The sequence below is a fragment of the Xenopus tropicalis genome, chromosome 8, assembly GCF_000004195.4.
Source record: "Xenopus tropicalis strain Nigerian chromosome 8, UCB_Xtro_10.0, whole genome shotgun sequence".
In the NCBI taxonomy this organism is placed as follows: domain Eukaryota; kingdom Metazoa; phylum Chordata; class Amphibia; order Anura; family Pipidae; genus Xenopus; species Xenopus tropicalis.
The window spans coordinates 56,011,249-56,155,427 of record NC_030684.2 but is presented as its reverse complement, the minus strand read 5'-3'; the positions used below and the strand labels follow the sequence as shown (position 1 = coordinate 56,155,427).

The 144,179-nt window shown below is 36.4% G+C and overlaps 1 long non-coding RNA gene across 2 annotated transcripts; it reads right to left on the bottom strand.

Moving 5' to 3' along the window:
* Positions 1-23,387: 23,387 nt before the first annotated feature.
* On the bottom strand, positions 23,388-139,856 carry LOC101732163. 2 transcript variants are annotated; one of them, XR_001171698.3, is made up of 6 exons: positions 139,827-139,856; positions 132,180-132,235; positions 130,313-130,363; positions 127,750-127,814; positions 34,592-34,768; positions 23,388-23,629 (listed from the first exon to the last, which is right to left on the bottom strand). It is a non-coding gene; the product is annotated as an uncharacterized LOC101732163 (long non-coding RNA). The 2 variants fall into 2 exon arrangements; XR_208915.4 differs by lacking the exon at positions 127,750-127,814.
* Positions 139,857-144,179: the final 4,323 nt, after the last annotated feature.

Sequence of the window (144,179 nt, the reverse complement as noted above, 5' to 3'; positions counted from 1 at the left end):
CAACAACCCTTTGCACACACAACAATGCTGGAATTCCGGGAAAAAAATGCTGTATTTTAGGAAAAAAAATTGATGATTTCGAATTGATCGATTGATAAATCTGCCCTTTAGTAAAAGAAGTTATAAAAAATACTTGTTGCTCATGACTATTTTTGTAAGGGAAAAAAATGACTAAGATTACTACGACTAAGTTACTGAGAGTGGAGACATTTATATACAGTATACTAACCTTTCCTTGCTATACTGCCCATTAGATGAACTGCTTTGTTGAAGACTATGAAAAAAAACACTTTGGTCAAGATAAAATTTAATGAGAATCTAGTACAGGTATGGGACCCGTTTTCCAGAATGCTCTGGACCTGGGGTATTCCGGATAAGGGGTCTTTCCGTAATTCAGATCTTCCTCCTTAAGTCTACTAAAAAATATATTTTAACAGTAATTAAATCCAATAGGATTGATTTGGCTCCAATAAGGATTAATTATATCTTAGTTGGGATCGAGTACAAGGTACTGTTCTATTATTCCAGAGAAAAAGGAAATCATTTTTAAAAAAGTGAATTATTTGATTAAAATGGAGTCTATGAGAGATGGCCTTTCTGTAATTCTGAACTTTCTGGATAATGGGTTTCCGGATAAGGGGTCCGATACCTGTACTTCAATTTGAGATTTACCAATATATTTCAATGGTGTTTTCAGATTATATTTTCTCATTGAACTGAATTTGACCCTTTCTCATGATGCAATTATGCTATTTGCATCTACTATTAATATTTATAAATACAATAGATTTGATCAAATGGTCCACTAGGAAAACAGTGCTCCAAGCACTACTGCAAAAAAATGTTATCAGTCAATTATACTGAATTTCTTCATGTGTAATACCACATCTTTTGAGAGACTCCGTAAACTGCTTAATTATTTCTGCTTTATTTTAGACTGGGGCCAGAAGAGTCTTTCTCTTGTAGGTTCCATGCAGTTTTCCCCTATGGCTTCTGTTATGCTGTTGCCAAATGAATGTCACTAGAGAACACAGAAAGATGGCAAGACTTGGCTTAATGAAAGGTTGGTAGTTCAGTTTTGTAATAAATTATGCCTTCATGCCATCAGTAATGTGAACACCCCTACCCCCAATTGTATTTAAAATATTCAGCTAAAATGAGCAACACAACTACAATTACATGAATGCAGTAGTTTCGGAGGGTAAAACAGCAAGATTAAAACCAGGAAAGATGTTAAACCAACCACTAAGCATACTGCAAGCAGCAGCAGATACTGTAAGATCAAATAGCCACTATAAATAAATAATGTTACTAGAGTTTTAATTGCTTGACATCAAGTTAATGACTTATAGAAAAGTTCAGTTTCTAAAACTAAAAAAAACTGCAAACGTGTAATGCTAGAACATAGTCTTATCTAGTGCTGTTTTTAAATTAATTGATTGTTTATACAGTTTACTACACATTAAAACAAGGCTAATCTAGAAAATATCAAAACAAAATCAATATTATCAATACCAAATCTAACATCTGTACCCCGGCAGTTTCAGAACTCTTCACACATCCATTCATGCAACTCTAACAAGTAACACCTGTTTGAAGAGTTGCATGATGTCAGGCTCCGCTGGGGTTTGATCCCAGGACCTACTGGTTCTTGGCTGCTCTCTCTGACTGTTGAGCCAGGAGAGCAGCCGATGAGAGGGGATTGCTTTGTAATCCCTTTCACCAGTGTCCTGGGTTTCATAATATTACCCCAGCAGCCTTATTGGCTAGGTGGGGTCAGCCAATCAGGGCTGACTCTGCCCTATATAAGCCCAGCCCTCCTAACACTCAGTGCCTGAACATTGATTACATTCAGCACTGTGGCCTGACCCTAGCTGGTGTTTCCCGTTCTGGCTCCTTTGTCTTGTTTCTTCTTTTCTCTGCTCCTTAGCCTTGCCTCCTTGTCCCTACTCCCTTTATCTTGTTCCTGTTTTCGCTCCTTGCTCTTCTCTCCTCAGTCCTTACTTTTGATCTTGCCTTGTCTAGCCTTGCCTGTTCTGTTCTCTCTGGTCCTGCCTGATCTTGCCTTCGTCCCGTTCTGTCTCGTCTAGTCTACGCCCGCTCCGTCCCTTGCTGTTCCCATCTGATCTACGCCCGCTCCGTCCCTTGCTGTCCCCATCTGATCTACGCCCGCTCCGTCCCTTCCTATCCCATCTGATCTACGCCCGCTCCGTCCCTTGCTGTTCCCATCTGATCTACGCCCGCTCCGTCCCGTCCTGTCTCGTCTAGTCTACGCCCGCTCCGTCCCGTCCTGTCTCGTCTCGTCTACGCCCGCTCCGTCCCGTCTCGTCTACGCCCGCTCCGTCCCGTCTCGTCTAGTCTACGCCCGCTCCGTCCCGTCCTGTCTCGTCTTGTCTACGCCCGCTCCGTCTAGTCTACGCCCGCTCTGTCTCGTCCTGTCCCATCTTCTCTACGTCTGCTCCTGTCCTGTCCACGCCTCCTCTGTCCCGTAACAGCCCCTGCCTGAAGGACTCACCTTCCCTTCTCCCACTCACAACAGTATTGACTCTTGACACATGATACTTTGGTAATCCTTTCAAAGTAACTCCACAGCATTCACACCTCCGTGAGTTTCAGATGTCACCTTTCTGAAGAGTTACAAAGTGCCATTGTGATTGGATTAGTGGAAGAGTATATATGCTGAGGACTTCCCATACCAGTCAGTTGAACTGAAGAAGCTGCTCGGATGAGTAGTGAAACGTCTTCAATGATTACCAAACAAGTCCAGTTGCTTTAAATTTATTTATACTAGATATACCAAATTAACAGTCGTAAATAACTTTGCTATTTGGACACATTTGCAGGGTTATTTAATATCCCTGTTTTTCATGTTTATTCTTGTGGGACTGAGCATTGCCATCCACACACCTGACGGGTTTTTAGAAATGTCAAAATGTTACGCTGGTTAATGTATGGTGACATTCTCAGTACCTTGGCACCAAAATGTTTTTTTAAAAAGCCTGTGATTTCTAATGACAATTAGCACCATCATACAGCTCTTTGATGGTTGCTTATATGTTTTTCTATTGTAACTTCTATACAGATTAGCTTTCCCTTCCCCTACCCACTTAGGGTACCCTGGAATTACCTCTAGCTTAGAGCTGGTGGAAATTCAAGCATACCATGGTATCTATGTTCACAATTGCAGGAAATTAATCAGTAAAGGTTGAATGAGTGAATAGATATATCACACAAGTTTATAGATGCAAATACCTTTTTGAATAGTATTATTATGCACTCAAGTTTGTATCCATTCTAGCAACTTCCTAGAATATCCCATTCTACTAGAATAACCCTTTCTTAAAGTCACAAGTTTCTTAGTCTGGTAACTGTAGGGTCTGACAGAGGTGACTTAATATGTAAAAAATATAGTCCATTAGGACCTTAAGATCAGTATAGTAATTAACAAAAGTATGAAGGTTTGGTCCATCAGATATCATGACAATATCATTAACATACTGTAATAAAATGCCTGTGAAGAGTTATGAATAATAAATGGTTGATTTTTCCCAACAATTAATTTGTTTGTATATGAATTTCCTGGTTCACTTTCACAATAATACACCTACTACTAGTGAATCATTAAATATCAGGGCCAAAAATCAGGTACCATACAGTAATTGGGTTATACTGAGCCATACATTTTACCTTGGATAACTGTTATTGTATATATGTTGGCTGAGATATTCTCTATTAGAGATGATCTGACTAGTTACAATGAAATGAATTTCAAGATAAAGGACACTTTATATCACAAATATTAACTGAACTGTAACTTATGACAATGCAAGGAATGACATCAGCTTTATGCTTTCTAGCATTTCTGTATTTTTGCTTCTTGTTCCTTTCCCTGGAGCATGCTAATTTAGCATAAAGCACCTTGACATTTTACTTTATCATAATATATTTCTCTCTTTTTTTTACTTTATATCTCCTTTCCATCTTTTAGTCAATTCCTTATAATGTTTTGAACTATCTATTTCATATGTGTCTTCCTTTTTAATTCCCTTGAGCTATACGTCAGGGTCCTCTAATCTTTCCTTACATTTATTTTATATCTTAACAACAGTATCTCTGTCATTGAGGTGTTGTCCTTGGTTACCTCTTATTGCTCTAAAGGCAGGTAGATTGTCTGAAGCCCAAGTATAGCATAAGGAAATGAATTCTGCTTCTTCTTGCCCAATGGGGCTGCTTTCATTTTGCTTTGTGTGGTCACTCATCTCTAGCACTGAAGGTTTTATTCCTGAATTTTAAAGGATTTTTTTTTAAATTGTACATAATACAGCATCATTTATCTACTTCTGAGATCAGGAAATAGATCTTGTTAATGATTTTCTCATGTTTAGCATTCGGAATATTTGTTACCAGTGATAAAAATTAATAAGGAATTCACCGATAGGAAAAGAGGGGGAAAGAGGACTGATACTACAGTTTATTAAATATTTTTGTGAAAGCCCTAGTATTTTTTTTTATTCTTTTTGTATGTACAAATTTTACAACTAATTATTAGGAATGTCATAAAAAGAGTTCCAAGAAGATCCATGCTGGTGCTAAAGTTGCATCATTAGGTAAATTAGGAACAAGTTGTTTCAGTCTAATTGTGTGGTGTCCCATACATGTGGTAACAGGTAGGCTGTTCGCATATCATTCACTTTGGCCCGCCTTGGTAGTGGAACATGCAAAAGAAGCACTGGAATTATGAACTGCCTTAAGCAGGGCTCCTTTGTGCTAGAATACCCTAAACCTTGCTCTGAGTGCCATCTGAATCACAGTGGCAGATGTCAAATTCATGATCTAATTTATCCCAGTGCTGCACCTGTCAGAAATAGACAGATAGGGGTACATTATTTAGGATTGCCCAAATAGAATGTTTCTAAATCTGTACATGTTGGGGCACATTCATTAAAGTACAACAGGTCTGATCACCAAAAAAGAATTGTACTTTTTCTAACGTTACAACTTTTGTGTATTTTCCGCAATATTTTCATTAATTTGCGCTGGTTTTTCATACATTTCAACAATTTGCACAACAAAATCGTATTTGTCACAACGAGTACGAAAGTTTCAGATTCATTAAAGCTTCGATATCGTGACTTTCCTTGTGCAAGGTTGGATCTGCAGAGTGCCATTGCAGTGTCAAAGTCAGAAAAGTTTTCCCGCCATTTGGATACGAAAATTTCGTCATTCGTAAATTCAATATGAAAATTTCAGAACTTTCGGATCGTAAGTACAAAATCTTCGTATTCAAATAAACTGAGTTTTTGTGAATTTTACAATCATCAGAAATTATCGGATTTCATGATTCGAATGCATACTTTAATGAATGTGCCCCTAAGTATTTATCATGAAATTGGTAAGCCTTTACATAAGTAGATGTACATAAAAATATGTTGTCTTTATTCTGTATTTGTGTTTTTACACAATCATACAGTTGTTCCTTTATATAGTGCTAACCACAATGATAACATTTGAAAATATTAAAGTTCAAATATTGCTTTTGGTGTTTTGTTTTTTTTTAATAATTATTTAATAAATACAGTATTTCAAAATTCAGATTTCTGCTGAATTACCTTTCCAATAAGCAAGCAGATGCCTGCTCCTGTAATGCCAGTGAAGGGATACTGTCTAGGAAGAAAGGGGTTTTCTATCATGTAATATGAAGCTTTTTTCCCAAGGTTCCAATTTTATTTTCAAAGTCTATCTCATTTCTACTTAATAATATTGTATAAATGTATAGTAAAATAATAGAATTGTTTCAGTGTATGCTGTGTGTTAAAGTTTTAAAATGTGTCTCTATAACCTGGTTTTCATTGGTACTAAAAAGTGATAATAAAGTAACTCTTTTTAGATTTTTATGAAATATACAGAATATCGTTTTTTTGTCTGCATGTGAACAGGCATACTGTATCCTAATTTCACACCTGCTTTCAAATTACTCTCCCAAGTCTATACTAAATTGTTTGTGGAGAAGTGGATCGTTGATATGAAGTGAAAGTGGTGCTTTCAAACGCAGTTGGTTAGCATTAGTCTCAAATACTTCAGGTTTTAAAGTGTGATTTCAAAGTTGTTAAATGTGGATACATAATTCATAATATAAAACAGAAAAGTGTAGATTTTGGAGGTGCAGAAATCAATATTTTTTTCTTTTTTTTTTTTTTAGAAAATGAAGAAGGATGAAGATAACAATGCAGTTGGCTAATTATTATGCTTTCATCTGTACTTACTGACCTTCACTCTTTTGCTTTTATGGTCAGTCATACTGAATGATCAGATTCCAACCCTTCAAATCACAATCACTCAATTGGGTTAACCATGACCATGTTCCTCAAGATTAGATTAGAGGAACAGAACTTTAATTTAAATAATCATAGGTAGTTCTTCAAAATGAGGACAGTGAGGTCGTGGAATGCCCGGTCAGGTGTTGTTGAGGTAGCAGATTCTATTATTGCTTTTGATGACTTCTTGAACAAGCATAATATCAAAGGCTATTGTGTTATTACATCTACAGTCACTGTAGGTTAGATATTGGTATATATAGTTTATATCTGTGAGTGTATATATGTCCACTGAGATTTCATTGGAAGGGTTGAACTTGATGGACTTTTGTTTTTTTTTCAACCCAACTTAACTTTTTAACTCTGTAATATGATTGGTACGTGGATACATACTAAATTTGTTAATGCAAGCACTGCACTTCTGTTTGTGCATTGAGTGTAAACAGTTTTGTTTAAGATCCACTAGTGGGTAGGATTTTGAAGAGGAAACAGTAATGTGCTTAAATGAACATTTGATTGGAATCAGAAAATCATGGTTATACCATGAAATGGATTTAGATAACACTTCACACCACATTCTTTATTATGGTACAACCCATTCCTGGTACAGCTAAGACTAAAGTAAACAGAAGTCTTCAAAATGATGACCTGATGTCACAATCCATGGTGCAAAGCAATAGCTAGGCCAACGGCACACCCCACTGTCATCAGTCTCTACCCTGCCATGTTTCAAAGAGAACAGGAGATTTAAATATTTAAAAATACACTAACTATGGATTTGAAGATCAAAAGCTCATTAGCTTTACATTGTGAGTGACTTTTTTGGGAGGTTTTTAGGTTTTCATAATAAAAAATGTAATCCCAAGCATCATACATGCATTACATTATTGGGGTGATAATGGTATTAGTAAATAAAACTGCAGCTGGTACCTTTTTGTCTAAAATGGCTGAATAATGGCAATGGTCCATATGATATGTACATGAAACATCTGGGATTAAACTTGGTGGCAAGATTATTTTGGTGGGTTATACTGTACCTTTTTATCTTCCATGAAATAATTTAGTAGGTCATGTTGTTTGTTAGAAGATTCTACATTGAAATGCTTTTCTAAAGCCTAACATACGGTTCTATAATCAATCATCAGCTGGGTTGCTTAAAAGCAACACTGTTCATGCAGGCATTTAGATAATTATAATCTCTAAACTCTTATTATCATTACCCTCAGCTAAACACATTTCACAAGTTGATTTAGAATTTTCAAGGATTGTTAACATAAAAGGAATATGATGCCCTAAAATTAACTGCTTGGGCATTGGCCACAGTAAGGAATTTTTCATTCTAATTATGTGTACTGTATATTTTGATTGACCCATCATACTGCAACATACAAATTTGTCTATACTTAGATCTTAAAATAGTGTGCAGGGTCCCCCCCGGATACTTGGCACTAACGATTTTAGCAGTTGGTGATTTTGTTCAGTAAACTGTATGATTTCACCTATTCTATGTGCTATGTCATATGATATACCTATTTAGAGATCTACAATAGCTCTCAGTTAGGGTGTATAGCAATCATTTCACATGGTATTTATTTGCTACCCATTTATTTACCCATCTGTTTATTTATATTTTACAAATAAACCCCAAGAGATTCATTCCCTTGAGCCAATGGGTCAAACTGCCTGGGTGCAAATGAAGGAAATAAAATTTAAAAACAATAGCATTGCACTCTAAAGGTCAAAATAAAGAAAAATGTATTAGCAAAAAATGAATGGGAAAATAAGAATGCAAGGCCTTTTTTATTTTTATTTTATATACTTTATATATTTACTGTATTTGTGCACAACATTTGGTCTAGATAAATTGATTTATCAAAGACGACTAAATAAGAGTTGAAGTTGTAAAAGCGACTTTTAATATGCAAAGTAATTTAGCCTTTAAATGAATGATTAAGCTATAGAGTAATCTTGATCACCTGGTTCATCTCATTGACCTTATGTAAATGTAATAATTTGCAAATGACCGGCAGAACATAACTAAATTTTATTATCATGCAAGTGTTATATTATGTCACAATCTTCAATAAATATATATTGCAAAGTTATATATAGTAAGCTTGGTGTCCGACACTTTGTGGGTTTAACTGGCATAATATAAAACTAAAACAGGTTGTGTGTCTTAATTAATATAACAATCTAATTTGTATGATATATTAGCTGTCTCACAACTAAATTAATAGTCTCTAGGATTGTGTTAATAAAAAGCCATGATTAAAGAAGAAATGACATACAGTATGGAGTTTAATTTTCCAAGACACTGATTACAAAGAGTTACTGTACAAGAAAAATGCAAGTCTACTGCAATGAACATCAAAGATAATTAGCTTTCAAAATACACATGCAAAGCTGAATGTAAGAGTGCAGATGTTACTTACATGCCAATTACTCCCTCATGTGGAGAGGGTACTCCAGAGTAGAAAAAATGTTTAACCTCACCAAACATGAAGATAACATGAATAATTAGTATCAAAATGTTAGAAAAACCATACAAATAAGACAAAGTAATTTACCCAGAAGGCTACAAACTCAAAATGAAAATATCAAAACAATATACCAGTTATAGCAGTGGATGTCATCTACTTGAACTTTGCTAAAGCATTTGATACAGTACCGCACAGAAAGTGAATATTAATAATATTTGTAGTTGGATAGAAAACTGGCTGAAGGATAGATTACAAAGAGTGGTGGTAAATGGAACATTTTCTAATTGGGTCAGTGTTGTTAGTTGAGTACCGCAGGGGTCAGTCCTTGGTCCTTTGCATTTTAACTTATTTATTAATGACTTGGAGGTGGGCAGAGACAGTACTGTTTCTATTTTTGCTCACAATACTAATTTGTGCAAAAGTTGCACAAGTTGCATGCAGGATGCTGCCACTTTGCAGAGTGATTTGATGAAATTGGAAAACTCGGCAGCAAACTGGAAAATGAGGTTCAATGTTGAAAAGTGCAAAGTTATTAACTTTGTTACAAATAATATAAATGCAAGTTATACACGAAATTGTACGAATCTACACAAATCTGTAGATTTTTGTAGATAACAAATTGTCTAATTCCAGACAATGTCATTCTGTGGCTACTAAAGTACTGTCTTGTATAAAAAAGAGCATTGACTCAAGGGATGAAAACATAAATTTGCCTATTTATAGGTCCCTGGTAAGGCCTCACCTTAAGTATGCAGTGCAGTTTTGGGCTCCAGTCCTTAAGAAGGATATTAATGAGCTGGAGAGAGTGCAGAGATGTGCAACTAAACTGGTAAAGGGGGTGAAAGTTGTTAGACTGTCAAGGTTGGGGTTGTTTTCTCTGGAAAAAAGGTGCTTGTGAGGGGACATGATTACTCTTTGCAAGTACATTAGAGGGGTTATAGACAGATAGGGGGTATTCTTTTACCTATAAAAAGGATCAGCGCACCAGAGACCTCCCCTTTAGATTAGAAGAATGTAACTTTCAGTTGAAGCAGTTTAGGTGGTTCTTCACAGTGATGGCAGTGAGGTTGGGGAATGCCCTTCCTAGTGATGTTGTAATGACAGATTCTGTTAATGCCTATAAGAGGGACCTGGATGAGTTCTTGAACAAGCGTAGTATCAAAGGCTATTGCTACAGTTAGTATTGATGTTGGTGTATATGGTTTATGTATGTGAGTGTATAGATAGGTCAGTATAGGTTGTGTGTGTTGGGTTTACTTGGAAGGGTTGAACTTGATGGACTCTGGTCTTTTTTCAACCCTATATAACTATATGTTGGTGAAAGAAATCTTGAGATTCTTGCTGCAGTGTTTTTCTGATTTTATTTCCTTTAAGGTATACTGTCAAACATTTTTTGTTCAAATAGACTTTAATTTTGTTGTGTAGCTTCTGCTGCTGTAAAGCACTTATCTCTAGGTCCAACCTCAGTATCCAGACTTTGCCTTGGGTGCAACCTTTGCTTCCCCCACGGTCCTAGAATATTCTCCTGACTTATGCCACTGTGGTTCTAAGTATTGTTGTCATTATGGAAGTCAAATGGAAGTAATAACCAGCAGATTATAATAAATAGGTTCCATATGCCATCACCCATAGGGAACTTATTTACCTGTATCTTATTCTAAATATAGAATCAAAATATTTTTATTTTTTTTTGTAATGAATTATTATATTATTTTAAGTTTTCATTTTTGGGCTATGAAAATGTAAAGTTTCTTAAACCTATACCTGCTTACTGTAGTCAATGCTGTTTACAATTAAAAAGCAAGCTTGCTATTACATTAACATTAAGGGGCACATTTATCAAAGTGCGATGGATTCCAAACTGTGCATATTTTTTGCGACTTTTTCATACTTTGCGAAAATTTGTGCGACAAAATCATATTTGTCGCAACCACTACAAAAGTTTCAGATTCATTAAAGCTTCGGTATCGTGACTTTCCTTGGGCCAGGTTGGAGCTGCAGAGTGCCATTGAGCCCTATGGGAGACTTTCCTTGGGCCAGGTTGGAGCTGCAGAGTGCCATTGAGTCCTATGGGAGACTTTCCTTGGGCCAGGTTGGAGCTGCAGAGTGCCATTGAGCCCTATGGGAGACTTTCCTTGGGCCAGGTTGGAGCTGCAGAGTGCCATTGAGCCCTATGGGAGACTTTCCTTGGGCCAGGTTGGAGCTGCAGAGTGCCATTGAGCCCTATGGGAGACTTTCCTTGGGCCAGGTTGGAGCTGCAGAGTGCCATTGAGCCCTATGGGAGACTTTCCTTGGGCCAGGTTGGAGCTGCAGAGTGCCATTGAGCCCTATGGGAGACTTTCCTTGGGCCGGGTTGGAGCTGCAGAGTGCCATTGAGCCCTATGGGAGACTTTCCTTGGGCCGGGTTGGAGCTGCAGAGTGCCATTGAGCCCTATGGGAGACTTTCCTTGGGCCAGGTTGGAGCTGCAGAGTGCCATTGAGCCCTATGGGAGACTTTCCTTGGGCCAGGTTGGAGCTGCAGAGTGCCATTGAGCCCTATGGGAGACTTTCCTTGGGCCAGGTTGGAGCTGCAGAGTGCCACTGAGTCCTATAGGAGGCTTCCAAAAACATGTACAGAAGGATCAAAGTCAAAAAGGTTTTCCCGCCTTTTACGATCGTTTGGATACTAAAATTTTGTGACTTTCGGGTCGCCATTACGATATTATACATTTTTCGTAAGCATTTTTGTGACATTTCCGATCATCAGAAATTATTGTATTTAATCCAAATTTTACCCATTTCGGGATTCAAACTCATACTTATAAATGATAAATGTGCCCCTTTAAATGCCATAGATGGAACTATTATTAACAACTTTTTATTTGTTTTTAATTATTTATTTTGTATGGCTAAAGACCAGTTTTGTAAGTTAGTGTTGAAACATAAAAAGTTTAAAACACTTTTAGGGTACATACACAGTTCACCTGTGAAAAGCCTCACAGTGACACAAGTTTTTCTGACCATGAGCTTTGGAGCTTGCTTGGGCAGTGACAACAAATCATTTTTAAATTTCATCCGTACTTCAATATTACCATGCCCTTATTGATATAAACATCTCAATAGGGATGTGTCAAGTACTAATGGAACAGGGATTCATGCACAGCGTGTTTATTATATATTGACTGCAGAACATAGTTCCACTAACTTTTCTAAAGCAAAACAGTATGCCTGTACAAAGGTTTCCCTGCTCTCCTCTTGGCTGATGGGCTGTTCATAAAATAAACGAATCCCTTGAACTTTTGGAAGTTATTGTTGTATCCAATGGTGCTTTATGGGATTCATTATCTGAGATTCCATTATCCAGAAATATACAAACTATGGGAAGGCCATCTCCCATAATGTCTTAAGTTCATAACTTACTTTTTCTCTTTTTGGTGGCAAAACAATCCTATTGGGTCTATTTAAAGTTTAAATGATTTTAGCAAACTTAAGGTACTATTGATCTAAATTTTTTTTTATATATATATATTTTTTTTTTTTTTATATTTGATATTTGGTATTGATCTAAATTATAAAAAGGCTTATACAAAAAACCCAGGTCTGAAACATTCTGCATAATAGATGCCACCCCTGTATGGAAAAGTAGAGAATTATATCAAACCTTTTATAGTTTCATAAATAATCGGCATTGTTGCTCAGGATTGTTTATTGCTCCATAAGGCTTTACCTAAAACGAATGTCTTCATCCATGTTACTGTATGTGCTCTCTTTCAACCAAACAAAACTGGGGATCATAACTGAAGTTACCCTGTGAGCAGATGTATGTATTTCTTTATTTATAAAGCACTACTTATGTACACAGCACTGTACAGTAGAATACATTAATATAAACAGGGGGTTATTAAGATAATAATAGATAAATACAAAGTATAACAATAAATACAAATAAATACAAGGTACAGTTGCAATAAGTTAAGAGTCAAAGAGACAAGAGGATGGAGGTCCCTGCCCCGTAGAGCTTACAATCTAGATAAGCAGATGAATGTAGTCCAACAGATTCTAACCAATGCATAATTTAATTAATTTAATAATTTGAATAAATAAAACATGTTACTTGCTTATAAAGTAATAACAGGTTTCATAGTGACTGTTAAGGTCGAAACTAAATGTTATGGCTACTAAAGCTCTTTGGTTTACACTTATAACAACTGCCTTTTGTGCAAGCTGTTCTTCGTAAGCCTATATATATAGTAACTTTCATTTGCAAGAGGATCACTTCCAACTGATATGAGTTTGAGCATAGTCCTGACTTAGGTACAGTGTGTGGACAGGACCAAACCTAAATGCAAATATGACTGAAGGTGAATATAATTTGGGCATTCAAATAAGCAGAACAAAGTAAGTTGTCAACATTTTTAATTTTTTCTTTAATTTACATTCAGGAAAGTATATTCCATATGCATATTTTAAAATGCTAGAATGTTGTTTTTACAGGGTCTAATAATTTTTTTTTTTTTTTTATAGATTTTGTGTAAATATCTGCAGCTTGAAAGTCTTAAAATTGCCTTAGCATAATGTCACACACTAGGCACTAGCAACCCAAATTAACTGTTAATAACTTAATGTTTCTGGTATTTAAAAAGTAAGGCAATTCTATGTCAATCAACCTCAGAGAGAACTTCTTAGTTAAATAAACATTATGTTTCTTCTCTGTTTGAGCACAGTTCACTCAACTTATTGTTATCATTGACAACTGACATCCTTTCAAAATAGGATAGATCAGCTGTCTCCCAGCTGCCAATGGGGGGAGAAAATGACCTTTAAACATTGATTGGTATTTTAGCAACTCATTATCAGTTCCTCCAGATGCAGAATGTGTTCACTGGATATGTATTATTTGCCTTCATTTCTCAGGAGTCAATGATGTAAGTAAAAGAACAAGAAGATATTGTGGAGATGGCAGTGACTTTGCATTGCCTTAGCAAATTATTATTTTGTCACTCTAAATTTAACATTATTTATACAGCGAGTTAGTGATATATTTAACATTAGATCAGGTATGGGTTCTATTACCTTAAAATCAGTCATTTTTCAGAAAGGCCCAAGAACTGGGTAGTGCATTATCTAAAGAAGCAATTGTAAATGTTTCTGGAGTGATTACATATCTCTATTGTAACAGTTATAATGCAATGCCTTAATTCTCTGTAAATTGCAAACCAATTATTTGGTCTTTTTGGGCCAGATAATTTACTAATCATTTTCCGCATTAGTACAGGTTCGTAGTAGAGTGAAGAATGATTTTCACTGAATCGTTAATACTCCATTATCTTGTATTACATAATTATAGGACACTGCTTGTTAATTTTATGGAAATTAGTGATTTGGTGAGGTGATACAGCTCAATGATACCAATAAGGTCCATCATCCATAAAACATAACAGCGGTTGACTATTCAAAGCAGTCAAACACATTCTGACTAATTGACATACTATGCTGCTTTGATATATGTGTCCATTCAATAAATAAATATCATACTGGCGGGAACCCCCCCCCCCCCCTTTCCTTTAGCAGTTAAATTAGTTGATTTGAGACAGACCCAGTACCTTTATTTATTAGATTATTATTAGGCCTATATTGACAGTCCCATGGGTCCAGGGACATAGAGCAGTGATGTAGCAGGCTAGGATGGGGCACAGCCCAGGATCAAGGATGCAATTTATCTGCCCCAGACTCTAACTACTTTGCACTCTGAAAGGGTGGCACTTGCATACCACTTACTGTCAGGTGAAAATCTTTGAGCCTCTTAAAGGAACAGTTCAGTGTAAAAATGAAACGGTAAAATGGATAAACTGGATAAAAAATGTTTTCAATATAGTTAGTTAGGTAAAAATGTAATCTATAAAGGCTGGAGTGAGTGGATGTCTAACATAATAGCCAGAACTCTACTTCCTGCTTTCAGCTCTTTAGCCTCTTAGTTAGTCAGTGACTTTAAGGGGGCCACGTGGGACACAACTGTTTTGTCAGTTTGTAAGCATGCAGGTCAGATTCAAATGCCCCACCTCAAATCACCGATTGGCTACTGACTACTAACGGCTTAAAGAGCTGTAAAGGATGAAGAAGTGTTCTGGCTATTATGTTAGATATCTGCCCGCTCCAGCCTTTATAGATTACATTTTTGCCTAACTATATTGAAAATATTTTGTATGCTGTGCAGTCTGTCTATTTTGCCCATTTTTGTTTTTACACGGTGGTATTTGCCCCTGACAACACTGGGAATAAATATGAGAGTGAGGTGTTTAGCTCCTGTGTTTTGCAGTTTGTATATTGACTCATTTAGTAAAACTAGCCCTCAAACTCTTCACAGAAGGTGAAACACAAATGTAATTTTGCTCAGAAGTTATTTTTCCAATAATATACATTTTTATTTTTAGATAAAGAAATATGCAGACAAAATGACTACCAATACAAGATATGGATAAAGCAGAGCTTTAATGAAACAAAAAGCAAAATATAAGGTTGAACAACATACTGTATACAGGTATGTAAAATACCACATGAAATATATGATTACAGATAGGAAAGCTGAAAATGTCAGATTATTCATAGAGTCAATTTGACAGCAGCTACACATTTTATTATTCAGAACAGCTCTATGACATCTGATCTTTTGCTTCTCATAAGAGGCTGGTGTATTTCATATCGAGGATGTATGCACTGGCGGGTTAGGGACCTCTGTCACGGATCATTCATGAAGAACTTTAGGGAACACCACTCTCACAAACAGAAAATGATCTTTATTGCCCCAAACTGCTGCTCGTTAACAGTGACCTTTGGCAGCTTCTTGTGTTATGTTAAGTGGAAGTCAATGTCTTCATCAGTGCACACCAGGGTTGAATATTAAGTTTATCCTGGCATTTTATGTCTAGGAACAGAATATATATGCAAGTAAACAGAGATTTACAGGGTTCAAGAATTTTTTTATTATATATATATATATATATATACACACATACATGAATTGAGTACCAGCCCAAATATCTTTTATTGATGTAATGTCAGGAAAGATTTATATTTAAATAGACTTTTATCTCCATATAAGGCTTGGCTAAATCAGATCAATGTTAGCATTTTGCTCAACATGTTCAATAATGGATACAGATAAAAGTTTTGATCCCCTGCCATACTGTTAATTCCTGTAACTACAGATTGCTTTTGGAGTCATTTCATAAAAAAGACAAAAAAATAATAACAGCAATAAAACAAATTGGCATGCCTAGGTTTTAAGGAGCTTTATTATTACATTACTATGTTCAAAGAAATGTTTTTATACATATATTCAATAAATGCTTTAAAACTTTAAAACTGTGGCTTACTTTTATCCGTCAGGTAATTCCAAAATGATTGTATCTTAGTTATGTGCTAAAGGAACAAACAAACAAACTTGGTAAGGAATGAGAGCAAAGCTCAGTGTGGAGAGGACGTCTTGCACCTTTTGGTGGAGTCAGGAGAAGAGAAAATCAGGAACATAGGAGGGAGCGAGAATGAAGACAAATCCAGATAGCAGACCGAGGCTGAATTCAGGTGTGGCCAAGGTCAGGACAGGCAGAGTTTGATACATAGGTGGGGACAGGCAGAGGTCAAAAGGCAGGCAGCGTTCAACAAGAGATAGTCCATGAATCAGGCCGATTCTTAATCCAGAAAGCAGAAATCTCAAACACAGGATCAGAAGCAAGGAACATAAGCATAGCACCATTCACTTCCTTGAGCATGTATTTAAGATAAAAGGCTTGGCGCCAAACGTGCAGTGTTATCGCGTCAGATGCGAAGCATGGGCACACATATAGATGCACATGCATGCATAGACACTCGTGCAGACACAGAAGTACACTCACCTTAATGCATGTGCACAGGTGAAAACATCACTGGAGGATGCAATAGAGCCTCACAAACACTGAGGCATCTGAGCATATCGGATTTTTTGTTTTTTTTGCTGGAGTTTCAGCTAACAGAGGGAGGCAGAGGGAAACAAGCAGCCCAGAAGAGAGTGGAAAACATTGTGGCATTCTTCTTGTGGGTACTGTAATGGTCACAATCTATTTATTTAATTTAATTATCTTTCTGGCATATTTATGGTTAATATACTGACAATTATCCATTGCCTGCAGGGATCTTACTGGCATGACTGAGGTTGATGTGTTCATAATCCATTTCTGCAATTATTTACTGGCTTGTCTGGAGTTAATATGCTCATTACCAATTTTCTACCATGATTTTATTGACACGCTTGAGGTTAATGGAATGCTTACTGGTCATTGTCTGTAATAATCAAACTGACATGTCCAGTTAATTATGGATGAAGGAAATACGAAAGGAGGAGTCTCCTAAGCACCAGGCTGTAAATAGGCTGTATCTTATGGGTCCCCCAGCTACACTTTTACCTCAGGCTCCATATTTTTTTGAGATTACCCTGCCCATCTGTATACAAAATGGGGGGGTGCCAGCATCTGGAAGTTCAAGTGTTTGGTCATTCTTTGGTGGGCCCCAGGTACCCCAGTCCATTAATGCATGAGAGAAAGCTAAATACCTCAACCATCAGTTTGAAGTAAATGTATGAATACGTAATAGAATACGTAATAGAAATGTCTTCAAAACTTCTAAAGCGTCTAAATGGAAACCATAAAAATTTATAATATAATAGCATTTAGACCAATTAAAAAGGTTTATTATTCTTTACAGTGTGAAAAAAAACATTTTGCTCCCATTAAATTCATTATTTTAAATAACATTCATCCTAACACAATGCTTGTCATTTTTCAGGTTTACTATTGTTGGACTATTCAATCTTATCGCAAATTTTTCTGCGAAGCAAAAAGGGACAGATTTGCTCATAACTAATTATTATTGCTCTTCTTTGATAAAGCATTAAACCTAATTAGCCTAAATAGCTAAAGAAGAAGAAGTAAATTATTAGAACCCTGGTTGCCACATACTGTACAGTACCTTCCATCAATCGCTCTCCCAACAATTTTATACAATTAAAGTTATGAAATTCTCCCCTTAAATTATTGGACTGGCAGATACATTAAACAGATTTTAGAAAAGGTTGAGAAAAAAGGTGAGAAAATTAAGGCTATAGATATCAATATGTTTAGTATGATGTTGGTCTAGTAACCATTCTCATTTTAAAGTCAGTAAGGCTTTTTCCCCTCTTGATGCAAATTGGTGACAACTACAGACTGCTTGTTTTATCTTGCATTGGATAAATGAAAGTTTTATAGCATTTGTTTTAGGAAAAAAGGTTGAACATAGTGCATGTACATAGCAGCAATGGCTACTGTGTGACTGTGTAGCTATGTAAGTAAACTTGGTTGAATCAGTAGAGTGCAGAGTTCTGCATAAACAGACCTCTGTATTGGACATCTTGCCTTTACAAATTAACGGGAAACACTTTAGCTGCCTGGTAATATATATATAATTTTTTTAGTTTAAGTGTAGTAATGTAGAACATTTTGTTTAAGCATAACTTTTTCCAGTTTTTCTGCTAACCTGAATATGTCTGAGCTGTTCCTTTTTCAAAAGTCACACATGCACATCTTCCATCAGTTATTGTCTGCACTGAGGTTTGATAATGAACTTTACTCTGGGAATTCTAAGCACTTGTTGATCTTAACTAATTAAAACAGCAACAATCAATAAAGGTTTGTCTTGAAAATAGAAGAGGTCATGCCAAGGGCTCGTTTATTTATTGAACCATTCTATCTTTTCAAAGAGTGCAGTCTTGAGCAAGGTTTAGAAATACATTATCTTTTTTAAAAAAAAAAGTCTTAGCTTTAAGAAAACACTTAGCAGATGATGTGTGAATTATATATGTATTTATCTTTTGTTTAGATAGATGTGCAATCTATGTCTATTGAAAGAGAAAATATCCTCACATTACCATAATATTTTAATAGATTGAAGAAAACATTTATGGCACTTGTAGGTTTCTTTATTTATCAATTCATTTGGTTATTAATAAAGTATGGGAAAAGAGGGCATCAACATAATGGCTGAGCTCTAGGATGTACTTATTCTAAACTCCAGTCCTAACAGATCTTAATACAAAGCTAAAAGAGGTGAATCTTACTGTCCTGACAGACAAAACATCCATGGAACCAGTCCTAAATGGAGAAATCAAGATAAACACCAGACAAGCTAACAGCATTCTACCATTTGAACATTGCAAGAGAGAACTTACTTACAGGGGGTAGCTGTCAAGATCTTCAGCAGCATACCACCCTATACCTAGAGACATTCCTTAAGTTGCTATGCTTTTGTTTGTATGATTTACCATAAATGGATGGTGGCCTGATGATCCCAACTTACACCCATGTACTGTAGATATTTATTGGTCTTGTATAGCCCTTTGTACTATCTGTCATTTGGCTGGTATACTGGTTGTCCAATATCATGAGGGGTCAGACTTTCAATTTCTGCCTTTACTGGATGCATTTAAGGAAATATTCAAGTACAAGATTGTGCGCTGCAGATATCATGCATAGGATAGAGGAATTTGAATTGTTTAAAAATAATTTATTTTTTTTGCCAATAATGACTTGAAGGAGAAAGTAACTGCTTTTGTAGCCAAAGTAGCTGACCTGAAGGCAGGTCATGTAATTGTTGGAATCACATAATACATAAGAGTAGTAGTAAGCCAATTAAACCCGTTAATTCTGCAGAGTTTTTATAAAGACCTACTCCCTAATGCCCTTAACCATAACCTAATAATTGAGAGAATCCAAAAACTTAAGGGTATACTAGCCTCCCTTGCAAGGAACACTATAATGAGGATTCATACAGAACGTACTTATGCATGTGGCTAAAAGAAATAGCTAACTGTCTGCAACTATATAAAATCATTATCGTAAGCATCTCCATCTCCATTTTTTCCTGCTAAAAATGTTCACAACGCATACATTTCTGGGGTGGAATCTAGTGAATACAAACTAAGTCACTACATGCTATATGTATCCCCAGCCAAAAGAATAAAGTATATTGACAATGGTTGGGGTTGAAACCTCTGTAAAGGTTCAAAGAATATTTAATTTTAGCAATAGTTAACATGAAAAAGTATTGCTAAATAGGTCTATACCACGTGAAAATATGGCACTTCAAACCAAGTTTAATTTATACCTTTTATACATTTTTGATTATTTCTAAATAAACTGATGCAAAACAAATTGCACTATATGCAAAAAACTATATATTTGTCTTTAAATAAATATGTGTGGGTCTGCATGACTAATTCTCTGATTCTCTATACAGCTATTGGATCTATTATCCAGAATGCTTGCGACCTATGTTGGGACTTTCCATAAGTAAGTTCAAGGTACTGTTTTATTATTATAAACAAAAACAAATTATTTAAAAAAGAAATTATGAGTCAAGCTGACTAACTTCACCAAAACAATGATGAGCAGTTAAATTGCTTTCAGTTAATGTTAAAGGATGTATTGACCCCTAATAAAGGAGTCATAATGTGGCTATATTAACCTCCCAAACTGAAATAGCATAAGACCAATATACTGTAAGAGGCCTGGCCATTTAATTCAAATGCTAGCACATTTACAATTTCAAAAGAAAACTAGAATAGCATAAAGTGTTATCATAGTTGCAAAAAAAAAAAAAAAAACTTTTGATATTTCCCCATCAGCAACTAATTATCAGAGATTAATTAAAATGAGGCAGCCACAACAAAAACCTAACCTTTAAAAAGGTTTTTAAAGGTTAAAACTAATTTGTTTGTTCTCAAAAAGATAAAGCTAGTGCACTGTTAGCTAAATAATGAAAACAAGATCTACTACTCACAGAATAACTTCCATTTATACCCCAAATAATATTTAATATGTAACCCCCCAAACAATATTTGCAGAATACTATGGCCAACTTTACAACTTGAAGAACATTAGCTTGCCCAACTAAATAAATAAATAAAGATACATTTCTCGCTAAAGGTTGACAGCTTTAACCCCTATCCAACTTTATTCTTTTAATCTCTTGATCTTTTAATGTGAAGTAAAGAAAGCAATTTAACAACTGAAACTACAAAAATTACTGTGACCAGACAGGCTAGGTAATGAATGTTATGAACCACACCAGCCACAAGCAATAACACAGGAATGGAAATCCGAAGATCTTATACAAAATATATTTGTACCTTTGCTTAAACAAGGCAAACACTTGAAAAAAAAAAACAGCTCAACTCTAACATTAAGCTTAATGCCAGAATGAGGAAAAAAATTACTATTTATTTAATCATTGAAAATATTAATTTCTGCCTCATCAAGAGAAATGTGTATTAACCAGATAAAGACATAAACCCCTATATGTAACAAAAGGCACTAAGTTCACCCAAAAACAGTAACCCATAGCAATCAATAGGATGTTTGCTTTTAAACAGGTGACCAGTAAATGCTTCCCATTGATTGGTTGCTATGGGTTACTGCTACTGGGCAAACTTAGTGTCTTTTACTACATAACCCCAATAAGGTAATACACAAGCACTATATATTTTCAGTATACACACATAAAAACTGTAGCTGCCCAGTTTACTATCTTTAAAACAACATAAATTAATCATCTAGTGATTCTAAAAGCCTATTTACATAAAACTCATAAAATGCTAAGTTATGATAGATTATAAATTAATTAGCGCTCAACACTTCATATGTCTTCAGTTCATAAAAAGTCTTCTGGCATTCAATAAATTAATTTCCCATAAGTAAAGCAACACCAGTTAATAAACTGTTGATTTCAGCATGCCCACAACTGTGCACAGATATATGGAGTTCCAAAGGTCAATCTCTAACAGTTTGTTAGTAAGTCTGTTAGTATTTCAAGTGTGCTGGATAGGATATAGAAAGAGTAGATCAGCAAAATTATCCAAATTGGCATACAAATTATGGGAGTGCAACTCCAACTAACCTTCCACTACACATTGATGTGCCCCCCTGGATAAATAATTAGTGCACCCAGCCCTTATTTAAGTAAGATGATGTGTTTTGGTAGTCATTGGGGTCTCTCTCCCTTCTATCCTTTCTCTTGGGTAAGTTATGTGCTTTCTATTTTTTCAATGAACAGAGGTCTCTCCCATCATTTAATATGGTGCCTACATTTCACAGGTGTGTGCATTCACAAGACAACATACTGCACAATAGGATATTTCACAAAAAATCAGTAAAATCCAGCAAACTACAACTCTAGGGGGCACATTTACTAATCCACGAACGTCCGAAAAGCGTCCAAATGCGTTTTTTTCGTAATGATCGGTATTTTGCAATTTTTCGTAAATTGTCGTGACTTTTTCGAGCTCTCAATACGAAAGTTGCGACAAATCGCGAAAGTCGTAATGGCTATGAAAAAGTCGCGACAATTCACGAAAGTTATAATGGCAATGAAAAAGTCGCGACAATTCACGGAATTTGTACTTACTATGAAAACGTCGCGACAATTCGCGCAAGTTGTACCGATTACAAAAAAGTCGCGACAATTTACGGGAAAGTCGTAATGGCTACGAAAAAATCGTAAAAAATACGAAAAAGTCGAAAATGTTCGTTTTCCAATCCGAATTTTTCTCATTCGGATTCGTGGATTAGTAAATCAGCCCCCTAGGGCTTGTAGTTTTCAAAAACATAATTATTATGATAAGTCATATTATCCCTGTATCACTTACCTCTATCACAGAAGGACAGGTAATAAAGGTGGAAAGACGGCTAGTTTAGTTTTGTTCATGTTGTGTTTTAGGAAACATAAAGACAGTATACACTTATAAACAAATTTGCTAAAGTGAACACAATAAACAGGACTTGTTGAAATGACATTCTTTCTATTGTTTTAATTTAAAATAATCAACATGTTGCTATTTCTTGCCATTATAAAGCACTAATTTAAAAGCCGAGCTATTTTTACTAAACTTACCCCTACCTCATTTTTTAAACAGGACAATTTGTTCAGAGCAGTTCATTATCAGGGGCCTGGAAATTAGTTTTATCAGCTCATTTGAAGTTCTATGGGATCAGGAAGTGGCAAGAAGTACTAAAGTGCAAAAGATAACAGAAACCATAGATATTTCCCAAGTAAAACAATAGCCAAAAAAGTATGTTTAGTACATCTAGTATAAATGAATCTAAAGCAACTGGTTAAGTAATCATTGAAGACGTTTCACTACTCATTCGAGCAGCTTCTTCAGTTCACCTGACTGGTATGGGAAGTCCTCAGCATATGTACTCTTCCACTAAACCAATCACAATGCAATGTACTATGTTTAGTACAAAACCTATTCATTATGCTTGGGTTAAAAAGAGGTGTATACTGTTCATTTAAGGAACCCAAGCTAAGAGTGTATGAGGTAAAGTGGTGTTGATTTCTATTTTGTGTTGAAGCACTTCTACATGAATTCTGGAAAGATGGTTTTCATATTATCTAAAATAACATAATTCCCATTAAAATTACTCTTCCTCATAAAAAAGTCCATGCTAATTGTATACTTTCACTTTAAAAACTTGATTCATATCAAACCAAAGTGTACAAATCAAGTTACATCAAGCAGCAATTTAAATAAAATAGCCCCAAACAAAAGAAACACAACACTTTTATTTATTTATTCTATTCAAAAAATCTTTAGTTATTATTGTGTCAAGATTAAAGAGTAATTAAACACTGTTGCTCAGCCGCACTTTCTTCTGTTGTTCTGTTGTTCTAACATATTATCAAGGGTTAAAACATGCTGGCAGCTGTTGTCCCAAAGCATCAAGGTTGTTTTCTTAAAATGATATTTCTCAGTAAACCTTTTCCACTGTTCTCCAGAGCCAGCAGCTAAATTAAAATGAAAAATAATTATCCAATATTCTTATTCTCCATGTATTCCAATACTTTGTTCTTGCAATTGGAGTTGGCACTGAACAAGCATGTCCTTCCTAGTCAAATCTGATAACAGTGTAATAAAATAAAGCCAAAATCACTTTATATATACAGGTATAGAACCCGTTATCCAGAATGCTCAGGGCCAAGGGTATTCCGGATAAGGGGTTTTTCCATATTTTGGATCTCCATACCTTAAAGGAGAAGGAAAGGCTAGTAAAGAGTTAATCTCAAGCTGCAGGCATACCTTCAGTTGTCTCAAAAGTGCCCTTAAGTCTCACCATACTTCACCTCAGAGCAGGGTAGAGAAGATTCTCATAATGCAACTCTCCTGCACTGACAATAGGACCAGATCCATAGCTTGCACATGTGCATGGTTCCCATGGTGACACAGCCGACAGGAGAGCGAGAAGCGAGTAGCGGTGAGCGGGGGGGGGGGTGGAGGAAGATGCTAAACTCTGCGACATGCTGACATGGTCGCGACAGATGTGAGTAGCGATGAGCTGGGGGGAGGGTGCTAAACTCTGTGACATGCAGACCCGGCAGGTGGGGGGAGCGGGGGGGGCAGGTGCGGGGAGCAGCGGAGGGTTTGTGGCAGGAGCGGGGGGGGGTTGTGGCAGGTGGCAGCTCTGCTAAACTTTGTGACATGCAGTCCCGGCAAGTGGGGGGGGTTGTGGCAGAAGGCAAATGCAAGTTTCAGGCAAACATATGAAAGGAGGGGTTTGTGAGCCCATAAAGACATGCTGGACAAGATGGTGGCGCCGTTCACTGAAACAAGTATGTAGGTTCTAGTATGTGTATCTCTGTAAATCTTTCATCAGGCAAGCCAGAAATATAGCATTTTTACACAGCAATAGTAGTACTATTTAATAGTGTGCTTAATAGATTTTGACTTTCCTTGTCCTTTAAGTCTACTAAAAAATCAGTAAAAAATTAATAAACCCAATAGGATTGTTTTGCATCCAATAAGGATTAATGATATTTTAGTTGGGATCAAATACAAGGTACTGTTTTATTATTACAGAGAAAAAGGAAATCGAGTTGAAAAAAAATCGAAATTATTTGATTAAAATGGAGTCTATGGAAGACAGGCTTTCCATAATTCTGAGCTTTCTGGATAATTAACTGTAATAATAGCAAAATGCAGCATTCTCATTGGTTTTAAACCAACATCCAAAACCAGCGCAGCTCATTTATCTCAGATATCTGGAAGGGTCTCTGATTTTTCACATGGTAACCTTAGTCAAATTCAGATGGATTCACTATAAATTATGCACTATATTCATATAAACAAGTGATTTACAGACATGTTAAAGTTATCTTTCATGAAGAGCAAAATTGCATGCTCTCTCTATTTATTTCCACTTGGAACTGAAAGCAGATCTCATTATAAAACATTACTAGACTAGCGTTTTGAATGTACAATTTACATGCTGAATTTCTTGTGGTCAATGAATGCGTGAACACATACTGTATATAACATATAATTAGATATGTGCAGTGAGGCAAAGGGGGAATCTAATTTGAAGTTAGATACATACTTCTGTATTAGAGAGTTTTACTTCCTATACAAATATCGAACCCCTGTGGTGTTTTAATTATAGCAAGTTGCAAAGAATCATGCTAATCAAACTCTCAGTTCTAAATATATGTAACAATCATGCAATGGAAGCACAATAATATGTTATTCTCTTTTTTCTTTTTTTTTGTAACTTATATTTTTATTTTTTCAATAGCACAAGCAAAGACAGAAAAATACAGAATTGTATGATATAAAGGCACATTAGTTATCATGAGACAATGAACTAGTAAAGCTATTGTTTCAGTAATGAGTCTTAATTGTTTCATCTGCTTTTTCTGTAAAAGGATAACCAGCAGTAAGGTGGATTCAAAGGGAAGGGTGGGAGAAGTTATAACTGTGGGTACAAATAACAGGTGGATGCCTGATACAAGCCAGAATTGGCTGTTAGGTTGTCGGTCATTGGGTAATCCATAAGGGCAGTATGTCTGCAACTGGGGAGGATATAGGCGGGTGGGCGGATAGGCGGGTGGGCGTCCCCTGTGAGGCATGGTTGAGCTAAGTGGCCAAGCCGTTTAGTTCCCAAATGTCCCAAATTTTGAGGTGTTGGGAGGTGTTGTTGTGTAGAGTAGCAATTCCATATTCAAATTTCCTGTTGGAATTTACTCGATTATGTTATTCTCTTTTTAAGCCCCTGTTAAGGCATCTGTGTCAAAATACTTTATGCACAAATACAGGGAAAAAAACTAAGACTTACAAATTAGATTAGATTGCTTGATTTGATCTACAAATGTATAATATAAGAGAATTTTTTTAAACATGGGGAAAAAAGAGAAGCATTGAGCTACAGAAGACCTAGCTGTGACAGTACATTCTGTGGCACAGTGTTTGGGAAAACGCTAGAGGGGAGGCACGTTTCTCCCAGAAAGCTCTGCAAGACCCAACATATAAGAATAACAGTGGGTGTGTATATTCAATCAACTATCACAGGGGCTGTGATTGATGGCTCACCACCTGGGGTAGGGGAGCACCCTGCTGAGGGGAAGCAGGAAGCAAGAAGTATGTGAGGTACTTTCTAATGTAGGGAGTTGTGTGGAAAAACTCTTGGGAAAAATCAAGGCTGTTGTAAACAGATATATTAAATCAGTGCTGTCCAACTCCCCTCTGTGTGGCCCCCCACCTGTCTGGCTGCTTTGATGACTTACCTTTGTGTAAGCTTTAAATGGTATCAGTACTGAGATTAACTGGCCCCCTGCATGGTTCTCACCTCAGATTCAGGCTGTAATCCCTCTGTATTGTTTGAAAATGTAATCCCCTGTGTTTTTCACACCTTTTAATACCTGCATTGTTCTACCCCTGCAGTGTTCACACCTCAGGCTCAGGCTGTAATCACTTCTTCACACCTCAGACATAGGTACTGTAGGCAGAGTATGGCACATACAGCCAGCATAGGGCAGGTAGAGTATGGCACACACAGGTAGCATATGTCAGGGAGGGTATGGCACACACAGGAAGGGTAGTGCAGGCAGAGTATGGCACACACAGTCAGGGTAGGGCAGGCAGAGTATGGCACACACAGGCAGGGTAGGGCAGGCAGAGTATGACACAGAGGCAGCATAGGGAAGGCAGAGTATGGCACACACAGGCAGGGTAGGGCAGGCAGAGTATGGCACACACAGACAGCATAGGACAGGCAGAGTGCTGCCTGTGTGTGCCATACTCTGATTGCCCTATGCTGCTTGTGGGAGGTGAACCTGGCAGGGGTTTGTTGTGGGAGTTTGTTAGCAGTTGGATGGTCCCTAAGGTGTGTAATTATGTACTGGGGGTTGCTCTGCTATCCACAGGGGAGGAGGAGGCATATGGAATTATATATGTATATCTTAATATGACATAATTATTTCACATATGAATGATGGTTGATATCCCCACAGTAAGGACCAAGCATTTGGGATTTTGCTGTGCTACCACCATTGTGATAAAATGGGTGTGGTTTAAAGTGGGTGTGGTTTCAAAAAGGGGAGTGGTCAAAACTGGCTTCCATTAGCGGCCCTCCACCATGTACGCTAGAGAAATTCCGGCCCTCGGCACCGTAGAAGTTGGACAGCACTGTATTAAATAATTACCTTCAGCGGGGCTGAGACTTTGCTGTAAAGAGAAAAACAGTGTGGCCACTTCTGGTTAGTGAAGAAAATTGTGGGCCTAATTTATGATTGCTTGAGCATTTGGGTTCAAGCAATCATAAAGGAAACCCTGCATACTGTAAGTTTTCTAACTCAAGCTGGTAATGATGAATTTTCCTCAAAAGGGCTTTCATAATGAAGAAAATTTTCAGCGGCTTTTGGCAATTTTGAATGGTCACTTTTGCTCCATCTTCAAAATCTATAAATAGAACATGTATTTGCTTTCCTCTATACAACAGCCAAAGTAACCAGGATCACCTTCTAACACATGATAGCCCAAGGAAACTATGCCATCATAGTCATCATTACTGGTCTGGTTTGTATTTCTGTGTCAATCACTTTGTGAGGCTGAGAAAATATGCGCGGACAGCACTGGTGTTTGGCCACTATTTCCTTAACTGAGTAACTAGTTCTTGTTTCATAGGGGTTTGCTAAAATGATAAGATATTGGGGGTCATACAGAGACTACAGACACAAGTGCAAGAGCACTTAAGGGAGCACCCCTTAATACTCATTCAAAGACAACTTTTGCCTGGGTCTGGCTGCACTCTGCACTGGATAAAAAAGCTGTCACAAAGTGCAGAGAATAGCATTAGTGGGTGCAATGCAGCCTTGCCTTACTGCCTGCCATTGACGATTGACAGGCAATTTAAGGCATAGTTGGGGATGAGAGTGGAAGCCTACAAGACTCCACTTCCACCCCTCTTCAATACAGGGCTGTAGGAGGGGAGGATGCAAGTCTATGGGCTATTTTTCAGAGAGCAAAGACCTGCAACAATTTTTTTAAGTGCAGGTCAGGATGCAAAGTGCAGAAAGCATAGAGGGTTGTGACATATATTTCACTCTGAACCCTGCCCTGCACCTGAGAATTTAATGGGCACTGTCTGCCCTACTTTTAATTTAATAAAAGGGTTAAGGGTGGGTAATAAAATGCTTTTATTAAAAGAAAAAAGACGCAAATTAAAACATAGTAATTAAGTTCAGCGTAATGTACTTCACATCTTGTTGACATTCTAATAACATTATACCTTGCAATTTGGTTATTTATTCTCTGCATGGCACAGCCGATACAGTCAGAAACTTCCATATTTATATATGATAGCACAGATTAAATTCACTGCATGTCTGTCAGACATTTAAAAGAATGAAATAGGATTAAATGAAAGAGAGGCATTTGTGTGCTATTTCCATTTAATTGCAGATAATTAAAGAAAAAAGACAAAGAAAAATCAAACTGTATTGTAGGACTCAACACTTCCAAAAAGACCATTTGTTAGAGAGGGAGTGTAACTGGATTTGGTAATTACAAAGCCAACAGCACAGACTTTTAAATAAGCAATTGAATTTATCCTAATGTATTACCTCTGTATTATAAGTTTGATAGAATAGTCATGTAATGACTTTGTAATGTATAAATAAATGATTCTAACATTGTATTAAAATCATCTTCCAGTTGCTATGTTAACTCTTTCTGTTTTCTACAGTTCTATGAAGGCTCATTGTTTGTCTTACACTAGATGTTATACATTGTTTTTCATATCTAGAATTGTGTTATGGCTATATTATTACAGTTTTTGTAGCTATTACAGTAGTATAACATATTTTATAGCTCTGAAGATAAGTAAGCATTTGATAAAGGAAGCCACGCTAGTGCAATGTCTACATTAAAGATGCAATACACCTTTTTGTTTTCCTTTTTTAAGACCTTCAGCTTAAATATTCCCATATATTTACATGACTGGCAATCATGTCCATGCAATTAGGAAGCATATTGTCAAGGGAGACAGTGAAACTGTTAGTAACGCATTCAACAGTGACATTCTCAATACCATGAGCAGTGTCTAACAGCCAAGCACTGCCTGCCCACTCTGGCACATAAGCTTAAATACCACATTAATAGCTGGCACAGGATCCAGAAGCTTGGACAGCTGATTGGCTCTTATAAACATATTACTGGATGTGTCATTGCATTGGAGATAAACACATTTATTTTCCCCTGAATGATGAGAGTGATAATTTAAAAAAAATTGTATACAGAGGGAGACTTCTTTTGGAGTTTACAAATTAGAATAAGGGGAACAGAGGATCATTCTGGATACTAGTTCCTTCTAGAGTTCTGTATTATATTAGCTACCCAAAGGCCAAAACATACTCTGTACAAGTACAATATTTCTTACTTACAGATCTCCAGCTGCTGCTTATATATAAATGCTGAGATTCTCAAATATATGCATAGTAGATAAATAATTTTGTCTATTTGTAGCAACACCTCAAAATTTATAGTTAAAAGGCCAATAACAAAAATAAAGAAATTAAAATGTTTCTTGTTACATTTAAAGGAGAAAGAAAGGTAAAAACTAAGTAAGCTTTATCAGAAAGGTCTATGTAAATACAGCCATAAGCACTCACAGAAACGCTGCACTGACTTCTCTGTCAAAAGATTTGTTGTGTCTAATTCCTGTGCCAGAGACATGCAGCTCTCCGCTCTCTCCCCTCTCCTGCTCCCTCCCCCCTCAAGAATGCTAAGAACTCACTCCCCTCCTTTAGGAATGTGGATCTGAGCCAATCAGCAGGAAGCTGACTCATAGTCTAACTGAGCATGTACCCTTGGACTCGGTGCAGGAGTGTGGCATTACGGGAACTTTCTTTACACAGCTCAGCGTTTTTTCTTCCTGTTTGGCTTCTGATCATCTAAACAGGTGAAATGGGGAGACTTAAGGACACTATTGAGACAACTGAAGGTATGCCTGTAGCTTGAGATTAACTCTTTATTAGCTTTTCCTTCTCCTTTAAAGTTCTGTTCATTTAGCCCCTTCAAACAAACTATTTCTATTTATTGGCATCAAATGTCCTATTTTATATGAGAGGTTTTCTGTCTGTAGTCCTCTAGAGAGCCATGAATTACATTTTGACTACTGTTTATCTTCCTATGTAAGAACTAAAACCAAATGCATTATACAGAGCTGATCTATTATGTATTTTCCCCTTTTTCAGCTTGAATGGCTACCCCCATGGATACATAGCGGCTAGTTTATCTAAACCAGTGATCCCCAACCAGTGGCAACATGTTGCTCACCAACCCCTTGGATGTTGCTCTCAGTGCAGAAGCCAGTATAATAGCTGATCAGATTCCTAGAGTTATTCAAAAAGAGCTCATTTATCTGCACTAGGTAAATTTAAACCTGGGAAGTAACAAATGGTAACCAATCAAATGTTGCTTGCTCTGTTACGCATACTGCTGGCTGAATTAGGTTTCTGGTTGCAATAGGTTACTGTCCAGCTGCAAATTTCCATAATAACACAAAGCATTTGTAGTTTACAAACAATAAGCAAGATATATGCTTTTATCTGTGCTTTTGTTAAACAGATATAACTATTGGGAACCCTTTTGAATGTAATATATCAGCATAAATGTGACCTAAAATGTGGTTTTTCATGTAAGCCCTAAAAATGTGGTTTTTCATGTAAAATAGATAAGAACCCAGTTAAACAAACAGTTAAAAACAAAAATATTGCTTGATCATTTATCTATTACAGAAAATGATCCAGTTATTATAATCCAAAGCAAGTGTGTTTGGCAAAACTATGCAAAGTGTTACTTTTAGGGGCACATTTACTAATCCACGAATTCGAATCACGAATGGGAAAAAATCGGATTGGAAACGAACATTTTGTGACTTTTTCATATTTTTTGCAATTTTTTCGTCGCCGTCACAACTTTTTTGTAAATTGTTGCGACTTTTTCGTAGCCGTTACGACTTGCGCGAATTGTCGTGACTTTTTCGTAGTCGTTACGACTTGCTCGTATATTGTCGCGACTTTTTCGTATTGAGCGCTCGTAAACGGCGGGCAAACCTTTTAGACTTTGCATGATTTTGGAAGGCTCCCCATAGGACTCAATGGCACTCTGCAGCTCCAACCTGGCCCAAGGAAAGTCTCCCATAGGGCTCAATGGCACTCTGCAGCTCCAACCTGGCCCAAGGAAATCACGATACTGAAGCTTGAATAAATCCGAAACTTTTGTACTCTGCACGACGGCTACCAAAAAGTTGTGACAATTTGCGCAAGTCGTAATGGTTACGAAAAAGTCACGAAAATTGACGAAAAAGTCTTAACGGCTACGAAAAAATCGCGACAATTTACGAAAAAAATCACAAAATACCGATCATTACGAAAAAAAGGCATTCGGACGCTTTTCGAACGTTCGTGGATTAGTAAATGTGCCCCTTAGTGTGTGCACCACTTATGCATCAATAACTGCCGCTATTTAATACGGGCCTATTTATTATGCTGTGCAAAATAAATATAGTCAAAAAATAAGTGCTTTAAGGTGTGTTACATTTTACTCTGCCCAAACGCTGCATTTGAATGTTATTATTATATGCCGCTTCAGACCTTGCATGATCTATTAAAGTCAATAAAAATTCAAGTCCCATCACTAGAGAAAAAAAACACGTAAAAATGGTAAAAAGTGGTTCCTATATTTTTCCATAGCATATCAAGAGGCTGTTTCAGTTACTCCAGATTTGTATGCAGAGGTACCCAGTCACAGAAAATCACTACAAAGCTGGATAAGTACTCAGTTTTTTTATGCAGCGATGCCTGGTGAGGTGATGTTGTTTTTTTTTTTTACACAGCATAATAAATAGGCTCCTAACTGTTTATCAGACCTGCACATCAGCTTGAAGGAATTTGAGCCTATTCCTCATTATATTACAGCTTTAACTCAGGGATGTTGGTGGCTTTGTTGGATGAATTGACTTTAACATTAACTTTTTAACCATTCTTTGGTTGGTAGATGGACTTGTGTGCTTTTATCTTTCTGCATCAGTTCAATGATACATACCTTGGCATTCATAGTAGATCAACAAGGTGGCAAAGCAAGCCTAAACCATGATACTGCTGAAATGCAGCGTCTCTTACAAAACATAACACTTTTCATTTAAGTAGTGATAAGCAAAATGTTTTGCCAGGCATGGATTTGCAGCAAAATTCCACATTTCGCCATTGGTGTTTTTTTCATGAAATGGGCACAAACATTTGCCACAAAAAAATGTGGAAGCGGAGTGTGGAAGAAGTCTAGCATCAAAAAAGTTTCGGTTGCGTAAAAAACGTTGTGGTCACATAAAATACAGTGAAGTTGCATCAAAAAAATTGCAGTTGTATAAAAAAACGTTGCACACATCAAAAAAGTTGCGCGGTAGCTGCATTTCGCGATTTTTTTTCATGAACGGGACAGATTCGCTCACCACTACATTTAAGCCATAATGTTTTGTTTTGGTCACATATGTCTACAAAACATTCTTTCAATAACCTTCTGATGGTCTTTTGCAAACTGTCGACACACAGAAATGTTCTTTTTTTCCTGGCAACCTGGCCATGCAGTGCTACTGATGGTGGACTTCTGGCACTGACATTCACCAATGCAAGGGAGGCTGATGGTCTGTGAGAACTCCTAGGGGCATATTTATTATGCTGTGTAAAAAACAGCGAGAAAATTTGCTACACATCGCCAGGCTTTGCCATGCAAAAATGGCGTAAAATTGGCGTAATGTTTTTATGTGTTTTTTCTTCCACCGGAACTTATGGAAAATAACGGCGTAATATCTGGCGTTCAGACGGCAATCTTTTCCATTTATTTTACACAGCTTTTTACTCCGTTTTATCGGCGAATTAGTTTCACACAGCATAATAAATACGCCCCCTAGAGTATTGGTCCCCAACAAGTGGCTCATGAACAACATGTTGCTCACCAACACCTTGAATGTTACTCCCAGTGGCTTATTTATAGTTGCATCAAAACCATGAGTACTGCCAAACAGAGGCTTCTGTAGACTGTCAGTTCACATAGCGGCTGCCAGAAGCCAACTACAGCCAATATTTGGCATCCCCAGGAACCTTTTGCATGCTTGTCTTGCTCTCCAACTGTTTTTAAATTTGAATGTGGCTCATGGGTGAAAAAGAACGGGGACCCCTGTCTTAAAGTATTACATACCATGGTGTTGAATTGCTTTCATTGTGTCTACCAGACAGTTAATTGGTGGAGTACAACCACTTTAGAAATAATTTTCTAACCTTTTCCAGGTTTTTAGGTCCTCAGAAATCTACTTTGTTTGGAAAAAGACTCCGATTTCTGTTCTTTAAATAATGCAGGGCCTATCATAACTAATTATTCTATTGATTGAAAAAAACAGACTTACTTCCCTTTCAAATGACCTAAGAATCCTAAATGTTCACATACTTTTGCGACACATGTGGCAAAAGTTGAATAATTATAATTTTTTTATCTTGTTTTAGTGCAAATCAGATCATTGTAGGTCATATTTATGCAGAAAATTCAAAAGGGTTCATCAAGCACTACTTCATATGCAATTCCCATTACTATTTAGCCTTTGATACACTGGACCTGGGTGCAGCAGCCCCAGGACTTTAGCTTAGAGGAGCTAATTCTAGCTTTATTGAAAGGTGGACTGACATGCTATTACACATCTATTCATAGGTAACACATACCATAATGAACAACAGTTTCAACTTTAGTAATCTACATAGTTATATGGTGATTTAGAAATTGATCGGTTACAACCATGCAGCTTCCTACATGCTTGAATATATCATAGCGACCATATAACCATGTAAGCAATTCACCTATTTATCCAATCTATAATTCATTATAGTGAGTTTTTGTCTATAGATAAGTATGCAAATAAAAACACATAAAGCACATTTTGTTTGCTAACTAAGGTTCCCAGTCCTGAATTACTGGCCCTTATTTTGATAAACCTGGAATTAAAACTAAAATCATTCCAAAGATATCAAATTATGAATTATCTAACTTAAATTACAAACAAAATATAGCCACGGATCTCTTTCTGTAGAAAAATATACAACATACACAATATTCCACTTTATAAGGTATTAAAATTAAACAATCCTGTGAAATCATTCTGCAGCCACATATCGATTTCTCGGTCATGCATTATCTTTGCACAACATTTTTATGTAAAAAGGAGGGGAAATGTGAAATCATTCTGGCACAGTGCAGTTTCAGCACCATGGAAAGCGCTCAGCAAACTGCATTCATACATCTGTGTGCCTTTCTTGTAAGTGGCATGTTAATCACTGCGGCTTCACGTGTAGAGATATTTCTGCAGCTTGTGTAATTGTGCTCTGATTAATGTTTTCAAATACTTGATACAGTTTTCTATTTCTTTTTCTTACCTTTTCTGTTTCATGTCACTTGCCTCTGCTGCTCAATCTGTTATACTTTTACTGCTGTGTGGTGAAGGGAATTCATTTTTGTTTTCCAGCCAAAACTCGTTTATCTTTTTGCTGCTCATAATGCAGTAAGCAAAATTATTTCCCCAGAATCATCATATTTCATTATAATGCTTCAGTCTGAAATATAGGCAGAAGAATTACAATCAATGGTTATTGCTAATAAAATAGAATTGGTTTCTTTGGAGGTTAATTTGTATCAGTGCTTACACAATTCCTTTTTTTTTTTCTAATTCAATTTAAAATCTGATGGGTTTTTTGAGCTCAACCATCTTCCCAACACAGGTGTCTTATTTTAATTCAACCTTACTCAGGCTGATGGATGATTTTGTAATGGGAGTAACTAGCTTAAAGCCCTAGTCCATCCTGTCCAGAAAAAACATGAAGACAAAAATCTAGCAATGGAAGAGTCCCTATCTAATGAAACAAAACACCCATCCAAATGAGATTACATTAACTCCAGCATGTAAATGCATGTTTTGCCTTTAATTATAGAGACATTACAGAGAAGATGTTGCTAAACAGAATTTTTTTCTGTTCAAGCAGTTTTGTTGTCAGGTCCTAGAATCTAATAATAGAGGAAGAAAAGCTTCCAAGCACTCCGGACCTTCTGGGTTTAAAATCTCATCTTTATTAGTCCATTAAAATTCAAATTTAAAATTCAAATGTCCTAGAATCTAAAGTGTTTAGAAGGGACAGGCAGGCCAGACACTGCATTTTATGAGTCCAGTTCACATTTTGGAGAAAACTTGGAAAGTATTTATTCGTAGTAATGTTGGAAAGGTCTCTCTAAGCAGCACACAGGGCAGGAAAGCTACTTGCCTGAGTGGGGAACTCCAGAGAGGCAGGGGGTGCTGCCTGCCCCTTCAAAGAGCAGAGGGAGCACTGGTGGTGTTGCCCATAGCAACCAATCAGAAATCAGATTTGAACAGTCAGGTTTTTATTGGTTGCTAAAGGCAACATCACCAGTGATGTTGCATTATACACAACAATAAATATGCCCCTGGGTGCCTGAGAAACTGAGAGGAAAAATTGAAGGTTGAGCAATCCCTCAAAGAAGTATCGTGACCAACATATGAGTTTTGTTTATTGGTAATCCACAAGGGCCCAGTGAAGTGAGGGAAATCAGCAAATGTGTGTAGGTAGTGTCCATGAATTGGCCACCTCTATGTTAAACTGCAATAATGTTAGGAAAAGGGTCTTTCAAGCTTTCCACATGTATAGTGTATAATATATCAGCATGCTTCCCTTATAGGAATCCAATATTGTGTCTGAAACTTAAGTCTGGAGAACCCAGAGACATACTAATGATTTTGATGAACTAGTGACTCCAATGTTTAGTAAAAATGGCACATGGTCTTGTTTGTATTTAAAGGTAGTCATAATGTAATACCAGCCTTTTTAAAATAATTAAAAAAAAATTTAAAAAAATTTGAAGTCATTTCTAAAGAGGTTGAAGGGTGTGTATTGTATACAAAAATATTCCTTGCTTACTTCCATTTTATTGATTCAATATTGTAAATAAAATACAAAAAGCACAAGAAATGTTCTTCTGGTTACTTCACTTCCGAATGCTTGTTTTTAAGGTATCTAGAGTTTATGTATCAACTAAAGGTTAAGTAAAGTACAGCAGTATTCTACTCATTTGTTTGACTACACAGTCACATCAATCAACATAACTTGTGATTGTAACACATGTGAAAGCATTGTATGTATGGCATTTTGGCATGTACAATCAAATCTAAACTAGTTTTAGCTCCTAGCACTGCCACTTTATACTTACTGGTATTTCTTTCCGTAATGACTATGTACAAAATCATACAAACAACATGTTATGGTTCATTTAATTATAACAAGACTCCCATAATTAGCAATGAATGAATTTTTTGCAAGCCATTGATTCCCTGCAAAATTTTCCAAGACAAAAAAATTTGCTGAAAAAATGCTTATTGACTTTACTGAATTTGGAGAAAAAAAGTTGTGCGCCGGAATTTTCCGGGGAAGCAAAAGTGGACAGATTCAATCATCACTACCCAACCAATGACCCCACATTCATTCTTACTGAATTTGGAAGTGGAAGCATTTAACATGGTTTTCCTAGAGCCAAACACAATTTCCCTTCCTCCTTATGTTTGCGAGTTTATTAAGCTAAAATTACACACTGAATGCATAAATATGTAACAGCAAGATGAGTAACACGGTGCTGGTAAGCAGCATTCTCATTTATAAATTCTCTTTGCATCTTTAATTAGATTTTTAGTCATTTGCTTTAGAGAAATAATAGAAGCAGTTCCCCAGGTTCAGAAGTGGCTTAAATCCACTTTAATTTAAAATACATATGGCCTTATGACATGCCTTTCATGATTCTCATAGGATCATGCCAGAAAATGTAATCTTTTAAAGCAAATGTTCAAATAATAAAGAAAAATAATGAGTGGGCAGTTAAATATGTTTCTATGGAACATACAGCATAGTGTAAACAATTAATGTGTTATGAATTACACATAAATAAGTTTCTATTTCCTTTCCAGGCTCATTTAAAAAAATAATTCTGAAAATTCCTGAGGTAAAAGTTTCCACTTCTTCCTCAAGCCTCACTTTGATGCTCAACATTTATTCAGGTCCCCCATTAGTCCACAAAAAATGTTCAGTATATAATCCTATATAAAACAGCCAATGAAAATGTGCTGCATTTAAGTGTGCCTTCACCATAGACCCACTGGCGTGCCTGTACTTAGTATTAGGGATGTATGTTGCATGGATTGTAATAAAATATTAGCACTCCCTAACTTGTGTGTCTGAATGATGTGAAAGTTAGAGGATGGGTAGTGGAAGGGGTGGTAGAACCATTTGCTCCTATATGGGAAATGCAGCTACTGCATTACTTTTTTGACGTGTCCACAACTTTTCTAAGGAAACTTTTTTGAGGCAACTTTTTTTTATGCAACCGCAATTTTTTTTACGCGACCAAGTTTTTTTTTACACAACCACAACTTTTTGACGCACACTGTGTTTAATAGTTTTTAGTAGAAAGACATATTTACACATTTTGAATTGTCAAATTTTGAAATGCATATGGAATTGTGAAGATATTTTTTGCTATTGATTTTAAAATGCACTTGATATCATGGGGTCTATACACGCCACATGGTGGAGTAATACATTAAACTAACTGGATAGATAATGTAAACAGATACAAGGGCTATCTTAAATAAAAGAACATTAGTACCACAAAGGGATTTGAGCCATGTTTAATGTAGAGTAGCCTACAGTAAGGCTTGTATTGTATTCTTATGTATGTATATTTTATTTATTTATTTATTTGGTGCTACCTGTACATGCAGCACTGAATATTAAAAGAATACTTAACACAGACATGAAGAAATACAATAATAGAAAAGAAGGATGTGCTTTCCCCACAAAGCTTACAATCTGAGAGATAAGGCTATGGGAGGCCCTATACATTCCCAGTAAATATTAAATTGAGATTTCCCACTTTTTAAAACTATACTATAAGAAACTCAAACTTTCTAAACAAAAGATACTATCTGTCTATATATTGTGAAAATAAGACCAGCATCTAAACATATAAACATCAGACTTTGCTTTCCTAAAAATAATTTAAAAAGCCATATTGTTTATTAAACTACCATCATTTAACCTTGATTGTTTGTCCTGTTTAGTTGTATTTGCCTCTCTTTTATTGGAGGGGTACTTTCTGAAAAAAAAGTTTTTTTACTTTTTACTGCATGTGCTTTTTGAGTTCCGATTTTTTGTTAAATGTCAGACATTCATGGAAATTAGTTTATTCAAATGTTTAAGAAGAAAAAGATAAAAGTTTTAGTAAATCTTCCTATATTCCTGTATATTAATCATACAATGTAAAACAACCCCTTTAAATAACTCACGCAGAAGTTCCACATACTTACATAAACAATGTGTTTAGGGTAGCCTTTGTTACTAATTTGATTGGAAAGTTGATTTATGAAATGATCTAGAATTTTAGCTATTAGCTATGCTAGAGCGTTGATTCTTATCAGACATGTTTTGCATTAGCTCTTCAAGTAGAAATTCAATCAATGGGGCATTTTCTCTGTCCCGTCCCCTTACTAGACACAAATCCAATTATTCAAGATCTAAGGACTTAATTCATTGATGGTCTGTAAAGAAAGAATTAATAACTAAGAAACCCCTCTAAATTACATGTTTGATATTTAATTAATCTGCCCCTGAATCCTCAATAGTCTTATGTAAAGATAAGAAAAACTGCCCTGTGTTGCTTTGACAAAAAAGTTTTGAATTTGTGAAAAACCTGCATATTGCTAAATTTTGATAAAAATTGTGCCAAATGCATTGGACTTAAGGTGTGCCTTTTCTCTACATTTTTTCTGCTGTCAAATGTATTGGAGTCAATGGAAATTTTGTGGCACAAATTTGAATTCTTTCTGGAAAAATAAAATACATGGCAAAGCTTGAGTGCTATCATAGGCAGTTGTCTTGCACATGGCGAAATTTTAATGCACATTCCCAACATTTTTTGAAACTTACAAAAATTAGGAATTTATCACAAATCTGTATGAAACAAAAATATTTGCTTGTCGTAGGAAGCATTCTGTTGCAGGAGTGAAAGGTCTTCGTCACACAGAAGCATGTCACACCATACTCACAAAATAGCCCATGAAGTCATGAATGATATAGAATATGTAACCAAACTTAAATGTGCATATACAGTGGTGTGAAAAACTATTTGCCCCCTTCCTGATTTCTTATTCTTTTGCATGTTTGTCACACAAAATGTTTCTGATCATCAAACACATTTAACTATTAGTCAAAGATAACACAAGTAAACACAAAATGCAGTTTTTAAATGAGGGTTTTTATTATTTAGGGAGAAAAAAAATCCAAACCTACATGGCCCTGTGTGAAAAAGTAATTGCCCCCTGAACCTAATAACTGGTTGGGCCACCCTTAGCAGCAATAACTGCAATCAAGCGTTTGCGATAACTTGCAACGAGTCCTTTACATCGCTCTGGAGGAATTTTGGCCCACTCATCTTTGCAGAATTGTTGTAATTCAGCTTTATTTGAGGGTTTTCTAGCATGAATCGCCTTTTTAAGGTCATGCCACAACATCTCAATAGGATTCAGGTCAGGACTTTGACTAGGCCACTCCAAAGTCTTCATTTTGTTTTTCTTCAGCCATTCAGAGGTGGATTTGCTGTTGTGTTTTGGGTCATTGTCCTGCTGCAGCACCCAAGATCGCTTCAGCTTGAGTTGACAAACAGATGGCCGGACATTCTCCTTCAGGATTTTTTGGTAGACAGTAGAATTCATGGTTCCATCTATCACAGCAAGCCTTCCAGGTCCTGAAGCAGCAAAACAACCCCAGACCATCACACTACCACCACCATATTTTACTGTTGGTATGATGTTCTTTTTCTGAAATGCTATGTTACTTTTACGCCAGATGTAACAGGACACGCACCTTCCAAAAAGTTCAACTTTTGTCTCGTCGGTCCACAAGGTATTTTCTCAAAAGTCTTGGCAATCATTGAGATGTTTTTTAGCAAAATTGAGACGAGCCATAATGTTCTTTTTGCTTAAAAGTGGTTTGCGCCTTGGAAATCTGCCATGCAGGCCGTTTTTGCCCAGTCTCTTTCTTATGGTGGAGTCGTGAACACTGACCTTAATTGAGGCAAGTGAGGCCTGCAGTTCTTTAGATGTTGTCCTGGGGTCTTTTGTGGCCTCTCGGATGAGTTGTCTCTGCGCTCTTGGGGTAATTTTGGTCGGCCGGCCACTCCTGGGAAGGTTCACCACTGTTCCATGTTTTTGCCATTTGTGGATAATGGCTCTCACTGTGGTTCGCTGGAGTCCCAAAGCTTTAGAAATGGCTTTATAACCTTTACCAGACTGATAAATCTCAATTACTTTTGTTCTCATTTGTTCCTGAATTTCTTTGGATCTTGGCATGATGTCTAGCTTTTGAGGTGTTTTTGGTCTACTTCTCTGTGTCAGGTAGCTCCTATTTAAGTGATTTCTTGATTGAAACAGGTGTGGCAGTAATCAGGCCTGGGGGTGACTACAGAAATTTATATTGAAATTGAAAATTGAAATTGATAAACCACAGTTAAGTTATTTTTTAACAAGGGGGGCAATAACTTTTTCACACAGGGCCATGTAGATTTGGAGTTTTTTTTCTCCCTTAATAACGTAAACCTTCATTTTAAAACTGCATTTTGTGTTCAATTATGTTATCTTTGACTAATAGTTAACGGTTTTTGATGAGCAGAAACATTTAAGTGTGACAAACATGCAAAAGAATAAGAAATCAGGAAGGGGGCAAATAGTTTTTCACACCACTGTATGTCAGATGCTGTTAAACGATCTGCCATTTCTTAGTATTCTCTCTGACAACAAGAGCTTGTCACAAGCCCTGTGAATTATTGTTTAATTTTAGCTAGAAGGGACTGAACATGATAGGGTCACCTTGGTATTCTATGACCTATAGATGTAGAAGTGTACTCAGATGTACTTATTGCCATGTCATTCCATTTCATTTCATTATAACACGTTCTTTAGACATATTGCTTTATGCATAGTGTGAACTGATGTCAATTTTAGGTTTATTTTATCTGTATATGCATGAAGCAACATTTTAACAAGTTTAAAAAATATAATATTTTAAAATGTTATATATATATATATATATATATATATATATATATATATAAATATAATATACCCCCAATATATAAATAATATCCCCAATTTTTCATTCATTCATAATTTTTGTTTGTTTTGTTTTGCTTTGTAGGAAAACCTCCATGAAATAAATACAATTATATAATTGGTTTTCTGATACAAATTGGGCTTTGACATTCTTGATTGTCTTTGCAATTTGCCTTGAGATGTAACCAGCATTTGGTAAAATCATGTAATATTTCTTAATATTTTGGGCTTCACTTCTTTAACAAATTCTTTTTTACAGACAAAAATCTTAAATCCCCCGTTTCTGTGCTTTAACAATACCATATTTGTATTGCTAAACTAATTTTCTTGTCTAGGAGAAAAAAAATAAACCAGCTCTAGAATTTTAATTTTATATGGATAGAAAAGCATATCTCTCAGACAATGTGGCAGAACTAGCATGTAAAACTAAAATACACCTATATTAATTATTCTTAGGTACTACAAGTATTCCAGATGCAAGGTATGCTATAACTATTACTACTACTATATTAAAGGTAAATTTGAAAATAAAAAAAGAAACCTAGACATTATCAAACAAAGTCACATTTGAAAGACCATCTTGCTATTGAAAGCAGTATATGTCTAGCTGTTCCCATGCTTTCTTTGAACTGCTGGATCTGATTTTTGAAATTATAAAGTAATTGACTGCTACTTAACAGACCTGGAGGAGAGGGAGGAAAGATTGGGAACAGAAAGGGATTAAAAATATTGGTCTCAATAGCATTTACATTTACAAATATTGTATGAATTTATGTGCACACTTGGCAAAATTGTGTGTTTGCACTAAAATAAAAGTCCCCAAAAATAAAAATAAATGAATGAAATTTGTGAATTTCTCTGAAAAAGGCAGAAGCTCTTAAGTAGATGAAACACTAACATTTTCTGTGCAGACACAGCCTTAGAAAGGGACTAACTCCAGGATTTTTATCTGGACTAATGTTTCCAGATTATAAAAATAAGGGTTCAGCTGTGACTCAGTGTTAGGCTCAATCTTATGAAGAGACTTTGATATTCTGCTGTGCACCCCAGCTTTATATACACAAATCGTAAACCTTATGACCGGTGGCATTCAAATGTTTGTTTTTGTGGCTTGTGTAAAGAATTCCAATTCTTAATTTAAAGTAAATGTTACAACTGTCGCATTATTCTTTAAAAAGTAACATATCTTCAAAATATTGTTTTTATAAACATGCAGGGGTAATTAACCCACATTCTTCCACTTTCTTGGTGTATATATAATTCACTGGTACATTCACTGGTACATTCTTAATTTTTATATGATATATCTCCTTTAAGACAGGCAGCAGACAAGGGACAGTCAACAACAGTTAACAACAGTCAACAGCAGTAAGCTATAATGAAATCTACCTTCGGCCCATAGGTTAGCAGCAAAAGTTAAGAGCATGAGAAAGGTACAAGGGAAGTCCACAATAATGGTGAAGCAGGCAAGAAGACCATCTTGCACTGACCAGCCCACTGGAGGGTATTTGCATGAGCATGCATGCATAAATGGGACAGCACCACTGGTAAGATACTGACAAAACCTCTACAAACAAGGCATAAGTGAGTGTAGCACAACATCAAATTAGTTTCAAAGGGTTCTTATGTGCTGTAAAAAAACATCTAACTGCTTTCAACCTGAATTCAACTGCAACACTAGCAAAGCCATTGGCATTTAACTATGTATCCATTTAATCTAAGCTACAATAGCTACAATAATTATGTATTTTATTTATTTCAGTATATTTTTATTCCTTTCTGTTCTATGAAATGGCTTTATTGTTTCTAATGCCCGAATGTGTAATATAATTCTGTCATTATGTTATAAATTGTGCTGGTTGCGTTGGGAATATTCCATTTTAATTTGCTTGCAATCACTTTATATGAAGTTTTCAACATAATAACTCAATCACATTACAGGGAATACAATTTTAATTTTATTATTTTTTTTTCCCTTTTGTTGCAGACAATATAGTTATTGTAGGATGGATTTTTAATGTGTTGTATTATGCAAAAAAAAAAAAAAAAAAAGATTCCACAATGTAATTTTCTTCAAATGGCAACTTTTACCTTAATACTGTATCATCCGTCAATTTGACCCATTATGGAGTGAAATACCAGCTGTTTCTGCACAATTGGTGTGAATATCCACCTGACCTTTGCATTGTAAGTATTTCTTCAACAAAAGTCATTAAAGATCAGACATGAAACAGTTTGACATTATTTAATGGTTATTTCTAATAAAGTTCTACTAGCATAAGGGTTTTATAGAAAGCATATTTTAGGGTGTATATTGCTATATCAGTCCTTTTTCAATTGTGAATTGTATTTCATACACGTGATTTGGTTTATGCGTTATAAAATGTTTTGCAATGGAACATCTAATTTTGTCAAAGGTGGTCTATAAGGAAGTATTGTGTTCCTAGTTTGTGCTTATATTTTATTTTTTTAATATAACTTCCTCTCCCCTGTTTTGTTCTTTCAGTTCTGTTGCAAATAGCCCTTTATCTCACCAAATATCCTTGTATAATGGCAACCCATACTTTTCTTGGCTTGACATACAGCATACAGCATACCGACTGAGTACTGACTAGCACAAATAATTTCTAAAGATACTAAAATCATAATATATTCTAAACTGTATTCCTAGTGGTTCATTTGAGATAAATTCCTTAAGATAACAAACTCTAATCCCAATATATTTTGAATTATTTAATCAAAAGTAACCTCTAAGAACCCAGCTTTGAAAATAATTGGGTCATTTCAACAAGCTGTGTGGTGATAAATAGTGCTACATCTGCACCATCTTTGCATCTCTTTATTTGTTCTTGCATTTATAAGTAAACCTTGAGATCTGATATGCCTTGATGTGTTTGCTTGATCCATTCATGAACTTTAAAGCAAACAACATTTTATTTTTGGCCAATTTATTCTGCATGCCGCCTCTGATGCTGGAACAGGTAATATTTTGAAGTTATGTTTGGGTTCATAGATAATAGTGGGTAACACTAAGGGGTCCATTTACTAACCGCCAGGTTTTCTTTCCGATTCAGATTTTTTTTAGCTCTAAAAAAAAAAACCCATATATTTTTTGTACATATCAATAGAGATAAAAATCTGAATCTGACAATTTGCCAGCTAAAACTTGTCAAGATCATGTAGAAGTCAATGGCAGATTCTTTTCACTTTCCTGGAAGATCCTTCTTTTGTCTCGAAACTTTAAAAAAAAGTCATGGTTTCAGTGCAACAACAAAAAAAATTAGAGTTATTTTTTTTAAATTATAAAGTTTTAGTAAACATAGACATAAGACACAAATGAAATGCAGAAATATTCATCTCATAACTAGTTTTGCTTAAAGAAAGTATTCAGCGTTTACTCTTCTAGTAAGTAGAAATAAATAGCCTTTTTATAACTGTATTCCTACTATATTTGGAATAAACAGCAACTTTTTATAGATATTTATACTACTTAGGCCCCCTATTTCTATTTGTATTTATCTTCAAAATATGTGCTTTGGGCAGAACAGAGCTATGGGGCACTTTTTTTCTGAATGTGGTAAAATGAGCTCTATTGGGATTTGTCTCAACCAATCTCTTTAATGCGAGCAAATATACACGTAAAAAGTAAACATGTCCTCTTGAAAGCACCTTTTTTTCCAGAAAAAACAACCCCAAACATGACAGTCTTTCCTTATAAGTTAATTGCTCCATTCCTTTTTCCAGTTTAGTTGCACGTCTTTGTACTCTCTTCAGTTCATTAATATAGTTCTTAAGGATTGGAGTCCAAAACTGCACTGCCTACTCAAGGTAAGGTCTTACTTAGGGGCTGATTTACTAAACCACGAACGGGTCGAAATGAGTCCGATTGTGTTTTTTTCGTAAAGATCGGTATTTTGCGATTTTTTCGTATGTTTTGCGATTTTTTCGGCGTCTTTACGAATTTTTCGTTACCAATACGATTTTTGCGTAAAAACGCAAGTTTTACGTAGCCATTACGAAAGTTGCGTAAAATCTTGCGATTTTTCGTAGCGTTAAAACTTGCGCTTTTTTTGTAGCGTTAAAACTTACGCGAAACTTTGCACCTTTTAAGTTTTAACGCTACGAAAAAGGCGCAACTTTTCGCGTAAGTTTTAACGCTACGGAAAAATCGCAAGATTTTACGCAACTTTCGTAAAGGCTATGAAAAACTCGCGTTTTTATGCAAAAATCGTATTGGTAACGAAAAATTCGTAAAGACGCCGAAAAAATCGCAAAACATACGAAAAAGTCGCAAAATGTTCGTTTTCAAGTCTGAACTTTTCCAATTCGGGTCGGATTTGTGGGTTAGTAAATCAGCCCCTAAGTATAGAAAAAGAGGCAAAATTATGTTTTCAGTCCTTTTTTATGCAAGTACATTATTCACTTTAGTAGAAACTGACCAACATTGCTGCCTGCAGAATCTGTTTTCTACTACTAATTTTTCTTAAAATAAGGAAGCCCACAACACACTATACCATTTAATGTATAACTAGTGTTTAGGTTATTTCTTCTGCATAACCTTGCATTTAACCTCATTTAGAAATATGCTCCCTTGCTCTCCAATTTAATCAAATCTCTATGCAAAGTAGTGACATCCTGCACGGAACTTATAGTTTTGCAAAAGTTAGTATCATCAGCAAAAATAGAAACAGTAATTTCAATGCCCACCTCTAGGTCATTAATAAACAAGTTACAAAGCAAAAGACCAAGGACAAACCCTCTGCGGTATTCTACTATCAACTGGTCCAATTAGAAAATGTTCAATTTACCATCATTCTTTGTAATCTATCCTTCAGCCAGTTCTCTAAAGTACAGATACTTTGTTGCAGGCCAACATTCCTTAGTTTATTCATTTATCTTTTATGTGGTACTGTGTCAAATGCTTAAGCAGATAATAAGTAAATGACATCCACTGCCACCCTACAGTCTAGGATCCTGATTATCTCCTTGAAGACATGCACAATGTGTCATCAGCAAAAACAAAGACAGTGCTGAAGCATTACCACCCTTTTCTGGCTGATCACTGAGAATAAGATTGAATTATAAAAAGTAATTAGTTTGAACAAGTGATTAGTTGTTTACATGAATAAGTCCCCTAACCCGCATACTATAAAATATATATATATCCATAATTAATGTCAGCAAACATAACACAATGTTGATAAATAATTAAAAAAAATGCTTGGGTAGAGCAAGCACTGAATTACTGTATGTGTGATATACTATAAGTTGTGTGCGATGGTGTCATTACAGGTTTTCACAAAGTCACACCTTAGTGGGAACATTGCAGTCAGCTGTATGCCAGCAAGATCAGGAAGAGACTCAGTTTTATTCCCTTGGTAGCAGCTAAGGAATCCAATTTATTGTTTTTTAATTATTCTATACTGCAGTGACCTTACATAATAGTAATTTCCAATAAAAGGCCTAGGTTCACCTTGGCATAACTAGCTTATTTCTAAATGTAATAAGAACAAATGGAAAAGGGAACAACAATTACACATAAATGAACAGTTGAATAAATTACCTGCTGGCACTGGGCGCTCCGCCAGGATATATTCTCCATGGATTGGTATTTTTGAATGTTCAGTGTCCCTGATATTAAATATAGAAGTGCATTGCTGTTTATATAATTATAAATGTGAAAGTGCCTGATGAACTTTAATTGAAATTCCTGACAATCCCAAACATGCTCACCGACATAGATATATATTTGTAAGGAGGTGTTTAAGATAGATATAGTGCTCTGAATAGCATCCATTATTGTCGGTAAATGAACACTTCAACAACTCTGTTTTTGCAATGTCAAAGAGGCAGACTAGAATTTTGACATAGCCCATTATTCTCTGCTGCTTACTCTTACTCTTTTATGTTCAAGTTGAATTTCATTGTGTATTCAGTTAGGCTCATGAAAAGCACATTCAGAAATCAGTTTACTATAATCACACAACATCCCATTTAAACCTCAGGACTTCTTATTCACTCAAATATTGCAAAACTGCATTAATGCCCACAAACATTAATAGACAAAGTAAATGCATGCTTAAAGCAGACATTACATTTCTAAAGCTGACTCTTTTGCTTCCCCTAGCTCTCCAAACATCCTACAGTAGAACCTAGAAATATTGCAAAAAAGAGGACATTGTGCTCACCACAAAATTTTAAACCATTTGGCTGGGGTGAAATGAGGCTGTGACCACAAAATTCACAGAGAAAGCAACAAGAAGTCCTCTGCACTCACCCATTATCAATATATGTAGGACATTTAGACAATCTATGCACTAAACTACAAAGAAATGTCCTACTCTTTAAGCAAAACAGGCATTATTTGTCCATACGTTGCAACATACTTTAAGCTGGCCAACTACATCAAAATTATCCCCTGGCCAGTCCTACATTCACTTTTATCTGATTCATTAAGAATTCTACTGCCTCAATATACATTTCACAAAGGGACTGAGTTTTACTTGCAACTTGTTTGCTTTGCTTGTTTATTTGTGGTTATTATGAATCAGTGCTATTCTACAACATGATATTGTACAGAAAAAGCCTGAATGAAGCAGTGACAGTAGACCTACTCATATCCTAGATATAAAGCTTAACAAAGCTACACCTATTTTAAACATAAAATGGTTAAACTAATATGCATTAATGCTAATGAGTTAAAGGAGAAGGAAAGGTAAAAAAAAAATCAGAAAGGTAAATGTAAATACAGCCTTAAGCACTCACAGAAAAGCTGCACTGAGTCCTCTATCAAAAGAAACACATGATCTATTTGCAGTAAAATGCCGAAATGACTTTCCTTCTCCTTTAAATAGCATAACTAAGTAATACTTGGTACTGAAGAAAATGCGAATCCGAGGCAGATATAGCCTTAATTCAAGAAACCCACTTAATATGTAGGGGACCCTACAAATCTCATTCCAAATCCGCACATAAATAATTTTTCCAGCTATAGCAGGGCTCATTCCAATCTCTCCCAATACTTTGGGAGGCTTATAAAGCCACCAAAAGGAGCCAGCTAATAGCGCTCTCTGCTAAAATCTTTATCAACAAAGTTCCCTCCTTACGTGACTCCAGTCTCCAGAAACTCGCTATACTGAAACACATTCTCAACTGCTCCTAACTAGTGATGAGCGAATTTGTCCCGTTTTGCTTCATTGAAAAATGTGTGAATTTGTGCAATATTTTTGACGCGCACAATTTTTTTTTTGACGCGGGCGGCAATTTTTGGTAGTACTGCAAATTTTGTCACCTGCTTCATGAAAAAATCCACCAGAAATTTGCCGCAAGTCCATGCCTGCTGAAAAATTTCGCCCATCACTACTCCTAACACATATATAAGATATCAGACTAACAAATATCAAATAAAAGTCGTTATTATGGACCAGTAAGAAATTTTATGAAAAGGGAGACAAACATTACTCCTTACTAGCTAGAAAGCTCAGAGATCAGCAAGTTCAGACATGGACCTCTTCCATACAAAACCCCTTAGGACAACTCAACTAAGACCAAATTCAAGTCAGGGAAATATTTTCTAACTATTACACCCATCTATGTAACCATTAGAATATTTCTCTAGGGTTCAATCCCAGCTCCATTAATTCAGACCCAATCCCACATTTTCTAGTAGAGGCTGGGCTTCTCAAACTATTTGAGTAAGATAAAAACTGCACTCTTTGCAGATAATGTCTTGCAGACACTGACAAATTCTTTGATTTCTCTACCAAACCTTCATACAATCATTGATGTTTATAGCAAGCTTTCTAACTACAAAATCAGTGTCAGCAAGACAGAAGCTCCTTCTCTCAATCTTTCACAAGATAGCTTAGAGACCCTTCAGTTCAACTTTAATTCTAAATGAAAAACAGTCACAATCTCTTACAGTAAAATACACAGATCTTTAGAAACACAATTTCATAACCCTGATACAATTAATCATGATACACTGAAGACTTACTACAGAAATGACTTTCACTAAGACAGGGCACATGAACCACAACATCTGGTCCAGCTCCATGGCAGTAGACTCATCTATATCAAGATAATTAACATAGTGCTAGTAAGCACAATTTATGTTGGAAGATCCTTTTTTTTTTTCTAAAGATCTTTGTTACAAAACAGAATACCAGCAAGTATATTTCTTTTTGTTCAAAAGAACTTTTGTGCATTGCTGGTTTAAACGCCTATATTCTTCCATCTATTTACTCAATAATCAGTGCTTTGCTATATGTTTGATTACACTTAATACAGCCAACTACTGAATAGCAGAGCTGTAAAGTTGAGTTCAAAGGTGATTTTTATGCACAGTCGGAAGATGTTGGCTTGATAAAGGGGATGGAAGATTTAAGCTATGAGGTTTGACTGTCGAGGTTGGGGTTGTTTTCTCTAGGTAAAGAGGCGCTTGCGAGGGGACATGATTACTCAGTACAAGTACATTAGAGGGGATTATAGGCAGACAGGGGATGTTATTTTTTCCCATAAAAACAATCAATGCACCAGAGGCCACCCCTTTAGATTAGAGGAACGGACCTTCCATTTGAAGCAGCGTAGGTGGGTTTTCACGGTGAGGGCAGTGAGGTTGAAGAATGCCCTTCCTAGAGATGTGGTAATGGCAGATTCTGTTAATGCCTTTAAGAGGGTCCTGGATAAATTCTTAAACAAGCAGAATATCCAAGGCTATTGTGATACTAATACCTACAGATAGGGGCACATTTACTAATCCACGAAGGTCCGAAAAGCGTCCGAATGCGTTTTTTTCGTAATGATCGGTACTTTGCGACTTTTTCGCGAATTGTCGCGACTTTTTTGAGCTCTCAATACGAAAGTTGCGATAATTCGCGAAAGTCGTAATGGCTATGAAAAAGTCCCGACAATTCACGAAAGTTATAATGGCAATGAAAAAGTCGCTACAATTCTCCAAAGGCATAATGGCAATGAAAAAGTCGCTACAATTCTCCAAAGGCATAATGGCAATGAAAAAGTAGCTACAATTCTCCAAAGGCATAATGGCAATGAAAAAGTCGCGACAATTCACGAAATTTGTTATGGCTATGAAAAAGTCGCGACAATTCGCGCAAGTCGTACCGGTTATGAAAAAGTCGCGACAATTTACGGGAAAGTCGTAACTGCAACGAAAAAATCGCAAAAAATACGAAAAAGTCGCAAAATGTTCGTTTTCCAATCCGAATTTTTCTCATTCGGATTCGTGGATTAGTAAATCAGCCCCTTAGTATTAGTGGTTGTATATATAGTTTATGTATGTGAGTGTATAGATTGTTAAGTATAGGTTGTGTGTGCTGGGTTTACTTGGATGGGTTGAACTTGATGGACTCTTTTTTAAACCCTATGTAACTATGTAAGATTGGATTTTAAACTAGTATTAGATGTAGAACATAGCATGTACTAGCCATTGCCCCAAATGCAAGTGCTCAGTGCATGGACCTTAAGGGGCACAATTTTGCACCCCATAACACACTCAGTTAAGTCAGTTTTAAATCAATTTTGCCCTGTTAATAGTATAACTCTATGATCTTCAAATATCTTTACTGAAATGTGATTTAATATACAATGATTGAGACATTCTCTAATTTTATGTATGATTAAAAATGTTGTAAAAATGAGTTATTCATTCTTAAGTTAACTTCTACACCAAACTTCACTGTTTCTTCATCATGGGTGCCCACGTTATTTATGCCACTTTATCAAACTGATTGATGTATGTGTCACTTCAATATCTCAGTGTCTAAAAGAAGCGAAAACACATGTCAGAACATCATCTCAGAATAATCTCAGAATGTTATCATTTAGGATTACAAATTTCACCTAACAGAGACTTTCCCACTGTGGAATTTAAGTTTAAGGTATTTGATTTATTAGGTTAATGCAGTTTCCAAGCTACATAAACATGTCTCACTGCCTTCTTTTTTTATTATTTAAACTACTTGCAAACATGTCAAACTATTGAATAAGTGCATAAAATCTTTCTTTCCCACAATGCAGTTTCGTTTATCCAATATACTGCCCACCAGGTATCTAGTTATAAAAGTTATGTGATCTTGAAATTTTACAGATCTTTTCCAACTGAAACCCTATCGACACAATATCTGGCACTTCTGACAGTATTACACTCCACGTCTGTCGCTCAACTGTTGGCAAGGTGAGGACAAACCTGAGCCACTTTGCAGTGGTATTGGAGAGATTGGGTACCTGGAACTCATTAGCACAGTGTCTCCACTGCTATGGGTAGCCTCACTAGGAACATTAATAATACGCACAGTCTTTGATAAAGTTAGTAACTCTTTATCTAAAATTAAAGTGGAAGCTAGTACAGGAAACATAGTACATAGTGGTTAAAAGGGGCTCTCTATTAAAAAAAAATGCAATGTCTGAAAATCTTCAGGCAAGTCCACCACCGGCTTGCAGTGCAGCTACCAGCCTCTTTTTACATGCTGATGGGGATCCCTCTGCAGCTGGTTGTTCCTCCAGTCAGTACTCCTCACAGGATCTTTATCTCTTCAGGTACACTATCTTCCTTCCCTATACCCGCCTGTTAAAAAGGATTGCTTCTGGTGGGGGCTAGCAGCAGTCTGGGCCCACTCACAACAACTCACATTCTCTCTTGTATTCCTGTCTTCCTCTGCCAGGCTTTCAAGCTTTCTCTTCCTTTTGGTGGCTTCCAGACTGCCTTGTAACTTCCTGTAGTCCTAAGATCACTATTTAGATGATTGCTAGGCAGCTGCTGACAACATACATGCTAGTTTCTTAAAGGGCGCTGAAATACCTAAAGAAAGAGCCGAGGGACTGGGGAGCCAATCGGTGCCCAATTCCCTCCGGCACACAAGGAGTTAAGTTATCTTAGCCTCTGGGCGGGAAGAAAAGTAATCATACTCACCCCCTCCCCTTGCCTGTCAGCTCTCTCAGCAGTGTCTCACTAGCAGGCACGGTAGCAGCATCTCCCTCCCCCTCTCCCTGTTTAAGAGCAATTAGATATTTACCATAGACAGTAAGTTTGCTTAATTTGCATGTTTATTTCCTTTGCAGGTTCTCTTTATGCAAAAAAAAAAAAAAAAAATTCCAAAAGACATATATACTTTACAGATTTGGTTCGTCACAGCAAATGGCGGGGGATAGTCCTTGGCCATTTAATCTCTGGTGGTGTTTGATGGTTTTTACATGCCCACTGCGTTTGCAGTGGCCGGCATTCGTTATATAACAGTTATAAAAAAAAAAGTTGTTGCAATGTTTAGTAAAGTTTTAAATACATGGCAAGGACTATTTTTCTGATGTTGGGATTTCTTTAATAAAGCTGTGGCCAAACTCCACCCACCAAAAAGAGATTATGGTGTCATTGTGTTTTTATTGTTCAAACGTTACATTGAGGGGACAAGTTTGGTAGGGAGGGAATAAGTCTCCACAGTCATAAGAGGACACAGGCTCAGTGGCTGCCCCTCTACAGGGGACGACTGCATAAGGGGGGTAAGTGTGGGGGACTCAGAACCACCTTCCTACACTAAAGCCACACCTGGCCTACAAAACTCTGTTTAATAGAATATTCCCAAAATGTTTTTAGTCATGCATTGCAGGAAAATCTCTAAGAATAAATATGATCGCAGTGATTAGTATTACTTGTTCACAGACTAGGATACTGCTTTTATCCTCCTTGTTTACACTGCCAGACTAATAAAACAATACCTTACCCTGTAATTAAGGTTTCACAGTTCTTATAGCTGAAAGACAGACTGCCTTAAAGCCATCAAGCTAAACCTTGGCTTGATATCCTCTATAATTGAGAATTCAAGGGGTCCTAGAGTCAATCCATGATATAACATTTTTTTCTTAGGGATTTATTTTATTATCTTGTCATCAGTTTCTAAGTATATATAAGGTAGGCTTTCTGCAGTGTCCAAAAGGTTAAACTACCGCTTCTTCATATCTTATATTTAGACTTTCTATTACCTCTGTGCCAAAGAGACTTATCTATTCCTAGGCAAGGATTTTTACAGTTACTCAAGGGAGTATATGCCAGTCACAATAAATATATTAAAAATGCATATACCCTATCAATCCAAATACTATAAATCTGTGATGAATAGGGATGTAGCGAACCTCAAAAAAAGAACTTCCGCCGAAAATTGCGAATATTCGCGAACTTTGCGAACCCCATAGACTTCAATGGGAAGGCGAACTTTAAAACCTAGAAAAGCCATTTCTGGCCAGAAAACTGATTTTAAAGTTGTTTAAAGGGTGCCACGACCTGGACAGTGGCATGCAGGAGGGGGATCAAGGGCAAAAACTTCTCTGAAAAATTGACACACGCCGTTTTTCGAAATGATCGGTAATTTTGCGACTTTTTCGTAATTTCCGGCACTTTCGTAAAGTTATCGTAAGTTTTGCGACTTTTTCGGAGCATTCGTAACAGTATCGTAAGTTTTGCGACTTTTTCGGAGCATTCGTAATGTTACCGTAAGTTTTGCGACTTTTTCGGAGCATTCGTAATGTTATCGTAAGTTTCGCTACATCTCTAGTGATGAACCCCCACCCATTATATTTTCCTACATATCAGCCTAATTAACCTTAGGCCCAGTACACATACAGTTCTCTGTATTAATATACTCTAGCATAATCGCTATTGCCCATAAAAAGCAAAATATTTCTTTACTGGTAATATGTAATAAAAGATGTAAACTGAACAAAAATTTACAACAATAATAAATATTTGCATTTTACAATGCAGTTATGTTCCCTGCAAAGTTTATTAAACTTTAATTGATCATTTTTAATATAAATGTAGGAAAAGACATATTACATACACTGCACATTATCGTAAATGACAAAATTCCTTGTTTACAACATACCGGGTAAAACATTTTAACTTCAATTGAATAGATGATATATGGTTTCAACAGGATTTTCTACCCAAACCAATCAGTGCCTGAATGAATCGCAGTTACATACAGGAGGAGAACGAAAGGCAAAGTCACTTGGGGGGGCCAAAATGTTAGGCACCCCCAAGTGACTTTAATCGCTTACCTTGTACCCCGGGCTGGTGCCCCTGTTAGGAGAAAACAGCTCCAGCCCGGGGTACCTGTAGCGAGCGCTTCCTCCTTCCTTTTCCGGCAAATGCCAGTGGTCGGCGCATGCACAATAGATCGAAAAGCCGACTTCTCTGTTAAAGTTCGGCTTTTCACTCTATTGCGCATGCGCGTGCGAGCGATACAGGAAGGAGGAAGTGCTGCAGCTACCCCGGGCTGGTGCTGTTCTCTCCTAACAGGGGCACCAGCCCGGGGTACAAAGTAGGAGATTTAAGTCACTTGGGGGTGCCTAACATTTTTGCACCCCCAAGTGACTTTGCCTTTCCTTTTCCTTTGAGTATTTTTTATTCCAAATCAACTGAAAAAAAAAATACTTAATGAATTATATAAAACAAAAGTAATTACAGGTATGGGGCCTGTTATCCAGAAACCTGTTATCCAGAAAGTTCGGAATTATGGAAAGGCCATCTACCATAGACTTTAAGGAAATAATTCACATTTTTAAAAAATATTTCCATTTTCTCTGTAATTATAAAACAATACCTTTTACTTGATCCCAACTAAGATTTAATTAATCCTTATTGGAGGAAAACCATCCTATTGGGTTTATTTAATATTTAAATGATTTGTTAGCAGATTTAAGATATGGAGATCCAAATTACAGAAAGATCCCTTACCTGGAAAACCCCTTCTGGATAACAGGTCCCATACCTGTACTATTAATGGCATACTGTTCTTCTTCATTTGTTGTCTTTATCTATTTAACAATACCTCTCCGTTACATGTGTTATTTTAAATAAGCACACAAGCTTAGTTACATACATATTAAAATTACTGCTCTATAAATACTAGAAAAAAATGTGTTAACAACATTTATCGGGAAGTGGCTAACATGAAATAATGGCTATTTCAGCCCTGTAACCAAGTGATAACCTTTCATGGCTGTTTTTATTGAAGTTTACTGATAAAATATTCATTAGTGTAATAGAAACAATATGTCATCTTGATTACAAAATCAGTTACAATTCATGTCAATGTAGGTGATTGCCATTTGTTATTTGTGGTCTTTGCAAAATATTGCAAGCAAAGTCACATAGGCTCTTTTCCTATGCTGTTCTCTTTTAGCACTGTGGTTACCACAAGTGGATATATTCAATTAATTACACCTTGACCAATAATATTAATTCCTATTCACTTGACTGCAAATACTATTTTAGCAATTATTAAATTGAAATAACAATAACTTGTTCATTAACTGTTAGAGGAATAAATTATATTTGTGAAGGTACTAATTGAGTTGACCAATTAATGAAATTCCTTTAATATATATAATTCAAAAATACTGACAGTGGAAAGGTAATATTAATTGTTTTAAATCTAAAAATATATTAATTTACTGTGAGCTAATTTATTGTATGAGACTTCAAATAAATGGAATGAAATAGTGATATATATTAATATATATTATAATGGGTTTAATTAATTTGTCATATTCAAATGGAACTTGATATTTCAGAAACAGGAAATTGTGAGAGGGTGGCAAACACCATACAATGAATGATACTATTATTATTATTTGACAACAATAATAATAATACTTAGATAGCTTCATCAATTCACATATGGAGTAAAGGGATACTAATACAAGGCCAAACAGTTAACATATACAGGCAAACATTTCCCTAAAAATGATTCAGTTACATTTGGATATTGTTAGGAGACAATAGGGGGAGGGCCCTGCTTGCAAGAGCTTACATTCTAAGAGAGAGTGATTAAGACATGAGGTTTGGGTAACCAGTGTGGTGGTAGAGTTGCTCAGGGTTTATAAAGTGATGGTAAATGCAGAGTTAGTTGAATACCAGTGGTTAGTGAGCATGTGAGCAAACAGTTTAGTGGGTAATTAAGTTGCTGAGGCTTAGTTTATAGGCTTGAATGAAAAGGTGAGTTTTAAGTGACTGTTTAAAAGCCTATAGACTCCGAGAGTGAGGAAGTGAGGTGCAGATGTGTGGGGTTGTACTAGTGGATTAGGGCTTTTATATATAGTGGTGCAGCACTACAATAGTCTAAACGAGATATGACAAGGGCATTTTTTGTCTCATGTTTGAGGAAGGGTCGAATATGAGAGATGTTTTTGAGGTGAAAGTGACAGGATTAAGTGAGTGTTTGAATGTGTAGAATGAATTAGAGGGCAGAGTCAAATGTGACTCCTAGACTGCGAACTTGCGGAACTGGGGTTATATTATTTCTTCGCTAACACTGATGTCATACTATGGATTATTCACGAATATTGCATTTAAGGTAGCCACTAGAGGATACCAATAGAAGATAAAATGGCTTCTCTTTCCACATGCCTAATAGAAACATATATCTATGCTAAAAAATCTAAAAAAAACAGAAAAGTATTATAGTAGCAAGTGGGAAGAGTAGAAAAAATATTTTAGGTGGTTGGACTAGTGGCTATACCCAGAAGGTATGAACACAAGTTATAGACAATTCATAGGGTGCCAAAGCCCATTTTGCCTTTTTCTAGCCACACATATATTTCCACAAACATTAAATTTTCATAATTACCAATGCAGCAGGAATTCAAAGGAAAAGAAAAGGGTAAAAGATAAATAGAACGGGAGTCACGATTTACAGTTTTAATAAATATGTGAAAAAGCAGAATTGTGTGCAAGCACTTGGATAAAATAATTGGCACAACAAGTAACTCCTATTGAGAGATATACATTTTCAGTACAGTATCTGTTTGCCATTTTTTTGCTGTTTCTGAGGATTCAGCTTTGGTCTCACCAGACTAGTAAGCCCATGCATTTAAATGGAGCTGTGAAGACACTGTAAAAAAAACCTCAATTTAGGCTTTAAATGCAATTTTTACATGGTTTTAGAATTAAAAGAAGTTCATCTTGTAGATTTAATAGTATCAATGCCTTGTATTTTATATAAAATCTGATCTTACTTGATTCAAAAATGCTTTGCTTTTGTGTTTTAAAGGCAGTTCAGGAATTTTCCCATAATGAATCGTGTTAAAAAATAAATCATACATAAAACACTAGCCCCAAGCAATAAAATACTAAACAACTTGTCACTGCTTTTGAAGCCTTTATAAATACAGTTGTAACAAGTGGTAGTGTATATGTAAATAGTTTTTCTGATATGAAAGTTTCAGACATATATTTTAAAAGATGTTGGTGGAAAATGTTTAAAATAGAGTAGGCCAGTCAAGCTTACAAACCTGAGGCAAAGGACCCTGTGCTTTCAATTTCCATAGCAAAAAACAGCAAAGCAATACAAAACAATATGGTGTAAAAGGCTATGGTTTATTATTTATATTTATGTAACAATAAATCCTTTTTTCTATTAAAACACTTATTTTAAATATTGATGGGCTACATTCTTAGCATATTACAGCATGGGAAAATGTATATAACTGTAAAAAAAAGTTGTATTTAAATGGGCAAATTCAAGGCATATCAAGAACATCTATAAACAGTACAAAGTAAAAGGCAGTTTAAGGTGGCATTTACCGTCCCAGAAGTTTAGATCTACCCAAATGTTGGTGGACTATTGTAGCTTAGCAACCATAGAGAATGATGACTACATTTTATCTAAATATTATTTTTAGTGATGAGCAAAGATTTTCAAAATAGCATCGTTTTGGCAAATGCATTGGAGTCAGTGGGTGTTCTTTCTCATTCCAAAAGCATTAAAATCAATGGGAGTTTTTTGTTATGCATTTTTCTCAAATGCATTGGAGTTAACTGAGTGGGTTTTTTTGTACAAACAAGCTTGATTTTATTCTTAGTGAAACAAAAATGCAGAGGATTTTCTCCTCTCGCAAAAATGTACACTTCAGAGCAAATCTGTATCATGTCGAAACATTTGCTAATTATTCCTAATATTTTTTCCTTATTTATAAAGTCCTAGTATAATCCACAGCACTTTACAAATATTACAAATTATTTTCTTCCCCAATTCAGCTTATAATGTCCAAATCCCATTCACTATGGTAAGTTTTATCAGGAACCATTTAATCTGCTAGTATGTTTTTGAAATGTGGGAGGAAACTGAAGTACCCAGAAGAAAATCCAGGCAAAACACAAGAAACATACAAACCCCTTACATTTATTGAGATGACTAGAATTGAACATAGAAACCTAGAACAGCAAGCAGCAGTGCAAAGCATTTCACCACTGGGCAGGAAAAGTTGAAGCCCCAGTGAAGCAGGAGTATCCTCTGAAAATCCAACCTGTTCTGTTGACACTTAGCTTTATTTCCTTTGTTCTAAAAATGATCACTAATGGAATTTAACAAGTTTTTTTCTAGGTCTAAACACCTAAAACGCTCTACATCTTGCATTCTGAATTTTGATTGCAGCGTAATATTGTTAATTCATAGCAAGAAAACCAACATAGTGCTTCTAAGGATAATTCACACTGAAGGATTATCTTGATTATCTGTGACTGTGACTTCTACTTTGTAGAGCTAAATAGAACTAAAGTCTAACTAAAGAATTAGAGCAGAATGTTGTACATGTTTTGAGGTTCTGTACCAGCCCAAGGCAACCACAGCCCTTTAGTAGGAAGATCTGTGCCTCTGATCATTCCCCCAGTAGCTCCCCATCTTCTTTTTTACTGATTCACTGCACATGCTCTGTGCTGCGGTCACTTACTGAGCTTAGGGGCCGACTCACAATATACTGTATAAACTAGGGATGCACAGAATCCCCTATTTTCAGATTTGGTTGAACCCCAAATCCTTCGTAAAAGATTTGGCCGAATACTAAACCAAATTCAAATCCTAATTTACATATGTTAATTAGGATATGGATGGGCTGTCACCTACCATTTTATGTGACAAAAAGTCACTCAATTTTAAGGATTCAGATTCGGTTTGGCCAGGAGCCTGAATTCGGCAGAATCCTGCTGTAAATAGAAAATTCTTGCCCGAATCCCGCACCGAATCCTGGATTCAGTGCATCCCTAGAATATACACAATTTAAATGACTCAATATAAGGCTGATAAGTAATTAATGTAGTGTTTACCAGCAGCCCTGTTATGAAGAAGAATTTAATAATCAGCACGGTTGCATCAGTTGATGTGACAGGCCAACCTCATTTTCTGTTTTATGATTTGCAACAACCCCCTAGCTTAGCTTTTCAATAGCTCCTTAGAGCCCACTGAGCAAGTGAGTGTCACAGACTCTTGTCAAGGTGGGGAGCCCCTATGACAAGTTTGAATTCCGTGATCAATTCTATCGATAAGCTGAAACTTGGTGGTGAGTAAGTTTAGTACAGGTATAGGACCCATTATCCAGAATGTTCAGGACGAAGGGTATTCCGGAAAAGGGGTCTTTCTGTAATTTGGCGCTCCATACCTTAAGTCTACTAAAAAAATCAATAAAACATTAAACCCAACAGGATTGTTTTGCCTCCAATAAGGATTAATTATATCTTAGTTGGGATCAATTACAAGGTACTGTTTTATTTCTACAAAGAAAAAGGAAATCAGTTTTAAAATTCTGAATTTTGATTAAAATGGAGTCTATGGGAGATGGGCTTTCCATAATTTGGAGCTTTCTGGATAACGGGTTTCCGGATAAGGGATCCCATACCTGTATATATAATTTTGCCATTTTATTCATATTCATTTTTAGGGTTTAGTTGTCCTTTAAAGAAAAACAACAGTGTTTCTATTCTATCATTACCTGGATATAAGCATACTGTATCTTCTTGTTTAGAATTTTCTAACTTCGTTTTAGAAGCCTTCTAATTTAATTCTCAATGAAGGCTTTTTTTAATCTTTTAGTTCCCTGCACCTACGTGACTATGAACTTGTAAAATTCAGTCAGTAATAGTAGATTAGGATATTTTCAGTTGTTCTCATATATACCTCTTTTAATGAAAAGTAGTAATTAAAATTGCATTACCCAGTAATCCATGTGGCTCATATGTCCAACCTTCCCACTTGGTACTCTAAGGGGCCGATTCATTAAAGTATGAATTACGAGTACAATTTGTGACAATTCGCATTAAATCTGAAAATTTCTGTTGTGCGTCATGCTTGTACAAAAGTATTGTGGTACGTTCCAAAAGTTACAAAATGTTTGTATCCGAACGATCGTAAATGACGCAAGAACCTTTCTGATTTTGAACCTTCTGTGCATGATTTTGGAAGCCTCCCATAGGACTCAATGGCACTCTGCAGCTCCAACCTGGCCCAAGGAAAGTCTCCCATAGGGCTCAATGGCACTCTGCAGCTCCAACCTGGCCCAAGGAAAGTCTCCCATAGGGCTCAATGGCACTCTGCAGCTCCAACCCGGCCCAAGAAAAGTCTCCCATAGGGCTCAATGGCACTCTGCAGCTCCAACCTGGCCCAAGGAAAGTCTCCCATAGGGCTCAATGGCACTCTGCAGCTCCAACCCGGCCCAAGGAAAGTCTCCCATAGGGCTCAATGGCACTCTGCAGCTCCAACCTGGCCCAAGGAAAGTCTCCCATAGGGCTCAATGGCACTCTGCAGCTCCAACCCGGCCCAAGGAAAGTCTCCCATAGGGCTCAATGGCACTCTGCAGCTCCAACCTGGCCCAAGGAAAGCCTCCCATAGGGCTCAATGGCACTCTGCAGCTCCAACCTGGCCCAAGGAAAGTCTCCCATAGGGCTCAATGGCACTCTGCAGCTCCAACCTGGCCCAAGGAAAGTCTCCCATAGGGCTCAATGGCACTCTGCAGCTCCAACCTGGCCCAAGGAAAGTCTCCCATAGGGCTCAATGGCACTCTGCAGCTCCAACCTGGCCCAAGGAAAGTCTCCCATAGGGCTCAATGGCACTCTGCAGCTCCAACCTGGCCCAAGGAAAGTCTCCCATAGGGCTCAATGGCACTCTGCAGCTCCAACCTGGCCCAAGGAAAGTCACGATACTGAAGCTTTAATGAATTCCGAAACTTTCGTACTCATTTTGACAAATACGGTTTTGTTGCTCAAATTGTCGCAAAGTGCGAAAAAGTTGCGCAAATTAATGAAAAAATCACAGAAAATACGCACAGTTCTAAAACTTAGAAAAAATACGAATTTTTAGTATTCGGACACAATCGTACATTGATAAATGGGCCCCTAAGGGGCAGATTTACTATTGAAAAAGTAAGTGCTGGAAAAAGTTGCAGAAAAGTCACAAAACTCAACCTTTTTCACACAGAAAACTCTACTTTTTCAAATTGCCACAGAAAAAACTAGTGTCAAAAATCCGAAACCCTCTTTGCACTCTAGGTGGTGCAATATAAATGAACCCTATAAACATTGGTTTTGAAGGAGTTCTGGACTTAATGCTTTTTTAACTCAGTAATCAAATAACCAGCAACTGGATCCAGCCTTCTCGACCTGCAAAAACATATTAATGCACTCTTATAATGTTTAGTGCATATTGGGACTAATATTTTACCCAACGCTGTGTGCTTCACTTATTTTGTGAATGAGAAAACACTACTATATAATACTGTCAGAAGAATGTTAACTCAATGGAAAATGTATGATCATGAATCATCTATGAAGGGACTGAAATGGTTCAATAAATCCAATCTGAAACATTTAGAGACAGTCTGCAATTTTATTATTATTTTTTTTTATTTAAAGCCCCATGGTTCTAAATGTCCCATGTGCCTTAACATTTTTACTTGTTTAATGTACCTATTTTAAAAGCTATGTAGTGTGTCCTACCTATCGGTCTGTGAGTTCTCTGAAATATCTCACATACTGTGATACAATTACTACAATTTCCTTGTCCCTACAGTTCAGAATTTTGACCTGTGCTTTCTCTTGAAACAGCATTAATCAATCTTTCCTGTGACTTTCATGTAGCGAAACTGCAAATCTTATCTTTTTTTTATCCTTGTTTGTTGATTTCCTCACTTGCAAAGTTATCATCTCCTTTCTATATGGTTAATTACTTCATTAAAATGTCACCTACTTGAAGACAATTCACAAGTTAATCTCTCATCTAATATTATTTCACATCCCCAGGTGCCAAATAATTTCTTTGCAATCTTAAAACATATGTTACTTTCCCAGAATATTCCTTAGAGTAACAAAGTGATGCACCATTTTTGTGTTAATTAAAACATGGGTCTCATACTATCAAATAATATTGTACATGTATGTGTTTTATGTTATTTAAAACCTCCAGGGCAAGGCAAAACTAAAAATAAAAATCATGAACAGACATTTCTGGTGTATTTATACTGTATTTATACACTGTGTGCCTTGATTTTATTTTCAATTGTAATCTATATAATGTCCTCCCAACCTTCCAATGTCAGTTCAGATCCATAGTTCCTGTGATATAACCTTAATTGATTTCAGAAAATGCAAAAATTGAAATCAATTCATACCTGGTGAAACTAAGGATTAGAATTGTTTTATAATTTACATATGATTTATAGCATATACTGTATATTCAGAATATTTTCCATTAAGCTGATCTCTTCCCATTGATCTCCATGGAAACAGTCAAACTAGGCACTTTGAGCAAAGCTGTAAGACAACAACAAATTCTGAAAGTTCACTGTCTCATTTGAACAAAACCTAATATACTGTATTTGTGCATCTGCAGCTCTAAAGCATTTATGTCTCATTTAATAAACATCATTCCATTTATGATAAACAATGCTGTTGCTCCATATAAATATATTTTAGATATTTAATGATATTGAGGATACAAAATCAATTTTCCCCTAATATTAATCAGACTGACATCAATAAATCAGAATAATAACATTTATTATGTAAAATGTGCAAAAATATTTTAACAAGTTGCAGAACTGATGGTAAAATGTTTATTGAATAATATTAATCTAAACATGTTTTTAAACAAATTTATAATTCTGACCATTAAATAAATCCATTTCATTCTATCAGTATAAGGCATAATGCTTTTTGCAAATAATAGATCTGAATGTGAGCTCATGCAAAGAATCTAAAAATGGAAAAGGAATTCCTTTATGATGAATCCAACAAACATTTACTGCCTACATTTTCAAGTTGATGTAATATGTGAAAAACAAAATAATGAAAAATAAAAACACAATGCAATAAATAATATTAGGGAGAGTATGCCACACTCTGCCTGCTCTACCCTGCCTGTGTGTGCCATACTCTGCCTGCCATACCCTGCCTGTGTGTGCCATACTCTGCCTGCCCTACGATACCTGTGTGTGGCACACTCTGCCTGCCCTACACTGCCAGTGTGTGACATACTCTGCCTGCCCTACCCTGCCAGTGTGTGCTATACTCTGCCTGCCCTAAGCTGCCTGTGTGTGCCATACTCTGCCTGCCATACCCTGCCTGTGTGTGCCATACTCTGCCTGCCCTACGATACCTGTGTGTGGCACACTCTGCCTGCCCTACACTGCCAGTGTGTGACATACTCTGCCTGCCCTACCCTGCCAGTGTGTGCTATACTCTGCCTGCCCTAAGCTGCCTGTGTGTGCCATAATCTGCCTGACCTATGCTGCCTGTGTGTACCATACACACAGGCAGCATAGGGCTGGCAGTACATACAGTGACACACTGCTGGCACTGCTTTTACAGTCTCGTTGAGTCTGCTGATCATAACCTTGACACCAACACAACTGAAACTTACCAGTGCACATGGAAACTTTTAGTTTGAATTTAATCATCCATAAAAATACCATGCTCCCTATGAAAAGTTATTGTAGTTTATAATGCAACTGTCGCTGTGTCATTTTAGATGTGTCTGGCTACATATTTTTGGCTAAATGTGTTTCTGGATATCTATATATCATATAACTACCACTACATTGAATAATGAAATTTACATTTTTTACAAATATTTTTAAATACCTACCAGCCAACACAGCTGAGTTACCTGCAATGAGGAGCATCTTCTGCAGCCACATATATATTGCAAATAAGAGCAGACAGCAATTTTCTACTGGAACCCCACATCAAAGGAGACTGAACACTATAAGCACCCATATGTCTTATAAGTGAGGAGATATTTTATTATTAGCATTTATTTATAAAGCACCAACATATTCCGCAGCATATCACCAACACTTAGCAAGCATTCATGCGAAGATGTGACAGTCAAAAATAGGGAGGGTGGGTGGCAATGTTTCCTTATGATGGCTTCCTGGGACAACCACTTGACACTTTTCAGTAGGATTCCCCCTTTTATCCACATATTCCTGAACTTCCTTTTGACCCACACAACATCCTGCCAAACGCCCTATACCTTTTTTTCCAGTAAAAACCTTCTAATTTCATATTAGCCCCTAGAGTCCCTGTAGAGAGGTTGGTGAAGACTATGATTTGATGTTTAAAACAGCTGTATGGATATAGTTATGATGGATATAATTCTGTGCATATCCATAAATCCATGGACATCCATTTAACTTATCTAGAATTACGTGGCAAATCAGGCAATGGTTTGTAGTTATATGAGATTAGACAACTGTATAATCACGTGTCATTCCCAGCCATGGCCCCTATTACACAGCCAATAAATGTAGTAGAAAAAAAAGCTTTTTGCATTGACCATCAATTGAACTGTAATTTCATGTGTCCCTTATAATATTCATCATGCCATGCCATATTCTGTGTCCTCATACTACATACAGTTTATTTTAGCAAACAAATAATTGGAAAAGAGATTTATTTAAGTAAGGTTGTAAGGATGTAGAGCATATACATATCAAATTCTGTTAACATGGATAAATATGCCAAGCATTTATTGTAATCAGAAGTGTATTTGCAAATGATGTGCTTCCTGCTTGCTTGCTGATAGGAAATGTTTGTTTGTGTCCCGGTACAATCTTATATTCCCTGAACTAATTTACAATCTAAGTTAATAAACTGTTACTGTAATTTATCTCATTAGCAAATACACATGCTAAAAGCTCCAGCAGTGTGACCAAAACTGAGATTCTTACATTTTTGTTCACCTAGTTATCAGCTACTGTAAAGTGTGATTTTTAAAAGGATTCTCAAATACACTGAGTAAAAAAAAAAATCTGTTGAATTTGAGTTCTACAAATACAGCAAATCTAAACAAAAACAGCTGACCATTTACAGCCATTTGTTAAAGAAACAAAACCAACCATTTATATATGTTGGAGAAGCAGCAGTAACATTTGCACATTATTTTAGATATGGTGCGAATGCAGTAAATTCCGATTGTACGCAGCGCTGTACAATCATACAATATACAAAATTACACACAGGGAGGACAAGTGGTGTAATAAATACAATGAATAAGTATAAATACACAGGCAGTAAGTGCCATGTGGTATGAAACACAGTAGGAAGGAGGTCCCTGCTCCGTAGAGCTTACAATCTAAGTGGTTGGGTAACAGGCACAAATCCTTAAACAGCCCCTGTCTGTATCTATAATGCTATATATCTCAAAATTTATTGATCTTTAACTTCTCCCTCCTGAAACTTAACCACAAAATTTTAGCTATACACATTCTATCCATGTATGGATTCACTGCGAAATTCCACATTTTGCTATTGGTAAATTATTTCATGAAACTGCCACAAAAAATTTGGCCAGTGAGGAAAAAGTTATGGTCCCATCAAAAAAAGTTGCGGTCGTGTCAGATAAGTTGTGGTTGCATCTAAAAGATTGCAGTAAAAAAAAAGTCAAATGCATCAAAAAGGTCACATGGCAGTTGCATTTCACAAAATTTTCAGCAGTTTTGCAAAATTTTTGGTGAAACAGATTTACTCATCATTAATGGCTTGGTTGTTCATAGCATTATACTGGAAACAACATAGCATACCCCCTTTAGGTGATAGTATTAATGGCCTCTGTCTTATATGTAAACTTGAATAATATGATGTGTAAGGACTAATAGGGTTAATATGCCCCTATGGCTTTAAACCCTACCTTTTGCTATTTCTCTTTGTTACTGGGCAAAGACCACACAGACTTGACATTTTCCCTTCAGTACCATTGTCTTGGTTTTATTACTTAATTCCTCTACTTTCACTTTTTGATTCTTCTCTTTACTCTGCTCTATATTATATCCTTTTCTGCTTCTCCCCCTTGGTTTTACTGAAGGGTAAAAGTGAGCTGTAATGTGGGTGTCATTTCAGTATAATCAGAGCATGCTTGAGGTCTTGCTTTATTTATAAAACAAAGGAATCTAAACTAAGCCCTGTTGCATTTCTACTTGTTTTAAAACATGTTGTGTTTGATATTCATTTAGATTTAGTGGTAGTAGAAATCACACCGACACTAAATCATTTGCCTAGTTAACACAATAAAAACCATTGCAGACATTTGATAAATTAGCAGAAAAATGGAACAGTTAATGCAAAGAAATCAAAATAAAATTAGTCACATAAATCTGAAAACCAATCTCTATGTTCCCTCTGGTTTTTTCTTATTGCAACAGTGGATCTTCCTTCAAACTAGTGCCACTTAATTGCAGTAAGTCTAAAGCATGCACCTTATTAAAATGATACTGTGTAGAGATAATGCAGTGCTTAAGGGTGCATAGTTGCAGTTTTAAGAATGAAAGCATGTTCCCATGACGCCACATTCAACTCCTGTTATTTCTGTAGCATAACAATTCTGTTAAAGATTCAACACCACCCCCAGTAATCCATCACCAAACTGACTTAGCATTTAGACAGATGAAGGTCAAACCTCCTGTCAATACACGATCTGCCAGTTTGCCGTAACTTTACTTTATAGGTTTGGATTCCTTTTTCTTGTCTATCGATAGTCCAATTATTATTCATGGTGGACTTAATGGGCATATTTGATAATACCTTTATGAACTGACGTCTCACCTTCTCAATCTAGCATCAGTGGAATAATACCAACATGCACAACAAAAAGAGTGGTGTGTCAGTTACAGAAACCTCCTACTCAGTGCTAGTAGTTAACTTTCTATGTTCTATCTCTATTTTGAAAACAACTGTTTCTATTTGTATGTGGACTGTTTGACCCTATTCTCTTACTCGGCTTCTAACAATTTCATAGTTATTGGTCTATTAATCTTTTTATAGTTCACATACGTATATCTTACACATATTGTGCAGGATGATCCAAATGATCTTGTTTGCTTTCAGCCTTACTTGATTATAAGTGATTTTTCACTCTCTATATTTATTCTCTTACTCATTTTCTCACCACCCTTTCTTTTTATTCGTAGGATTCAAATTGCCTTTCCTCTAATGTATATTTCTACATGAATTACATTTCTCTATATCTAGGTTAGGTCACAAGAATAATTAAAAATGCTAAGCTTTATGTATATTAAATGTTCAGTTTTGTCTATGACTCCAGTCTTCTACTAACCCATTCTCCTGAAAAAGACTAAATCTCCTTAAACTGCCAAACTAATGTACCTAAAGTCTTAAAGTACTTAAAGTCTAGATGTGCGTCTGCACTCTGATGCCGATTCAAGAAAAAATGAGTACTTGACCAAATACTTGCATGGAGGATCAGCACACCATATATGTGAGTAGTGCTAAAGTCAGCTTGTCCAAAAACTCTAACTCAATCCCCACATTAAGGTTAATGGAGCACCATGTTTGGTGAAACCTAAACATGACTCTAATGGATATATTTATAACACTGTGTAAAAAGTGGAGTGAAGCATTACTGTGATCAGCAATTATGTTTTATGTGTTATTACAGTTTTGCTGAAAAAGGTGAAATTGTTCTTTAAGCTGCAAGTCTCAGTAAGCCCAAGAGACCTGTTTAGCTTATTAGTTACAATTGTATCTCAGTGCAGGGGGGGCTTTTTAGATCAAAGGGAAATGAGGGACTTTTCAGGAAGAATCCAGGACTGCTTGTGGAGCTGTCAAAAGAGGGACTGTCCCACTAAAATCGGGACAGTTGGGAGATATGCATTTACTATTGCCTGTGAAAGTAGTTTATGAAAGTACTGGGCTGAAATTTCCATTGCTTGACTTCTTTTAACCCTTTCCCTGCCAAGCACGTAGGTACTACGGTGTTTTAAAAAAGGCAGTTTCCTGCCGACACCGTAGTACCTACGTTTTCTTTCCCTAGCTCACGCTCTCTGCATCGGCGGCAAAAGCCACCGGTGCAGAGAGACAGAAGTGACACAAACCCCTTCGGCAACGAGCGGAGGGGGTTGGGGGGGATGGTCCTGCGATGCGATTATCGCAGGACCATCCTACAAGCAGCAGATGCGATCGCATCGCATCTGCTGCTTGTACTGCTTCCTGCTTCCCCCCTGAGCCGCCTCCCACTTACTTCCTTTCGACGACTGCAGCATGGAGGAGCAGGGAACCGATCTGATCTTCAGGACAGGTAAGTGTGACTTTATTTTTGTTTATACACACTTTTACACACACTTACATACATTTATATACATTTATATTCACATACAACACAATTTAGCACAGGTTTTTTTTTTTTTCCCCCACTTTGCACACGCATATACACGCATATACACGCATATACACTCATATACACTCATATACACTCATATACACTCATATACACTCATATACACTCATATACACTCATATACACTCATATACACTCATATACACTCATATACACTCATATACACTCATATACACTCATATACACTCATATACACTCATATACACTCATATACACTCATATACACTCATATACACTCATATACACTCATATACACTCATATACACTCATATACACTCATATACACTCATATACACTCATATACACTCATATACACTCATATACACTCATATACACTCATATACACTCATATACACTCATATACACTCATATACACTCATATACACTCATATACACTCATATACACTCATATACACTCATATACACTCTGTCACACAACTTTTACAAACTCACAAAAACTTTTTAAAAATTTTTAATTTCCCCCAAAAACTGTTTATTTTGACAGCGTGACTATTGGATCAGATATTCTGACCACTAATTACACTGTCATGTGACTTATTTTGTTGTTTCACTGATTTGCACATTTTTATCCCTATATTAGTATTCCTGATCTGTTTTAGCATAGCTTTGCCATGTGTAACTTTGGTGTACAAAAATAACTTTACCTATTTTGAATTCATCAGAATGTGTACTTTCCAAAAATATATGGTTTTCTGGGGGTCCCTGTGTAGTTTGGGGGTCTTACTGCATATAATAGGCTGTCAGGTGGCTCTGTGTGCAAAAGCTGAGCTGGCAGGCGAGAAATCCTTATGCGCTATTTTCATTTTGGGGTCAGTACATGCCGCAGACTTTGGTATATCTATGCATATTGGGCATCAAACTGTTCAGTAGACCTCTGGTGTTTCTATTTGGGGTGAGTTGCCTTTGTACGCAAGAAATTGTGTGAGATAAATCCGGCAAACTGCAATATTTTTATATGATTTTCTGAAATGTCATAAAAACCACTAGCTTTAGGAAAGCTTTGCAGATTGGTACTTTGGTGTAGAAAGAACTCTTTACCCTTGTTGGATTGGTCAGAATGTGTACTTTCCAAAAATATAGGAATTTTAGGGGTCACCCTACATTTCTGCAGCTTCTACCCCTCATAAAACTGCCATGTGTTTATGAATTAGGTAAAGATAAGCCATGAAATTAGTGTGCACAAGGTATATTTGGGGGTCTCTAAGTGCCATGTGCTTTGATAAACCTATGTACAGTGGGCATCAAACTGTTCAGTACACCATATTTAGGGTGTTTTATCTTGGTACCTAATGACCTGTAGAAAATAAGATGCTGTATAGTGGAAGTTTTGAGGTGATTTTTGGAAATGCCATAAAAATCATCAAACTTAGGAAAGCTTTATGGCTTGGTACTGTGGAGTAGAAAGACATGGGTACCCATTTTAGATTCGGGGGGATGTGTACTTTCCAAAAATATATGACTTTCTGGGGTGAATGTACTTTTTACTAGCATTATCCCACATATAATGATGTAAATGTATTGATTTTGCAGAAGCTAAAATGACAGAAATGATAATTCATATGGGGGTATGTTCTCATTGGGGCCCCTACATGCCACATACTTAGGTAAACCTATACATATTGGGCATCAAACTGTTCATTGGGCCCCTGGCGTTCATATTTAGGGTGTTTTATCTTGGTACCTAATGCTATGTGGGAGATAAGATTCTGGAAACTGGAAGCTTTGAGTGGATTTTTGGAAATGTTATCAAAATTGCCAACTTTAGGAAAGCTTTGCGGCTTGGTACTTTGGAATAGAAAGACATGAGTACCCATTTTAGATTCGGGGGAATGTGTACTTTCCAAAAATATATGGCTTTTTGGGGTGAATGTACTTTTTCCTAGCTTTATCCCACATGTAATGATGTAAATGTTGATTTTGCAGAAGCTGAAATGACAGAAATGACAGTACATATGGGTATATGTTCACATTGGGGCCCCTATATGCCCCATACTTAGGTAAACCTATACATATTGGGCATCAAACTGTTCAGTAGACCTCTGGGGTTCATATTTAGGGTGTTTTGTCTTGGTACCTAATGACCTGTAGAAAATAAGATGCTGCATAGTGGAAGTTTTGAGGTGATTTTTGGAAATGCCATAAAAATCGTCAAACTTAGGAAAGCTTTATGGGTTGGTACTGTGGAGTAGAAAGACATGGGTACCCATTTTAGATTCGGGGGAATGTGTACTTTCCAAAAATATATGACTTTCTGGGGTGAATGTACTTTTTACTAGCATTATCCCACATATAATGATGTAAATGTATTGATTTTGCAGAAGCTGAAATGATAGATCATATGGGGGTATATTCTCATTGGGTCCCTACATGCCACATACTTAGGTAAACCTATACATATTGGGCATCAAACTGTTCAGTGGGCCCCTGGCGTTCATATTTAGGGTGTTTTATCTTGGTACCTAATGCTATGTGGGAGATAAGATGCTGGAAACTGGAAGCTTTGAGTGGATTTTTGGAAATGTTATCAAAATTGCCAACTTTAGGAAAGCTTTGCGGCTTGGTACTGTGGAGTAGAAAGACATGGGTACCCATTTTAGATTCGGGGGAATGTGTACTTTCCAAAAATATATGGCTTTCTGGGGTGAATGTACTTTTTACTAGCTTTATCCCACATGTAATGATGTAAATGTTGATTTTGCAGAAGCTGAAATGACAGAAATGACAGTACATATGGGTGTATGTTCACATTGGGGCCCCTACATGCCACATACTTAGCTAAACCTATACATATTGGGCATCAAACTGTTCAGTGGACCCCTGGCATTCATATTTAGGGTGTTTTATTTGGTTACTTTATGACCTGTAGGAGATAAGATACTATAGACTGGAAGCTTTGAAGCGATTTTAAAAAAATTTCACAAATTGATAAAAACCAATAACTTTAGGAAAGCATTGCGACTTGATAGTTTGGAGTAGACAGACAGTTGTGCCTATTCTGGATTCCCCAGAATCTGTTCTTTCTAAAAATGTAACATTTTCTGGGATAAACTTTCTGTTAGCGGAATTTTTGGCCTTAAAATCTAAAGTATGCAGCTTTCTGGAGCAGTGCTTTGGAAATTTGGTAGTGTACTGCTGGGAGTTTGTGACCTAGTTTTATGGAGAAATCTCCATAAAACTATATATATTTGGTATTGGCACGTTCAGGAGACATGGGACTTTCCAAATCAGGTGTATTTTCATGCATAAAATATTTTTTGTTTCTGGTATATGTGTTTATATTATGGAAAATATAATTTTTCTTCATTTTTTAGACATTTAGAAGCCTATATCTTGTTACAAAATTGGAATTACACAAAAATTCTACCATATTTTAAAAGCTTAGGTTGTCCTGAAAAAAATAATATATTGTTTTCCTGGATAAACTAAAAGTTCCCCCAAGGAAAGACCCCTAAAGTGAAACAGTGCAAAATGTTCAAAAACTGTCTGGCAGTAGAAGTTCCGCTTTGTTCAAAACGGCTGGCAGTGAAAGGGTTAAGTCATATTTCCAATAACCTGGCTATATGAACATTATGCCCATTATCAAGTTTGCATCCTATTAAAATAAATGGAAATGTAACTGACTGGCTAGAGTAAATTAATTTGTAAACTTTGTATGTTTCATAAGCATAAAAATTACACCCATCTCGCTAAAGAATTAAACAACTAATAACAGTTAAGTATAATGAGTATCTGCATTTCTCAATGATTCACTGTACATTTGTTTAATCTTATATAATTATAACAATACATAAGCATTTCAATTATACGTATATATTATGGTGTCAACTTTTTTATTAAAATTGCTTAGGGATCAGTAAGGTGTATTCAGTGCATGTAATATACTAGGTATATAGTATTGTTTTTATTAGCGTTATTATTAATAGTACTTCTAGTAGTAGCAAAAGAAGTACTATGATCAAGATTGGCCCTCCTGCCCAGTGCCTAATTGATCAGCATGTTAAAATATAATGCCCTTTGAGAATAGTATCACTATTGCAAAGGTTTTTTGAGTCAGAGAATTAAATCTTAAAGAATTAGGGTAGAAATGTTGTGCATTATGTTTTGTGCTTCTCTACCAGTCCAAGGCAACCACGGCCCTTTTGCAGGGAAGATCTCTGCCCACCCAATTTTGATGTGACCGCAACATTTTTTTGCCATTTTTTTTAGGTAATTTTTTGCTGAAGTTTCGCAAAACTATTCGCCAATGGCTAAATGCGGAAATTCGCTGTGAATCCATGCCTGGCAAATCGCTCATCACTAAAGGTGACAATCTCTGTAAAGAAAGGTGAATTAAAAGAGAGTTATAGTAGTCAATGTGGGATATGATTACTGAATGAATACACATTTTGTTGGTGTCTTGTGTGATAAATGATTGCATTTTGGAAATATTCCTTAGGTAAAACTTGTGTTGTGTTTGTTGTGTTGTGGGTTTTGGATGGGGAAAAGAAAGTCATTTCTGTCTTAGAAAGGTTTAATTTAATGTAGCACTAGGATATTCAGGTAGAGATGACTGACAAGCAAGAAAAGGCCCTAGAGACTCTTTCTTTCTGTCTGGTTTTCTCCTCTTTGTTTCAAAGGACTTTTTCAATATGAAGTATATAAACATGCCAGAAGCAAGTATACAATATTTAGGGCAACAATAAAAAACAAAGGTGCTTTGAGGTAATGTTTTGCTTTTTCATGTAAAATACACAGGGGCAGATTTAGGATAGTAATGATGATGGTGTTAGCGCTCAGGATTAGCACTGAGCTTTAATACCCGATAATAAAAAATGGCTAACAACTGCAGTTAAGCACATTCTGATGGACCTATACTTTGATCTGTTTTGATAAATGTGTCAGTTCTTTAAACAATTTCCTGACTTTGAGGTATATTTTTCTGTCAGTCAAAAAGAGCTGATAACTAAAAATTATAACTTCTGTATACCTCTGAATTTCACAATTCACTGATTTCAACAGTTTTTTTCCCCATATTTGTTGGCCATAAAACAGTTGTATATTTATTTTAGCTTATGGACAGACTAATGATCTTGTAATGAAGAGCAAAAAAAGAAAAAAAAATCTCATTTTATCTATGATTTCCACTCAATAAACCTGTATTAAAAATATTGGGTTTTTGAAAAAAGTAAATTAATCACTTCTGTTACACGTGGACACAAAGCCTTGTGACAGAAATGTTAAAATAGTCCTGTCCAAATCAGAAAAATGCATTCAATTAATATAACAATTACAAGCATGTATCTAGGTTTTACACCATTCGTTTCAGGTCTTGACTTTTATGACTCATTCTAAGCCTTGGTTACCAGGAGACCAATTTAGGACTTTCAAAAAGACGGACTGTGTAATTTGCGGCACATATATTGTATTCAGTTTGCATTGTGTTTACACAGAATACATTTTTTTTTTATTGATGTTTCTCAATAGCAGGTGGGACGCTGTATGTAACTGGAAGGTCCGGCCATGCCTTATAACCATTATGTTGCCTGTAACCGTAACAATAAATCATTCTGTATTACCCTCTGCAGGTTTAGTAACTGTTCCATTAGTGTGTACCCTTCATGCAATAATAGTTATTCTGTCACACAAGATTAACCACTTCCAGATAGTTAACAATTACACTCATATAGGTTGCTGTAAAGTCTATATTATTCATATGAAAAAGGTGATGATATACATGGTTTTCAAACAGAATTATCATGCATATGTTTTATATGCAATGCTGCCTTGATGGCTTTGCAGCTTGCTACCACTGGTGTCTCCCCTATATCTCATTTATCTTTCCACATATGCATTTGATCAATTTCTTCTAAGCAAAAGACCTGTTTCCCCATATTGAAAATCGCTGCTTTTAAGCTATTACAATACTGCTACATGGTAATGTTTTCTGGGACCATTAAATTACTACTGTGAATTTAGTCTAATGAGCCAAAGGACAGACTCCAGTAAAATCTTGTGAAAGAAAGAATGAATGTGTACGGTCAATATAATAATGATTCTATTATGTGAATATATTATTTTGAAGTGTATAGTACACACCCCCCCCCACACACACACACATAAATGTGTGACCAATGTTAATTGTTGATTAGTATTTGAGGGCACAACAGTTCCTGTTAAGGGTCTGGGTGCCGTAATTACAAGGAGAAACCTGATCCTTGGTTTGGAAATGAAGCGTTTAGTTCAATAATTTGCTGTATTAGTTGACAACTTTGTGTTTCCTGTTGTATAAAAAAAAAATGTGTGTACAGTTATAATGTTTTTAATGTATTTGCAAAAGTATAGGGATAAGCAAGCATCACTGTCTTAAATCCACTTATCCGCCAGTAATTTGCCATGCTCCCTTCTTTCTCCTCACCACTGTTCACACTGCAATGAATACACTGCGTTCAATTATTTGGACTTATTTTTACTACAGCTTTTTCAGATGAGAGAAATGAACAGCTTGATACTAATCACTTGATATGTTTCATTCAGTTTAATTTCCTGTCCAAAGCAGAAATGAACCTTCAACAAGTGAGAAAATACAAAACTAGAACTTTAGAATGCAATATTGAAAACTGCATCCCAATATCTTATTTTTATGTGACGGCAAACAAAGTTTTCCAATAAAATGGCAATTATATAAAGAAAAGTTTGTGCTTCCCTGTACAATTTAATTTAATTTAGAAAACAAATTGTCTATTGTGCTACCTTTCAATTTGAAAGCCCTTCATTTAAATATAGTATCATTAGTAATGTTACTTTTGCATAATTAAAATGTAAAATAAAACATTTATTTCACAACATATAATTGTTTTATGGCATAAACACTTCATTCTGTTGACAGTATTATTCCCTATAAATATTAATAAACCAATATTGGAAACATTAAATCAAAAAATGACAACGCATGTATGTAAAAATCAACATGCAGTATGCAGTGCAGTTTTGGGCTCAAGTCCTTAAGAAGGAAATTAATGAGCTGGAGAGAGTGCAGAGACGTGCAACTAAACTGGTGGAAGATGGAAGATTTAAACTATGAGGTTAGACTGTCGAGGTTGGGGTTGTTTTCTCTGGAAAAAAGGCGCTTGTGAGGAGACATGATTACTCAAGTACACAAGTACATTAGAGGGGGTTATAGGCAGATAGGTGTTTTAGACAAGGGAAGTGTTCTTTTTTTCCCATAAAAAGGATCAACACATCAGAAGAAACCCTTTAGATTAGAGGAATGGAACTTTCATTTGCAGCAGCGTAGGTGGTTTTTCACGGTGAGGGCAGTGAGGTTGGGGAATGCCCTTCCTAGTGATGTTGTAATGGCAGATTCTGTTAATGCCTTTAAGAGGGGCCTGGATGAGTTCTTGAACAAGCGTAATATCCAAGGCTATTGTGATACTAATATCTACAGATAGTATTACTGGTTGTATATATATGGTTTATGTATGTGCGTGTATAGATAGGTCAGTATAGGTTTGTGTGTGTGCTGGGTTTACTTGGAAGGGTTGAACTTGATGGACTCTGGTCTTTTTTCAACCCAACTTAACTTAACTGTGTAACTATGTAACTAGTCAATGCATTATATTTTATTTAAAAAAATCTGTTAACTAACACTCCATTAAACTCAAGAAACGTGGTGACCACAACAGAGCTGATGAAAGCATACGCCATTAAAAGCAAAGACTTCTGAGTCAAAAAAAGCATTTTGAAGTTATAGAAGTACTGGCGTGCCAGTTTGAATGAATACTTTTCCATTTTGATGTTAACAGACATTTAAATGGCACAAGATTCTCCCTTTGTTCTGTATGTAATCACCTTTTGCTAGGAGCAGTGAACCTTGCTCTATATACATACATTATGAGCTGAATTCCCTAACGCTTGATATGGCATTGTAAGTTACAAAACTGCCCAAATATATATATTAATATACACGTACATGTACACATGCAAGTGTGACACATCTTTCTTTAAACATAAGGCATATATTTTAATATATATATATATATTTTTTTATTTTGCACATATAACTTTCTTAATATAAGGAAATAGTGATGAGTGAATCTGTTGAAATATTTGCGAAACACGGCTAACGCATGACTTTTTTGATGCATGGGACATTTTTTTGATGTGACAACAAATTTTTCCTCACTCGTCGAATTACGGCAGTTTTGCGAAAACAATGGCAGAGTGCAGGATTTTGCTGCGAATCCATGCCCAACAGAAAAAGTCGCTCATCGCTAGAAATAAGAACTTTTTATTTGTGATGGTTATAAATCTGAGTTTTTGTCACAGTCAAGGACTGCTGTTTCTTATATTTTTGAGTATCTTTGATAGTTCATAACAGGATATTATTTATTGAGGCAGACAGGAAATGTCAGCATTGGAATATTAGAGAAAGCTACTATTCCAGCACTTCTCTCTTTTAACAAAGAGACATTTCTGTCTTGAATGCTGGACTGATAAACCAAGACATATTGCTAAAAACATAATACTCTCTTTGCCCATTGGAACAGATGAAACAAATATCTTCTTTATTCTGTAGGTAGTATGCCTGTTAGACTGGCATTGAAACACAATATTATTTTACTGTCTGCAATTGTTTAGCATGTATAGAAAATTAAGATACTTCTTAAAAGATATATTTCTATAGAAGCCTTACAATTTATAAGGATGTGTATGTCCAGGCAGTCCAAGATCCAAATAGAAAACTGACAATTATTGTATTTTACAGATAAACTCAGGGTTGTGTCTTGAACACCCTTTAAATGGGAACTTGTGCATCTTGTGGCCTGAAGAATTATTAACAGATGTGGTTTTATATCTAACATTTTCTTGAGAGGGGTCCAACAAAATGTTGGGGTGCTACGAGGAATCTGAACCCAGAAGTCTGCAAATCTCTCTGTGTCACGTTCGATATCCCAAAACCCAGAACAGAGGTCAAGGTTCAGGTCATGGCTCAAACTTCTGCAGATAAAAGCTGCCTTTCACGTAGGGAGAAGCCCTTCACTACTCGGATGCTGCCAGGACTTAAAGTGAGAGAACCAAGAGGAGGGTTCTGGCCAGTCAAGGGAGCTGAAATGTGTGACAGGATAAATGGTAAAAGAGTAAGTGTGGTTGTGCAACAGGCTGGGTACAAGACCAGTCAGACAGCGCAGTACAGGCTCAGGGCCAGGAGTGTAGTCAGGAGAAACAGGTCAGTCAGCGCAGTACAGAGTCAGGATCAGAGTAGTCAATAATAGGCAAAAGTCAGTTCAGGCAGCGATACAGTGGTGGTCAAGGACAGACAAGAGTCAAGCAATGAAGAACCAGACTAGAAATTCACCCAGAATAATCTAGAATAGACCTACGTCTATTGTTACAAATGTCACACTATTGGAAGAGGAGCATCCAGTTAGAATCTTGCCAGCTCTGTTTACAAATTGACTCTATTCTTGGTTTGCTGTGATCTTTGGTTAAACAACTACTGTATATATAGCATGGAACACTAGAACAGCTTTATATGTGTTTCTAAAAATTGTGATTACAGGGAAATATAGGCATTATTTACTAAGCACTTATATACCAGCCTCCTCTCAGGCACAGAACATTGGCCTGTATTCAGTTTGAGAGTAGTGATGAGTGAATCTGTTCCGTTTCGCCGGAAAATTCGCAAATCTTTCAAAAGATCTGCGAAACGTCGAAAAATTCGCGAAACAGGAAAATGTCGTGCGGCAAAAAAAATTGTCACCCGCGGCTATTATTTTGTTGCCTTTGGCTATTATTTTGTCGCCCGCGGCTATGATTTTGTCACGCGGCTATTCTTTTGACGCCCGTGACTATATATTTTTTTGACGGCGGCGACAATTTTTGGACTTGCGGCGAATTTTTCCGCTGCAAATTTTTTCATCCATTTCACGAAACAATCCGCCTATGGCGAAACGCGGGAATTCGCCGCAAATCCATGCCTGGCGAAACATTTCGCTCATCACTATTTGAGAGCAGTGATGAGCAAATCTGTCCCGCTTCGCCATAAAATTCATGAAACGGCGAAACATTCGTGAAAGGCATTTCTTGCTCAATTTTTTTGTCGCTACAGCTATTTTTTGTCACGTACACTTTTGACGTGACCGCGCCCAAGTTGACGCGACTTTGCCCTTTTTTGGACGCGTGACCAAAAGAAATACACCACACCAAATTCTTTGGTGGCAAATTTTCACAGAAATTTGCTCATCACTGAAAGTATAGCTTCCTTTCATGGCCAAGCAGTTTGTTGCTGATTTCCTAGTTCTTAAACTTCTATTTATATCTATACTTATTAAACTGTACTTACTTGCTTTTCCAGACACTTTAAAAAATATTTGTTTTGTTTTACTTTTGCCTGTACAATTTTATTATCCTGGCCATTAGCCATAATTGTCTGCAACTAGATATTTGTGTAGTTATTCTAACATTCCTTGTCTAATGTATGTCTTTGTTTTTTTTTTTTTCTACGCATTTTTTCTGCCACTGTCCTACCATAACCATGTATAGCTAGACTGGTAAAAGCTGTCATGATGTAATTATATGTCTTGGTGTGCTATTCCTTTAATTGTAGATAGCAAATAAAGGTATAGAAAAGTGGTTTATTAGGTGTATAATTTTGGGTAATAAGGTTATTATCAGTCTATATTTTTTAGTAGTTGCTGGATCAGCCATTGGAAAAAAATTAATCGAAAACCAATAAAATAGGTATGTCCATATTAACTCATTAAAGGGACACATTACAATTTTAAAAGGAATGTGTCACTATGCCTATATATATATACGCTTGACCACTACTGTTTTCTTAATGATGTTGCCCCCCCCATCTTACTCCAACTTACCCTATACTAACCTGTGTTTATATTTATCCTCCAGCTTACCCTATACTAACGTGTGTTTATATTTATCCTCCAGCTTACCCTATACTAACCTGTGTTTATATTTATCCTCCAGCTCCAGCATACCCTATACTAACCTGTGTTTATATTTATCCCCCAGCCTATCTGCACTGTCACTGTGCACTCTCACCCAGGAAGCTGTTTAACTTGAAGCTGTGCTAGAAACAGACACAGATTATTTAGTAGGAGGCGAGCTGGGGAGGCCGGGGGGTACAACAGTGCTTGGGTTTATGTAGTTATATTTAGGTATAGTTCCTGTTAAAACCTGGAATGTGTCACTGTCCCTTTAATTAAACTTTTGCACATTGGTTATACAAACAGTGCTTTATTAGTTTTTTGGCTACACTACCTCTCTAGTCTTTTATCACACTGGTCAGGCAAATGAAAAACTTATATCTGGATTCAAAGGAATCTAATTTACTTTATACTGTATACACACACCTTAATTAGTCTGCTGGCATGCCAGAAAGGATATCAGATAAGATGAAGGTGGGGAAAATAGGTAATTGTAGAAAAAGGCCCACTACAAGCTAATGCTAATGTATGTGAAGGCAAAGCATGTAAAAAAGCAAGGTTTTCCCCATAGAAATCACAGTAAAATCAATAAAGACCTCTAGGGCTATAACTTTGCCTCAATCACAAGGCAAGAAAACAATTATCCTGTGCAGAAAAGCAACTGCGACTGTATGCTCCATCCATAGGTTGTGTGGCAGTTTTCTTTGCTGAAATCTAACTGCATGTATAATAATGATGACATGCTATAAGTTTGCATTATTATTCTCTATTTGCACACCAACATATCATGCAGTGCTTTAAAGAAACCCTTATATTATTTATAGCCAAGAAACAATGCAATACAGTCTGTTAATGCTTTCATTTTATCTATTTACTGATGCTTTCTCAAAAAAAATCTGACTCCTGGTGCTCTAACTTCAGCTCATTAAGATGTTTTAAAATTTAATAAAAAGACTGCAAAAATTATAGAATATATCGTGAGCTACACAGTGGAGAGGCACAGAGCAATGAAACCTTTCTTAACTCTTCCCCCCTAGCGCTGGCCCATCCTCTGTGTTAGAGTCACATGTAGTGATGGGCAAAATGTTTCGCCAAGCATGGATTTGCGGCGAATTTCCACGTTTCGCCATTGGCCATTTTATGGTGAAGCAAAATGGTACAGATTGATTCATCACTAGTCACTTGTACCCCATGTTCAACATCCCCTAACTGGACTATTAATTCATTTCATATTATATAATCTCATATAAATCTAAATTAAGAGAGTATGCAGGCATACAGTAATACATATAAATTAATAGGTTTTGGTATATTTTATTTATATACATATATGTTGTATTTATATTTTTTTGGATTATTAAATTCATACATATTTTTTTTAAATCCGATAGCATGTATGTTTAGGACTATTTTAAACAATTAAAAATTCATAAATTAAGAGTTAAGGTTTAAGTTTAATTTTATCTGCAAAAATTGTTCATGTGAGGGAGACAGGAAATAATTATAGGTCAAAATTAATAGTTAACGTTGACATGGATTTGGTGACATTTATAAAGGAATATATAGATGATAATTGAAAGGTCAAACGAGCATTAACTAAGTATTAGAATCTATTAAAAATAAACATCTTAAAACTATAATCCCATGGGATTCAAGATAGTTTGTTGATTTAAAAATAAAGCACTAAATTTAAACATCACAGTAGGTTCAGGAGAACTAATATCAGAAGAAATATGAGAACTTAATGAAAACAATTGTATGGTTATTGTGAGCTCAAAGCCTAAAAAAAATACAGGATTAATACTAGATAAGAGCTAGTACTCAGATGTGTACTAATTGAACCCTAAGGCAGGCATCTGCATCTCCTTCACACTTTATCTTGTGGGTAGGAGGCAGGTGAGGGGACACCTATGTGTGCCCAGCTCTCTTGGATCCTGCAATGACAAACTCAAGCAGTGCTTTATTCAAAGGCTGTTCCGCAGATCTCTGCGCTACTAAATAGCTTGTGGCTATTTGCAAATGGCAAAATAAGTGAGCAACATGTCAAAAAACCCCAATGGTCTTTTTTTGTATTTTGCATGCTGCGATTGGCTTTGAAAATGAGGCCTAACTCCTCTCTTGCAAGATATATCACCTTTTCAACATGTCTGTCAGCAGCGGGTCAAGCCTACTCCTCCGTGTGTGCACGAATGCATGCACACGTGAGGATGCCATAGAGGGGGGAGCGCAGTACACAGACACCATGCGGGGGGGGCACCAGAAGATTAACTGTGATACATGACTAGGTAACTGCCTAGCGCCCCCTCACTATTGAGCCCTTTTCTGCCTATCGCTAATTCCAGACCTGGGGGTTGATTCACTAAAGGTCGATAACGCTTATCACATTTTTTTTTTAGTTAAAATTGACGTAATAAATTAGTACCGATTCATCGAAGTCTTTTTGCATGTGTTAAAATGCATCTTGCATGCGCTAAATAACGCATCATTGCGTTAATTCTTGAATAGAAATTGTACTAACGCATGATTCACAAACACATAAGAAGCATTAAATGCGCTAAATATTGCATTAGTCAGTGCGAAAATTAACACCTACTTGGGGTAGGCGGTACTTAAAGAAAATTGTGGTTCATGAGCAATTGGCAACACAACATGGACTTTGCAGTGGGATTTTTTCAAGTATGTGTTGGCCCTAGAGTGATGTAGCCTCCAGTTTTCAGGGAAATGGTCATTTTCAGAAAAGTAGTTTTACGAACGTAATGGTTACGTGAGTTAAATCGTGCACTAATATAGCAAGCGGTGAAATATATCGCGCACAGCGGGAATTAACGCACACATGGAAAATAACGCAAGAAGAACACTAATCGCTACTTAAATAACGCAAACAACATAGTGTCTAAATTAACGCAAGTATCTTTTTAGTGAATCGTGCGTTGTCGCAAAAAATAAGAAGCAATAACATTTTTAATTCAACCCCCTGATGTCCAGAAACTCATTAAACACATACCTTCCATACCTGACTATATTGTGAACACTAGTTTAAAATAAACCTTAAATAATGTTATGGGAAATGTATCAGTTAATAGCGCTTTTTCAGCAGAATCCTACATTGAAATCCATCTCTTAAAAGCTCAAACAGATTTTTTTTTTTATATTTAATTTTAAAATTTCACATGAAGCTAGCCATATTCTTCATTTCCCAGGGTGTCACAGCCATGTGACTTGTGCTCTGATAAACTCAAGTCACAATTTACTGCTGAGTTGCAAGTTGGAGTGATATCTCCCTTTCCCCTCAGTAGCCAATCAGCAGAACAATGGGAAGGTAGTGAGATAGCAGCTCCTTGACACCTGTATTGCTAAAAGTGGCAGATATCAGAATAGCAGTGGCAGTACTGGCTCCTTCTGAAAGCTCAGGAACAATGCACTGAGACGCAGTCACACCAATATTGCAACTAAAAAAATATATGCGTTGGTTCAAGAATAAAATGGTAGAGCAAATTATTTGCTTTGTAAACAGTGTAATTTAGAAATATAAGATAACTTTTTTAGTTTATATAATTTTTAAAAATTGTTCTTAAAATTTTACACTTTGCCACATTTATCTCACACAGTTTTTACATACACAGATAAAAAACTTGGCAGGGTCTGTCAACAAACTACACTGCCAAATTTTTCCATGGCGAATATTTGTGCCATTTTCTCCAAAAAAAAAATGCCAATAGCAAAATGCAAAAAAATCGCCGCAAATCCATGCCAAATATTTTGCTCATCACTAATACAGATATGTACATACAAATATATACAAACAGTTTGATGCCCAATATACATAGGCTTACAAAAGTATGTGGCATGTACAGATCCAAAATGAAAATAGTGCATATGAATATGATAGGTCTGCAAACAAAACATACTGCCTTCAAACTAAGAGTTGTAAGACCCGTGAACACTACTGAAAGACATATATTTTTATAAAGTACACATTCTGAGAAATCAAACATTGATTAATATGTTTTTTTACTCCTAACCAAATTGCAAGGTGTCGCAAAATATTTGTGACATTTTTATCATGTTTTGGCAGTTATGATATCGTACAGCGCTGCATACCCTTGTGGCGCTTTATAAATAAAGTTATACATACATACATATTTTTGAAAATTTCTTAAAATTGCAGTCTGTCACATTTATCTGATATCATCAGGTTTACAGTCACAAACATTGCTCAACAATACTTTTCTCCATTGACCCAATGCATGCAAGAGCATCCTCCAGTAAGAAACGCACCTGATCTGTGTAAATCTGATTACATGGTTCTTAAAGCATATTTATCACTTAACAATTAACATCAGTGATTCCTCTTTGCTCATGTTTGAGTACATTGTTATATAAGGATGCCAAAATATGCACAGTAATCTCTGTATGTTAGATAACTGGGAGATGACTGATGTTTCACAAACTTGTGCATATGGTTGAAGCCAGAAGGAAGGTAAACAAAATTAAGCAATTTAATTCAGTGTACGTAGATGATCTTAATTACTGTTTGAAGTCCAGTTCCTGTGATCCCAAATGGCATAAATTAAAATTAGGTATAACAAAGTGTTTTACAACTAACAGCTTAACACAGTCTCTTGTAAAATGTAAAATTTCCTTTGCATTCAGAATAAAAGTCAATCCATTTTGATGCCGGATAATAACTCTGCTTTGGGGACATTTACTTGCATGATTCTGGCACAACAATATTTACATTTTGTTTGATCAGCAGAATTCTGCTGGCTGACTTTCTCTTAAACCCTTTTTGTGTATTATCTACGCTTGTAAAGTATTCACATTCGTTTTGACAAGAGCCCATATCAGTTGTTTGCTGGCTTACATTATTATACTAATCCTCAGTTATACATGTGTAGAAATAAATCACATAAATTTATACTACATTAAGCATGGCATTTGTAAGTAGTAATAAATAACATACATAATTTAGCTGCCTAAATCATAGCAAAAAAAGTAGTAGGTAAAAAATGTACTAAATCCGACCCCAAACATTCGAAATCACGCTTTTACAGTTATTCAAAATTTTTGATTTTTTTTTCGAATTCGACTTTCTGATACTCCATTTTGTTCTAAATTTACTAAGCATAAAAACAAAGTCTCACGTAAATGTCAATGGATGTTGTATTGTATTGTGATTGCTTCATAAAAAGTAATGGTCACATCATAAAAAGTTACTGTCGCAGCAAAAAAAGGAGGTTTTAGCATCAAAATGTGGTCATGTCAAATAAGCCACGGTCACATCTAATAGGTTGCGGTTGCATTATAAAAATTGCATGCATCAAAAGAGATACACGGTAGCCACATTTCGCAAGTTTTTTGCTGTTTCAGGAATTTCTTCAGGAGGCGAAAAAAATGTAGGTTGGATAATTAAAGAACTGTAGAATTAAAAGAGATCCAAATGCTGGTGCTCATTGAAGAGCAAGGCTGTATTTTTTTCCACTCCGAAAAATACAGGAATTCCAGAGAAACAGTGTTCCATCCCCAGGTCACCATGTAGAATTTTCCAATAACAATATTTACTAAGTCTATGTGAGGCTAGTCTAAGACACCAATAAAATGGATAATTGCCAAGATGTATGTTACAAATGTTGGCAGCTTTATCCACTGTGTATTAAACAAATCCATGCATTTTAAAATGACATATTGAACAAATGTCTAATACGTGGAGGGGAGCATATTGCAATTTGATTGTCAGAGGGTAAAGTTTTTCCATTCTTATTGTATAAAGAGGCATTTGTGCTGCTGTATTCTAAGTCATTTTCTTAAGGATTATAAAAAAGGTAAAAATAACTAGTTCAATATGAATTTGGTTACTAGATGTCAAAATAAATCAATAGTTAAGCATTCCTAAACAAAATGGATTAGCTTGGTATAAGGTATGTGTATATCTATTCTCCAGGTATATCCTTGCAGATTTGTAGTGACTCATGCATGCTCTTCAGCATCTAATAATTTCACAAATGCCTTTTCCCAAGAGGTGTTATCTGAGGTTGGAAAATCCATCATCCTGGATGGCAAGCTTTCTCTCTATGACTTCTTGCATACATATTACCTAAGAAGCAGCACCTTTTAACTTAGTCCTGCTTATGTGCATGCTGGTAGATTCTGTAAGTAAATCTTTGAGGACTAAAGCTTGGAGGAATGCATATTCCAAACCAGAATGCTTCACTTAGTACATCAACATTAACTATGTAACTGTGTGCACTGGGGTTCATTTGGAGGAGTTGTAAAGAGATGTAAAATCCTCTTATTTCATCAGTAACCATTCCCTAGCCAACATTGCTAATTTATGCCTTCACACTCAGTACCAGGCATTTCTTGGCTACAAGGTGTACAAAGAGGAAGTCATTTTAGATTAACAATATATATGATTCACATGCCTCAATGTATCATGCAAATCATCACTGATCTTTGTTGGTTCTGGGCATGCACAAGGCTTTAACATGCTGTATGTCAAAAGGCAAAGAGGGCGGGACAGTTATGGGATCTATTATCTAGAAATCTGTTAAACAGAAAGCTTTGAAATAAATGTGAATGACATTTCCCAAAGAGATTGTACAATGAAACTTGATGGTAACTAAACGGCTTTTCATATTAGTGGAAAAGCAATCCTATTGACTTTTTTAAAGTTGCAATTTCATAGAAGCGTGCATGTCCAAATACCAGGTCTTATTCCTGTATCAAAAACAAGCATAAACCTAGGTCACCCAAGTGCAAAGAACTGCAAAGGTGGGAAAATGTTTTCTTGGAAAAGAATGCATATTTGGTGAGGTTAGCTGGTGAAGAAAAAGTTATTCATAAAGGCCTTTGCTTTGATCCTTACTTACAAGGCTTTCTTTAAACCAGAGCAATACAACCAAACCCAATAAAGCCCAGGGAAGAGGGTCCTACTCCCATTTGTAGAAAGGTATCCTAAACCTTTGCATAGAGAGTTTAGGACAGGTTTTGGTGTTCAGAATTAACTCTGAATAAAAAAACTAACCACTTCAAAATAAATCATTTAGGAATATAGGTTGTCTGTTAATCAGTATTTCTTGAGCTGGTCTGGAACAAATAACTTGTTTTTTGTCACAAGAGTAGATAAAGCTGCAAACACCCCACCAAAGCATTAGGCTTTCAGAAAATCAATGTTATATAGGCAGCAGAATATAGCGTCTTTTTGATGGGTAGTCAATACAGACTTAACAGGAAAACAGAGCTAGGGATACGGAAGCAAATTAAGCCTTTAACCTACTTTTCACCTCATTTTTCATCTTTGGTGGACGTCTCTCTATTATTGAGCTTCATAACTCATTCACTGGAAACCAGATGACCAAAAATTCACAGTGAAAACAGAATTTTGCTCCCTGAATGCCAGATGGTTAAGGCAGGAGAACCTTGACCAGGTTAGGAAGGACAGCGTAAAATGCTGGGCTACTAGACAAAGACCGTATAAAACAAGAGTCATACATATTATATAATGCAATAGTTATTAACCCAATTATTAAAGCTACAGAAAGTGAAAAACAAGATAACATTTCAGAGGATAAGCCTCCCTTCCTCAAATGAAGGCTTGAACCCCCCCAAAAAATTGTCTTTCTATTACTCTCTGTGCCTGTAATAATCCAACGACCCTTGGATTATATATTGTGTCAGACAGTGTTCTGTTGAAGTTAAAGCTAAGCCAATCATCTAAGGAGAGAAATAACCCCAACTGAGTGTTGTATACATCTATACAGTCAGAAACGAGGTTTTTGGAAGTTTGGGCAGCCCTTTTGGCAATGTTGTGGGTGGTATAATTGGTGGCTAGAGTGTAGTTGGATAATGTTTCCAAGTTAGTGGTACCATCACCTGGTCTATGTACTATTTCTGCTGCAATTTTTTCTTTCAAAAGTTTTGTGGTGGCTTTGTGAAAATATCAGCTGATAGTGGTATGCCGAATTGATATGCATATACTTACCTGGACAAAGATTTTGCTCATTACTAGTGAAGAGCCGTGCTAACTAAATGCTATTGACAAAGTGGTTATGCTTACATATACTAAAACCAGACAGACACTCTTTCTTTGGCTTCTTCTTTTAGCATATCAGGCACAAGGGAATTACAGGAGTTACAGAATACAAAAATAGTGGGTAGATGCATATTCCCACAATTATACCGGAACTCTGGGAAAAAATGTTCAATTCTGGGGTAACACATGAGGCACTCATATGTTTTCTTCACTTTGGACTTAAGGTTAGTAAATGATGCATAAATAAATGTACATACATTAAATGCATTTTAAGCACTTTAAACTTCTCATTTTGAATTATTGTAGGATTTTTTGATAAGCTATTTGCAAGCTGAATGCTAAAAAGAATGACTGAAAGCTTAATTAACTGTTGTCAGTTTTGTAATAAGGACACAACATAAGCTGAAGAGTAGATAATCCGAGGGGGAGGGGATAAAGAATGCACACAGAGAACGAGATGAAGCAGAATTACTAAAGCCTTAGAAACAGGTGATAAGACAAAATTAACACATTTTTGAACAAAGGCGCACAGCTGTAAGCAGCAAACTGCTGGTTGATGGTCACAATTTACAGTTTCAGTTCACGTCGGTATTCAGCAATGTTCTGTAATTTGCAAGTTACATATTGTGCATGCCAATCTATGCATTTGTAATCAAGGTGATTAATGGTATATCCTTTACTGCTTGAAAGCAGAGGCCTGCTAGGCATATGAAACAAAGATGCAATACACTTGTAAAAGAAACTATCCATTGAAAAATGTAGACTGGAATACGAATTTAACTATTCATCTCATTGAAATAGAGCATATGATCAAACAAATATTTCTGCAAGGTATAAAACATTATTTTCTGACAATAAAGCCATGAAACTAATCACTTGATCATTCCCAACTATGCCTGTAGGTACAACTAAAAAATATAAATGATTTATGGCTGTATATTATATATATATATATTATATATATATATATATATATATATATATATATACATACATATATACATACATATATATATACACACATACATAGATATATGCCATATTTGACTCTGTATCCAAAGATACTGCATTACATTACTTTTACTCATTATGTATATATATATATATATATATATATATATATATATATATATATATATATATATATATATACATATATATATATATACATATATATATATATACATATATATATATATTATAGTATAATGAGTATATATTTGTCCCTGAGGAAGAGCATTGTTTGTGTTCGAAATGTTGGATTTCTTTCAATAAAACATTTGTTTTTTAAACAAAGTCCCAGCAAGTACGGTACTCTATGCTGCACTTTAAACGGTAAAGAACTATGATGACTTTTTGCAATGAGTTCTGCTCTAATAGTAGGCTAGTGCATTGTATTATGATAACATCTCCAACAGTACTGATAGAACAACAAAAGGGATGTATACAAATGTCTAAGTCTTCCTTTTAAGTTTACAGATTATGAAATCATCTATATTGAACTTAAAAATGAGTCTATTGGGCAGATTTATGAAAACAAGAGTTCAAATCCCGAATGGGAAAAATTCGGATTGGATACGATAATTTCTGATGATCGCAAATATCACAAATATGCTTACGAAAAAATCGTATTTGTCATGATAATGTTGTATTGGCGATCCGAAAGTCACAAAATTTTCGTATCCGAACGATCTTAAAATGCAGGAAAACCTTTCCGACTTTGATGCTTCTGTGCACGATTTTGGAAGCCTCCCATTTTTGGAATCAATGGCACTCTGCAGCTCCAACATGGCCCAACAAAAGTCACAATACCGAAGCTTGAATGAATCCGAAACTTTCGTAGTCATTGCGACAATACGATTTTATTGCATTTTTTTTTTTTTTACACACAGTACGAAAAAGTCTTGTTAAATAACAAAAAAAATCGGGGAAAATACGCAAGGCACGGAAAAGTCACAGAAAACACGAACGGTCCGATCGAACGATTGATAAATCGGCCCGTTCGTGGATTGATAAATCTCCCCCTATGTGTAGAGAAGGGCAAGTATCTGCTGTTGTATTAACCTCTTTATGTGGGAAAAAAAACATACTGCTAGCCACTAGCAAAGAAAGATAAGTCTTGATGTCTTTGTTTCTACTCACCTCCTTATAGAAGCCAATTAAGGAAAGATCTATTTTGCATAAAACCATGCTGGCACATACTTTTAGTATTTTGACTTGCAATGTTATCAAATATCTTTTCTATTATACACACTCCAAAAACATCTCTACCATTGATGTAATTTAACAGACCTATAGTTTCTAGGCTGGTAATGGAATCCCTTTATGAATAATGACACAAGATTAGCACGGTCCTGGTCCTGAACTAGTATCTATCCTTTAGGCTTTAGGTTAATCTGTCAATTTGTAGATTATCAGAACATTGTCTGACACTTGAGAACACATAAGGGTCCAAAAAGAGCATAGTTAAACTCTAGCAGCATCTAACTAATCTTCGCTTCACCAAAGTGGCATGATCTTCTTTTTAAGGAAAGAGTTTCCTCTTCTCTCATGTTAGAACCTTCTGCACTTCTGTCTGAAATGGCAACCATGGTTATGCTGATCATATTAATGTTAATGGACGCTGTCATTTGCATAACAGAGAAAAAAAAATAAAAGTCCAAAAAGAAACATATTTTAATTAAGCCCAAACCAAAAAATACTTCAAAGAAATGTTCAAGAGCAAATCACAATCTATCAAGTCCAATGAAGTAATGGTTCTTCTCACTCCCAGCTTTAATCTTTTTGGTAGCAAATTAATGGTCTGACAAGGCAGGTATATATTTTATTCATGATTAACTCTGTTGATGTTTTGGGGGGTTGAAAATACAATATCAAAAGGATAAATAAATGGGTAACCTTGGCATGGGGAGATTACTAAGGTGATGAACATAAGGTTACATCACATACATAGCAATATTCAGGCAATGTGTAAATTGTCAATTACGATTAGTTGTATACATGCTTTGTTAAGTTCTCAAGGACTGCACTTCAAGCCAGTGCTTCGCTTTCTCTATAGTGCCCACGAATCCTCTCTCATTTCTGTATATTGCCCACACATCCTTCCACGTTTTTGTTAGTTACACATTTTAAACCAGAACTATTGCAAAAATAAAAATTTCATATAAGCTTCATCTCATGGAAAATTTAAATTACCAAAATTCTATACTGTTTCTGAAATAATCAAATTCATCTTCATTATCTTCCTCTTAGCAATCTCGCTTTTTATGCAGGAGTTGGGGTCAGATTTTGGCGGTACATTTGGTCTAATCCATTTTTCTGAGGGACTCATCTTTTCTAGAAGATGTTTTAGAGCTGACTCAAATAATGCACTCTAGCACAAAGAAAAGCAGATTGCTGTTTCTTATTTCAATGAGAAGCTTATACACTGTATTCATTTTTTCACAATATTTTCACAATAGTTCTCCTTTAACAATTTGCCACCATATTTCTTTGCACAGGAGTTATGTATGAGGACAGAACTAAAATAAATGGTAAAACATATACAGTATTCTCACAGTTCCTCTAACAGTTTGTCATTCTAGTTCTCTTGTAGGAAGACATATTATTTTGGTGATATCTGTTGGCTGTTCTATATGATAAAACACCTGCTAGCTGTTTGTACAGCTCTCTTACAACATACCATAATTTTGCTGTTATGTTAAAGGGGAGATATACATCAAATTAATTTATTTTAAATTCCCCTAGCTCTCCAAAGCATTTGCTTTTCAGTATCACTTTATAATCAACTTACGAAGGGGAATATGTTGCACTTAAATTGTTTAGCGGTAGAACATAAGCTATTCAATACCTTTAACAACGTTTGCATGAAAGAGCAATTCCAATGTTGTGTACACAGAACAACTCTGTCATTTAAGAAAGCAAGAACATTGCTAGTCCACACCAGCTATATATAGGTAAGAGAGCTGAGACATAGATGTCTTCTGTCACACCCCATGGCTTGTGCACAGCACTTCTGCCATCTGTATTTAAAGGAACAGTAACACCAAAAAATTAAAGAGTTTTAAAGTAATTGAAATATAATGTACTGTTACCCTGCACTGGTAAAAGTTATGTGTTTGCTTCAGTACATCTACTATAGTTTATATGTAATAAGCTGCTGTGTAGCCCCGGGGCAGCCATTAAAGCTGGAAAAAAGAAGAAAAGGCACAGGTTACATTGCAGATAACTGATAAGCTCTGTAGAATACAATAGTGTTTTATCTGTTATCTGCTAAGTGCCTGTGCCTTTTCTCCTTTAAATGGCTGCCCCCATGGCTACATTGCTGCATTCTTTATATAAACCATAGTAGTGTTTCTGAGGCAAACAACACACCAGTTGTATCAGTGCAGGGCAGCAGTACATTATATTGGAATTTCTTTCATACACTTGAATTTTTTGATGTTACTGTTCCTTTAATACAGCTCTAGGTGCAGAGAAATAAATGCTCTTACAATGGTGGTGGTGGGAGGTTTGAAGCAGTTTTGTGGCCCTTCCATGAGTCCCATGCATTAGAAGATGACCCCTATTATGTATCTATACTACTCAATCCAATCTTATATAGCAAACATTGGGTTGAGATCAAATAGTTCTATATACATTTGTTTAATAAAGAACATGTACAATTGGTGCCTTATAATGAAAAGACTTTTTTAAATGTGTTAAAATAACAAAATGAGCTGGGATTTAACCTATGTGAAGATCAGACTACAAGATCAATTACATCTCTAATGAGAATCTAAACAAGTTGTTAACTAGATAAAACATATGCCTTATCAGACGCATACATTATTTCCTTAGACCAGTTATACTTTCTAGTGATTGCCCTTTCATACCTTCTATCAAGATAAGTAGAAATTCTAATTGCTTTCATTTCAACTAAAAAGGGATAAGTATTCTTTACTAACTTTATCAAAACCATTGTGTTTTTTTAACTGTTGGGTTTTATTTATTTTTTTCATAAGTAATTGTTGTTTTTGGAGCTAATTTACAAAGTTTGTGGGATCCATAGGCTTACAGCAGGTTACATTCCCTTGTAATTACCCTCAGCTTGAGGAGGGTGGGGTTTGATTAGTTCACCTTTACAGACTGCATAAATAGAACCACAGGCACTCTAGTGGAGCTTGCTCTGGTGGTAGGTGCTCTGTAAGTGATTGCTCTGCAAGTGATTGCTCTGCAAGTGATTGCTCTGCAAGTGATTGCTCTGCAAGTGGGGGCTCTGCAAGTGGGGGCTCTGCAAGTGGGGGCTCTGCAAGTGGGGGCTCTGCAAGTGGGGGCTCTGCAAGTGGGGGCTCTGCAAGTGGGGGCTCTGCAAGTGGGGGCTCTGCAAGTGGGGTTATAAACTCAGGGAGTTAAACACTAAGGGAGTTAAAAACAAGGTAAAACAAGGTATTTACTACAAGTCCTTACACCTTTTTTTTTTGTTTAACTGTTCTTGTAACTGGGAGTATGAGTTGTAGCAACATTGAAGGTCTGACACAGTGCACAGCCTGCCACATGTATGCAGTTGTGGAAGAACAGTTCCAAAGTGCATACCTCTGTTGTGGATGTGAGCGAATTGCCACTTTAGAGGCTTGCGTTAGAGTCCTAGAGGAACACGTTGCAACACTGCGTTCAATCAACAATCTTGAGAGGGGTCTCTTGTTAACTGAACAAGAACTAGTGGGGTCAGATAGTAGGGGGGGAGGGGAGCAGCAAAAGGATGATAGGGCAGTAAGCTGGGTGACAGTTAGAAAATCTAGTGTGGGGAAAAGGAAAAGGGAGGCTGCTCCAGGGTTTGCGCATCCCAACAGATTTGCCAGATTGTGTGAAGAAGATGGGAGTGTGAACTCTGGATTGGCAGTTCTAGATGGGGCTGATCTCTCTAACAGCCGGGAGACCAGTTTCACTAGTAGTGGTGGGGAGGAGAGTAGAGCTAGGCCTAAACAGATGGTGGTTATAGGGGATTCGATCATTAGGAAAGTGGACAGGGTAATCTGTCGAGCGGATCGCTTCAACCAGACAGTTTGCTGTCTTCCTGGTGCCAGGGTTCGGCATGTGGTTGATCGGGTTGACACATTATTGGGAGGGGCTGGGCATGACCCGGCTGTCTTGGTACATATCGGTACTAACGACAAAATGAACGGTAGGTGGGGGACTTTAAAGAGTGAGTTCAGGGATCTAGGCTCTAAGATTAGGCAAAGGTCCTCCAATGTCATTTTTTCGGAAATTTTGCCGGTGCCACGTGCAAGTTTAGGGAGACAGCGGGAGCTTAGGGAGCTAAATGCGTGGCTAAAGTCTTGGTGTAGGAAGGAAGGGTTTGGGTTCCTAGAGCACTGGGCTGACTTTTCCTTGGGGTACAATCTATACAGCCCTGACGGATTGCACCTCAATGGAAGGGGGTCTACTGTGCTAGGGGAGAGAATGGTTAAGAGGTTGGAGGAGTGTTTAAACTAGACAAGGGGGGGGTGGGTGAGCTAGAATTCCATGGGAAAATTAGTGTAGACGGGGTAGGGGGACTAGCAAAGGGTTGTGGGGGAGGAGTGAGGGGGGCATATAGTTTATCAGATAAGGAGCTTCCGTTACAAGGAAAGCAGTCTCATAATTGCCTTAGCTCTAATTCTCCCTTAGCTAATGTAAACATCAGAGGGAGAAGTAAAAATCTCCGCTGCATGCTGGCTAATGCGCGTAGCTTGTCGGGTAAATTAGGGGAGCTGCAAGCTATTGCATGTATTGAAAATTATGATTTAATAGGTATCACTGAGACCTGGTGGGATGATAAATGCGACTGGGCTGCGAATTGAAATGGTTATACACTTTTTAGGAGGGACAGAGAGATTAAAAAGGGTGGAGGGGTTTGTCTTTACGTAAAGTCAGACTTAAAGCCATGTAATAAAGACATTACCAATGAAAACGTCGAATCTCTTTGGGTAGAAATTTCTGTAGGGCTGAAGGTCACAAAGAAAATGATCATTGGTGTATGCTATAAACCACCCCGTATAGATGAGGGGCATGAGGCCCAGCTATTGTTGCAAATGGAGGAGGCTTCAAAACTAGGTCAAGTTTTTGTTATGGGGGACTTTAATTATCCGGACATTGACTGGAGTAATGGGGTGGCTAAGTCAGAAAAAGCTAGTAGGTTTGTAAATATGCTAAATGACAACTTTTTATTTCAGGCAGTTCAAGAACCCACTAGGAATGACGCTATTTTGGACCTAGTAATATCTAATAATACTGAACTCATCTCTAACATTTGTGTGGGTGAACATTTGGGGAACAGTGATCACAACATGGTCTCCTTTGAGATAATGCTGCAGAGACAGTGCTATAAGGGAGTAACTAATAAGCTCAATTTTAGACGTGCAGACTTTGCCAGTATAAGGGCATCTCTGCAATGTGTCAACTGGGAAAGGCTTTTCATGGGGTTAGACACAGAAGGAAAATGGAACATCTTTAAAGGAAAAAGAAAGGTAAAGTTACTTGGGGGTGCCAAAATGTTAGGCACCCCCAAGTGACTTTAACCGCCTACCTTTTACCCCGGGCTGGTGCCGCTGTCAGGAGAAAACAGCACCAGCCCGGGGTAGCTGCCGGCGCTTCCTCCTTCCGGCTTCGCTGCGCGCGCATGCGCAGTAGAGTGAAAAGCCGAACTTAAACATTTAAGTCGGCTTTTTCGCTCTACTGTGCATGCCCGGCCACCGGCAGTTTAGGAAGTGGAAGGCGGAAGGAGGAAGTGCTGCGCTCCAGGTGCCCCGGGCTGGTGCTATTTTCTCCTAACAGGGGCACCAGCCCGGGGTACAAGGTAAGCGGTTAAAGTCACTTGGGGGTGCTTAACATTTTGGCACCCCCAAGTGACTTTGCCTTTCCTTCCCCTTTAAAACATTGCTTTGTAGGTATACACAACAGTATATCCCCCTTGTAAGCAAGGAGAGGCATCGCAAAGCAAAACCTTTATGGCTGAATAAAAGTGTTATTGTCGAGGTTGGTAAGAAAAAACGTGCTTTTAGGGCATTCAAGTTAGCTGGGACAGCAGAAACTTTCATCAGGTACAAGGAAGCAAATAAAGCATGCAAAAAAGCTATCAAGCAAGCTAAAATAGAAATGGAAAGGGATATTGCTGCTAGGAGTAAAAAGAATCCTAAATTATTTTTTAATTATGTGAATAGTAAAAAAATGAAGCAAGAAGGGGTGGGAACTTTATTATCACGGGGGGGTAAGTTGGTTGATGAGAATGGGGAAAAAGCTGAAATTTTGAACTCTTATTTTTCATCTGTCTATACATCTGAGGAGCCAGATAATGAAGGCTTCCCTTGTAATATGCCCAGTTCTAGTAATTTAGCTATTGGCGCATGGGTCACTCGGGAGGAAATTCAAAAGAGACTTGAACATGTAAAGGTAAACAAAGGTCCAGGGCCGGATGGGATTCATCCCAGGGTATTAAATGAGCTGAGCGCTGTGATTGCCAAACCTCTTCACTTAATTTTTCAGGATTCATTGAGGTCTGGCATGGTGCCAAGAGACTGGCTGATTGCTAATGTGGTGCCGTTATTTAAAAAGGGATCCCGTTCTCAGCCTGAAAACTATAGGCCTGTTAGTCTGACATCAGTAGTAGGAAAACTTTTGGAAGGGGTAATAAGGGATAGGGTACTTGAATACATTGCAGTTCACAATACTATTAGTTTGTGCCAGCATGGTTTTATGCGTAACAGATCTTGCCAGACTAATTTAGTCGCCTTTTATGAGGAGGTGAGCAGGAACCTTGATGCTGGAATGGCAGTTGATGTCATCTACTTGGACTTTGCTAAAGCGTTTGATACAGTACCTCACAGAAGGTTAATGATCAAATTAAGGAATATTGGCCTAGAACATAATATTTGTAATTGGATAGAGAACTGGCTGAAGGATAGAGTACAAAGAGTGGTTGTAAATGGAACATTTTCTAATTGGGCCAGTGTGGTTAGTGGAGTACCGCAGGGGTCAGTCCTTGGGCCTTTGCTTTTTAACTTGTTTATTAATGACCTGGAGGTGGGCATAGGCAGTACTGTTTCTATTTTTGCTGATGACACTAAATTGTGCAAAACTATAAGTTCCATGCAGGATGCTGCCGCTTTGCAGAGCGATTTGACAAAATTAGATAACTGGGCAGCAAACTGGAAAATGAGGTTCAATGTTGATAAGTGCAAAGTTATGCACTTTGGTAGAAATAATATAAACGCAAACTATCTACTGAATGGTAGTGTGTTGGGGGTTTCCTTAATGGAGAAGGATCTAGGGGTTTTTGTTGATAACAAGTTGTCTAATGCCAGGCAGTGTCATTCTGTGGCTACTAAAGCAAATAAAGTGCTGTCTTGTATAAAAAAGGGCATTGACTCAAGGGATGAGAACATAATTTTGCCCCTTTATAGGTCCCTGGTAAGGCCTCATCTTGAGTATGCAGTGCAGTTTTGGGCTCCAGTCCTTAAGAAGGATATTAATGAGCTGGAGAGAGTGCAGAGACGTGCAACTAAACTGGTTAAGGGGATGGAAGATTTAAACTATGAGGTGAGACTGTCAAGGTTGGGGTTGTTTTCTCTGGAAAAGAGGCGCTTGCGAGGGGACATGATTACTCTGTACAAGTACATTAGAGGGGATTATAGGCAGTTGGGGGATGTTCTTTTTTCCCATAAAAACAATCAGCGCACCAGAGGTCACCCCTTTAGATTAGAGGAAAGGAGCTTCCATTTGAAGCAGCGTAGGTGGTTTTTCACGGTGAGGGCAGTGAGGTTGGGGAATGCCCTTCCTAGTGATGTGGTAATGGCAGATTCTGTTAATGCCTTTAAGAGGGGCCTGGATGAGTTCTTGATCAATCAGAATATCCAAGGCTATTGTGATACTAATATCTACAGTTAGTACTAGTGGTTGTATTTATAGTGTATGTATGTGAGTGTTTAGATTGGTAGGTGTGGGTTAAGTGTGCTGGGTTTACTTGGATGGGTTGAACTTGATGGACACTGGTCTTTTTTCAACCCTATGTAACTATGTAACTATGTAACTATGTAACATTTCATAAAGTAATCCACAAGGGTAATAGGTGATTGAAAAGATATTCTTTGTATATTACACAGACCAATATGTAAAATTTAGCTATGATAAATCCTACACAGATGGGTGTTCAGGCAGCTTTTGCAGAGAGATTATTAAGTATTGGGAAATTGTTAGAAATCTAAAATGAAGCCATAAGAATACAGAATGAAAAGGTCCTAAAACTGCTGTTTGACAAACAAAAGTAGGACAATAAATAGCTACATTTACTGTACTGTGATAATAAATTATCTTTGTTCAGGCTTTTGTTCAGCTGTGAGTAATTTCATGTGCAATGTGGTTTAAAATTCACATTTTGTGGCATCATACCCAGTTTGATAATCAGATCTTGGTTACGGGTAAATCCACCATGAATTATGAACTGTTAATATTCTGTATAAAATACTTATTTGCATCACAGCATTGTGTTACATAGAATATTTTTGCTTGGATATCCCCTCTTGGTAAAGTATAAAGTACCATAAAGCATCATCCAGCATGTTAGACCTGAAGTGATTTTTGATAACTGTCTGTTTAATTAAGCTAATGTATTCATTATATATACTTAGTAAGGAGTTTGTGACTCATGCATTTCCATAAGTGGATTTCTGTGACCGTCAGTATGTGTTTGAATTAAACTGATCGACCTTAGTTTGTCACTATTTTTGGTTTCCTACTGTTTGTAGTTATTTTTACATAATGTATAAACTCTATTTGTCTAAGGTTTTATTATACTTTCTTTTTTGCTAAAATGAACAAATGCACACTAGTCTAAGGATAAACCACAGTAGAAAAACGTATAAAATTGTTTGGAATAAAAAAAAACACAGCTATCTAAATGCTCTCATTTAAAATGTAACCGCAGTTTGTAGGGGATCAATAATCAAGCCTAGCATATGCATGCTCAATTCCGTAATGCAACATTTACCAACAGTTCAATGAGAGCGTTGTAAAATGTCTTGTAATTTCCATTAGCATTTTCATTAAAAGAGATATTCCGTTTAAGGTTAACAAGTTATAAACAGGCTTAAACATGTAAGTAACCCCTTTAGTGTTGATGTAATAGGCATGCTGGGCCCATTTCGTAGAAAATACTGCTGCTGAACAGATGGAAATGATCGACACATTATTAGTGTGATAGGAGTTGTACGAGGGAAATTGATCCAATCTCATCTGAAAACATTTATTTGCAGAGTGAGATACATGACGCTTGAAGAGCAATGTGAGGAATGTATTTCTATCCTGTCTCCTTTAATTTATCCTACTAAAGATTTCTACAAGTGACACAAGGGGAGCCTATTTCAGAAAACGGAGGGATGCTAAAAAGGTCATTGTGTAAATCTAAAATATAGAAAACTCCAGGGAAACCTTCAATTGCATGCGTCAAGGAATGTTATTTTGCCAGAGTGGTGGATTTGTGTAATAGATGCCGGGTAGAACTAAGCAAATCAATCTGTACATTAACTTACAGTATTTGAACTGCAGCAATCACTGTTTGTAGCAGGTCCACTGTTTTTATGTATCAAAGGGACATACAAATTTCCTAAATATCTCTTACTTTTACTTCCTAACTGTCCAAAGTAGGTATTCATCAATGAGCATCTTCCTTACCAGTGCTACCAGTTTTCTTACCCTTATCCTTGATATTAATAATTAAGATAAGTTTATGCCATATATATATGTAGGTATCATTTTATGTATGTGGCATTTCAGGATATGCAGGATATGTGTTAGGATATAAGGGTATGTGTTGTATAATTTTACAATATTGATTGGTACACACAGGAAGTCAATAAATTTGAATAAATAAGCATAAATAGGGCTTTACTAAAGTTAATTATTTTTTGCATTCAAACTGCAACAAATCTAAAAGTAAAAATACGCTATTGTCCTTTTTACAAATGTAAGATCTTTCTTTGCTTCGTGGTATTATAGGTTTTTGGAGTAACAGTACAAAAAATTCAAGTTTTTCTACATTTTTTTGTTACTGCTTTTTTTTTTTTAAAAGGCAGTTTTAGTGAATCACTTGACATTCTTAGTTTTAATTTTTTCGTGGTTTTAAAAACCACAAAAATGAGAATGTTGATAAATGGGCCTCTAAATGCCATTGGTAAAAGGTAGTGATGAGCAAATCTGTCCCATTTTGCTACCCCTGGAAAATTCGCTAAACAGGAAAATCCGCGAAACGCATTTGTCGCACAACTTTTTTTTGTCGCCTGCTTCTTTTTTTTGTCGCAACAATGCCTATTTTGATGCAACCGTGTCCAATTTAACACAACTTTTTTAAAGCATGACAAACTTTACCCCGGCGAATTTTCGCAGAAGTTTCACAAAACAATTGGCAAATGTTGAAATGCAAATCTGCATATCCATGCCTGGCGAAAAAATTTGTTCATCACAAGTAAAAGGCAAACTACTAAAGAAGACTCTGCCTTGTGAAACTTACAATGAAAGTGCAAATATTTATGTTTCAGTTTACATTTCAGGTGATTACTCCGTTCATATATCTTTTTTTTCTGATTTATGTTTTTGTGTGCTAAAACTTGATTTATTAAGCATAACACCATGAAAATACTAACACAAAATGTAACCATCTAAAAAACTCTCAAGGGCATACAAATTGTAACAATCTTTATATAATTTGTGGTTTTAGAGGTATTGGGGTTTTTTTTATTTGTAAGTCAACAAAGATGTGTGGCAAAATAAAAAGAAAACAAAAATATTTTGTTGTTTTTATATGTCCTTTCATTTTTATTCCACATTTTCATTTGTTTGTGCTTTTTCCAAATAAAGCTAATTCAGTCAGAGAACTGCTCATATGCTGCCCAGAAGGCAAAGCAAACCCTCATATGCAAAGGACCTGTGTAGCATAGTGGATTTTCTATTCATTTTATAATGATTTACATCTGCTTTGATATATGAATCAAATTATAGGTTTGAGTCAAGTAAAAGCAGCAGATTTTGGGACAGCTATTGTCCAGTGTTCAAGGTACAATGTCTTGTTCTATGTATTTGCTGGGTAAACAGTAAACACAGGTATTGTTACCCAGCAAATATCCTTGAAATCAACAAACAGAAAGCAGATAGAAAATACACTCTATATGCAACTTATGAGCAACAAATAAGGCCTTCTACAAAGTTAATAAATTGTTTAGTTAGATCTTTTGTTCATAAAAAAAGTCAGCACTTGGGGTTGGGGGGTTTCCTAAGGATCTAGAAATAGGACGTCAAGCACTCCGGACTCAAAAGGATCTGCTAAAACTCGAACTTTATTCCATCATGTTTAAAAACAAAAAATGCCAGGCATTTTTTGTTTTTAAACATGATGGAATAAAGTTCGAGTTTTAGCAGATCCTTTTGAGTCCGGAGTGCTTGACGTCCTATTTCTAGATTAGGAGATATCTCCCTTCAGCTGCAGGTTCGGGGCTTTGAGCACCCGGACCATTACGGGACTTTGAACATTTGAACCTTGAGCGACGGACTCGGGGTTTGTACACCCGAGTCAAATTTGATTACTTGGTATTTACCTTACTTTTATATTTCCAAATATAAGTTAGTGGACAGATTATTTATTTAGCTGCCAAGTTCGCTTATTCTTTGCTTATTTGGCTAGCTATTAATTAATTAATTTATTTATTTGCTTATTATACTAGTTATACTTATTTTTGTTTAGTGTAATACCCTCCGAGAAATCTAACAGAGTTGTTTCACCCCCCTTGGGTTTCCTAAGGACTCTGGTATAAAAGGAAACCTCCACCATGTGTCAGTAGCTTTGCCTAAGACTCCTGAATGAGTGCCAGGACATTTGGATCATTGCTTGGTTATTGGGAACCTGAAGGTCTTGCACCAACGGTTGTGTGTCTCCCCGATTGTGCTGAATTGATGCAGAACTGGCTATGCTTGTGACTATAACCATACCAAGATAAGTAGATCTATTTGTATATGTTATCGCTCACTAACAGTTTATCGGAAGGTTTTATCATTGATCCTGTATATGTATTAATATTTAATATTTGTATCAATGTCAATTCATACAAATTATTAATATTAAAAAATGTTCATCCCCTTTATTACAGACCTGCAAAAAGTTTTGCTGACACAGGAAGGGTTCCCAGCCTTATCTAGGAGCAATGTTGGAAATGATTTCCAAACAAGCTCCAAGAAAATCTTATTTACATGGGTTTATCTGATAGGCTAAAGCTCACCCACTGGGTTTTTGAAGCAAAAGCCAGGATAAAAGCTGATCAGATTCCCAACTACAGACCAGTTTCGCCCTTCTTGGGGCTCATCAGTGCAGTGCAGGGTTTTCTGATCAGCTTAGGTAGACTCAAGAGTGTACACTCCCAAACAAACCATTAGGGTTGCAGAGACTGGCTCATACAGATACAAATAAACAAAAGGAATTCTGAGGAATTAATTCCAAGCAATGTAAATGGGATTTTCTTATTGATTGTTTGGAATTCATTCCCAGAATTAATTTTGTTTAATTGTATCTATTTGTAAGCTCAAGGTGTTGGAATGGCCCTCACAGTCTCACGACTTACACATTATTGAAAATCTGTGGAGAAATCTTAAGCATGCAAGAAGTCCTTAGAATTATAGCTGATCAGCATGGTGGATACAAAAAGCATTAGGAGTTGTAATCTGTGCCAAAGGTGGCGATACTAAATATTAGAATTACTAGAGTGTCCAAACTTTTGTGCATGCCAGTTACTTCTGTCTTTGTTCTTCTTTTAAAGTTTGTGAAGTAAAATATAACTGTGCATAAATGTTTGCAACTATGTTGTTCTTTAACTCACCGATTCCTGTAATAGTTGTTTTAATTTTATTTTTACTTTTCACTTACACAATTAGCTAAATATGTAAATTAGTCAGGGGTGCCTAAACGTTTACTTTCAATTGCCTGTATAAAATATGAACAAGAAATATTGATAGAGTGTATTTAGATTCTCTTCAATCCATTTTGAGATCATTTCAAAATGTAAAATGATCTAGAGGATGACTGCTGTAAAATATCCTTTGCTTCTCTTCTACTATGACCTAAAATATTGAATGGCAGTGATCTATGATGTAAGCTCAAAATGTTCTCCCTCGTGCTTGATCATGCAATGCTTTCAGAGTTCAGTACCAGCACAGTGTGCACATATAAATTAAGATTTATGTGAATCATACTGATTGATGCTAGAGAGGAAAGTCACAGAAAAGTATATTAATATCTATCTAGCATAGTCAAAAAAATCAATGCCGGATCTTGATAAAATGGTTTTGGGGGCAAGATATAATTCTTAATGTTATGACTGCTCACTCAAAAATCTGTAATAAATTTTCTTCTAATGATTAGGGAAAAGCAGAAGAATATTTAAAACTTTCTTTGCACTCTTGGTGGACGAAAATAATTTTCTCCAAGAAAGTTTAGAGAAGAGAAGAAACAAGTAGGGTTTTGTTGCTATGGAGTACCCAGAAGGCTGGAAGGATTGGAGCAGGATGCGGACAACTTTGTCATTAGCTGAAAGCGCTCTGTGGGGAAAGTGCGATGCACGATTTTATGTTTGCAACAAATTTTCTGAGTGAGCGCAGTTTTAAAGTGTGATATTGATTAAAACTAGACAGTTTCTATGATGGAATGCACTCTTCTTGTTTGTTTTATTATTCTTCAATCACACTATCACAAAATTGCCGAAGGTGTTGGGCTGTGAAAAGTTGCCTTTTAATTGTGTCCTTGAAGTGAAAGTCTCCTGAACTTTTACTTAAAGTAAAAAAAATACAGAAATGTTTTGGCAATAGCTAGAGTATACATGGATGTGTTCAAAATATTAAGAAGAAATGCCTTTATATTGAGCACTATGCAAGCATACCCATGCTCTAACTAGCTTAATCAGAAAAGCTAATAATGAATTAGGCATCTCTACATAACTGACATGTCCTGAATTTCATGGGTGGTTTAGCCTGGATGAGCCTTGACAAGGATATTCCTAAATTGTCCCTTCACTTCAACCATCCCTCTGAACCCCATTGTTACATACTGTACCTTAGTGAAACACCAAGAGCCAGAAATGGGTAAAATGGCCACAGCATTTATTCACATTTTATCAAATAAATAGGACCTTGCCAGCCTCACCCCAAGGTAATATTCAAAGCCAGAATTCCATCAGAGATCACTACTATGCTCTGACATTCCTCACTGAAGGCTTGAGATCAGCACTATGTCATTATATCCACCTCTGAGTATTAGGCTGCCTCTATCTACAGAGAGGATGGTCCCAAACTCTGCTGTCAGCAGGAGCTGCATCCCCCTGCTGCCAGTCCTGAATCTGCAGTGTCTTGATGATAGGAAATCCAAGCAGGCTGTCACCTAGCACAAACAGTAGTAGCGTCTGTATGGATCAACCCACCGTACAGTCAAAGGAGAGAACCTCCTTTCTCCCGCTTTTACAATTTCCTGTGCAGTACTCTGGCAAGGTCCTGTTTTGATCCAGAGGAAGGCAAAAAAAAAAAAAAAAAAACAGCTTGAAGCCTGTGCAAATTATGCCTCAAGAGGGAAAAAAATCCTTCCTGACCCTAATGGCAATTGGAAACATTCCCTTGATCAAGGATTTAGCATCCCGTTACCAAAACCACAATATAACCTGTGCATACAGGAAAACACACACATTTGATTATTAATAGATATGAGAACATTTAAAAAAAACTCCTGACATTTCACAGAACATGCAAAAAATAAGGGAGGGTGGGATGTTTCTACATACCCAGAAGATAGGAAGGTCATTCAGATCCCTTGTCATGCAGCCCCTGCGTTTATAGCTCCAGGGCTTTCCTTTCAGGTTTTACTTTTCATTTTAATGCATTTTTAGAGAAGCAATCACAACATTTTAAAAAAAATTACAGATTGCTCCAGTTGTAGGAACAAAGAACGTAGAGCCAGATTTACACAGATTAGGTGGGATTTGCATTGTTGGATTAGTTAGCACAAAATATGGGTGGGGCGTTGAGATATCACTAAATCTGACATCATTTTGCATGTGCAGAAGCCCTTCAGTAGCCACTGAATGGACACTGTGTCTGTGCAAAGGCCCTTTAATGACACTAAAATGCTTACTGTGCACATGAAAATCTTTTGGAGAAACTCAAAAGGTCAGGGGAATTGAGTGTAGTGGCAGTAGACTGGGGGAAGGGGGTCTAAAATCGGGTAACTTGAGGAAAGTTTTTAGGGTTAACAGCTCTGGTATGCATTGGGAGATTTTATGAGCAAGACTTCTTTAAGTTGGTGGACTACAGCTCACACCCTGCTTCAACGCTTGATAATATGTTTAAAGTATGCTAGGACTTGTAGTTCTGCAATAACTTAGTAAAGCATGCTTCAGTAACAGTGTTTAGATCCACTTAAAAATAATTTGCATGGATTTTTTTGGACTAATTACCCTCCTTCCTGCAAAATGTTTATACCTCTGCTTGGATATATTGTACTTCTACTATGGGGTGCATTTATTAACATCCGGATTTTCGTGGTTTTACAGTTTTATCAACCATGACTAAACTCATTTCCAGTCTTTTATCAAAAGATATGGAAAAACTGCAAGTTTTTTGTTTTGTTGCGCAAAACCTAAAAAACCTCTAAGACTACGAAGCAAAGAAAGAACTTTCAGTTGTAAAAGGGACGTCAGCCATTGAATTCTACATGATTCTTTAGATGGGCATATTTTTGCATTTTTCTCTGTCATCGCATTTTGACACCAAAAAAACCCGAACCCAAAAAATTGAGCGTTAGTAAAAGCCCCCCCTATGTGTTATGTGACTTTGTGGCAGTGCTTAGCCACTGCTACAAGGTTTTACATAAATTCCCCATTATTAGTGATGATTAGTGATGCCAGACAGGGATTCGCAGCGAATTCCAGCATTTTGCCACTGGTGAGTGTTTTTCTGAATTGAGTCTCAAATTGAATCTCATCCGCAAGGTTTCGCATGAGAAACCATTTACTCACTAAACTGAACCTTTTTGTGGAAAAAATGCAGCAAAAGAATAATCCTTGACTTGTGCGCATTTTTTTTAAACTGCTGCTGAAAAACGCCCATTGACTTCAACGTGGTTTACAAAAATTTTGCCAATTTGTAAATTTTTCCAAACCCTGGAGAACCTTGGAACTACTGCCACCCTGGTGGAGGTACCTGGTGGGTTAAGTTAATAAGTGCAACACACTTGCCATCCCAAGTGATACCACTAGTGATTAGCAAATCTGTCCAGTTTTGCTTAGCTGTCCCACTTTGCTTTAAAGCTGCAAAAAATTTGTGAAAAAGCGAAAATGTCACGTGTCAAAAAAATTGTTGTGCAAGGCAAAAAATGACAGCTTTTAGATGGTGAAAAAAAATTAGTTAGTAAATACCCTCCTTATATTAAGGCAGTTGTGTCCTGATGCTACTGTACTAACTGGAAAACTTTAAATCTAACACTAACCGAAATCTATTTTGCCTTTAAAAAGTATCTGCAATGCTGAGAATTGTTCCATTGCCTATTTTTACAGTGAAAGCACAAACAGTGAATAAAGTATTCCTTGCCCGGCTTATAAAAAACCTAGTTCATCTGTGAAGAACTGTTGAATTTTCCCTGTGTGTGGCGTATTGTTTTGCCTTGGTCATGGTCTGTGCTTTTTCTCTTCAAACGTTCTGTGCATAAAGTCCCATTTAGCAGCTTCACACGGTTTAATCAAAAAGTCAGCGCTGTTAAAGAAATGTAAGCGTGAGTACTGAAAGTGGTTGATACTATGAATCTTTGATGCCGCTTAGAAAAAGCTAAAAAACACCAGGCTGTTCAATAAAGAAAAAAAATAAGTAAAAGTGTAATTCATTTAAAATGATTAAATAATGTGCTCCCACCCAAAGCACTCATACCAAATGACTGTTATATAATGAGCATCCCATATACAGAAAGATAAATCTTTTAGGGATTTATTAAAAGTTGAATTTGTCTCATTTTTAATTGTGGAATAAACTTACTTCCACGATTGTCAGTCATTTATCAAAAAAATCCAAAGTGAAAAAGCATGTGCTGGTAAAACCACTGAAAAGTCGCGAAAGGCACAACTTGTTGAGTGGTAACCTTGACCTTTTCAACTTGTTGCACAATAAGCAGCATCACAGTACCCAAAACCCTTGAGGACCATGAAGCAAAGAAAGATCTTCCAATTGTAAAAAGGGACATTTGCCTCAAGAGGTTTCAGATAGAGAGTTTTTGGATTCGGAATTGTTGTGGAAAAGCCAAAATTAAATCTTGGAAAATATGCAGCTTTTTTTCTCGGCTGATCGAAGTATGCTCAAAACTTGAACGCGGAAAAGTGGCAGCACCAAACAAGAATGTAAGCGCTGCAGAATGGCAGTGTAATTGGGGATTAAATGAAGTAGAATAAAGCCCCAATTAAGCCATTCTGCCTAAGGCAACATATAGTACATATGTGTCACTGGATGAATAATGCCAAAAACATTTTTAGTTGTCCTTTAAACTATCATATTCCTTTCTATTTTAATCACCTTGATTCATTTCCACAGTCAGATTTGATAAAAGCATGCTAAGGTTTATAAGTGGTTTTCTGTAACTAGGTAAAGTTTATAAAATGGGAAAAGTAATTGACACAAATTTAAACCTGACATTTTTTGGAGTTCTGAAATTCCAAAGATAACTGCATGCCCTAAGCTATATCATGAATTTGTATCATCGGAATAACAGCAAAACTATATATAGGTGTATTGAATGACCTAGAAGCTGTAAAATTGATAGGTTAATGTCATGTATAATAACGCTTTGCAATTAGTACTTTAGCCAATTACGATAGTCGCTTTTATTTTTAAGTATATTATTAAGGAATGGATATACCGTATATACTCGAGTATAAGCCGATCCGAATATAAGCAGAGGTACCTAATTTTACCTAAGAAAACTGGAAAAACGTATTGACTCGAGTATAAGCCGAGGGTGGGAAATGCAACCGCTACTGCTAAGTTTCAATAATCAAATAAATAACAGATAAATAAATAGATAACTTTAGGGAAAGAAAAATGCTACAGCAGCAGACATAAGCAAGTTTGGGAATGCTAAGGAAGCTGCCATACTAATTATCAAGTACTTGGACCCCAGTGTACAAGTCCCACCACAGTACTACAATATCTTTTTGCTCCCATTTAACTTTTTAGCTAAGTCAGAAGCTTTTAGTAGCGCCGAAGATGTAACAGGCGCCCCGCCCCCCCCCCCCTCCCTACCTTTGGACGACGGTCCATTCTGGGGTGCTACCCCAACTGCAGCATATAGCAGTCTTATTGAGCGCCCCTATATCAAACACAGCTGAACACTGCTCCCCTAAAGAGACACTCAGTGAAGCACAAAGAAGTTAAATCCAGGGCATTCTCTTTCCCTTGTTCCATAGATCAGGCCTGAGCATCACAACTGCTGCCTTACAAACCCTATAAAACGTTATTGTCAGGTAATGCCTACTCTGCAGCCCTCCAGCTGTTTTACTGCAATTCCCACTATCGGGGGCTTCTGGGAGCTGTAGTCCAACTCCAACTGGGCAAACCCTGTTGCTGTATCACACTGCTTGGCTACCGCCCTACTCACTTCTCTACCTCCAGGGCCGCCACCTTTCGCTTCTCATACATCGTCATTAAGGGCACACACAATGTTGGGGGTGAGTGGGGACAGGTCCCATACCGCGTTCATCTACTGCTGTCCGCACACCGATTCCCTGTCGCTAACTGCGCCGGGTTTGTGTCAATGAGCGGCATCCACAGCGGTCTGTGTAACCCGCCCGCTGTCACATGACTCGCAGGCAGTACTGCATCATGGGAGTTGTAGTTTTATCCATTGCAGGAAATTCGGGGTGTAAGCTGTGTGCAAGCGCGGATTAGTCATACGGTGACTGCTCATAAGATGCACCTGTTCTCCCCATGTGTTATTGTGCGCTTCTGTACTGGGGCGTTACAGCGGGAGAGTTACATAGGAGCGCGAGCGAGCTACATCGCCAGATCGAGAGTCAGCACAAGTGGAAGGAGGTAGGTTGGAGGAGGTGTACTCAAGTATAAGCCGAGGGTTACTTTTTGAGCACATTTTTTGTGCTCAAAAACTTGGCTTATACTCGAGTATATACGGTATCTTGTGATTTTAGCCACATTTTCCCCCTAACTTTTGACAATTATGGTTGCTTTATGCGGCTTGATTTTACTTGCAAAACAATGTGTGTGGGCAAAATAATAAAATGTACATGTCTGCTAAACTGCACTGTTTGATATATCTTACTGTGTGTGTATATTTTATATATATAGTATCAGGAATAAGTCATACTTGGTGTTAAATAAACAGAAAGAAATTACTGGTAAGTTTAATGAACATATTAAGGACTGCAAGATAAAGTCACGGGAACCCTGAGAGGACTATTAATGCTATTATTTTTTGCTTGAAAGGTGCTCTATGAAACCTAGAATTGTGCGATTTATGAACATGGTAGATATTAGTGTGAAGCATTTCCAGGGCAATGTCCTGATTATATTTCTACCATCTATAGCAAGTACAGGATGGACAGGTTTGACAGGTTTAAAATACACCAATATAAGGCTTACCTGAGGTATTGTTTAAATTCCCCATACAGTGCTCGATTTTCCCTCCATGTAAATTTCCCTCATTGTGTTGCAAAACTAAAAGCACTAAGTTTGCCCAGGAGCAGTAACCCATAGCAACTAATCAGCAGGTAGCATTTACTGGTCACCTGTTTAAAAACAAACATCTTATTGGTTGCTATGGGTTACTGCTCCTGGGTAAATTTAGTACCTTTTATTACATATGGGGGTTAGTGCTTTCCATAAGCTTCAGACATCAAAAATAGCTTTTTGTAAGTAAGATGCACATCTATAATGTCCTATGTTGCCTTTACCCTCCTTTGCAGCCTTTTATGATCAACAGTTCTACAAATACACATGATAATGGAATTGGATACCATGTTTTATAAAGCCCATTTATAAATGGTAGTAAGGACTAGAGCAGAAAGAACTACCTTCTTTAAAGATCATCTCATCATTGTTCTTTTTGTCTAAGTGAGACAAAGAAAGATGAAGGGTATTTGAGATGGCAACATCCCTTGATTGATTAGAGTGATTGGACTGGTTTGGGTCTAATGACTTTGGCAAATTACATTTTGCAAATTTTATTGCGAAGCGAAACGGGACAGATTTGCTCATCACTACTTAAAGCGAGAATGTCACATAGGTAAAATGAGCCATGAAAGGCCCAAAAAGGAAAATTGGGAAAATATGAATATTTACTTGGATTTTATTGGAAATTTAGCAGATGCAATATACCTGTTGCACTAGTGATATTTGCACCCCCTTGTAAATCATTTGAGATATCTTTATAAAAGGTGGAAATAGACTGGTATAAAAAATATAAATAAAACATGTTTCTTTCCTAAGCATCTCGGTAGTATCTTACACATCCCAATAAGCTGTTACATTGCTATACTGAGTGTGCTTAATGGGATTTCAGATGAGAATAAAGCATTTTTATGTGCACAAGACACCAATTTAACAAATACAAAGATGAAATCTTCCGTCCATGGATGAGTAATTTGCAGCAATTTATGTTAACAGTACTTGAACCTTTAATTATGTAAATTAGATGCCATGCTTATTGCAAATTAACACAATAAGCATAAATGTCGTGCACCATTGCTCTCAAAGTCACCACTAATAAAATTTCCAAAATCAAGTAAGATTAGTTCAATCAGCGAAGGAGATGATTATGTAGATCATGTCACTGTGAGTAATAATTTCACACATCTGCAAAGTGGAATGTACAGAGGTTTATGCAAGTAAATATATCTGGAAGGAGGTATAAAGGACACCATTTAGCACAAAACCTATTGTGTTCCAGTTGGAAAGATATTAAAATACCCACTTCAGCATATTCAGGGTGCAGATCAGAGTTATACAAGATAATTAGGGAAGGACACATAAAACAATACACATAAAATCAGCTTGAAGCATCTTAAATGTATACAAACAAATGCCTAGAGAATTAAGAGCAGCCATAGGAAGCCAAGCAATGCATAACAATCAATTAAAGATTACATACAAAGTCTGAACTAGGAAGTGGTTTGTTTTGCTTTTGGGCACATATCTGCCTTTAGCCTTTGTGATTATCCTTCTGTACACAACCAAGGTAAAGCAATTGTACAGCGAAAAAAAAAATTATAAATCAAATACGTACTTATCTTTAGCCATTTTAATAAACAAAAACATGGAAATGTTAGGAATAACATATTTCCAGTGATAAAAGTTTAGAATATTTTGAGACACAATTTAGGAAACCTAGCGCATCATCTCTGTTGGATGTTTTTCCATCCATCCAGCTACAGTTCCCTGCTCACCATGAACATAAAGTGCGATATTATAGGCCTTTGGGTGTCTTAATTTTGTCAAAAACATAGGATGCTTGTTGCACAGAAGTAAAAAAAGAAGAAAAATTACATTTACTCCAGATTTTTATCACTATGGACAAGGCCACCTTTCTATCATCAATTTACAAATATATTATGGTATACGGCAAGAACTGCGTGAGAAAAACTTCTAAAAATAAATCTCTTAATTAAATTTCAGATTTTTTTCCAGATTATTATTACTGCAGTGAGTCATGAAATGAAATTAAATACAATGCAATGTAGTATGAGATGACTGAGAACTATCTGGTATGTTACAACTTACAGATTTGATGCATACATGTAATTCTATTATCTGTAATCAATGATTATTGTCTAAAACTTGAACTTGACTATTTAAGTCAGTGTAATTTAAAGATGTTACTTAAAAAGGCAAAATAATAAATGTCGGTATCCTTCAACTCTTAATAGGTCAAATCACTTTTCATAATGAACATCCTTCCTAGCCAAGTCTGCATGGCACATTAGAGTACAGTATTTGAAGTATAGTTTAATAAGGTAGCTATGAATCTTTAATACCAAATGACATTCTACCAAGATTTAATAATAATGTCAGGGGCATTATGGTAAAATGCACACAATATAACGTGGGTGACCTCTCTGCTTTATACTTAAACTTCAGCCGTCACTTAGATAACAGGCATACACAATTGTCCAAGTAGCTCCTTCTCATTTTGCACAAGAGGTACCTTCATGCACACGTCTAAAGTTGTTCCCAGGCAAACAATCTAGTTTTGGAAGGTGAACATTTTTGTTCTTGGTATATAACAATACTTGTGGATTTTGCTAGACTACAAGCTGCAGCATAATCTAACATATTAGCAAGGGAGCTGTACATCAACATCAGGGTTCTATTCTGAAAACTTCACTCAACATCTTTCTGGAGTCAGTGACCCAATAAATACATTTTCATTCATTACACCTGATCTGTGTATGTTATGCCACATTCTTTGTTCTTAGAATTGTAGAAGGATAAGAACTCTTACACCCAGGTGTTCATGTCTGTGGTCCTGTGCAGTGACTTTATGTGCTCCCCTGAGTAAGAATGTATGGGGCCATTTTATCCTACACTGACAGTAACCATTGCACCAGACTTACTTGCCCAATGAAAATAGAAGGCTTATTGTTGCATCTCACCTCACATTTGTTGGTGCAGTGGGTATGGGATGGAAAGTGGTCTATTAAGTCATGTATTGCCATGTGGTATAACACATAAAAAAAGCTACCGCAGGGGATTGCATGAAAAAAGCACCCTTGTAAGCAACCTTAAATAGTGATTAGCAAATCTGTATCATTTTGCTTTGTGGGAAAATTTGAATCTTTGAAAAGATTTGTGAAATGGCAAAAATGTTGCACGTCAAAAAAAATTGTTGCGTGTGTCATTTTACACACGTGTCATTTTGTTTTCCACGGGCAATAATCTTTTGCCCATTTCGTGAAAAAAATCCCCCAATGGCGAAACATAGGCGTTCGCCGCAAATCTATGCCTGGTGAATTATTTCACCCATCACTACCTTTATACTCAAATTTTTTAGCACCTAGAAAAGTAACAATAAATCAGAAGTATGTCTTTCATTCACATGATGGATTACGATTACATTAAAATAACAGACTGCATTGATGCATCCACATGATGGATATCTGATCAGATTAAAATAACAGACTGCATTAGTAATTAGGATTCTCATGGGTGAATATGTTTGCATCTGTAATTACATTTTACCCATCTAAATTAAATCTTAAATTACAGAAAATGCTGCTTGCTAGGATTATTCCGGTGACCTTGCTCTTACCTTATATAAACTGAAGGGGTCATGTACTTATCCCTGGGATGTACGTACAGGTATGAGATCCATTATCCGAAAACCAGTTAACCAGAAAATTCTTAATTATGGAAAGGCAATGCCCCACAGACTGCATTTTAAGCAAATAATTCTGATTTTTAAAAATGATTTTCTTTTTCTCTGCAATAATAAAACAGTAGCTTGTACTTGATCCCAACTAAGATATAATTAATCCTTACAAAACAATCCTACTGGGTTTATTTAATGTTTACATTATTTTTATGTAGACTTAATGTATGGAGATACAAATTAGACAAAGATCCCAGAAAACTCCAGGTCCCGAGCATTCTGGATAACAGGTCCCATACCTGTAGCAGAGCACTAAGCGGCGCTGGAGTGTGTGTTATTTTTTTAACCATTTGTAAAGACCTGTTGAAGATCCTAAATTAAGAATGGAAGTAGCTTTCGTTCATGCTCTTTAACACTAACCCTTTGCTCCACTGTAGATGTATGATCCAGCAGTTTCTGAAAATTTTGCTTAATGATTCACAGGCCCAACTTTGGTTCATAAATTTTAGGTGGTCGCACTGCTAAAGAAGACGTTATTTCTAACAAGCTGCAGGGATGACACTGGCACTGCTAGTTGTGGCAGTTTTAATTGGCAGCATTTTAAAAGTCTTCCCAGGTTAATCTCTTGAGGTGCCAAGCAGCCTCCACTGCTGTGGCATCCTTTGGGGCAGCAGCTGACTACCTTCATTTTGCAGCTTTAACAGGGGAAACACAATATAATGAGAAATCAATCAGGGAGCAGAGCTCTTCTAAATATACCTGTATCTATTCACTAAGGTGGCATTTTCTTTTTCTTTCAAGATTTGTGGGGGGGGGGGGGTTGCACAAAAATACACATTTTTCATGGGAAAAAAATATTTTTTGCCACTTATTATGAATAGAAACAGTGAAAATCCAAAAGTAAAACCATGCCATCTAAATCTTGTTGAGGTAATGTAGAAGTCCATAGGCAGCTGTTTTGTTTCCAGTTGGAAAAGCTTATTTTGCTTTGTGGTTTAAATAACCACTTAAACCACAAAAATGAGATAAAATGTTGATAAATGGGCCTTCTAATTGTCTAATGTAATTTCCCCAACCCAATTGTAATTGTTTTTGTCAGTTATTTAAAACTCACTCTTGACTTAGAACACCAACCCATATGTAAAAAAAGGCACAAACAGTCCATTGTCCAACAGCATGTATGCTTTAAAACAGTGACCAGTAAATGCTTCCTGCTGATAGGTTGCTATAGGTGACTAGACCCATAGCAAACTTTCCTCCTTTTATTATTACATTACATTATTACATTACCTCACAAATCTGTCAGCACCCGGTACTCTGAGCTCTTGCAATACATTCATATTGCAATTCGAAAGCTCATTTTTATTGAAATGGAATTTTGTTTTTTTTTTGTTAAATTTAGCTATACCATCTTCTTCTATTAAATATGATATAGTACCTAAGAGACTTCTTAGCTTTATCATTTCAAAAAGAAGTAAAAGATCTAAAGTGGAATTAAATGAGAAAACATATGAAGCTATTACTATATGCGCAGTTATCATTTCTAGGCTGAGCAGCATAAGAGCCGTGTTCCATTCATTAATTTTTCAAACAATAACCACATACACATTACAGGAATAGATGCTGTGCAAGTTTTAAGTGAATGATTTAAGTAGAAAACTGCTGAGAGACGCTTAACTTGTTTGTGATTAGAGACAAGGAAATTATTTGGTTATATTTGATTTGACAACTACAATTTATGATTATAAACTTTATTTTGAAAGTTTTCATTGATGGTTAGAGGTAAAATAGATATATATGGAATAGTGCATTGAAAAGAAGGCAAGTGCACAGAGGAATAGGAGGGTTTGGGATTTGAGGGATTAATTGATGAGTAGAAGGAAGATAGAAGAATGAAGGAATAAAGTAAAGGGAGAGAATAGAAGCATAGAAATTGAAGGGAAAGAATTCTCAAGCAAATTACTGGGTACCTTTTGAGGTCAGAAGGGGAATTCCATATGTTTCCTCATGTTGCTATTAGCTAATAGATAGTTTTTCATAGATTTCTTTAATTAGTTTCATCAGTTCAGTTTAAGTTTGAATGATAGCTGTTTTTAAAATTTTTGGAATGTGGAGCTTGGCCTCAAGGAGGGTGAGTGCTGTTAATTCTTTGATCAATGGGAATGCATTACATTTTTTTTTTTGTATGAAGACATTACCACCAAATGTATATGTAAGACTCCTGCAGTTCCTTCAACATAGATTGCTTGTTTTGGGATATATTTAACTGTATCTGGAATAAAATACCAAAGGAAACTAATCGTACATTGATTTTCCAAGTGATTTGTCAGATCTGAACAACCTAAGTTTTCCCATTTTAGTATAGACAGTAGGATGGTTTATGCGAGAAAGGAAAGCCCTGGAGCTATAAACGCAAGGGCTGCATGACAAGGAATCTGAATGACCAGCAGCCAGATTATACTGGTTTATGTTTACAGATTGGCAGAATCAGATGTAGCTAGGATTGGGTGAGAAGCAATGAGTCAAGGTGGGTGAAAGCAGGGCTGGGGGTGGAGAAGGATAGGGATGTGATGTCGTGGGAGAAGCAGCTCACTTCCTATCTTCTGAATAGGTAGAAACATCCCACCCCCCACCCTCTTTTTTCATATTTTGTGAAATGCCAGGAGTTTATCTTCTTTATGTTCTCATATTATCTATTAATAACAGAATGTGGATGTTTTCCTGTATGCACATGTTATATTGTGGTTTCAGTAATGTTATACTGTACAAATGTGAGAGTCTGCATGGTATCATTTATGTTAAAGGAATGTCAAATTCTTGATCCAGGGAATGTTTCCGATCGTCATTGGGGTGAGGAAGAATTTTTTTCCCTCGAGGCATAATTGGCACTGGCTTCAGGCTGGGTTTTTTGCCTTTCTCTGGATCAAAACTGTAGATATATGATTATGTATTTTAAAGGAGAAGGAAAGGCTAATAAAGAGTTAATCTCAAGCTGCAGGCACTGAGCTCTGCAAAGAAAGTTCCCATAATGCCTCGTTCCTGCACCAAGACCCAGATCGGTGTACATGCTCAGTTTGTAAGACTGAGGAAGCTTCCTGCTGATTGGCTCAGATCCACATTCCTAAGGGGGGGGAGTGAGTTCTTAGCATTCTTGAGGAAGGGGGGAGCAGGAGAGTGGAGAGAGGAGAAAGCTGCGTGTCTCTGGCCCAGGAGTGCTTATGGCTGTATTTACATAGACCTTTCTGATAAAGCTTACTTAGTTTTTACCTTTCTTTCTCTTTTAAGTTGTATTTGTCACAGCAGCAGTAGGACCTTGCCAGAGTACTGCACAGTTAATTTTAGAAGAGGGAGAAAGGAGGTTCTCTCCTTTGACTGAACGGTAGGTTGATTGATATAGACATTACTACTGCTTGTGCTAGGTGACAGCAAGCTTGGATTTCCTATCATAGAGACACTGCAGATTCAGGACCGGCATCGGGGCTGCTGAACTTCTCTCATGGGGGGAGATGCAGCTCCTGCTGGCAGCAGAGTTTGGGGCTATCCTCTCTGTAGTTAAAGGCAGCCTAATACTGAGTGGTGGATATAATGACATGTGCTGATCTCAAGTCTTCAGTAAGGAACAGCAGAGCATAGTAGCAATTCTGGATTGAATATTGCCTTGGGGGGAGGCTGGCAAGGTCCTATTTATTTGATCAAATGTGAATAAATGCTGTGGCCATTTTACCCATTTCTGCTTCTGATGTTTCATTAAGGTATGTAACAATGGAGTTCAGAGGGATGGTTGAAAGCGAAGTGACGTTGAGGAGTCCCCTTGGAAGGTGGTTTCATGAGGAACGTATTTGCCGCAAAGATGCTTTTGTAACCACTGTTCTTAGATTTGAAGGGACTTTTCTAGTCAATCATACTGGTGTTTTTTTACAGTATGGTCAATAAACAGTAAATTTGAAGGTATTTATGTAGACAGGACAAGCTGAGTTGGCATGCACAGGTTGGATAATTGGTATTCATTCTTTACATGTAACAGATATTGATCTTATATTGTATTCATTCTAAGGCATGGAGACAGGCATAATGCTAGATTATACAGTACACCAGGTTTATGTAGTTTTTTTGTGACTGTAGATTGTGCATTAGAACGACTGTATTCTATAGTTATAGCAGATGTGATAGCTTATTACCTGTAGTGTTGTTCTAGATGAAGTTATCCCATGTTAACTCACATAAGAGTTACACTAGTTTGGGACAGCCTTGTGGTAGATAGCAATATTTGTAAGTCCTAAACTGCCTTTTTCCTTGGGCTAGTTTAGTATTTTTGCATTTTGATGTATATTTTTGTCAAACAAAATTGTTAAAGGTTCTTTGAAAGGCTTTAAAGTGTTCTTGTGGAATATGTACTGGAAGCATTCTAAAGAGATAAAGTACTTTTGGGAGGACTGTTATCTTAATGAGGGTAATTTTGCCTATTTAAGAGATGACAGGACAGGATGCATTTGTTATTCGTAACTATATTCTTTCTTGAAAGATATGAGATTTGCCTGTAATATATGAATAGGTAGAATGAATGCCTTGTTTGAGTTTATATTAAGATACCTTCCTAAAACTGTTCAGTAACTCTGGGTATGATAGCGTTATGATAATGTTGTCAGTGAATATCATAGAATGGAATCACAACAGACAGACATTTTAAATGAGTCTTCACTGAAAGATCTTGTGTGATTCTTTCTTGCTAGAGTAAAGGCAAATAATGACTGGCCATATTTAGGAGATTTTCAAGAACTGGAACAATACAAACTAGAGAGACTAAATACTAAATAATTAAGGCTAAATAATTGTCTGAGACTATCACACATTATCCTGGCATCTACTTTCTGCGCTCTGATCAGAGTATAATATTGGCAAGCAACAAAAGCAGACCACTCAATATAATAGATAACTGACATAATACTGGTACGGACAATTGTCATTTTGCAGCTATAATAATGTTTAAAGAGCCTGCATTAGAGAGCTAGAGGGGAATATGAGTCAGGTTTAGTAAAGGTATATGTCCCTTATAAAGGACAAGTAAAAAAATATTTATGGGTGGGGTTGAAGACTTGTGAGCACCCCCCAGTAAATAGTAAATAAAAAGAAGGGCACACTCACTGGTGTGGTACATTCACATAAATATATTATTTATACTTATTATATAAGTAATAAACATGTATAAGAATGTACTGACAATAACACTAATTAAAAATAAATGCAGAAATACGTTTCACCAAAAATAGACTTCATCAGGGAAGAAAACTTGCTCCAAAGCTTGCATCTGACCAGTGAAAACCTCCCAGTAAATATTATTCAAATAGACTGTTCCAGTGGCATAATTAGAGGTTATTGGGCTCCACAGCAAATTCAATTTAGGGCCTCAAAAGTTTGGTAAGTTGACCTTTGTTACCAAGGTAAATTGAAATTGCTCATTAAATTAGGGCCTTCCTGTGCAGGGGTCAGGGTCTGCTTCCTCTGTAATTACGCCTCTGGACAGCTTTCCCATGAATATTAAAATGACTTGATTGCAATAATTGGCTTGGAGGGAGCGTTGTCCACATAAATAATATTCCTTGTAGAAGAAAAGCATTATAGGAAGTTGAAAGATGTGCACCCCTACTATAAAGTGGGCTCTTAGTGCCATGCCCTAAAGGTCACTATTATAGGCATTCTCAGTAAACACATTTTTTATTAATGCATTGAGTTATTGTTGACATATATGCATTTTCTATGGATTTACCTGATAAACATATATATATTGTAGTGAAATTCTATTATTCTTTGATACCGGATAAGGAATTACACAGTATTATTGTTACATGGTATGATGTTCCATGTAACAATAATACTGAGCATTTATCAGATGCTAATCGGTGCATTTTAGCATCTTGTATGTGAAAGAACTAATCCATCTGACATTTGTATGATGAACGATGAAACAAATGTGCAGCACAATACTTTAAATGGCAGAGGATCAAGAGGAGAATAGATATAACTGAGCATTTTGAATTCAATTTAAGTATTGAACTTTACTTAACACCGAATCAATCTAGACATGTTTGTAAATGCTGGGAAAATGAAAAAAAAACAAAAAACTATGCAGGTAGTTTTCCAGAAAGTAAAACAGAATATGCAGTGCTATAAGGGATTAGCATTTAAATAATGTATTAGGCAAATAACTTATATAGATATTTGATAATCTAAAAATTTTTTTGCGTCATACCATGGGGAAGTTTTCAAGTGTATTATTCAAATTTGTAGACAGTACTCTTAATAGAATTGGTCAGACTCCCATACTAGTACTGTGCTAGTTAGATATTTTATTTTGACAACAAGATCTTTATACAATGAAAGCCTTTTTTTTATTGCTTTCAGGGCCATCCTTTTCATACCTTGGGCATAAACAGACATATTTGCACCTTCAAGAAAAGAAAAACAGATATTGTTGTTGGTCAAGACTCTGTAATCCTATTAGTTATGGTATTATAAACATTATTGTATCCTCTTTTTAAATTAAAGGTGAACTATCACTGCTGCTCAATTGGCTTCAAATCCCAGGGCACACAATCAAGGGCTAATCCATATTGGGAGCTGTAGTCCTGCAACATCAGGATGGTTATCTTAAAACAAAATTCAACCCCCCCCCCCCCTCCAGAGCCAGTGGTTAAATTAAAATGCAAAATAATTCTCCAATGAGAGTCCCACTTAACCTGCGTATGCTCTTTGCTCCTGCAACTGGAGTTGGAGTTTTTCCTAGCACCAAACTAGTATGTTCTCCCTCTTCCTGTCTGATTTCAGTGAAATATAATGAGGCAAAATGGCACAATAATCTCAAAAAGAGAGAAATCTCTGTAATAATACACAAAGTGGTGATACACAACATTCTCACTCATGAATTCTGTCTGTAATTCATTTTTTAGTCAACCACTTGACCAAAGCAGCAGTTTTATGGATGGTTTAGATCTCCTTTAATGACTCCAGTTTCGATTCTGCTGATATGAATTTGATTTGCTAGATTAACAGGACAAATAGCATGTAAAAGAAACTAAACTGGATAATCTCAAGAGTTGTATGCAAAATCTTTGATTTCAATAAGCTTTCAAATCTTAGGTGTGATAGCTATCGTACCAGGTTATGCCTCTGAATTATGTTAATCAGTAATTACCAGGATCTTGTGACCTCAGCTTTTCATAAAATTAGGAGAAACATTATGACCTCAATTCTCATGGTGTTAAATTACACAAGGTCTCTCTCGCCTGCTATGCTGTCGCTACAGTGATTCCTAATGTGCATGAAAATATACGACTTAAGTCACTCAATACCTGTGACCTTTAAAGACCATCTTATGGTACGTATAGTCAATAATGCTGTGAAGCATTCGATTCTGTCTTGTTTTTTTTGTTCTTTGTGTATACAATGGCAACCAAGCCCTTTCTGAACCTTTATCTGATATAACACTTTTACCAGCCTGACATTAATGATACTTTGTCAATAACCATTAAGAAATTTTAAAGACTGTTTCAGCTCATTAATTCAGATCTCTAGAGCCTCATTAGATCTAGTCTGTGGCATATTTAAGCTCTGACCACAATGAGAAACTGAAATAGTCTCAATGGTATGCATGAAGGAGTTTGACAGCCCATGCTGGCAAAGTAAAAGTCTATAATTATAAAATTAATGTTAATCAGGAACTTGGCTGCAAACATGTAACCTGGGTGCAGTAACAAGTATATGTATGACGTGCAATCAAAAAATGTTGAATAAAAATTAAAGCTTCAGTGAAAGTACCCCAAAAACCCAACACCAAAAATAAATGAAACATTTTTACCCCAAAAAATCAATTTTCTATACAGGACCTTATAGTAGTTACATAGTTACATAGGGTTGAAAAAAGACCATTGTCCATCAAGTTCAACCCATCCGAGTAAACCCAGCACACAACCTATACTAACCAATCTATACACTCACATACATAAACTATATATACAACCAGTAATACTAACTGTAGATATTAGTATCACAATAGCCTTGGATATTCTGCTTGTTCAAAAACTCATCCAGGCCCCTCTTAAAGGCATTAACAGAGTCTGCCATTACCACATCACTAGGAAGGGCATTCCACAACCTCACTGCCCTCACCGTGAAAAACCACCTACACTGCTTCAAATGGAAGCTCTGTTCCTCTAATCTATAGGGGTGACCTCTGGTGCGCTGATTGTTTTTATGGGAAAAAACGAACATCCCCCAACTGCCTATAATCCCCTCTAATGTACTTGTACAGAGTAATCATGTCCCCTCACAAGCGCCTCTTTTCCAGAGAAAACAACCCCAACCTCGACAGTCTAACCTCATAGCTTAAATCTTCCATCCCCTTTACCAGTTTAGTTGCACGTCTCTGCACTCTCTCCAGCTCATTAATATCCTTCTTAAGGACTGGAGCCCAAAACTGCACTGCATACTCAAGGTGAGGCCTTACCAGGGACCTATAAAGAGGCAAAAATATGTTCTCATCCCTTGAGTCAATGCCCCTTTTTATACAAGACAGCACTTTATTTGCTTTAGTAGCCACAGAATGACACTGCCTGGAATTAGACAACTTGTTATCTACAAAAACCCCTAGATCCTTCTCCATTAAGGAAACCCCCAACACACTACCATTCAGTAGATAGTTTGCGTTTATATTATTTCTACCAAAGTGCATAACTTTGCACTTGTCAACATTGAACCTCATTTTCCAGTTTGCTGCCCAGTTTTCCAATTTTGTCAAATCGCTCTGCAAAGCGGCAGCATCCTGCATGGAACTTATAGTTTTGCACAATTTAGTGTCATCAGCAAAAATAGAAACAGTACTCTCTATGCCCACCTCCAGGTCATTAATAAACATCTATATATGATAAATTATCAATGTGTTGACTTGGTCCTTGCCCAAATGAATTTTCAAACCTGCCCATAGGTAGCTGGCTGATTTTACTTTAGATCATTGTTGGGGAGGCAATCAGGAAAGTGCAATTCACAGGCAAATAAGCTTCTGACTTGGGCAGATTGGAGCTGTGGATTCCATCCCTTCAGACCATGTATGGCAAGCTTTATGTGGCAGGGTATGCAGTAATGCAAAGGAACCCAGGAATTACTGTCAGAAAAATTTATAATAATTCCAGGTTTCTCTTTGTGAATTGTGCCAATATCGGCACTTAATTTGGGCCAAATAACAATGCTAATGCAGTTATGTCATGTAAAAAAGTGAAACTATTCTCAAACAAATGTATGGGGTAAAAGGTGTGTATAGCGATGAGTAAAATGTTTCGGCAGGTATGGATTTGTGGCTTTTTGCCATTGTAAATATTTTCTCCTAAGGGGCAGAACTATCAAAATGAGAAGTTAGAGCTCACCACAGAAAAATGCACCCACTTTCTATTCATTCCTATGGGATTTTTTAAAAGTGTATTTATTAATGGGTGAACTTTTACCCATTGATAAATATGCTTCTAAAAAGTACCACTTTAAGTAGCACTGTATAAATAAAAATATACATAGCTGTACCAATAACAATATTTTATAGCAGGTTTTAGGAAATAGTAACACTAATGTTATTTTATCATCATGTTCTTATATACAGTAACTATGCATTTCAATATTTTTATATACAATATAATTATTCACTTGAAATTTCAAGTTTTTTCTTTCCACTTTCTCTTTTTTTAATGGCTGTTCTCTAAATTACTATTACACAAGCGGGCTATTTCTGACTGAAATGTTCCAAGAATGCAACATATGCCCAGTGCCTGGGAGTGACTGGGGGTGGAGTAGGCTGATGCATGGGTAGCAAATAACATAGTAGTTAGTTTGTACCTTTTTTGAACAATTCAGTTATGAATGACAAGACTTTAAAGAAACCACCTACATGTACAAAATACTACAGCAATGAATAAATGGAAGGTATTTGACTCATCCATTAAGTTCTTTAATGTATCCGGCAGTACGCTGCTGACTCATTGCACAAAACCCACTCTTTCTACAGTAAGTCATCAAGCAAGAGGAATTTAATTAAGAGTCGAAACAGCTTCATAATTTACTAAAAAAAAAAAAAGGTTTGAAGAATTTAAGTAATACTGATATATTTAATAGGCTTTAAACAGAGTTGCCCTTGCCCATTTGGCCTCCCCCCATGTATTCCTTCTTAGCTTCATAAGAGGGCTGAGGAGACTGCTAATATAGAGAGTACTAGTATACTAACAACTACACTTTACTACATGTTTTGTTTGGCTATAAATCCAAGGATACTTATATTATGCCAGGTTACAGCATGCTAGGAGCTGAAACATCATGGTTGCATTCTTAAGGCAATATTGCGTGATAAACTTTCATTGAACATAAAAATATCCTCCAATGAGAAGCTGAAGACCTGATCTATATAAATGTGGGTCCTAGAATTATAGATGAAAGCTTTAGGCAAATGTCCCATTAGGCAGTGTCTCTGCTGGTGGAAAAAAAGCCATTACTGTCCAATGCTGCCCTGGGTGTAAAGTAAATGGCCCCTGTCTGTCACTGAGTACAGGGTAAAATTTCAGACAGAAAACAGTCATGTGTGGATTATGTAAAAAATTGCATGCTATTTAAGCTTTGTACTGGTTTGCACCACTGTGTAAAAATCCACATTAAAAATCTGCATTAAAGGAAGCAGCTGCTTGAAAATACTATTTGAAATACTCCATCCAACCATCATGGTTTTTTACACTTTTATACAGAGTAACTTCTGCTGAAACTTACTCGCCACCTGAATTTTTTCCCCATGAACTTTAAAGGATTATGCAAGTTCTGAAATATAGTGATGAGTGAATCTGTACTGTTTCACTTCAATGAAAATTTCCCGAAATACGGCTGCTGCTCAACTTTTTTGGCATGCACAACTTTTTTTGATGTGACTGCGACTTTTTTGGTGCTATTGTGACTTTTTCCTTACTCACAAATTTAGTTTCCCAGATAAATTTTGCCAATGGTGAAATGTGGAATTTTGCAGCAAACCCATGCCTGGCAAAAAAACTTTGCTCATTACTACTGAAATAGTGTAAAATAATTGTGTAAACCAATGCAAAGATTGTGTGGCATAAAGTATACAACTTGGATAGATTGGCATTTATTTTACACAACTTTTCAACAACTTTTTCCAGTATTAAACATTTTGTATAGTATGATAAATGGGCAACGATGTATTCTCCCTTCTGGATGAAAACCCAGGTAGAGAAAACCCTGGAGGCAGAGGCACCCACAGTTCGAATCTGAAACCTGCTGAAAAAGGCTCAGATTCAGTAGATTTGGTAGTTAAAATATATGCAGTTGCACTTGCACTTCAGTGTGAATAGGACAATTGCACCATTCTTTAAACAAAAACATGTCCTCCAGGGCCATTGATACAAGAGTAGCAACCAATGTGCATCATACATACTCTGTTTGCACTTGACTGCATTTCCTGATTACAGTGCAATGTTGACAAGCATGTATGGTATCTCAAAACATTAATGGGAACAAGATACCAGACACTGTGCTATTAGGGACAACTTTTATTGGAGAGTTCTTGCATCTGTAATTAAGTTCAAAATACCTACTTAGGGGGAGCATAATGCTGCTACAATTTTACTTCAAGAACTAATCCAGTGTGTTTCTATAAGGCTGCTTTTCTGTGAACTGTGAGCATTATATAACAAAATGTTAACACATTACTAAGCAACTAATAATGGTTATTTTTCTATAGCAGAACACATTTGTATTACTCTGATAATTAAACCATCATCCCTGCTTGCTTGGTATCATAAGTAAAAAAAAAAAAGTCCACAGCCACAGATAACATAATGTTCTCTGGCTTTCTCTATTATTGGGTACTGCTTAGAAAGAAATAATTTAGAATGAACGGTACAGTTATGCTAAGAAAACAAAAGAAACAGAACATTTATGACTCATGAGCCATTTAATGGAATAATGTTATACGTTCACACCCTATGCAGTTATTAGCTGCGTACTTCCAATAATGTTATAGTGCCATTATGCTTATGGCATTCTTTATGAATAGTGCAGTTTGTGGGGTTCTGCCCTCTGAGAGGGTTGAGGAGGGGTTGCATTATTGGTGCAGAAAATGCAATTGCAATTGGTTGATTGTTTCTTTATTTGTTTATTACCTAGAGGTGGGCATTGTAAGTACTGTCTGTTTTTGTTGACAATACTAAATAATATACTGTGTAACACTAAACATATTCACTTGGAAAGACTGTCAAGGTTGGTGTTTCACTGGGAGGCGGTTGCAAGATATGATTACTCTTCATATTAGGACACGATAAACAGATATTAGAGATATTAATAGTATAAATAGTATTAGACATGTCAATAATATTAGACTATCCCATACAAAAGTATTTTCAACCTTCTAAAGACTATACAGAATTAATAGGAAGGATGTGAGTTGTTATCTTACTATTCTGAATTATTCAGGTTTCCTGGTGCATGAGATGAAAAGGATATACAGCAAGTAAATATGACCACTAGATTCATTTTAACCGCTACAGAAAAAAGGCACATAAAATATGAAGGAACGAGTTCAAGCAGAACAAAGAATGGAGAGATTTACCCTGCACCATTAAGTTTTCGAGACATTTAAATGCCCAAATCTTCACTGAAGCGAAACGCGGAGGTTTAGAGAATTATCCCTTACTTAAGTAATAAAAAACAGTAGCTTTCTCATGTACGAAAATCTCAGAATGGCTGTTTATGGAATGTTACAACTGTACATCTGTCTGCATTTTATGGGAAACTAATGCCTTTTTTCCTTAGATTGGAGAACAGATGAGCCAAATAAAAAAATAGTTCTCTCTGCCGTTTTCCTGCTGAACTTTCAATATACTGTAAGTAATATGTAAGCCACTGAAATACCCTTTGAAAAAATGCTAACTTTTAGTTACACAGTAGATAAAGATAAAGAAAAAAAAAGAACTGCCCATCAAGTCAATGGGAGTTTTTTCTCACTCCAAATGCACTGAAGTCAATAGGCAGTTTTTCTTACTCCAAATGCATTGAAGTCAATAAATATTTTCTTTCACTCCAAATGCATCAGTCAAGATTTTTTTTCTTGAGGGTTTTTTTGCAGTGTTTTTATCACAAATATTTGCAGCACAATGCACAAAATTTCACAGTATTTGCTCTTCACTATTTGCCTTTCCAAAAATATCTGTTTTTTTATGGGCAACCTACTTTTTTTGCAGCTTTTACCCCATAGAAAATTGATCACGTGTTTATGAATAAGGTAAATGTAAGCCATGAAAATATTTTGGGGTCTCTAAGTGCTTTTGATTTACACTGGGCATCAGGGTGCTTTATATAATTACCTAATGACTTCTAGGAGAGCATTCGGAGAAACAAAGGTACTGGGAGACCAGGGAGGAGGGAGGGATTCTCATGAAACTCCCGGTTAATAAAGGATGTTTGACACCTCTGCATTGTGAGTGAAATTAGCCTAAATTCAGACTTGATATATAGGCATCCCTGATCCCAGAGGTTGGTAACTTCCATATAATACTTTATTAAATATTTATGTTTAACCCAACAAACATCTTTTTATAGCTATTCTGTTTAAATAATTAAACTTTCTGCCAACTTTTGCCTTCTGCAGACAAAAAAAACTAAACTATGCTCTACAAATTTTACATAACATAAATCACAAAAATATGACTTACCAATAGTGATGAGTAAATCTGTTCTGTTGCGCCGTAAAATTTGCAAAACAACCTTGCCTATTTTGATGCGACCATGCCCAATTTGAAGCGACTGCACCTATTTCGATGCAACTTTTTTGACACGCCTAATTTGTCCATGGCGAATTTTCACGGAAGTTTCTTGAAATAATTTGTCGAAAAGCAGAAATTCCCTGCAAATCCATGCCTGGTGCAAAAAATTCACTCATCACTACTTACCAAGTGTATCTGTCTCCATCCGGTTTAATGTGAGCAAAACCTTAGCACTGGATGAGTGCAGGATATGTGCCCTGACCTTAATTAGCAATTGGTAAAATCTACAGCAGATCATATTAAAACAAAATGTGTTTTTTTATATGTTTATTATGTTATTTTACCTGCCTTTTTATTGTTAGTAATAAGATTGCAAGCTCCATTTTTGGGGAGATAGAATTTTGGAAGATTGTATTTAAAGAATAAGTAAACTTTTTCTCTATTTCTAAAATAACTCTAAATAGAGTTTCCCTTTACACTCATTCTCATGCAGATTCTGTACCACAAGCAGGTCAACTTCAGCTCTCTGACATACTTTCTAGTCTAGTGTGAATCTACATCCCCTTTTCTTTGCTGAGCTCTGCTTGTCTCTCTGACTGTGTAAATGGTCAAAGAAATGCCTACTTCACATGCTTGCTGCCTCTCTTCCAGTGGAAATCAATCAGGCATGCACAGTAGGGAGAAAGTTATGTTATTCTGGGACTGCAAAGAGTGCTGCTTTCTTATCCTTTCTTACCTTCCAAATGCTTCTTATTAGAACTCCTGATCTCAGAGCAAGTAGTCTGAGTGTAGGGTTGCTGCCTGAAAGAGTAAGTTGAATATTCAATGGTTTTGGATAAGGAGTTGGGACATTGCTTTCTGAGAAACAAAATGTTCAATGCTCAGATATACTGTAGGTCTTCCCTTGTTAAGTTCCTCAGTATGTTTAAATAACTGTTTTGGCTTCTACCAGTTTTAGACTTTCTGCTTTATTTCTGACTACACCTGCCACAATCTTTGGCCTGGATTTGAAGAAACTTGCTTAACCCCTTGGATACCGCATACTGGATTTTCTGAACTCAGCTTGCTCCTTGGTCCCGACATCAACCCCGGTAAGGTTTGCTTGGCCAATGGACCCTATTGAGAAAGCACCCTCTGATCTGAAAAAAACTAGCAACATGGCGACTTGCATTTTGACTTATGTAGTATAGCAGGCTTGCATAGGGCAAGTCCTGGAGGCTCTAATCTCTCGGATGCCTACAGCTCACCCAGTGTCTGGAAGTCCTCCAGCCGCACCCTGGTAAGGGCCGTAGGGCCCAAACATCAAGGGACTTATATCATAACATGGTTAAAAAGCACTAGGATAACTTGGCAAAACACTTGGGAATGATCCACACCATAAAGCACAGGTTACAAGCTCTGGGATGAGCTGGCCAAGACTCGACTGACAAGCCAAAATCAGTGATTTACTGGAAAGTAGATAGACTTTATTCCCTCTGCCACTATATATAATGAGGAATGAACTCAAAATGAATGTCTATTGATGCAATAATTAAACTATGGGACCTTTTCATATACAGAGGGCTGGGTTGCACCTGGGTAAGGCAATCTGGAAATGAAAGTGAATTAAGCAGCTCTCCTGTGAATGCTGAAGCACAGCTCTGGGGCATGAAAGTCACCAAGAAACACCTGTGGGATGCAGCCCTAGTTATAGCAGCGTGAAGAAGCCAAAAAAAGTGTGAATGGCAAAAAATGATGCACTGTTTTCCCTAGTTTATAATTTAGGGATATTAATGATGATAAATGATGTTCCTACACATCTGTTTGTGTCTCTCTGTGCCCTCCACCCTCTCTATACTCTGGAGTGTTCTGTTGGTAACAGCCTTGCCAATGCATAATCAGTGCTGACAGAAATATTGTGCAAAAGCTGGGTGCCATCTGCATGTTTTGTTTAAATTTCCCATAGTTTAATAATTATAAAGCTTCTAGTGCCTCTAACCTACATTTCATTCTATTATTCATTCACAACAGCAAACTCCCACGTTTTTTTAACAAGGCCATTATGAAAGCTAAAGGATTGATATTCATTTTCTATACATAAGCAATCTGTTGGAGACTGTAGGAATTGGCACAAAGGAGTCATAAGATCTAAGAACAATAAAGCCATCTCTACCCCTGAACTGCTTTCCCCCTCAGGCTAGGAGGTTTGTAGGGGAAGGGCCTTCTCACTGCTTCTGTAGGCTGCTTTAAATTAGAGAGTATATGAGCGGAAGTAGAATGTCTTAAATATCCCCTTTTAGTGGCCAGTAAGTGAGAAATATGAATAATGCAGTATATAGAATAAGGAAAATTCTTGAAGCACATACAGTATACCTTCAATGAAAGTGTTTATCCATCCAGATGTTGTTGCATAACAATTACCAACATTTTGCTGTATAGTATTAAAGTGTAATGTATAATGGGAGCTATACATTAGCTCCCATTAGCAGAGGGATAAATTCTTAAAGCTCAACTTGAAAATAATCCTTTTAAACTCTAGGGCCAATGTCCCAACTGATGCAAAAGGATTTTCCATTGAGAATGCCACCTGACTTGTGTACACCATGTTCTTCCATCCTGCAGCTGGAAGCTTTAAATACATATCACCCTACTGTTACCTAAAGTAGTTTTCTTTACTATATTATATTATATATGATATTATACCATAACAAAATACTAGAAGGCCATATATTGTTAATATTAAGGTGCAAATAAATAATGTTTGCTCAACCAAACTTTATACAAATTCCAGCAAAGTGCTGTTAGTAGGTAACTTCACGCCCTTTAAACCCTACCACTCCATAGCTATAAGAGAAAAAAAATGGACTTTTGCTTCCACTAGCATTGCAAAGAAGGTATCCCAAGCTTTTCTTAAGTTAGAGGTCTTGATGAATTTCTAAAAGGAATGAAATAATGTAAGTCAGTGGTCTACTGAGCAGTTTATTAGTCAATATAAAGGGGTTTACCCAAGTATATGGCACATAGAAGCCCCACAATTAAAATAATGCATACAAGTTTTCATGGTTAACACTTCACCTCCTGCAAAATAAGCCCCTAAATGCATTTCAGGTGGGCTCATTTTGGCACTGACTGCCACCCTAAACAGCCTAGCCATTGCCCTCTCCCACCCACAAACATACTGGAGCTGGAAACTTACCTGTTATTGCATTATCCCTCTATATATTGCATAAATATAAAACAGATACATGGCAGATAAATGTGGTTTTAGTTTGCTGCAATTGTTTTTGCTCTTTGGTAAGTAACTAAAGAAATAGCTATACCTGTTTTAATTCTGTAAGCTGTGTCCATGAGACACTTACATTCTCTGTTGACTGTAATGAAAAGAAGATTAATTACTTGGATGTTAGAATCAATGTGCAAAGTAGAATTTTATATAACTTTGCACTTCCAGATAGAAATCTACTATTACCAAAAGCATGCTTTCATCTGGCTGGGGTGTATAAAAGGAGAACTCGTTTAACTATAAATAGGCTAGGAATGCCAAACATTATATAATGGGATTCTTTACTAACCCACGGTGACCATAGGTCTAGCAGTTAAGATGCCCCCAATTGGATCTGACAATTTGAGTGTATATATATATATATATGTACCTGTTATCCAGAATGCTCGGGACCAAGGGTATCCTGGATAAGGGGTCTTTACGTAATTTGGATCTCCATACCTTAAGTCTACTAAAAAAATCAATAAAACATTAAATTAATTTTGCACATGAATACATGTATTTTTTTGTATTCATTTGTCAAAGACCTGCAGAGTGAAGAACTATTTTTCTCATTTTTTGTTTTTTTTATTGCACCGAGGTAGCGGTTTTTACATTGTTTGGTGCAGTGCTTGGACATATATATAATAGAATAAATATGGATAAGTACTCACTTTGATACCGTTATGGACTGCTTTTGGACAGACTTTTAAGCATTTTTCAATAAAAGGTAAATTTTATACATACGGAGTGTGACTCGAGTGAAAGCTCTGGGGAAGGGACTTTGCCAGGACTGAACTGGATCCAAGAGGGGAGTGTGGAACCGTGTCCTCAGAGAGACTGAGCCAGTAGTGGCTAAACCCCATCCAGGTTTCCAAAGCAGGGTTATTACTCTTTGCTAATGTTAATGCTAATAAGAACTGTGCAAACTGTGTGTGGTTATTTCCTATTGGAAATCCCCTTGAGGTGTCCAGTAGGTGGAGACTGAGCTAAAATCCTAGTTCTGCAAAAAGGGACCAAAATCTCCTGCACTAAGCAAGTAACAGTCCAAAATAAGTGAGTGTGCCAAGAAAGTGTTACATATATATAAAAAAATCATTACTGTTTTTATTACAGGTATGGTATCCGTTATCTGGAAACCCGTTATCCAGAAAGCTCTGAATTACAGAAAGCCTGTTTCCCATAGACTCCATTTTAATCAAATTCAGATTTTTTTAAATTGATTTCCTTTCTTTCTGTTAAAATAAAACAGTACCTTGTACTTGATCCCAACTAAGATATAATTAATCGTTATTGGATGCAAAACAATCCTATTGGGTTAAATTAATGTTTTTTTTTAGTAGACTTAAGGTATGAAGATCCAAATTACAGAAAGACCCCTTATCCGGAATACCCTTGGTCCCAAGCATTCTGGATAATGGGCCCTATATCTGTACTACAATATGGCAAGGCATTTTGGCATATTTATTCTCAGGTTTTTGTTTTTCTTTAACAAAGGCCCAAACTAAAACAATACCATATTTTAAGAGGCTGTAATCAACTTACTTTTTTTCTGTTAAGAATAATATTACCCAAATACTAAGAAGTGAAATGCAAAAATGCTGGTAACTTTATATAAATCTTTATATAATTACACAGGATATTTCTTGAAAAAATGTGGACAATACCTAGTTAGTCAATTATTTGATTTGCCAGTAATTATTTCAAATGCATAGTACATCAATTTAGGAAATGAGTGCAACATATGTTACAGCAACTAGACAAAGGCATACAAATTTTCTATAAAAGAAAATGGTGCACTTCTTTCTCTCAGTTGTTTGCAGTATATTAGTATAATAAAAGGTAATTATTTTTGTCATCCATTAGATGGTACTAAAATACCATTAAGCGATTACACCACATGGGACACTAAAGACTTTGCTTACCTGATTAAATGTCCCTCAGGCTTATTCTGCGTTGGCCCAGCTCCCTGTACACAGTACTATTAAAAAAAAAAAGTACTTAAATTATCGTACTTCACTTGCTAAGCCTTACAAATGATGCAAGTTTGATCGAGTGCCAGACTCTTTAAAAAACTGAGCAGAGAACAGCAGAAAACATTATCATAAGGTTGAATGGACACACTTAAGTGAAAAGCAAACTTGATATTTATAGTGAAAGTCAGAAGAATGAATTATGGTGAATGGTTATAATGTAAGGACTATATGCATACATAAATATATCCTTGCGTACATAAAAGCAAATCAAATTTTGAATTCTACATTTGTCATCTACAAGCTATAGACATACTTATTATGGCAGTGTGTCTGTAAAGGAATTCTGTCATGATTTGTATGGTGCACTTTTTTTCTAAATTATACTGTTTACATAGGAAATAATTCACTCTACCATTTACAATTTTATTCTTGAACCAACAAATGTATTATTTTAGTTGTAATATTGGTGTGTAGGCAGCAATCTCAGTGCATTGTGCATGTCTGAGCTTTCAGAAGGAGCCAGCGCTACACATGCTGAACTGCTTTCACATAACATTTTTTCTCCTACTACCATGTAACTGGAGGAGTCCCAAGCTGGACTTGGATTTCTTATTATTGAGTGCTATTATGATACCTACTCGGAGCTGCTATCTTGTTACCTTCCAGTTCTGCTTATTGGCTGCTGGTGGTTGATAGGGAGGGGGGTGATATCACTACAACTTGCAGCTGAGCAGGGAAATTAAGAATATGGCTATGAAATATAAAAAAATCTGTTTGCGTTTTCGAGAAATGAATTTGAATGCAGGATTCTGGTGGAGAAGCTCTATTAACTAATAGTTTTTGGAAAAAAAAAACATGTTTTCCCATGACAGTATTCCAACTTTGGGGGGGGGATTCACAAAAGTGGTGATATTGAGACAAAATAAAACTGGAGATAGATTTATCAGATGTTCCACCATATTCTCAAACATCTATCTCTACTTCTGTGAATATGTATTTCAAAGAGAGATTCCAGATTCTGTCTTTCACACGACAAAATTATATGCACTTTTTTTGTGAATTTGTCATTAGCTCTAAACCTGTTAGTCTGATGACTCTCAACTATACAGCTGCCTTGTTCTTATGACTGCTTTTCAGGGAAGAGATTTCCTCCCTCATTTAAAGGCCAATATCACGTGCTTTATCACCTCAATTTTTTTTTCGGGGGGGGAGGATTAGGGGCAGCAAAACATCCTGACCAATTTTTAGTTTTACTGCCAGTACACAGATCCTCAATTTCATCTCCCCAACCACATCAGTTAAACTTTCCCCAACTGAATTGTGATCCAAATTTGCCAGGAAAGCTTTACTTCCACTATAAAGATTAATATAATATATCAGAATGTTTATATCAACTCCTAATTTAAGCAAAAACTATCAAAATAATGCTTTAGGATTTCATTCACATATGAATTTTTTGAAACTTCTCTTAAAAATGTCCATGGCATCAAATGCATTTCCATATGTGACATAAAACATTTTATTTTTACACTAATGGGCTTATTTATCAATTTTCAAGTTTGTGAATTGGGGAATTTTTTCTAATTTGAATAAACTTGCTTTTTAAAAAAAACTTAAATGTTTGCTTAATTAATATGGAAAACTCACTTGTAAAGAAATAAAACTTGAATTTGAGAGTTTACAAGAAAAACTCAAAAATCTCAAATCTCATTTGAGTTCTCATTCGAGGTTTTTTGCACTAAATATCGCACATTCGAGTAATTAAACCATAATTTGAATTTTGGGAGTTTTAGCACAGAAAAACTCAAATTTAAAAAAAAATGTAATTGGAACATTGATAAATCACCCCCTAAGGGGCTGATTTACTAACCCACGAATCCGACCCGAATTGGAAAAGTTCCGACTTGAAAACGAACATTTTGCGACTTTTTCGTATGTTTTGCGATTTTTTCGGATTCTTTACGAATTTTTCGTTACCAATACGATTTTTGCGTAAAAACGCGAGTTTTTCGTATCCATTACGAAAGTTGCGTAAAAAGTTGCGCATTTTTCGTAGCGTTAAAACTTACGCAAAACTTTGCACCTTTTAAGTTTTAACGCTACGAAAAATGCGCAACTTTTTACGCAACTTTCGTAATGGATACGAAAAACTCGCGTTTTTACGCAAAAATCGTATTGGTAACGAAAAATTCGTAAAGAATCCGAAAAAATCGCAAAACATACGAAAAAATCGCAAAATACCGATCATTACGAAAAAAACGCAATCGGACTCATTTCGACCCGTTCGTGGGTAAGTAAATCAGCCCCTAAGTGTCTCACAAAGTAAAATACAAACTGTCGCTCCCAGATCCGAATATATTATAGTGAAGGACGACTATTTCCTTTTCTTCATAGTCTCCTTGGTCCAAAAGTTTGAGTGTGACAGTGCTAGACACCACTGCAAAATATAACCACCTTCTTACTTTTCTTTACAAAAAATAGATCACTTTCTTTTGCTACAATAATTTATTCTTTTGTTTTTGCAAGTTGACTGGCAACTTTCAGTGAATGATTAGAAGGACTCATAAAGTATTACAAATAATTCAAATTTATTTAATATTAAATGATACTCCAAAGAGTTTAACAATTATTCATTATCGCTGAATAATGATGTTGAGTCTCTCTCTTGTTTCTTGTGAACATACTTAATTCTTTTGAGATTAGTTAAAGGCCTGAAGGACAGATGCAATGCAGTCTCTGCCTCCATCTAAGATGTGGCGTTCCGAGTGTTTAATAGAAAAAAAAAAACTACAAATAATTTAAAGTGTGGTTCATTTACAAAAATATAGCAGAATAATATTTACATAATCACAAAATCAGAATGCACAGTTTGAGTGGTGTTAAGCTATTCAACTATGGAGAAACCTGTGACGTAAATTGCAGTGCATTGCAATGGGCAAATTTATAAAGGTTTATGGATTTTTTTTCACCTGCTCAATTTTGACTACAGATGGTATATTTCCCACAGGTTGAAATTTTTTTTAAACTTATATGTAATGCTAAAAAAACATGTTGGCATATTTTTCCAAGGGTTACATTTCTTTCCATTCAGCATTTTCTAAATGTTATCACTATGTTTGTTTCCATATTTTTTGCCAGGCTTAAGTTTATGAAAACCATTAAAACCTATGGGTTAAATTGCAAGCTTGAAAAAAAAATATATATAGTGAAAAAAATTTCAGCCTGCTCATGATAAATTCTCACAATAGATGCCTAGCAAAACGTGTACTTGGCAGATAACATTTTTAGAGTATTTTACCGTAAGAAAAACATGGTAACAATAAAAGGGTGGAAAATGTAATAAAAAATTGTGCAGAAAATATTATTTATTTATACCTGGAAACAGAAGCAGAAGATCTGCTTGAAAGATACAATTTTACAGATCTGTAACTGCATTTTATTTTATTACTATTTTGTTTTTAATGCTTTCTGTGCTAAGGTAAAAAACATGGCATACAGTATAATCTAATAATGCTGATGAAACAGCATTATTTACCATAGAAAATTAGAACTCCTGTTTGGCTTTACCAAGCAATAAATTACTGAGTAAAGCATTCCTTAAACATCAAAGAGACGTTGTATCACTCAGAAAGTAAAAGTCATAATCATATTTGTTCTCCAAATCAAGAACTAAGTGAATGAAGTCAATACATGGTGTAGTCATCTTCATATTGCATGGTTATAAAGCATGGTTGACTGCATATCTATGGTATATTGGGTAGCAAATAATCAAAATATATTGACTCACACTGGAAAAGGAAATTAATATTTGGATACCCTGGCTGCTGATTAGGACTATCATGTTGCCTAAATTTTGTAATTGTTTTTGCTTATTTGTTTGCTTGCCTGTGACCTATATGTCTTTTTTTTCATTAGCTTATGGCAAGTGCGGTGTATTATCTGCAAGTGTTTTTCAATAAACGTTTCTGTGAATTGGCTTGTTCTGAAATTTTTCCCTATTTTTCCCCAGATGTCAATTAGGCAGGTTTGATTTCTTCAGCTTCAGTAATTTATGTTCTCCTGTTTTCAGACAGGCTGCTGCCATATACAGTAGAACCCCCATTTTAAGTTTTTCAAGGGACCAGAAAAAAATGGTGCAAAATCTGGGAAAATGTAAAATCAGGGAAGTTTATTATGTGTTATATATTAGTGGGACCACAAAATGATGGTGTAAAATGCAGGAAAACTTACAATCAGGGGGATGTAAAATTGAGGTTTCACTGTAATGTGTTATAGTAAAGGCCATTATGTGAGATATTTTAAGATAAATTTACTGGATCTTGGAAAAATTACAGACACTTCTGGAAAATAAATCTAGGAGGACTGCAGTTTGTAATCAGTGCTTTTATTAGCAGTGTCCCTGATTTTTCAAATGATCTGGTTAACCCTAAATTCTTATACAAAACAACAATATTTAAGATGTAGGGATAAAACTAATTTGGGGTGAAGGGTCAGTTAAAGCATACTGCCTTTTTTAGGTCATGATTTAATTTATAGTGAAGGTCAACTTGACCTTGACTTAAATAAAAAGAAAAACAAAAGAAAACAAAGCATAGTCAGTGTGGTTGATGTTACAATGGGTGATCTCTTTGCTCAAACAGATACTACTTCTCCTGTATTTGACAACCCAGAGAATGTACAAGCATCCCATGTTTGCAGTCATTGGATTTATGAAAACAACAGTGGGTTATTTAAACCTTGAAACATGACAAAGGCAGTAAGAGGAAAATTTATATTATAAGACCAAGCTTACCAGATTACTGTATGTTAAAAATTTAGGGCAATTCTAAAAATTTCAGCTAGAGAAGCACTAATTGTATATTATTCTATATAACTGTGCAGCCCAGAAACTTGCATTTATTAGAAATATCTTTCATTTTTCTAATGGTCTGGTAACCTTATTATAAACGGCACTAGGGTTGGACTGCGGACTCCTTACTACTACATCATTGCTGGCTGTTTCATGATTTTAAATAAAATAAATAAGGGACCTTTCTGTAATTTGGATCTCCATACCTTAAATCTACTAAAGAATTTAAACATTAAATAAACCCAATAACATTGTTTTTCCAGCAATAAGGAATAATTATATCTTAGTTGGGATTAAGTACAATGCATTGTTTTATAATTACAAAGAAAAGGAAATCATTTTAAAAAAATTAAAATCATTTGCTTATAATGGAATCTATGGAAGATGGCCTTTCCAAAATTCAGGTTAGGGTTTCTGGATAATGGATCCCTTACCTGTAGAAGTGTAGGACCTTGACATGGCAAGTACCGTATATACTCGAATATAAGCCGAGTTTTTGAGCACTAAAAATGTGCTCAAAAAGTAAACCTCGGCTTATACTCGAGTATATGGTATGGATGTGCCCCCCCACGGACTTGTGTCCCTGCGTACCTGCGCCCGTGCTCTCCCTATGCCAGCTTCCCAGAATGCCATCCTAACTGTGCGCTCTGCTCTTCACCTGTGCGCGCTTCTGATCTGCTTGGCGCCGCAGTCGCGCCAGTGACGTCACGCACCCCTTCAGTTACTCGTGGCCTGATCTTACAAGGTCTAAGATCAGGCCACGAGTAACTGAAGGGGCGTGTGACGTCACTGGCGCGACTGCGGCGCCAAGCAGATCAGAAGCGCGCACAGGTGAAGAGCAGAGCGCACAGTTAGGATGGCGTTCTGGGAAGCTGGCATAGGGAGAGCACGGGCGCAGGTACGCAGGGACACAAGTCCTCCAGTAATGGCCTGCAGTATATGCAGTATGCAATTAATCCTAAACGATTTTGCTATGTAGGAGTCAGGGGAAACTTTATCTTAGAATTTTAGATTGATGGTTTCTGATTAATAAAAAATTATTTTGTTTCACCGACACTTGTAATCCATGCATTTATAGCATCAAACTGGAAAGGGCTATTGTCATTGCTGTTTTTATTACCTTAGGCATTGGTAGAACATCACAGATTACCAATGGCTGCACCAACTCCTGTACTATTTCTGCTAATCTTAAATGTGCTTTTCTTGGTAATCAATATAGACTTTGGAATCTCATGATACTAGTGGAAGGCCAGCCTGAGTAGGGGATTATCTAAATGTTCCGTCCTGGTTTTGTCTGTCCTGTTTTATGCCTGTTCCAACTTGCTCCTACCTGTCCTGCACTTGTCAGGCCAGTTGTTCCCGTTCTTTGCCTTTTCCAGTCTCTCCTAAACTTTGCCCACTCCACCATGTCTAGTCCCTTTCTAGTACCTTTCTTAGGCCACCACTGTCTAAAACACTATACCATATATATTTCTTAAGCTAGACAGGGGGCAATTTTTGGGATACTCAATTAAACCAAAGTGTGAGCACACTTTGTGTGCTGGCTCACTCGCACCAGTCCTACTGGTGACACCCTAGGCTTATACTCGAGTCAGTAGGTTTTTCCAGTTTTCTTAGTTAAAATTAGGTACCTCGGCTTATACTCGGATCGGCTTATACTCGAGTATATACGGTAATAAAAAAAGCTGCAGATCAGTTATACAATGGTTTAGCTAAACGCACAGTATTCTTTCCCACTACTGCACCCAGAGTTTCAGCTTTTCTTACAAGCCGAGTATTTGATGCTTAACACAGAGGAAAGTCTCTCTCATATCACAGCTAAGTGTAAAGGGCATGTTATCAATAAGTGTCATAAACTGTAGATTTTATGTGCTACCTTAGTCAACATAATAGCACTTCGTCAACAGAAAGGATAAGAGGTGACAATGCAGATTTTGAAGGCAAAATGAATTTTATCAAAATTCATTTTGTCAGCTGTTTTCCATTTTTTATTTGCTTGACACTGTTTTTGAAAGAATATAGATGTGAGCTCCTGTATGTGCCGTAGTACTTGAATATGATGATGTGGCTGATGGCTTGTCTCCTGAAGTTACAAACAAACTAAATAAATCACAGTAGATATATTTATAAAATGTTCCTGTGAGATTCAAAATCCCTAATGATTGTTCATAAGTCTGTAGGCAGTTAGGATTAATGATAGGTAGGGCTTTTATGCTAGTTACTTTTAAAGCAGCTTAACTCTTTAAAGGTAGTATAATTTTATATGAGCAGGATCTTATTTTATTGTCTGTTAACAGCTTGCATTGAAGTATTGTAGAGACTCCATGTAAACGTGTTACTGTATAAGGTGGAAGTAAACCAGTTTGGCAATGGTTATTGTGATGGAGTGAATTTAGCTAAAAAATTTTGTTTGTTAGTCTTTAAATGTTAATTTTACTGGCCAGTAACTCTAATTCAGTATTTCAGTGTGTAAATAGCTAGGTGTATAATCTGTGTATATGTATATGTGGTATATATGTGTTAAAAGTGGAAACAGCATTAGCTTTGGTTAACAAACTGAGGCCTACTTTGTTTGAAGCATGTGCTTCAGCTGTGCTGGATGTATGTTTTAAATGGAGCTGAAACAACTGATTATAGAAAGCTATGTTTGCCACAAGTGTATATAAAAGTGTGTGCATAAAACTACCTTGTTTCTGTACAGAACATTGCAATTGCATGTATAAAGTAAAGTTTTATAAAGCACTTACCTGGAGCTCTCAGAGAAGCCACTTCCTAAAGGGGTGGGCTGCCTCTCTGAATGAATATTTATAGAGTAGATGCTGACCACCGGGGGCAGCATAGAGCAGTTTGGAGGCTATAAAAGCTGCAGACTGGTTTCTTTTTGGAGTCTGTGTTAAGCTTTTGTAACAGGCAGTTCTAGAGATCAAGGAGTGTGCTTGCAGGGTTACTGTTGATCTCCTGCTGGTAAAAGTTTATATTGCACTATTGAAAAACTCTTTTTTTCCTCCATGTGATAAAAATAAAGCACAATATTTCCACTGAAGATCTGTCTGGCTACTGAACCTGCACGTGCCCAGTGACAGTTATATTTATTGCTCTTGTTGGGTAAGTGGCCACAATGTGTTCCAGAAAAAAGGAGATATGTTTTCTTATTATGGAATAATGTATTAAAAGTTGGGGGGGGGGAAAATGCACAAATTTTTTTCAAGCCCTGCTGGACGTGTATAGTAACATTGCAGGGCTGGCATTGAACAAAAATGCCAAAGCACAGACCTCCTGGCCAGTGTTATTGGCCCAACATGATCATTTCCAAAGGCATTAAAAGCATTTTTTTAAGCTTTGACACCCAAATAGCACTATACTGTATCTTCCCCTCTAAAGTTTACATTATATTTATCATGCTGTGTAAAAAGTGGAGTAAACAATACCGGTGATGTTGCTCCTAGCAGCCAATCAGATGCTCTGCTTTTCTAACTGTTGAAATTGAATTGCTGATTGGTTGCCCTGGGCAACATCACCTGTAATGCTTCACTACACTTTTTACACAGCATGATAAATATGGGGTAATATTTGCAATTTAACTACAGTATGTAAAAAAAAATCCCAGAATGTTGCATAATAATAAATAGATGACTGCTATAATGCTGGTGGGAATGATTCTTACTTGAGGAATCTCATGGACCTGTACTTAACCTTGAAATACATACTATGGAGAGCTAGTGGGCAAAAGGATAAAAATGTAGCTAATGTGGTTGCTTTGAATAATATATGTATCTGTTCAAATATTGTACATGTATGAGACCTGTTATCCAAAATGCTCGGGAAATGGGGTTTTGTGATACACATTGTGATACAAAAGAAACTTTCCCCCAGTATTTCTTTAAAATAAATTGCATTTTTTAGCAGGTATAATTACAATGATATGACATGAATAGTGATGAGCAAATCTGTCCCGTTTTGCTTCGCAGAAAAATTTGCAATCCTTTGAGAATATTTACATGTGCTGAATGTTTCCGCAGTGAATTTGGCTGCTCATTTTGCAAAAGAATCCGCCAGTGGCGAAGCGCGGAAATTTACTGCAAATCCTTGCCTGCCGAAAAAATTACCCTCATCATTAGACATTAACAAAAAGAACAGAAAACACTTTATTAGAATTTTCCACAGGAAAAACAGCTACCGAAGTTGATATCTAGGGATATATTCAATAATTAATTAGGAAAAATAACACAGAGGTATTAGGATCAGCTTGACAAAGCTCTAAATGCACCATTTGCCTATTGACCAGCTGTTAGCCAGAAAGGCTGTCAACTAGAAAAGCAAAGAGGAAACAACTCTCTCTTTGATACGATTGTTCTGATGACAAACCCATGCAGTTTTAATTAAAAGCTATTTAAAATATTTATAGTTGCTGTTGTTTCGTGTACAGAAACAAGATAAAAGACCTCTACAATTTAAATGACATAAAGCATCTGATATAAAACACCACATTGTGTTTATGCCTAAATAAACATACTCTGCTTCTCGTTCATAACATAATAGACAATCCCAAGAGCTGAGATTGATACATTTTTGTCACTTTTAATTTAAATTATTTTTTTAAGAGCAGTGAAAAGACGTGATGTTATAATGGATTTGTTTCTACTGTTATCCACAAATGCTCAGAGCCTGGGGCTTTCCGGATAAGGGGTCTTTCCTTAATTTGGATCTCCATACTAAAAAGTAATTTAAACATTAAATAAATCCAATACATTTGTTTTGCCTCTGATGAGGATTAATTATATTTTAGGTAGGGTCAAGTAGATACTGTTTTAATACAAAGAAAAAGAAAATATTTTTTTATTTTATTGACCTTCCTGTAATTTGGAGCTTTCTGGATAACCGGTTTCTGGATAAAGGATTCCATACCTGCACATTGGTTAGCATTGAGCGTGTAGGTTTCCAAGACTACTCAGTCTATATACTGGTCAGCTAATGAGTGTGCTAGAAAGACTTTGGAAATGCCTATAAGTTCACTAACAGGACACATTTAGTACCTTTTGAGAACCAGATTGCAAGAACCAGGGTAATCTTTATGGGAATAGAACATGTACCCAATAACTTCAATATATTAGTGGTAGCACTCTCATGGTTACAATTATCACAGAAACAAGCAAAGCAAATGTAAAATCACCAATACACTGGGCTGCATGAAAATATGTAAATATATAAACAATGTACATATGCTGCTTTGCACTTCGTTTAAATACACCCAGTACTTATATAAAAAATAAAGGGCCTACACACCTTCCACCATGAAACATATATAACAGAGGATCCCAACCTTTTTTACTCTTGAGCCACAGTCAAATGTAAAAAGACACAAGAGCAACACAAGCATCATAAAAGTTCATGGAGGTGCCAAATAAGGGCAAAAAATGGCTATTAGGGGCCTCTATGCACACTATCAGCTTACAAAAGGCTTTATTTGGTAGTAAATCTTGTTTTTATTCAACAAAAACTTGCCACCAAGTAGTAAATCTTGTTTTTATTCAACAAAAACTTGCCACCAAACCTGGTTTGGGGACACTGAGAGCAACATTCAAGGGGTTGGGGAGCAACATGTTGCTCATGAGCCACTGGTTGTGGAACATTGATAAATAACACACATATATATATATATAATAAGTAAGCAAAAATAAGCTGAATGTACAATCTTTATTGCACCACTCCACCTATAAATAAATACCAAACACACCATTAAGCCTTAATTGTAATACATCTAATTAAAAAGTAAACTAGCATATAAATAAAATAACTTTCATGGGCTTGAAGGATTAGTGAGGACCTGCTAGCAATAAATATGGGCTACAAACAAGCCGAAAAATAATTTTATGAAAAAATGATTAATACATAAACAAAGCACAATGTGTGGAAATGATACATCAGATGTTAGTCAGTATACAGATGGTACAGGGATGCATATAACCATCAACATCTATTGCAAGTACAACATTGTACAAATGAGACTGGTGGTTGTAGAAGAGCGACTGTGAAGATATGCACATGATTCTAACCCTGGCGGGCAAAATGCTTGTCAGCATATTTTATCTTTAATAGCATTTGGCTCTGATAACTTGATTGTGGTTATTGACAGGAGCTTTGTATTCATTTAACCATTGGCACATCTTGTAGACGGCACAGTCAAGCATCACATCATAGCATACTTCTTGTCTCCAGTGCAACCGTGATTATCCTATGCTTTGTAGGGTGGACTGTAAACACACTAGGGTGCGAATTTCCCCCGGTCGCTCTTTTGCAACCAATGGCCTCATTTATAAAATATTGTGTTGGTGCAAACTTGTTCAGTATATCACCAGCAGCATTTATTGCCATCTGTATACTGCCTAGCATATGATGTTCCATTTCCACACATTGCGCTTCATTTATTAATCACAGCACTGTCTTTGCATGTAATTGCTTTTTTAAATGGTTTGTGTATAAATGTCGAGATGCGATATTGATCATGCTTTAAAGTGTTTTCCTGTGATATTATATCAGATAATATATGGTTAATGGTGGCAGGTCCTTGGTTTTTATATAATGTAAAGGATAAAAAGGGATAAGAAACTTAAGTGAAAATTGAAACTGTGTATCATTTGCAACTAGTGATGAGCAAAAATTTTTGCCAGGCATAGATTCGCTTCGAAATTTCACATTTTACCATTGGTGAATTTTTTTTCACGAAACAGCCGCATTCAACGCCAAAAAACAAATCAAAAGGTTACAGTCACGGCAAAGCAGTTTCAATTTTGCTGTTATGCATTCTGCAGAAAAAGAAATAAGACATTAGATATTTCTACATTACAATAAGTAGAAAGTATATCCAAGTCTTATTCACAGAGCTCATGTTGAACGCAAGTGCATTTGGTGCAGTAAAAATGTGTTACGCTTAGCATTGTAAAAATGGCAGTGAAACTACATATCAATTTATCACACTATGGGGCATATCTATCAAAAACTGTGTTTGCTTTTTTTCTAGGTTTGAGAAAAATGTTTTATAGCATACATAGCAGATAACAGATACCATTGTATTCTACAGAGTTTTGTTATGTGCAATGTTA